At 41.2% G+C, this 128,601-nt stretch overlaps 1 protein-coding gene across 2 annotated transcripts; it reads right to left on the bottom strand.

The window, feature by feature from the left end:
* Nucleotides 1-8,888: 8,888 nt before the first annotated feature.
* Nucleotides 8,889-69,437, bottom strand: PXYLP1 (2-phosphoxylose phosphatase 1). 2 transcript variants are annotated; one of them, XM_081910491.1, is made up of 6 exons: nt 69,236-69,437; nt 40,406-40,537; nt 27,501-27,662; nt 25,527-25,653; nt 11,701-11,840; nt 8,889-10,668 (listed from the first exon to the last, which is right to left on the bottom strand). In XM_081910491.1, the coding sequence occupies exons 2-6, from the start codon at nt 40,482-40,484 to the stop codon at nt 9,737-9,739; spliced, it is 1,440 nt and encodes a 479-aa protein (XP_081766617.1). In that variant the 5' UTR covers nt 40,485-40,537; nt 69,236-69,437; the 3' UTR covers nt 8,889-9,736. The 2 variants fall into 2 exon arrangements, with proteins under 2 accessions (XP_081766617.1, XP_081766616.1); XM_081910490.1 differs by lacking the exons at nt 40,406-40,537; nt 69,236-69,437 and adding an exon at nt 28,430-28,715.
* Nucleotides 69,438-128,601: the final 59,164 nt, after the last annotated feature.

The raw sequence follows: 128,601 nt of genomic DNA on the forward strand, positions 1-128,601 counted from the left end.
TTAACCCTCCCCTCTTTAGATGCCCTTGGAATTCCCTTCACATGCCAAGGTTTTGTTTTTGTTTTTTTCAGAAGAAGACTTTTCAGTTGGGGACACCCACCCAGGCCTAATTGCCTTGTGAGGATGATGAGGGATAGCAGCATGTGGAAAAGGAATGGGATGTAAGTTTGCGGGATAAATCTATGTGTGCTACACAGACTGCCTGCCACCCTCAAATCCAGCTAGTTGCCCTTAAGTATGGTGAAGGATCCTGATTGAAGATTTGGCTGCCAGTCTGTTCAGCTTCTGTACATAAAAGGGGAAGAGGCACTGTTGTGTCTTTTGCAAAATGCTTTGGACTGGCCCTGGGACTAAGATAATCTACAGCTGACAACAACATCCAAAGAATGACGCACTGTTGATTTTCTGCCCCAAACAACCCTGGCTGGGATCTAAATGAAACGCTACTACGAGAGAGAGAGAGAAATACCTGCTCATGGGTGTATATTTCATTTGATGCTGCTAATGAAATATATTTCAGAATGCCTGGCTTTTCTAACTGTGGCTTTCATGTCCTGTGAAATATAAACTATCAGACTTGGGGAGCTTCGCTCAGCATGCAGCTTAATTTAGAAACTGCTGTGGAACAAGTATAGTGGTACCTCTAGTTACGAACTTAATTCATTCCAGAGGTCCGTTCTTAACCTGAAACTGTTTTTAACTAGAGGCGTGCTTTCGCTAATGGGGCCTCTTGCCGGCACAATTTCCGTTCTCATCCTGGGGCAAAGTTCTCAACTCGAGGTAACTCTTCCAAGTTAGCAGAGTTTGTAACCTGAGGCATTTGTAACTCGGGGTACCACTGTACTTAAACCTGCAAAGCACAGAGCGATGCTCCTTTTGGATCAAAAGCATTTTATTCCTTGCTGTTCGAGCAGCATTCACTGATGATTTTCCTCAGGCCACGGAAAGAAAAGGAGCAGGCCCAGCACGGCCAGTGCGGAGGAAGTCTTCCGGCAACTCTGTGTTGCCAGAGGCAAGGCAAAAAAAAACCACATTTGCTTCTTCCCCATCGCTCAGTCCCTGCATGGTTGCCTGGGGACCCTATCTGCTTACAACAAGCACAGCCTTATGCCTTACACAGTCCCGTTAACAGGGAGGAATTAATACTTGGGATTCAATGCTCATTGCCCAAGAATGCATGCAGAGACAGATCTGTTAGTATACAAGTGCAGCATGCATCAATCACCAAACTTGCAATGGGATTGCCATGGATTTTTTTCTTCTCTGCAGCGGGCAGAGATATTCTCACTAGGGAACAGGTGTGAGAGCAAAGGATTAAAATGCACCTCTTTTCACTCTGTGCCCCCAATCCAAATCAAGTGGACACAAATATTGCTGCTGCCAGTGCTTTTTTTTCTGAGGGGACGCAGGGGTACGCATACCCCTAAACATTTTGTGAATCTAAGTTTGGCCTCATTGAGGGGCAGTATTTCAATATGAGTAGGAAAATGAGAGTAGTCCTAAACATTTTTTAAAGAAAAAGTTTATCGCCCACCTTCTCCCCTCTATTCTCTCCCCCTACCTCTGGATACCATCTTGCCTTACCCTGAATGTAACCAAGACTTTATAATCTGAACAACAAAAAGAGAGATTACACATTCTTTTGTATTTCATTAAAATCTTTAATAAAAAAATTTTTTTAAAAAAAGACAAGGGGTTCCCTAATCACAGAATCCCCACATCACATCTAGTTTGGACCTGAAGTGGGTCAGTCAAAGCCCACAGGATACTTGTTATCTACACAATCAGGGGTCCTTTCTCTGAGTCAGCCTAGAAAACAGACGTCTGCTACTAGGGCCACATTTTCATTTCTCAGCTAATAATATACTGTTCTCCCAATAAGCAAGGCACATGCATGCCTTTTGACCTTAGACTTTTTCAATACTGTGGTACCTCGGGTTACATATGCTTCAGGTTATGTACGCTTCAGGTTACAGACTCTGCTAACCCAGAAATAGTGCTTCAGGTTAAGAACTTTGCTTCAGGATGAGCACAAAAATCGTGCTCCGGCGGCGCGACAGCAGCAGGAGGCCCCATTAGCTAAAGTGGTGCTTCAGGTAAAGAACACTTTCAGGTTAAGAATGAGCCCCCAGAATGAATTAAGTACTTAACCTGAGGTATCACTGTATTGTGAAGTCATGGCTCCTGAAATAGGACTGTGTCCAGGAAGTTCTCTTAGTGAAGTGGTAGCAATAACTGAATGAAGACTTCAGTTTAAGCTTGCTTCAGAATGTGAATACAGTGGTACCTCGGGTTACAGACACTTTAGGTTACAGATGCTTCAGGTTACAGACTCCGCTAACCCAGAAATAGTACCTCGGGTTAAGAACTTTGCTTCAGGATAAGAACAGAAATCATGCGGTGGTGAGGCAGCGGCGGCGGGGTGGTACCTCAGGTTAAGAACAGTTTCAGGTTAAGAACAGACCTCCAGTACGAATTAAGTTCTTAACCCAAGGTATGTGGCAAATGTCAGTGGATGTATCTAACTGCAGCTTTGAAGCTGGGCTCATACATACAAATCCCCCTCCCTTTTCCTTTCCTTTGTTTTCTTTTCTTTGTTTAAAAAAAAAAACCAACCCTTAAGCTTCTCGGTAGATCACTTCAAAAATACGTGGTTTCAATCATGCAAGAATGTATCAAGGACAACTAATTTTCATGTCTGAATGGCACTTCTAGCATAGCATTTTACTAACACACCGCAGCCTGTCACCAACTTAACAGGAAATCTCTCTCAACTTCTTTGGTTAAGAGAGAGGAAATAAGGAAACATAGTAGGTTTCAGCAAGCCTCTATTCACCCCCCAACGGAGATTTCTGGCAGGAGCCCATGGAAGAAATACAGACTCGCACCCTCCTGAGGATACTAGATCTGGAGAGAAACCTCAAGGCTGCCACATTCTGGGCCTAGGGTTTGACAGATGAAATATTCACATAGAGCTAGGCTCCATTTTGGAAAGGCTGAAGAGTTTACACCCTTGTGAAAAACAAAGAAAGGCTGCTAGGCTGTCAAAGGCATTACAGCTATGTTAAAGCAGCATTGTTTATTTTTTACTGAACCGACAAAACATTAAGAAATCTTGTTGTTAGGATACTTACAGCTTTTTCTGTTATCTCTCAGGGCTATTTAGAGCAACATACAATTAAAATAAACAGTTCAGCTTATAACTGAGCTTATTTGATATTGTATATTGTGTTTGTCTATTAATATATCAATCAAAGAATTTTACAGGAAGGTCTGTTGCAACAAAAAGAAACTATAAAATATACATTTGCTAAAATAACTAACAATGATAGTTAATATGCCAAAGAGAGTTGTAGGGTTGCCATACGTCCAGAATTTCCTGGACATACCCGGAATACTGCAGTCAGAAGCAGTGTCCAGGTGGAAATCGGGAAAATGTCCGGGAAAAATCCAGATGTAGGGCAAGCCATGTTGGCAGTGTCGTTTTTGCTGATTTCCCCCAGGGGGAAAGAGCACAAAAGAGCTCTAAAACATTTTGGGGGGTTTTTCAGTTTTGAAAAAAGGGGGGGGGGAGTTCAACATCTTTTGTGCCCAGATTTTCACTTTTTGAAATATGGCAACCCATATCAAAACAACAAAAGTGGCTTGCCCTTTTGGATGGAGCAGCAATAGCACCACTGCCATATACTGGTATGGGTGGGCAGGCTGTAGGGATGTCAGCCCTGTGTGAACAAACACAGTTAGGAGCATAGGATTGGCTCCATTGGTACACCTGTACCTTATTCACCTCCCCACCCCTCCACCCTCCCTCCTTATAGATGGGGGGGGGAATTCTGCCAGGAAGCTAGTTCCTGAAGCCAACCACAGCCAAAGCAAAAGTCACTTCTGAAGTCAATCACAGCCAAAGCAAAACCAAGGCAATACACATGCAAAACTTTCTGGGATTTTAAGGCTTGCTTCTGCTGTTGGTTGTATTTGGTTAAAGAATAAAAGGGGAATTCTCTGGAATAAGTACAGTGGTACCTTGGGTTACAGACACTTCAGGTTACAGACTCCGCTAACCCAGAAATAGTACCTCAGGTTAAGAACTTTGCTTCAGGATGAGAACAGGAATTGCACGGCGGCAGCGGGAGGCCCCATTAGCTAAAGTGGTGCCTCAGGTTAAGAACAGTTTCAGGTTGAGAACGGACCTCCAGAATGAATTAAGTTCTTAACCCGAGGTACCACTGTACTCTTTGGTGAGAGAGCCCTAGCAGAGATTTAAAATCACAAAACATGCAGCAATGTAAAGCATGGAAATATAGGCTGTTAGACCTTCAAAATATCCTCTTCTAAGTTGCTTCCAAAGTTATCCACTTCTTTTAGTATAGAAAGACCACACATTTGGTAAGTTAGAAATGGTTTGCTTACAAAGTCTTGAAAGGTCAAATTCATGTGCTTTCCCATTCAGCAGCAAGAAAAGACAGGCAGTACAACTTAGTTTCAAAAATGATAAGCGTTTCTCAGTTATTTGTATGGAAACACAAAGATGGCTTGCTAAAGTCTGGGCTTGGAGCATCCAGCTTTGACATCCTCACTGCTCAGGTTCACATGGTGGGAAAAAGAGAGGACATGTAAATCATAACTCCTGGTGGCAAAATATTTAACCTAACCATTGAGAATCGTCTCCTGAAATGAGGAATATTTAATGTCGCTTAATACCTAGCAGGCCAACCACCACTGCCAGGTTGTAGATGAGGGCTAGAGAGCCTATGGCCCTCCTCATGTTGTTGGACTCCAACTGCCATTTGCTCCATCCAGCAGGCCAGTGTTCATGGATCATGGGAACTGTAGTCCAACAGCAACTGGAGGGCCACTGGCTCCCCTCCCTGGTTGTAAACCAAGGTAGACTGGTGAGCAGCCCCCCTATGTTTTAAAGTAACATGCTCTTCAGACAGGCATTTCATAGGTTTCTTAAATGTGTGCCTGTGTTATCTTTTTGGATCCAAGGATTTATCTAACCCCTCCAAAAATATTCCCTTTTCCTCAAAATGCAGGCTTTTGGTAGGGCCATTCCTACAAATGGTCCCAATTTGTTGTGTTTGATGCGTCTTTGACTTGTTTTATCCAAAGAAACATGTGGAAATGTATTGGAATTGTCTTATGTGTTTCTCGTGTAGGGTTTATCATTGAGAAGAATTACTCTCATGTTTAGTGTGGACATGATCATATAGACAGCATATTTCTCTTGAGGATACTCAAGACCATATTCATTTCAACAGAGGGGATAGATTTGCATATAGAGCCACTGTGTACAAAAGGTTTGTTTTCCAAACGCCCTCCCATCAGATGTCAAAGAGATAAACAACTACCTGACATTCAGAAAACATCTGGGTAGATTGCTTGCGTTTCTGTGTCTTAAACTAGTCTTCACAGAAAACAGCAAGGACACTTCAAGCCTTGTTTGCTTTACAGCTTCAATTATTATTATTTTTTTAAAAAACCCTGCACCACTGTTCCATGGAAAAACAAGTGATTAACACGTTTTTATGTCAAGGACAACTATTCAAGGCAGTCTGTTTATCAAATTAGTTTATCCGCTTTTCATGTTTGCAAATTATCCATAAGGAGACTTTGACTTTAATAGGTTTGTTTATTTGCAAATATTTAGTGTGACAGATGTTAGCCCAAGGCGGCAATGCACCCAGCGCATTGTTCTTCTTGCTTTGAGTTGACACCATTTCTAATTGCCACTTTTTGTCAACTAAATCATATGGCAGAGCTAGTTTTGCATGCCATGAGACTTGATCCCCAAGGAACCTTGTTGACAACCATGCGAACTGCCTTGGAAATCTGTTCTCCACATGCGGATACTAGGGGCTGTTAGGTTCTTCTTTTTGTGCTCATGCTGATTCCTGTTGTAGGGGCCAGGTTAAAAACTGGGATCGCCATCATGGGAACCAGGACACTGCCATATAGCTGCAAAGAGTGGCTTCACTTGAGCCAAGCCATTTGCTTGCCTGCCATTTACTTGCACTTCTGCCAAGGCACAGTTCAGAACTAACTACTTGCACCGTTGCATGAGTTGTGTGCAGACTGCTGTGATCTAAAGGGTTGCATTTCTCAATTGCACAACAGTTGTGAAGGCAAGTCACTCCAAAATAATGTTTGGTGGACAGCTACTTTTGTCTCAGGTGAACTGGCTCTTAAGGAATTAGGGGGAAACATATCTCTCTCTATAATAAAAACATAAGAATGTCATGGCACAGCCCCCATTGAAAAATTTGTAGTGCCTCATCACAAGCCTGGAAGTCAGGGTGGAAAAGAGGAGAAAAAGTGAAGGCAGGTTGCACAATAGCAGCTATGGCATGGGAGTGAAAGGGGAGGCTAGTGGTTTGAAACAATGGCAGAAGTTTAAGTGAAGCAGGGATGGAGGAGAAGAAAGTAGCAGCTTTAAACAATGGCAGAGGTTTGAATAAATGACTATCAGCTATTTCAGGGTTTGTGTCCTTTATTTCTCTCACATGCGGCAGCTGAGGAGTGGAAGAATGGAAAACCTCTGCCATTATATACTGGACCAGACTTTCCACAATTGTTCTGACGTCTCTTACATTTTGCTCACATAAATACGATGCAATATAATATGTGTTTATCATTGATAATAATTCTGTAAATGTATAAGGTTTGGGGATGTAAATATTGCCCTAAACTGATCTCTCTAGTCAGAATGCTGACAATCCGCTTGTTTAGAAAAATCTGTAGAAAGAACTTTACAGTACTTGTTTTTCCTCTTAGGAGCATAGCTTTTAATTACAATTACTTTCCAAGGTACTATTACATTTGGCCACAAGAGGGAAGCCTAAGCCTTTCCTACACAGTTTCAAAAAACATGAAAAATCAAATCAACGTTGCCACAGGGTGGCGTTGAGGTTTAAAATCTTGCAGACGATTGACACGTCTACAAAAAAAGTGGATCTAAGAATAAGAGCGTAGAAGAAATAACATCTTTTTGCCAGCTTTTGTTGCAATCCCCAGAATGGAAATTCTGATAAGATAAAACATTAGGAAACACTCTCTGATGATGCCTTGAGGTGTTCAAATGTGTAACAGATAGTCTTGGAGGACTCTCTTTCATTGAAGCTTGTATAAGGCGAGAGACTGGTTTACAGGGGTAAAGCAGTAAAGAATTTCCTGCAAAATGACAGCTAGTTGGATGAGATAATGCTTTAACTTTTTCCAACTCTATGATTCTATGTCTGCAGATACATGGGAAGCAGTTTATACCAAGTCAGAACATTGGTGCACCAATTTTGTCAAGCCTGACTGGCAGCGCCACTCCAAGGTTTCCCATCGCTACCTCAAAAGACTAGATTTTACTTGGGACGTTTTACATGCAAAGCATGCAAGAACAAGGAAGATATTCTATTCTCTTTCTGGATAGGATTTTTTTCTGCATACTGCTGTTTATAACAGCCAACAATATCTGCTTGAGTGGTGGTAATGTAGCATTGTACCCATGCAAAGCTCATTTAAAAAACCTTTCCTTCGGTCCTAACCATAAGGCTTTTAAGGTTGCATTTACTCTTGTTCATTATTGTGTTTAGAAGTTGCCACATTTTGTATATGAGGATTTATTTATTTTTTAGAACACTTTGCAGGTTTCATCCCCATTTTTTATACTCTCTTTTGGTCTTGACTGGTCAGGGAATAATTCCTCTTTGTTTGACTCAAGGTACAAAACTTAGAGGCAAAGCACAGAATTCTCCTTTCTGTGCCTGCTTTTCTCATTTGTCTATGACTGATTTTGCTCTTGAGGAATAGGCAGTCTGACAGGTTTATTCTGAGCAAAACCACCTGAACATGTACTGAATAGAATAAAATGGCAGGTTTTTCATAGGAACAACTATCACAAATACTGCGGTAACCTAGCTTCATATTTGAGCTTGAAGCTTTTCTGCAGTTACATACTTTCTTTGCAGTTACATATTTTCTATGAAGCTTTTAGTATCCTTGTGGTGTATCAAGTACCACTAATTAAGAATCTATTAAATTTCAACAACAAATATGGCAACAAACCTTTGACATAACCGATTAGGCAAAGATCAATTTTGCAAACTCTGGTTTGAAGAGCACAAACAGAAATATTGGCTTTTAGGAACCACATCAAAGATTTTTTTCAAAACTTTATTTATAGAACATTCAAATGCATTGTTTTCAAAAGGGGGCTGAAATGCCAATAAAGTCAGAACACAAATTACAGCTCCTTTTAATTGCTACCACCATTTCAATACAAATTACACTAAAGTCTGGTTTTAGGGTGTGTTAAAAACTCTTGACATTACAAAACTCAGCATTCCAATAGTAACAAAATGCTTTTCCAAGCTGTCTAAAAATCCGATGTAAGGAATCTAAAATTTGAGTTAATATGCATTATTAATTTATCCAGTAAAATTATTTATAATAGATTTCTGAATCTTTGTACTACGCCCAAAGTAAAGTGTTGAAAAACAGCTTTTGGCATCCCTTTACAAAGAAGGTTAAAAAAAAAAATCTAGTACACTATAGTACAATCACCAGACAGTAAAAAACAAGACTGAGCTTATAAAATGTCTTCCTAGTCTATAAAAGTACTAAATGGACTACAAAATTAAGCATTAAGTCAAGTTCTTGTTTGGCTACATGCAGCCATTACAACATACGGCTATAACACATTGCTTCTTATCACAGCACAAATGATCTGAACAACATAAACAGTTCCTAAAGAATGTATCCGAAGCCCGATTTAAAGTTTTCACTTCTTGTGTATGAATCCTTTCTAGCATCTGACACAACTTGTACTTTGTGTTTGAAGTACACATAAAGTGCTAAAAGTGCAAAGAACGGAACTTTTCATCTACCCCAGGGGCTGCTTTGTATATCATATGATAGCTCCTTACCTAAAGAAAACCCAAACATTTCTATGTGCTGGGGGTTCCACAAGGAGGCTGATTTTATATATAAATGGCTTCCTGTGTGGATTGCCTGTACAGGTGATTTCAAAAAAAAAAAGTATTTCTGACAATGCTAATGCCTCCTAGGAAGTCATCTATGCTGATGTAGATTCGCATGTGTAACCAAACACAACAAGAAGCCATGTCAAACATGGCAGCCTCTACCATAAAGTAACAATCTTTACAGCATCTACTTCATGTATGAAGTAGTCCCTGTATAGTAGCTAGAAGTGATGTGTTCAAGAAAACACATCAGAAGCATTTGCAGAAGCATTTGAATCCATGCACCTTTTTTAAAAAAAACACCCCCAAAAAACAAAAAACAAAGCCTGCCTATAATACACTTTTGCCCTAAGGAAAAAATGATTCCTACTTTAGCTAGATCATATGAATGGATTCATAGAATGAAGGATACTTTCAATTATGACAAGTATGGTTTGTGTTTACTGTGGCAACTTTTACAGTGGAACAACAAGGAACCAGAATGCACTCATTCAGTTCTTCAAGCAATATCCATTTTACAGCAGCTAAGAGACAAATCAAGTTGGAGCACAAAAGAACATAGGCGCTGTGCTGCTAAGGCTGACAAACATTATGAATTGATGACATTTTAAATCAATCTAGAATGCATTTTTTGGGGGGAAACGACAAAACCACTTCAAGCTATATTCATTTGCACTTAGGCACACTAGGATTTGACAGTGTCAAGCTGCCTTGGAGACAATTTTTTTGACAATACAAAATGTAACATTTTACCCCTCCCTTGTTTAGAATGGCCTCCTGTGACATGCATCATAGTAATTGGTGCTATTAAAAGGTGAAAACATGTCTTGTTTAACAAAACGAACAAATTTCTCTAAGGGGCACATCAGTTTGGTGTAATGTTTGTTATAATCCCGGCAGAATGAAGTCTGGAATGTGACATCAACACCGTTATAAAGGATGCGGATAAAATGTTCTTTGTATTTCTTTCCATCTTTCCACAGCTCAAAGACTAGTCTGGCTGCAAATCTCGGGAACCTGGCCTCAGTGATGCCTAAGGCACTCAGAACAGGGGACAAGGTGACATCATGAGCGGAATAAAGGACAAATAGTTCTTCTCTCTTGCCTTCTGCAATGCGCTGCATACGATTGGCTGTCTGGTTAAGGATAGGATGAGTGGCCAGTAGCGCATACAAGTAGTAATATTTCTTCTCCTGCCTCTCTTTCTCATCTTCAAGTTGATGCGTCTTGATTGTTTTAAAGTGCTCAAGGTTAATGCAGCCATTCTTGGTACATGGGAAGCTGACATTATGGCAAAAATGACACAGCATAGAATCTACAGGGTTAGAAGCCCTCAACTGCCTTGTGGGTATGCCGACAATCTTTGCCATTTCTGCATACGTTTTCTCCAAGTGTATGTTTTTCACCCGTAGGCTGTACTGACGCCGTTGTTCCTCCTCTAGGTAATGGTTTCTTATCGGGCAATCGCAGCTTCCAGAACAAAAAATTGTGCTCCACTGGTGCCTAAAGTTAATTTTCTTCCAATCAAATTCCGGCAAGAAGGAATATAGTAGTGCCAGCCCACTCTGTAGTGTTCGACTCTTTCCAGTTGTCTCCAAATACAAATGTTTACTTGTCCAGTCACTTGGTATCAAGTTATGCTTCTTTATATAAATATTCCGCAGTAGTTGTCCATTTCGCAGGTGCTGTACAATCCCTTCAAAAAAGAAAAAGAAGGTGGTAAGCATTCTTCTATGAAATAATTTGAGAGTCATATTGGGAAGACTGTGCCTCGAATTGCAAACGCCTCAGGTTACAAACTCCGCTAATCTGGAAGAGTTACCTTGAGTTGAGAACTTTGCCCCAGGATGAGAACAGAAATCGTGTGCCAGTGGCGGAGTGGCAGCAAGTGGCCCCATTAGCGAAAGTACGCCTCTAGTTAAGAACAGCTTCAGGTTAAGAACGGACCTCCAGGATGAATTAAGTTCATAACTAGAGGTACAACTGCACTGTTAGAGAAATTGTGTGGTATCCAGCAGTTTCCTGGGTATAGGGCAGCTCATGCAACCCACCTTTTTCTTCCCCTCTGAAGTATCAGTCAAAAATCCTCTCAAGAGGGTCAAAGGTTGACCCTTTTGGGAGCTGTGTCACATGGGCTGTGATGTGAGGGGGAAATCATCTTAAATGGAACAGAACGATCTTGCTCCAGTGGCAGCTACAATGGCACAAAATCTCTCTGTCCAATTTCAGAAGAATCTTCCCTTCCATGTGACATAGCTCCAAACGTTCACCAAACTTTGGTGACCCCCCACCCCCGAGAAGGTTTTGGGGGTACATGCGGCTGCACAGGAAGGAGTATAAAAATACTGAGTGCCTGAGCTGCCTTCTGCTCATGCAGTCACTTCATACAATCCATGTGAAAGGGTAATGGCTGGGGTGGGCAGATCATGCTAAGAATATAAAAAAGGATTAAATTTTCAAAAATGTTAGTTGCACAAGTCTTAAATGGTTGTACAGGCAAGAAGAAAATATGATAATTTTCTCTTTAAAAAAAAAACAACAACCCATAAACAATTGGGATATTGCTACTACAACCATGGTATCCTTTAGAAAGTACCAGCAATGTCCCCTGGAAAAATCATTTTTGAACCCTTAACAAACGCCTAGGAAGTTCCAATTAAGAACCAAAGAGCCTCTTGACATGCTGGTTTCTTTTGGACATGGAAATAAAACAGCTGTAGAAAATTACCTGTCTGTGTAAGCTCTCCCATTTCACACAGTGAATGGCTGGGGTAACGAGGCATGCTGCTCAGAGTGCCATCCATTTGGGTTTCTGATCCTTTAGACATATGGCTAATAAAAGCTTCAAGCTGAGGATGGGAAGGTTTCCTAAAGGAGATAAACCAAACAAAAACTCTTAAACGCATGAAGAAGCTGTAAAGATTGAAGTGCTCTAATTATGTCAAGTCACACCATTTCATTAGGAAGGCATACCTACTGCTGGGGGGGGGGGGAGAGGGAACGACAAAACTCTGCTCTTAAAAGAAATGAAATATGCAGCCATGCAGATGGGTGTTAAGGCCTGAAAAAAACCAGCATGTGATGGGAGGAAGAGGGAAGAAATGCAACAGCTAAAAATACATAAGAAAACCTCCAAAGAAGTTGTGCTGCTGTAACCCAGGATGCACTATTTCAGAGCTACTATTTTGCTGTCAGGACAATGTTAGCTTTCTATATGATCTCCGTGAAATGACCTACTATCTTCATAAAAGAGAAAAACATTGTATCGGGTGTGTGGAGTGGTAGGCAATGAATGGTTCAGTACCAATTTCTGGGGATTTATTTTGTTAAAAGAGAGGTGGGAAATTGCTGTGATGAACACGTTTGTACAGTACATGGTTTCATCCCATGAAAATGTCAAATAAGAAATAAGCAGAAAAAGTCTAGCTTGGAACAAGAAGAGCAGGAGATCCATGCTTCCTCTAAATCAATATTAATATTGCTGCATGCAAGTTAGGCTGCTTTTTCACCTTCTTATATCATAGTATTTATTTCATTACAAATCACTTCTCATGAGCCATCCCAAAACAATATACAAAATGATAAAACCAAAAGCAAATATAAAGTTACATATCTGAATACAGTTAAAGCAACTGCATATATAAAAACTGCATATATAAAAACTATAAGAACATTAAAAAACCAATTACAGATATACAATTTAAAACAGCAGCAGCACATACATAAAATCAGTTCAAATACAATACAGGTAGCCATAGGCTATTTGATGCTGTAAAGTCCTTTTGAAACAGTAGTATATTTTACATGGTGCTTTGAGTCTCTAGATAGTTAAAAATAATAATATGCATAAATCTGAATGTACAGCGGACGTTCAGGTCACGATTTGGTGCTTCTGTGCATGTGCAAAGTGCGATTTAACACTTCTGAGGATGCACAAGTTCCGGTATTTCCGGGTTCGGCGTGGTGCGCAACCCTTAATCATGCAACCCGAAGCGTCTGTATCCTGAGGTATGACTGTATTTAAATCTAGTTAACTTAAATTCATAAGCCAGTTTCCAAGTATCAGTACATGCCAATTTAAAAACCTAGCACAGGAAATCAATTTAAAGAAACTGGCTACCATTCAGAAAACTACAAAAAAAAAAAATCAAATCAGAATGAAACACAGCTGGGTGCTTCTTTTCATTTTCACTTCAAGCAGCCACCCACTAAACTGCCAAACTACATTTTAATCCAGGAGTGACATGGTAACAGTGTGCTTTTGCACAAACCAGAGGACAGCAACTCAGTGGAGTGAAAATTAGACCAAAGCCACCAAGCAGTTTTCATTAACAGATCTGCTCTTATATGCTTCTTTCCCATTACTGACAGACAGGTTTGCTCTTACCACTGCACAGCCTAGACACCTTGATTAATATCATAAATGCACGTGGCATTTTGCAAAGCTGAAGCAGCCAGCTGCCCCTTGCTAAAAGGATCCCATGAAATCACAGTGCAAATCAGTTACTAGCATCAGGGCTGGTCTCAACCTTTCCAACAAGACTTTCGTATATAAGGGGGAAAGACGATGACAATTTCATTACATTACTTTGAAGGAGGGGGTTGTTCTGTTGTGTGTTTTAAAGTAGCTACATTTATTTGTTTGCATCCTAGGATCCCACTTCAAGAGTGAAAGGCTCTTCCGCTTATGTCCAAGATAGGCAGCTATTCCTACATCTGAAGTCTTGTCTCGGAGGCACAGGGAGTGCAGATGGAGGAGATGGCTTTCTCTGCCACTTCCTACCTGTGCAGGCAGAAGTGTGCTCTGCTCATGCAATGTGATCAAGCCACAGTTAAAAATCAGAGAAGAGACTGAGTTGTTTTTACTCTTTAACTGCCTGAGAGTTATGCTGCCACCATAGGAATCTCTTACATCCAGGCAACTCTGAAGAGCTCTTAAATTATGCAGTGGTGAGTTAAGAGTGGTCCGATATGATATGATACGATACGATCATCTTTATTGTCATTGTCCCATACAGAAAGAATCTACATCAGACATTCAAAAACCAATAAGCCTGCTATCCCAACTATCCCAGCTTGGTTAGCCCTCCAAAAACTCTGATACCACATAATTAAATACAATATACTCCCATAGAGACTACCTTACACTGCGTTTAAAACCAAAATCACATTTGATTAGAAACTGTTTCTCAGGCAGCTACTCCTAGTCTTTATAACCCTGTACCTTCTTCCAGAAGGCAGAAGCTGAAAGACATCACTGTCCTGCATCTAATGGCATTTACTTTCTTGGTCAAAGCCGTGTTGCCTCTCCTGCTGCTCATTCCCAGCATGAAACCTTTTCTTAGAGGAGGATACCAATTATAGAAAGAGTCAAGCTGAGAGATGTACAGCTTCTTGAACACAAAATAAAATAATCTCCCCTATAGTTTAGACATACCTTTCATCAGTCTTTCCTACTAATACTTTTTGGATTACAATAGCAACCTATTACTTTTGGTTAATGTCCTAATGTGAGACTATATAACACAAAGTTCCTGAAGCTCAATACAGTGCATTCTCTACAAAGATTTTACTCCATTCACTGTATTGACATTTGCACTATTGTAGGTTTCTTTTTTTAAAAAAAGAATTTTATATATATATAAAATAATGTTGTGAGTTTTTAAATGTGCATTAGGCAATACAGGTGGTTTTTTAAAAAGAAATAGAATGTTAACGTAACATCCATTCTGTGTCTGAACAAGTGCTCAAAAGAAATTAAATGGTCAATTAAATGGCAACTCTTTGCTACATTATACCAGACTTTTAAAACTAACTTAAACCACAAGGGGGTGCCATGCTATCACTTCAATATAAGCACACCTTACCCTTACTTTTTTTACTTTCCCTATCTGGAAAGAAGATAGGGATTGCGTAAAATGAAGGGTGTTTTTTACACGTGCCCACAAATGCATATATAGTAAGCAATAACCTAATTCTGTCATGCTTCATGTTAGCTAACTGCAAAACAAACATCATATTTACCAACAAAAGTTCTGTAACAATCAACCAGGTCCCAGCTACAAGGGAAAAGCTATGGTGAAGTCTTCATGAAATGGTTCATAAACTCCAGCCAAAGCTAGTGAAAACAAGGGAATGCTATGTGTTTTCTCTGTCCTAATTGTCTCTCCATAAAACTAAGAGGCAGAAGATAAGGAAAATCAATGCATGATTGAATCATACACTAAGCAAGGTAAACTAATTTACTACTTAGAAACAACCTCTCTAACAATAATATTTTCATAACTAACCAGTATTCTTACTTGCATGATAGATGGGGTGGACCACTTCCCCCTCTGTGGTTTCAAGACAAATACAACATGCCATATTTCACCGTATACTGATCGCCACTGTATAATAGTCGCGCACCCCTTTTTCAGACCCCGAAATTGGTCCCAGAGAAATAGGCCTGCATAATAGTTGCAATGATAATTCTGAGACGAATTGGGGGTCTGCAGGGGGAACTTCTGGTGACTAGGGCCAGAGTTTGGGCCCCCATTGGCTTGGCCCCAAGAGGAAGTAGCTGTAGAGGCATGGCAAGGTGTCGCTGCTGCCACCTTGGGTCGTGCAGAGGCAAGGAGGCAGCTTGGAAGTGCTGTTGACTCTCACCACACGCTCCAGACTCGAGGCAAGACAAAGTCAGACCCAGATGGCTGCTGCCACCGCTCGCCTTAGATTTCCTTGGGGACACCCCAGCCACCCCAGGGGAAGCAGTGGTGAGCAACCACCTCCACTGCCGTCCCATAATTCACCGCATAATGGTCACATGCACACCGTTTTTGGAAAGGAAAATTCAGCACAGAAAATGTGACCATTACGTGGTGAGATATGGTAGATGTTTGTTTGTGAAGTAAAAAAAAAACAACCCACAAATATATGAAGGTTTTCTAAAAGCAGAGTTAGTATAAACACAAGTTTACCTACGGCCTGACCTGTCCATTCAGAAGAATAATCAAAACCATCTGGAGAATAAACCAAAAAAAAGGTTAATATTTCAACTGGTTAGTTACATCTTTGTGTCCTTGTGAACCTCATTTCATAGATTTCTTTGAACACATGTGTAGGAAAATAGCAGGCAGATACTGTCTGAAGGCTTTCAACTGGACAAAATATCCATTATGATGAATGGGGAATGTATGTTTGAGCATGAGACATGTAGTTTGATGCATCTTCCTTTTACTGTTAGTCACCTTGAGTGATATTCCATCGGAAAGGCGGAATATAAACATCCTTAATAAATAATAATAATAATAATAAACAGTGCTGCCAGTGAATTGAAGGAAGACCTAACACTTCATCCATCAATAATATTAGAATATAGAAATCAACTGACTTATGTCACTTTGGTTTCTCACGCTATAGAAAAATCTTTGGATTTCAGTTTCCATTTTTATCTTTCATTTTAAATGAGAATAATCATCCTAGGCATGATATGATTGTTTGGACTCCACAGTACTTTCCCTTGTTTAGAAAAAAATCCCCTAGATCTTGTAGACACTCTAATATTACTCACAAACATTTACGAGGGAGGAAAAACAAGTTATTTCTCTTCTAGGAGAAAAGTGCCAAATGCCAGAGAACCCGAAAATAAGAATATGGCACATTGTTAATAGTGTTTGAATGAATGACAATAGTATTCAAGCTAATGTGAGGCTATGAAAGCAGAATCAAGGCTGCAATTTTGAATGGAGAAGTAATTTTGATCAGGGGTGATGCTTGACTCTTTTTTACTCATAATTCCTTAAACTTATTTTCTTAGCAAAAAGATCCATGGGGTGTTCTTAAAAGTATTTGGGTTCAATATGTCTTCTTAAGGGGACTCTTTCCTCCATACCCTCTTTCATTTATTGCATACGTACATTGCCATTTAGTCCAGCATCCTGGCAAACCAGAAGCCCATGAGAAGCAGAAAAGCAGGATCTGAGGGCAACAGCACTGTCCATTCAGAGGCATACTGTCCCTGTACAGTGGAGGTGGAAAATAGCCTTCATGGCTAGTAGCTACTGATAGATTTAGCCCTCCCTGACTTGGTCTAATCCTCTCCTAAAGCCACCTAAGTTCTTACGGGAAGGAATTCCAGTTTAACTATGGGCTGGCTGACGAAGTACTTGCTTTCTGCCTGTCCTGAAACATTCAAGTTCACTAGATGTCCACAAGTTCTGGTGGGAGAAGGAGAAGGAGAAGGAGAAGAATCATCTATCCATTTTCTTCACGCCATATGTAATTTTATACATCTCTATCATGTCTCCATTTAACCCTTTTCTCTAAATTCAAAAGCCCCAAGCGTGTAGCCTTTCCTCCCAGGGGTGTTGCTTCATCCCCTTGATCGTTTTGGATGTCCTTTTCTAAACCTTTCTAGCTCTACAATATCCTTTTTGAGGTGAGGCAACCAAAACTGTACACAGTATTCCAAGTGTGGTTACAATGAATATTTGTATAATGGCATTATGATATTGATGGGTTTATTTTCAATTCGTTTGTAAATTACCTCTAACCAGACTGATGATGATGATGATAATGATAATGATAATAATTTATTACTTATGCCCCGCCCATTTGGCCGGGCTTCCCCAGCCACTCTGGGCAGCTTCTAACAGAATATTAAAAACACAATAAAACATAAAACATTAAAAACTTCCCTAAAAAGGATTGACCTTTTTCACAGCTGCTGCTGCTGCTGGGTTGACATCATTATGAAGCTACTGTATCCACAACAATCCCATGGTCTCATTCCTGATCAGTCAACGGCCGTTCAGACTCCATGATCATATATATGAAATTAAGACTTGTTTGCCCTAATGTGCATCAAGTTACACTTTAATGTAAGTTGTATTTGCTAATTTACTGCCCATTCACTCAGTCTGTAGAGATTCTTCTGGAGCTCTTTATGGTCTCTTCTCATTTTGAGCACCTCACTGCGCACCCCAACATTAAATTGATTATGAACAACTTAAAAAGTACAGACCCCCTTCACAGACTTCATTTTTTACACTCTTCCACTGCAAGAACTGTCCAGTTTTTCCTGCTCTCTGCTTCTTAACCAATTACTAATCCACAAGAGGACTTCTCATTTTATTCCATTACTGCTAAGGTTACTCAGGAGTCTTTTGGCACACAATAGATGTGCATATACTCCCTTCACCACTTGTCTCAAATTGGGCTTCTGTATCTATATTTGTATGCCGTGCCACAAATTAATTTAGCAGATACTCTGCAGATGGTGGCATTTACGAGAAACTGGGGGAATCTGTATTTTGAAATCTCAACGTTTTTAGCAATAGAAAACTTCCTTGTTGCATGCCAGTCTAATAGTGCACCATCAAACAATGCAAGCTAGTCTCTAGGAGCCATACAGGAAGCTTCCTACATAGAAGTCTCCCACTGTGATAATTCGCAAGAGAAGGGATGGAAAAAAGAAGTGGCAAAGAGATTTTGAAAAAGTATTTCAGATGCTGCTAGGCCAATTACCTTTCCCTATGCTTTTTTTTTTTAAAAAAAAAAATCAGATTAGCAATCTTGCTGTTGAATTGGCCAATTTACAGATACTACAGGAGATGGAGTATCCAGGCAACAATGTGAAGGTTGCTGGGGCTGAGCGGAACACAAATAAATTAGTCTGTGTAGTTTGAAAGCTTAAGCCTCCAGAGAGATTCTTAAAAATTAATTTCCATAAAAACAAGGAAATAATAAAAATGCAAGAGATTAATTACACTACTTGGCCCTTTTTAATACCTTGGGGGTGTAACAATGCTTAACTTGATGCTTTCATGTGTCCAAAAATAAAATTTAAAAATCTTATCAACAAATTTTTAGCATGTTGAAGTGAATCATCGAAAAGTCTATAACTCTAACCGTGGCTAGAATCCAATTTATGCCTTTGTACACATGGAATAGCTTTTGATCCAGCACAAATGCCATAAAAATAAGAGAGAGGGAGGCAATTTCCCCTTCCGCTGACATCTTGCAGCCTGCTCTGAGGATCTCCTAAGTCTCTCAGGCTAATTTATCAGGGCTGTTGGGGCTAAAGGGGGAAGACAGCCAAGAAAAATAGCATCTGCCCCCCTTTTGTTTGCAGACCCCACCCATGGCTCAAAGATTATTCAATGAGTGCAAAGGCACAAACTGAAATCCATCCCATATTTTTACTAGTTGAACTAATTTTCTTTTTCATTTATAGCACTTCCAAGGTATTGAAGAAAACCCTCCAACAGAATGTTCTGCCAATCAGAGGATATTCTGAAATGCATATTGAGTACAAAAGTTTGACATCAACAAGCAGACCTCCCATTTTAAGCTCCCTTGACACAACAGCTGCTGATCAAGAGATTAAAGGGGAAAGAAACACATGGCGTTAGCTTTTGCCTGGTGGAACTCTAACAGCTCAAGAAGTTTGCTTACAGGAGTTGCTGGGAGGACATCAGACAAAAAGGACCCTGCTAGAATAATCTGTACACTATATACATGAGCACCTCTGAATGACATCCACGGAATGAAAACTTACCTGACTAGGTTTCAAAAAAATGTTAGTTTTGCCATTGTTGTTGTTATAGCCATTGAAGTATCAGATAACAGAGCTTGTATTTGCCTCTTTTAACTGGTATATACATTTCTTTTCTTTTTGCCATTTCATTACTATCAACTATAAAACTAGATATGGGACGTGGGTCGCGCTGTGGATAAAACCTCAGTGCCTAGGGCTTGCCGGTCGTATGGTCGGCGGTTCAAATGCCAGCGGCGGGGTGAGCTCCCGTCTTTCGGTCCCAGCTCCTGCCCACCTAGCAGTTCGAAAGCACCCCTAAGTGCAAGTAGATAAATAGGTACCGCTTTATAGCGGGAAGGTAAACGGCGTTTCCGTGTGCTGCGCTGGTACTGGCTCGCCAGAGCAGCTTCGTCACGCTGGCCACATGACCCGGGAGTGTCTTCGGACAGCGCTGGTTCCTGGCCTCTTAAGTGAGATGAGCGCACAACGCTAGAGTCGGACACGACTGGCCCGTACGGGCAGGGACACCTTTATAAAACTAGATAGGGACGTGGGTGGCGCTGTGGTCTAAACCACTGAGCCTCTTGGGCTTGCCAATCAGAAGGTCGGCGGTTTGAATCCCTGCGACGGGGTGAGCTCTTGTTGCTCAGTCCCTACTCCTGCAAACCTAGCAGTTTGAAAGCACGTCAAAGTGAAAGTAGATAAATAGGTATTGCTCTGTTGGGAAGGTAAACAAACAGCGGCTTAGTCATGCTGGCTACATGACCTGGAAAAACTGTCTGCGGACAAACACCAGCTCCCTCGGCCTGTAAAGCACGATGAGTGCTGCAACCCCAGAGTCGTCTGTGGCTGAACTATCAGGGGTCCTTTACCTTTTTTTTATAAAACTAGATGGTGGCATTCTGAACAGATTTTAAACAAGCAGCATATCTTTCACATCTGAAATTAATATAAAGGCGAAGTATGATGTATCTAAATGCTAACACACACACACACAAATAGAAAGCTAATTATTCTGGTGAACAGCTACAAAAACAAGTTTTCTCTGTGGAAATCTACCTTGATTTGAAAATGTTAATTGAAATTTGACAGGAAAAATCCCCAGGGACTTGGTCTATTTTCTTACATTCATTCTTCACTATTTATATACCACACTTCTTAATTCACAAAGCCCAAGCAGGACCCCTTAAGCTATCCTGCATATCCATTAGAAGTCCATAGGGCTGCAGCATAATCTGCGTAATTAATGAACTCCATCTGTGGAATACTAAATGGAATGGAGAATGGGGTGGAATACAAATGGGATACTTAACGCAAGACAAAGTCCAAAGAGCTTAAACAAATACAAATTATAATGAAAAAATAACTGATTTTAAACAGCTGTCAGTATGAAGTTACGTGTGGCAGTTCTACCATTGTTTTAATTCTCACTACAAACAACTGTACTTTCACAGAAGTCACTATGTCATTATTAAGAACTTTCTTTGCTACACTACAAGCCTAACTTAGAAAGTTCCTAAAATAGCCCTGCAATTATTTAGGGATAGCTCTTGCTCAATTTGCCTCCACAGCTGCTGATCCCCTCATCTCCTCTCCCAACGTCACACAATGAAGTTCATCTCCCTCTCTTCTAGCTTTAGATAAGCCCTTTAACAAGGCTTTTTTTAGCCGTAACTCACCAGAACTGTGTTCCGCCACCTCTTTGGTGTGTTTTGGCAGCCTTTTGTGGCATACTGGCAGCTGTGTGCATGTGTCGGAGGTTGTGGGGCAGTGCATTTCTCCCTCCTCCCAAAAAAAAGGTTTTGCTCCCCCTGAAAAAATTTCCTGTCAGTCAAAATACCTCTTTTTTCTAGAAAAAAGCAAAAGAACCATGTGTGCAGCCAGCATGTAGGCACATTGCAGAAATTTGGAGCTAATATGAATGGCTCCCCAAGAAGCATGTTCTGTTCATGGCAGGTGCAATCTGCAACCTGAATGCTTGCCCAGTAACAACTTCCATGGAAATAGTTGTGTTCAACTCTTGCAGCAAAAAATAGTAAAAACATTTGGTGCATCTTAAAGTCTAACTAATTTATTATTGGTTTGATGGACCAGAGTCTAATTCATTTGATGCATGCTATCCTATGGTTGCTAGGTATATCACTGTTTTACACATTTATCGAAAATAAAAAGACTATGCCTCAGTGGAAGTACAATTCAAAAGAATGGATGTATATGGTTACCAGTCACCCTATTTCAGCAAGGGGGCAGGCACAGAGTGCCTCTATGGGGGTTCTATCCAATCATGTTTCAGAAGCCACATTAAACAATTATTAAAATTCCATATGGATGAGCATTTGAGAGTCCACCAAGTTTCTCTGCTTGGTGAAAAGAAGTTGTAATGGTTCTAGGGGTTGCTCGTGCGTAAGTTGTCGCCACACCTGGCTGGGTTACCTGGGTGAACCCTTTCTGTCCGGACAGCCACCCATCCGTGGCTGTCTCATTCGCTGGCAGAATCCGTCAGTGGGTGTTTCTTGAACTTCTTCCAGCAAAGAAGTTCTTTGACGCCGAGTCTCCTCCTACTCTCCCTGCACAGAAATCTTCTGCGCAGGCAGGGTGTGGGCAGCGGAGGAACCGTGCTCTCCCCGCTGGTCTCCAGCGAGGAGTCCTGGAGCCCCCTCACCGATTCCCCTATCTGCCCCCCTTCTCCACTGGTGCTACGCTGGTTTCAGATGGGCTGCCTCTCTCCCTACTGGGACCCTCTCCGGCATCCCTCTGGAGCCTTCCCTCCGCCTCTGGCTCCGATGGCAGTTCCCTGACAGAAGTCAACACAGCGCCTTGCATCCGTGTTCAAGGAATGCCAGGAATGAATTAGTTTAACATATCAAAAGTCACACATATCACACTATTCTCTTCTCAGAAAATGTTATGGTTGTTCCCGAGTGATTGGTGAGAACAACTAAATCAGGAGATCTGAATAAATTTTGATGAAGTAACTCAATGGATATAATAAAAAACTGACCTTCCAAATTCAATGTATGGTGGGCCTCTCTACAGTGTGATCTGCTGATTTTAATTACAACTAAGTTTTATACAGCTTCTAAGGGTTGTTGTTTTTTTAAAAAAAAAGGTTTCTACCCCTGTCACATGCACTTGACAACTCTGCAAAATATTTTCTTTAATGCTATACAGCAAGACATTTTAGAGCCGAGACTGATAAACCCTGTAGGCTTTTCAAATGGCTTTGAATTATCTCTCTTCAATTAATGTTTCATTCCCTAGAGTAAGTTCATTAAAAAATCCTATCACTGCAATTAGCACATTACTAACTGCTTATCCTATTATAGAATTTAATTGCTTACTGTGGCCAGTACACTTTGGTAACACCAAGTAGGTTCAACCTGTTTCAGGATTCTACAGTTTTGTTTGTGAAAATGTGTATACCGCAATACGCTGCTGGTTGTTTCTCTCCCTCCTCCAAATTCAATTATATGCAATTTTACAGATATTTAACACTTACATAAAAAGATTGTGTTACATTCCTCACCTTTGCATAATGGTATACATTTAACACAAACCAGGATTGGTCTTAACTATTATCTTTATAATAATGATACAACTTCATTCAACATATTACTTGTCCTCCTTTAGCAATTCTAGTTAATCTTTAAGCATGTATTCTGACCCTTTCTGTAGCATCAAAAATGAACTTTTGTTTTCTAGCTGGCTATCTTGACAAAACCATCAGATAAGTAAACTAGACTCCCATCTGTGATGCCAATAAGCAATTTATAACAGGAATGTGTCATTTACGGTATTTTAACAACTCTGAATGCAGTTTATTAACACTGAATCCATAGTCAACATACTTGCATTCATTTCATAAGGATCTCACTATTGTTGAAGGAGACCACAAAGTGTTCAAAAACGGGGGGGGGGGGGCACTATTCTCAAACTGAGCTGACACTACAGCTAACATTACAAAAAGATAACTGACAAACAGAATATATCAAACTGTTTTAAGACTGTGAGCGGATGAATGAAGAGACAGGGAGATTCTGTGGTTCTGTGGTTCTCCTTGCCTCAAAACACCCTGACGTAGAAGGAGAAAAAAGCTTATGATGAGTTTGATTGCATTACAGCCCATTATCTAGCCTACGATGTGGCAATGATAGAGATGGGAAAAGCATTTTTTCCTCCTCGATCATTTTCCAGAGGACCATATCTGAGTGCTGCAGGGCTAATTACCATCTGGCCAAGGTAGAACTCAGTTGCTAGCTTTTACACATTTGCAGGACACTCTGAGGGTGTAACACCCTTGTAGTTAACGTACAGCATCATTGGGTCCCATCTTTCTAGATGGCTTTCAGTTATTGGAACCTGAGAATACAGATGGGGTTGGCACTTGGTCAATTCCAGCTGACCACTGACCAGCATGGAAAATATGTCCAGCTCAGAAGGGCTGTGGATGAAGAATTCTGCCCAAGCAGCTTAATGGACTGGACGAGGGTTAATAAACTGACATTCAACCCAGACAAAACAAAGATACTCTTGATGAGCGTTGGTCAACCTGGCTCTGGAAGGAGTTACATTCTTCCCAAAGGATCGGGTTCACAGGGTGCTTATTGATGTGACACTGCCTTAAGAGGCTCATGTGGCCTCTGTGGCTCAAAGCACCTTTTTATCAACTCCAGTTGATAAACTAGCGTTACTATACATCAATAGAGATAGCTCAGTTGCAGTTACAGGTGCTCTGGTAACTCCCAGAGGTAAATTTAGGATATTGCAATGTGGGCTGCCTTTAACAATGGTCTAAAACTGTTGATCTGAAACAAGGACTGTGTGTTTATATCATATTATGGCAGGGCTTTATATGCAATACTGGCTTCCAGCCTGGGTCTCATTTAAAGTGCTGATTTTAATCTTTAAATCGCTTAATAGCTTGGGACTAGGTTAGCTAAATGGGTGGTGCTGTGGGTTAAACCAGTGTGCCGCTTGGGCTTGCCAATCAAAAGGTTGGTGGTTCGAATCCCCGCAACAGGATGAGCTCCCATTCTTCGATCCCAGTTCCTGCCAACCTAGCAGTTTGAAAGCAGGCCAAAAAAAGTGCAAGTAGATAAATAGGTATTGCTATCGCTCTAGCAGGAAGGTAAACGGTGTTTCCGTGCGCTGCTCTGGTTTCGCCAGAAGCGGCTTAGTCATGCTGGCCACATGACCTGGAAAAATTGTCTGCGGAAGCAGACAAACGCCGGCTCCCTCGGCCTGTGAAGCGAGATGAGTGCCGCAACCCCAGAGTCATTCGCGGCTGGACTTAATTGTCAGGGGTCCCTTTACCTTTACCTAGAGACCACCTTATTCTGAATATGCCTAGTGCATTCCGTAAGATCATCATCAGAGGCAAAGTTCCACATGTCCCTAGCAAACAAGGTGAGAAGATGGAGAGGGCCTTCTCAGTAGTGGAATGGCTTCCAAAGAAGCTCACTAGGTGTCTTCCTTTTGAAAGTCTTTTATTTACTCAGACCTTTTAAACAACTTGTATTATAAAACAGAAGTAGAACAAAACAAGTTCTGTGGGGTCTTAGTAATTGAGGTGCATTTATTTTATAATCTGAGCTGCTAACTGATTTTATTTTCCTTTGCTCTAAAGGAGAGCTTTTAATGCTGCATTTTATTGTCTTTATTGCCTTTAAATTATTGTATTTTAATGTAGTTTAGTATTTTTTGTTGTCTGAGTCGACCAGAGAGTTTAAACTGGCACAAAAACAAATTCAGTAAATAAAATAAGGTTCCATTATTTATCTTCACTTTCATCATGCCTTGAACCTTTAGAAATCTTTATGCAAGAGATGGAAACAGAGGAGAGTAGAAAATAACTGGTATTTTGTGTGAACATATAGACTAGGTACTACAGATAGAAAGGATTCTTTTAAAGTATGTACGTCTCTACTTGAGCATGTGGAAATCCAATACAGAATGTCCATGGACTATTTATGGGTACTTGCATTCTACTGAACAAATAAAGCCTAGAGAGAAATGGTAAAATCCAAAACTTTTACCTGTTGGGCACTAATGTACAATCAATGTCTGGCCTTTTCGTTTTGGGAATGGCATAAAGAGGATATCGGTCCCCATGGCGAATCAGCACATGAACAGAATTCAGTTTAAAATAGTGAGGTGCATGACCTATAAAAGAAACATTAAAACTGATTTAAAACAACAACAATCAGTTTTAGAAGTCTAGAATTCACCAAGTTCATATGTTCAGCTAGGCAATAAAGGAAAAAAACACATAAGCTGATCTTTACAAGTAAAAAATTAAACAGAACATAAACACACACAAAAGCAAACATCCAACAGCAACAAAGATGCATTATTCTAATATGCTATAAACTGTTAAAAGAAGACAAGAACAGGGAGGGGGAATACTAAAATAGGAAAAGGATTATCAGATATACCGTATATACTCGAGTATAAGCCACCCTTTTCAGCACATGTTTTATGCTGGGGGGAAAAACCTCAGCTTATACTCAAGTGAGGGTCCCTGTCAGCGGCTGGTGGTGGTGGAGAAATGAGCAGCCCAAAAGCAGCCCTTTTGGGCTCCTTGTTCTTCCTCCGCCGCTGCCGCCACCAGCCTCTGCCTCTCGGCAGCACCCTAGGTAGGCAGGGGGACAGGAGGGGCTGGGGGGAGGAGAGAAGCCCCCTCTGCCGTGTGCGCATGCACGCGTATACACACACTCGAGCCCACTAGGTGGTTTGTGGTGTGGTGAACCGGCTTATACTCAAGTCAGTAAGCTTTCCCAGTTTTTTGTGGTAAAATTAGGTGCCTCGGCTTATATTCGGGTTGGCTTTTACTCGAGTATATGCAGTAATTGTCTATTTGGAATTCCAAAAGATTATTTAAACATTCCAAAAGATTATTTAAATGTTCCAGTTCTTCAAATTTATTTATCAATCCATCCTCATTTGTCTCTCACAAACGAAATGTTGTTCAGTTTTGCAAGATGCCAGAGTTTAATGTGTCAGTTACATAAATGAGGAGTTTCTTCTCTTCCTCAATATTTTGTACAAGTTACAGTGCAATCCTATATATGCATACTCAGAAGTAAATGCCACTGAATTTAACGGAGCTTCCTATCTGACTCAGCACAACTAAGAGGGCCTCCTCAGATTATTGATTGCTCTAGAGCCTATCTTAAAAGGTGGTATATATTTCAATGTCTGTTTGCAAGGGAGCGTGTTGCATTCATGTTTCCAAGACCATCCAACCAGCCAAGAGTTAGAAAAAAACTGGTGTATAACCTTTGTTAAAAAACCAGAAGCTTTCTTATTAGGTATTATAGGAGTGGACCTACCAAAATTACAAAAGAATTTGTTTATGTATGCAACAAAGGCCGGACAGACTTTAGTAGCAAAATATTGGAAAGAAGAAGGTGGCCCATCCAAAGAAGATTGGCAAGTTAAACTAATGGAATACGCTGAAATGGCAAAATTGATGATGAAATTAAGAGGAAGTGATGATAATGAATTTAAGGAAGAATGAAAGATGTTTATTGCATATATACAGAAGCAATGTACACAGGTTAATACATTAACAGGGTTTTAAGATTACTTGTAATTTTATTATGAATGGATAATACATGATTTAAATATGTTACAAATTTAACAATGGACATGCAGTATCTTTATAAAGAATAGAGCCAAGGAAGGGATTAGATGGAAGTCAATTTGTTTTGTTTTTGCATTGTTTTTTGTTATTTTTGGAAAATCAATAAAATGTTATTTTTTAAAAAAGGAAACACATTGGGTATTAGAAGAACCTTTGGTCTGATTCAGTAGGACTGACTGCAATTGAGCCAAGTAGGTGGTAAGGTTTTCAAAGCTTTGTTTTTTACTTTTTTTACTATAGTAGCTTGCTTCTACCTGGAATTTTTTTAAGAGCACTCTGTATCAAGAAAGCGTGCATTTGAAATTAAAACACCAGTAATTACACAGAAATAAAGCAGCAGACACCAATGCTGTAACAGGTTTACCTTCCATACTGCGTTCAGGTATGTTGGGAATGTTACAATAAAACTGGGCTTCGAAAATTGGATCTATAGCAGGTGTCTCCGTCAAAGGATCAGGCATTATTCTCTTTCGATTCTTGGAGCCAAGGTCATCTTCTTTAACAGGGTTAACAGGGATCAAGTGTACTAAAAAATACAAATAAGCAACATTCACATCATTTTGCTATTGTTGCATTACGTTAAAGCAACATTCGCATCATTTTGCTATTGTTGCATTATGTTAAAGCTCTATTGTTGCATTATGTTAAAGCTCTATCATTTGACTCAAAATATAAATACAAATGCTTTCCAGGATATCCCTATTACATTAGACATACCATAAGTGTGACACACAACAAGGGGTGGGGGATTGGAAACAGGAAAAAAAAGAAAATCATCACTACTGATGCCCGGCCACTGAAATATTTTCCACACCGCTAGATTAAGCTAGCTGATTTCTGTGGTGCAAGCGCAATTTACCATATATTTCAAAATATACCTGGAATCTCTGCCCATCTGCTATGATCCCCAACCCTACTCCACAGTCCTACAATAGCACCTTTAAAAGGGGCTACAAATTCATAATATGTTCTACAGTTACACAAAAATACAAATACTTGTAATAATAAATGTTCCTATTTTAATAGGAAGAATATACGCATTACAGTGGCCACGATAAAAGCTACTTCTGAAGAAAGAAAGACCCGCCCAATAAGCCAAATCAATATTACAAACTTGCATTTCAGTATCACTGACTATGTCTTATATATATTTTCAGTGGACTGCAAAACATAAGATATATTTACTTTTTGTCTGAAGCATAGTAATCAGAATAGGAAGCAATGTAAGCATTACAAAAAGGCATAGAAGGAAGAAAGCAGCTGCAGCAAAATCATCAATTTTAAACCATTTACCTAAAATTAGAATAAAAGAAAGGAAATCTGTTTCCCATTTTCTTTTTCCTTTGCAACCACAAACGGTCCAAAAAGAGTATGCAGAGAAAGTAGCCATTTCAGTCTGGAATTTTTTTCTTAGTGGTAGCCTTAAATACAGACTGTTCTTTCAGTTCCATGCAACCAAACTGTTTAAAACTTTTTCACTGACGTAGGAAGTAGGTCACACAGCAAATACTTTTTCAAGTTACGTGGCAATTTTTCATCAGCATGGAAGAGAAAATATGCATAATAAGAACTATTCAAAGTTCATTATCCCTCTCCCCTAAAGAAGGGGCTTGTGGTTTCCAAATCTTGCAAAGTAGTTTTCACTAAAATATACCAAGACAGAAAAAAGTAAAACACAAGTAAGAGACTAATTAGCACAGAAGCACATTAAAGGGTGGATATATGCTATGTAGAGAGAGGGGATGGTTAATTAAGAAAACCCAGTGGCAGATATTATGCTCCCTTCCCCAAAAAACCCAGCCTGGAGGAGACAGATAAGGTGCATATGGATTAGACAGCTGAATGGGTAAATGCCAATTCAGACACAAAGCAAACCTGAGAATGCACTGCAGAAAATCTTACCATCTGCTATGCCAATTTAAGGACTACTATCATGCCAGACTCAATTATAAAGTTGTATATTTGGGACTACTTAACATCTTTTATGTCAATTGCTTGAGAAAAATGAAGGAATAGTAGAACTTCAAGTCTACTGCACTCCACCTACTTAATGGGGAGTAAGCCCCACTTAATGCAACATGACTTACTTCTGAGTAGCATAATTAGGATTGTAGCATAATTCTAGTCATGGGTTGTGGTGAGCTCTGAAGGAGTATGAGCTTTCTTACACCACAATTCCATCTATTTGTCTACTTGGAAGCAAATTCATTGGGGCTTACTTCTAGGTAAGTGGGGCCAGGATTACAGCCTGTTAGCATGCCAGTGCATACAGACCATTCGTGTTTGTTTCCTAGTTGCTAACTTTTTGAAATAATTCAGTCTTCATATTGCCAAACAAACAAGTTGGCCACTGGATACACTCCAGATTAGGGCCACAGTGGAGGGCAAAGGATTAATGCCATAGTACCACAGAGCCTAGGACTTGCCGATCAGAAGGTTGGCGGTTTGAATCCCTGCGATGAGGTGAGCTCCCGTTGCTCGGTCCCTGCTTCTGCCAACCTAGCAGTTCGAAAGCACGTCAAAGTGCAAGTAGATAAATAGGTACTACTCCGGCGGGAAGGTAAACAGCATTTCCGTGCACTGCTCTGGTTCGCCAGAAGCGGCTTAGTCATGCTGGCCACATGATCCAGAAGCTGTACGCTGGCTCCCTCGGCCAATAAAGAGAGAGCGCCGCAACCCCAGAGTCGGCCACAACTGGACCTAATAGTCAGGGGTCCCTTTACCTTTACCCTTTACTACTCCATTACAATAGAGATCCAAGGCTTATTGCCAGCATTGTCAAAGGAAGAATCTATTCAGTTTAATGAATCCTCCTTTGGCATTACAAATTGAAGGTGCAGGAGACTCAGTCCAGATCAGAACCACAGCAGGGAGCAAAGAGTTAAACCCCCTCTAGCCCCCACCCTAAACTAGGGCCCTGATAAGGCCCCAGTGTGATCAGGGGCAGAGACCATCCCCACTTTGAATGCAACTCTCCAGGGGGAAAGTTTTTTCACCACTACGCTATACAGTGGTGTAGCGTGGGTTGTCAGCACCCGGGGCAAGGCAAGTAATTTGCACCCCCTAACCCGTGGATTTGCGCCCCCTAACCCTAACCCCCAGATGTTGCGCCCAGTGCGGCCGGGCCCCCCTGCACCCCCCATGCTACGCCACTGACGCTATATGAAGAAAGGATGTGAATGTTAACAGACATGTAAGATCTTGTGAGCTATCCTCCTCCAATCCCCTAACATGCCTTTCCCATCTCCACTTCCCCAATTCCATTCAATCCTTCATTCCTAGAGTGGCCCTGTTTTTATTGTGCTGCATTGTCTAGCAGGTCCACTTCCTATCAAAGTAAGAGAAAACAGGGAGAAATCGCAAACAAAACTTCTTTGAAATGCCAAACTTTCAATTCAAAATGTGTCTATGTTCAAAATAAATAGTCTTTAGTATATATTTTGTGCTTAATATAACCTTGCATAATTCACACAAATAGAAGACACCCTCCAAAAAGGAAAAAAAAGATTACTAGATAGATCTTTCAACTCTCCTTGCAGAACAGGGAAATAAAAGGATTTACAGAAGCAGATGAAACCAGAAATAAAGTAACATTGTTCAAGTACACACTTTATTTAAACAGAAACGCAAACGGAGAATGAAACTGTTTACTGTGCTTATATTTTGAAATACAGGGGACCTCAAAGTAAACAAATTCCTAAAGAAATACCTACATTTGCACACTTGACAGCAGACTGAGCAAAGTCTTTTTTTGCCAAGTCAATCAGGCAACAAATGTGCTCCAGCAGCTTTAGAGGCCTCTCAGTTTACAGTAAGACAGTTACAAATATCACAATATTGTGACACTATAACAAGAGACTTGTGTGTAGTAGCTAAATCAACAAATTCCATTACCTTTGACAAGCATGAAAATAAAACTATATTAAAAAGGAAACCATCAACAGCTCCCTAAGTTTGAGAGCAAACTTGCAAGCCAAGCATTAAGTGACACGTACTTATGTTGTTGACAAACTAAGTACAGTGGTACCTTGGTTCCCAAATGGCTTAGTTGTTGAACAAATCGGCTCCCAGACGCCGCAAACCTGGAAGTGAGTGTTTCAGTTTTTGAACATTTTTTGGAAGCCGAATGTCCGACGCAGCTTCTGCTTGAGTGCAGGAAGCTCCTGCAGCCAATTGGAAGCCGCGACTTGGTTTTCAAACGGTTTTAGGAGTCGAACGGACTCCCGGAACGGATTAAGTTTCAGAACCAAGGTACCACTGTATCCTCAGTAAAGGACAATTTTCGGAAAAGTTCTGTGTGTTTTAGTTGAAATCATTCAGATTCTGCATGATTTATTTTGGCTGGCAGAAGCTCTCCAAGACCTCAGGCAAGATCTGAGCATTGCTTGGAGAGATCTCTTTAAAACAGGGGTGTGTTATCTTCTGTCTGCGAGCTGAATTAGTCCTGGCACAGGTCCCAATTGGCACTGTGAAGCAGTTCGTCCAAAACCACACCCACCTGACCCACACTTGGTGTCATATATGACGCCAGGTGTGGGTCAGGCAGCTGGAGTAGGAGAGGAAGACAAAAGGGGATGAAAAAGCTCTGAGTTTATGGGGGGGGGGCCCTCTTCCCATCCTTTGAACTCCCTGGGAAGCTCAGGAAACCTGGTGCACCTGAAACTGAGTGTAAAATGTGCAGCTGAATGGGACACAGCTTTGGGCAGCCTGAAGAAGCACCATTCACCTTGGGCTTGCCCATAAGAAGCAAGTCTAGAGTGAGAAACCAGGGGGATGCCTGCTGTTTCCAGGAACTCTTCTCACTGTTTTTGTTGGACCCTGAGAGAGAACCCAGAGGCTGAGAAGGAGCGTGTGTCAGAAGGAAAATGAACCTATATTGATTTATATATATTTGTAACTTTGTCTCAGTGTAACATTTTTATATGTTGCTGTGTATTTGCGTAATGCTTTGTTTAAGCTGTTTGTAGAACTTCAGTTTTCTGTACACCACTTAGAGATATTTTGAATATATTAAGCAGTATAAAAAAGGAGGAACTATTAAAATGTTCTCCCTATTGTTCCCTGGCAACAGAGGCTTGCAGGCACTACCAGAGGCACTGACTTCAAGCCTGATGGACTTGGCTGCACTACAGGGTTCCTTGTGGAATAGCCAGCCTCATAGAAACAGCACCTGCACCACAATTCATTGGTGTCAACGGGAGTCCCCAACCCCCCCCCCCAAAGTGCACAGCAGGAAAATGTTCCTGATTTTCATTTCAACCATAGATTGGAATGAACCTTCCTTGTGTACTGTGGTCCCAATGAAAACCACCTCCCGCACCTAATATTTTTGGTTTTAAAAAAACATGATAACTGTTACTTACATCTTAACATACCCTATGCATTTTCACATGCCTCCTACAGGTTAAGAAAAGAGAGACCAGACAATATTGATAATTTTTAGCCAGTTATAACTGAACATACATCAGCATTTTACAATGCATCTCACCCGCCCTGAAACTGAAATAGAAATCATATTCCTATCTCACATGCTAATATGTGTTCATGGATATAAACAGTAATCTTCATCCTGCGAACATGTCTTATGCTCAAGGCACAACACAGGAAGTACTGAGCCACTTTCCAACCATTTTCTTTTAATTACCTCTATAAACATTTGCCCGGGGGTCTAAAGATAAAATTTATCACCAGCCATAGCAAGATTCCATCATTTTAATCCTCCTTCTGAAAGACATTAGCAATATCCACATGTACCAATGAGGCAGATTACACAGTGATAAGACAGAACAGTATGATTGCTTTTCAACGTGCAATACTTTGCTACGAAACTCTGGGGCTATCATTACACATTTGGAGAACACAAGACAGACAAACACACTGCAGTAAACATCCATAAATTATGACTTCTGAAATTATTTCCTGTGTATCTAAAATACAGTAACAGAAAACAGATTTTTAGTTACATTTTTAGAAAGAAAAGAAAATGCAGAAAAATGATCCTTAGGGGTGAATGGTTGTACTGCCATGCCATACAACTCCAAACAAAATCAATTTACTGGGAACTGGGGTGTCTGGAAAGCTCCAACACAAACGGCAGTAATGCAAAACAATTCAACAGCCTCACTTGTTGGTTATCCCCAGTATTAGTCCAGCTAAGACAAATTTCAAAATATGACTACACTGAAATTGCAGCAGATCACTTTTGCTTACCCAGCAATGGAAATTCAAACACAAGTACAGAAGAAAATGCATTGGTTAAATAACAAACTCTCCCCATGAGTTATTTAAAATCTCAGAAAGACCAGACATATGTCATATCTCTGCCAATCTTTCCCAGCATTTCCCATTGCTTTCTTTCCCAAACATACCAGCTGAGACCCTATCTTTAAATTTCTACTGTTCCCAATGGAGGCTTCCAACTATGTTTGGGAACCTACAATGCCACCTGGAATGCAAGGATGAATGGATTTTACAACTTCCTGAACAGATTTACCTTTTAGTTGAGTGGTCTTTTATCACACATTGAATTCAAGGTAATGAGACAATACAAATGGAAACTGAGATGAAGTGAATTTACCAACTTGGGAGACTGGCCATAGGAGCTGCCTAGTCTGTCTAAGAGGGAAGCTCCTTCCTTCTTAGCAGATTCCAGGAGTGGCAGGCAAACATAGCACAACCATCACTGGCCATTAACTCCTTGGTGGCTGGCTCTCAGGCCATTAGATCTCAGGAGAAGAAGCATTCAGTGATGAGACAACTGCTCTGGTATAAGTTCTGTACTCTACAGCTGTTTTGCTCTTTCAACGGCCGTTAGGGAAGTAGAAATACTTAAGTAACAGCATATTTAAAGTTTAGGAAGTAGATTTGCTTTTTTGTGAAACTGCTCCATAAGGTTACCTTCTGTTTTTCTACTGTAAGCCATTCCCTTTGAGTCTATAAAGAAAACCTATTGAGTGCTTTGATAACCCCATTTTGTGCTGTTCAGTGGGATTGCTCTCTGAAACAGCTCTCCTTCCCTTTCAAACCTGCTTACCAAGTAAGAATTCTTAAGAATTTAAAATATGCCGCTGGTTCTGACAAGGAAATGTGGTGGTGGCAGTGAAACTACCCAGGCTAAAACTAGCCATATTCCCATTTCCCATATTCCCATTCACTCAATCATTGGGGAGACCCCTATATACTTGAGGATGGTACCCATCAGAGAGACACACATCTGTTCAGACTGTGTGTACAATAGACATCCAGACTGCTGTGCAAGCATCACTAAACTAGCATTAAGTTTAAAAGCATGCTCCCATTAGTTTATGCAGAGATTATTCCACATGGCAGGAGGAAAATTATATATGTGAAAAGTTTATTCGGATTTTTTTCTTCGCATACTCTTACAGAAAGTAATTCAGACAGTAGTCATACACCTACTCACTTCTCCTCCTTGAAATTACTGCAAAGTATCGACAACCTCACCTAATTATCATGCATAAAATATAACTGTAGCTCAGTAATTATAACACCTTGGTAGAAATCTGAAAAGCAACTGACATGTGAAGCCAATAGATAAAGTAAAACAATGTAACTTAAAAGTAATTCTGCTTTTTTATTTTTACATTTTTGCAGAATTTACAGTCTTGCTAGGAACATGCCCTGCATTTGCCAAAAGTGAAGCAGAAACAAATGTGAAGATTATCACTAAACTAGCAAAACCTGAATTCCAAACTAGACTTAAGGAGGCTCATCCATGCATTAAATGCTACCTGTGGAAATGTGAATTATTGACAAACTTTGACAGCCCAAATCTAACAAATACAGTAATAGCAACCAATCAGTGAATTTTATATGATAGTTCTATTTATTGGGATTTCACCACCCAGCAACAGTTAGCTAGGCTGGCACTGTATTAACGTAAGTTATGAAAGGAAATTGACTTTGCTTTAAGCAAGCCTATTTCAAACAGCATATAATCATGCAATGCACTTAAGAGTAGTTACTGCAAAGGAATTACCATTTATCACCTCATATCAGTCTTGAATGGGATCCCATTATATGCTTCAAAACCACATCTCTTTTCCACCTAACCTCCCCATTGCCTATATAGCGAATGCTTACATACTTAATACGTACTACACAAATATATCATCACCCACTCCCACCAAGACTCAAATGTGTACAGATTTGTAGTGTTCATGCAAAATAGGTCAGTGCACACATTATCCACTTAGTAGGATGTTCTATTCACTACTACATCTTTCTTTAGTCTAGGATCTAATGCACATGAGCTCCACATCACACTGTGACAGAACTTATTGGGTTGACTTGTTTTCTCTAGGAGACAGCAGCTAAGTGACATAATGAGGTGTTACAGCTTTCCTATTCTCAAAGCAGGTGAAATACAGTCAATTAAAAACTGTTGCCAAATAATAATAAAAAAACTTGCAGCGATTTAGACTACCAAAATCCTTGTCTTTCTACTATTTCAACACGATAATGGATCTGTCCTGGGAGCTCAGAGTCTTCAAAAGAATATATTGTAAACTAAGGGAGATTCCATTGGCTTGTTAGCTACTTTCCACATTATTAGCCTGAAGCCATTTAACTAAACAATAATTCAACTGCTGTTTACATCTCCCACATACTTATAGTAAATCAACTATTCATTCTAGCTAATGAAAGCTTTTAAATACACCCATTTTCTATGTTTCTATATTTTTAATGTACACATGTCACCATTTACAACTGAAATGGCTTCATAAGATGACATCTTGCTAATTCTGGTCTGCAGCAAAACATTTGATAACGCAGACCAGAATGTTTTACTATGTTTTTATATGCCGTATTGGCCTGAATATAAGCCACATTTTTTTCCAAATTCCGATTGTGAAAAGTTAAAGTTCGGCTTATACAGTGGTACTTCAGGTTACATACGCTTCAGGTTACATACGCTTCAGGTTACAGACTCAACTAACCCAGAAATAGTGCTTCAGGTTAAGAACTTTGCTTCAGGATGACAACAGAAATTGTGCTCCGGTGGCACGGCGGCAGCAGGAGGCCCCATTAGCTAAAGTGGTGCTTCAGGTTAAGAACAGTTTCAGGTTAAGAACAGACCTCTGGAACGAATTAAGTACTTAACCCGAGGTACCACTGTATTTATGACCTTACGCTGCTGGCAAAGTGGTGCGGCTCCCACTCCCCTGTCACCTGTCACCTCCCAGGCACCTGTCCTGTCTGCGGCTCCCAAGCCACTGAATTTTAAAGGTGAGGCTTATTTGCGGGTGCGGCTTATATCTGAGCCAACACTGTATGCTGGAAGCTGCCCACAGTGGCTGGGGCAACCCAGTCAGGCGGGCTGGGTACAAATAATAAATTATTATTATATTATAATGGAAGGAGGACAGAAACTGAAAAAAATACAAGCAAAAGGAAGGCAGAAAGTAGGAAGCATGAGATATTTGTGAAGAAATAGAGGAGGGGGTAAAGTTTATAAACATTAATAAAGAAAAACTGTATATATAACACTGCGACAAATGTTTTCCTCCTTTGCATCAAGCAGATTAGCAAAGGAGCCAAATGAATAAATAAAAGCAGCTATACTAATATAGCTTGGGCCTAGGACTTGCTGATCAGAAGGCCGGCAGTTTGAATCCCTGTGATGGGGTAAGCGCCCGTTGCTCGGTCCCTGCTCCTGCCAACCTAGCAGTTCGAAAGCACGTCAAAGTGCAAGTAGATAAATAGGTAAGGTAAACAGCGTTTCTGTGTGCTGCTCTGGTTCGCCAGAAGTGGCTTAGTCATGCTGGCCACATGACCCGGAAGCTGTATGCCGGCTCCCTCGGCCAATAAAGCGAGATGAGCGCCACAACCCCAGAGTCGGCCACGACTGAACCTAATGGTCAGGGGTCCCTTTACCTTTACCTATACTAATATAGGTTTGTTGCTTTACCAAAGGGCTGGAGGGAAAGCATGAAATGATTTGATAAAGGTTTATGAAAGAACAAAATAACCTCAGGGTAGAATGATAGCCAACATGCTGTGCCGTCCACGAAGAACAAAAACAAACAAACAAACAAGTCATAAATGCCCCTGTGCCACTATGACAATTAACAATGGTTAACTGATGCCTGTTTTTAACTTTGTTTTCTTTCTGCAAGCTGTTGTGGCATATTTTTATGACATAGCAACATGATAAATATTTTTATGCATAAATAATAGCTGAGGCATGGAGTACCCATCCTAATATTAATGAAGGTCAAACCATGGCAGGAGAACGTTAGAAGGCACAAGTGTAGTGCTTAACATGGCCTTCGCCTACTTCCAACCTGGTCCCCATGAGTCCTAGGCAGCAGATCTGGTTTGGACATATTGAGTTGTAGTCCATAACATCTGGAGGTTGGCAAACACCAGCCTAACCTATAGGAAGTATTTGCTGAGGAAATGTGTATTTCTGTACACACAGAAATAATACAGCAACAGGATCTTCAGCCATCAACAAAACCCTTATATATTGTCTGTTGATACATACTGCCAAAAAGAAATATGTTTTAAATAAATAAATCCCACCCACCCCTCCACAGTCCCTTACAGCAGTTCTGACATAATATGTGCATCGTAAGTATGACTCCTAAGCACATACGTTTCAATTATAAATGGTCAACCAAGATGCATTCAGCTGAAAATATTGAGCTAAAATGTTAATCAATACAATTTGCTTGCAGACTATCTCATAAGCTGAATTCATAGACAGCTGCAGCTCAGAGGTCATCTTTGAGTACGGTCTGTGAATGATCCATTTTGAATTGCTTCCCCATGTCTACTTACTGGAAATCTTTGCAAGAACCCAAACATGGTCACAAATTGTTAGGGTGAAATAGTAATTTGTAGCAAGAAAACAACACATCATTTGAGTTACCTGTGTCAAGTCCCCTGAACCTCATCCTAATAATCTGCTACAGACTCCTTGTTTTCCCATACTATGGAACTTGTATAGGAGAAAACAAACACAAGCTTATCATACCAATAATGTACACTGAGCCAGCGAACAGTTCTGCCAAGAGATCCCAAAAATGGAGTTTAAAGGAAGGAAGATCTTCAGCAACTCTACTCCCAAGAAAAATATGGAATATGAATACAAATAGAGAAGAGAATAATTAATTCAGAACAAGCCATCAGCAGAGATGTGATGCTGAAGGCACTCAACATGCGGTATCAAGGCACATGCTAAACATAAAGAAACAGACATTCTGCCAATGCAAACGTCAAATCAGTCAAAAAGCCTAGGGAGTGGGGGGGTCCCAAGTTGTTACGGGCTTTACAGTGGTATCTTGGTTCCCAAACGGCTTAGTTGCCGAATAAATCAGCTCCCGAATGCCGCAAACCCGGAAGTAAGTGTTTTTCAGAAGCCAAACATCTGGCGTGGCTTCTCCTTGAGTGCAGGAAGCTCCTGCAGCCAATCAGAAGCTGTGTCTTGGTTTTCGGACGGTTTCGGGAGTTGAACGGACTCCCGGAACGGATTAAGTTCAAGAACCAAGAAACCACTGTAAATAATAGTAATAATAAGAATTCCTGGAATTTAGCTTGGTAGTAAATCAGCAACCAGTGCAGATCTCCGCTATACAGTGGTACCTCGGGTTACATACACTTCAGGTTACAGTACTTAATTCGTTCCGGAGGTCCGTTCTTAACCTGAAACTGTTCTTAACCTGAAGCACCACTTTAGCTAATGGGGCCTCCTGCTGCCGCCGCGCCGCCGGAGCCCGATTTCTGTTCTCATCCTGAAGGAAAGTTCTTAACCTAAAGCACTATTTCTGGGTTAGCGGAGTGTGTAACCTGAAGTGTATGTAACCTGAAGCGTATGTAACCCGAGGTACCACTGTATATAAATGTATCACAGCCAATCAATAGGAACATCTATTTGTTTAGCAAAACATGCCAAATCAGAATCAGTAAGAGTCCATCACAAAAAGGCACACTGTCTCAATACATGAGGGCTGGTCCACATATTACAAAGAAGAGAGGTTATAATCCTTTCCTTCTACGGTTATTTAAAGAAGTCTAAAAAAGCAGAGACCTCAAAAACTAGCAACAGTCACCACAGTTTGAATTAATCAATGGAAAATCATCTTGAGATAAGTTTTTCCACAATCACATAAGCAGGTATCTAGTCAGCCAAGACCAGCACAGAAGCAACTAACTTTTTGAAAGTATATAACTATTTACAGCATGACACCCTGGAAAGAGAGTTTGCGTTGATCATATTACTGCAAATTCCACATCTAGCTTCCAATATAAATAAGTATATATATATTCTCTTTTTTCCCCAGTCTGTAACCAAGCTTTTGTGTTTGAGAATCGCCCTGACATTTTATGCTTTACTTAATTACTCAAATTGTAGAAAGAGTCGCAATTAATGCATTTCTATTTAAAGAAAACATAGTTCTTAGTATTTTTTAAATCATCAAGCAATTATCTGAAAGCACATAGACAGGGTGGTGGGCAGGGCTTTTCCTTCAATCAGTCCAATTCACATGCAGCATTAAAATGCATTGAAAAACTAATTGTGGCTTAACACAAATGAGCAGCATTCTGGTGCATGCATCTCAAAAGTTCCTGATGAGCCCTTTCCGTGCCCCTGCCATGTCAGAAAGAATAACAGAATAATAGAGTTGGAAGGGACCCCCAGGATCATCTTGCAATGCAGGAATATGCAAGAATATGCAGCTGTCCCATACAGGGATTGAACCTGCAACCTTCACGTTATCAGCACCATGCTCTAACCAACTGAGCAACTTTGTGTTCTGTGAAAATAAGTGTTTGTGGTTTGTTTCTCCAAGAAACCATGGCAATCGCTTATGGTTTGTTGGAGATAAACAATCCACAAGCACTGGTTTGCATAATACATAAAGACAGCCACCGACTTATTTCTTCTCTGGTATACAAGAGCAGGGAAGGATCACATCAGGGACTTTATAGAAGTATGCACCACTGTGTGCAAATAAAGTTAAAATGATTTGATGTTACATGGAAACCAGGAAATCGTCACAATCAGCATGACTTTGGTTAGAATCTGTGTAGAACTCATGTTTCTAGAATTGAAAAAGTGGTGGCATTCATTTCCCATTCACATATACAGCTTGGCATCAACTTCCTTTGAGCTACATTCAAATACGTGGTTTACAAAGAAAGGTTGGGGGCAAACAGAAAGTAGGCCAAATTTAATAGACGCCATGGTGAACGCTGTGAGGCTTTACACTTCTCACATAATGTGAACCAAGGTATACTTACAGAATTGTAGGCTAAGGCTCAGAAAGGCTAACAAGGCTGCCAAGGCCAACAAGAGCAAAAAACGATTTCGGAAAAGCATTATTATTCTTTCTGCTACTTCTTCATGATTTCACCTCCATAGTCAGAAACTTCCTGTCAACACAAATACAAAAAAAAGCATTAAAGATAACCTCACCCTTTTGAGAAACTCTGAAGCTCCAGGATTAAGAAAAAAAGGACATGATTTCTTTCTTTTTTAACATTCTTTTTAGTAAGTACTAGTAAAATAACTATTTCCATAAAACAAAAAGATCAGACAGAAAATATACACACTTATTATATGAAGAAGTCAAAACAATATTCACCAGAGCCTACCTTGCTATCCTTTACTACCTAATACTTTTATTAATCACTTCATTACTATCACTTTATTACTGATTACTGAATTAAACTAATAAATTGCAATTGTATCTTTACAAATTCCATTTTAAATTGATACTTTAGAACAGAGGTAGCCAATAATGTGCTGTCCCCTCCAGTTGTTGTTGGGCTCCATCTCCCATTGGCCTCAGCTGGCATGGCCTATGAGAGATGCCGTCCAGGAACAGCTGGAGCAGGGGTAGTCAACCTAAGGCCCGTGGGCCGGATGTGGCCCAATCACCTTCTCAATTTGGCCTGCAGATGGTCTGGGAATCAGCATGTTTTTACATGCGTAGAATGTGTCCTTTTATTTAAAATGCATCTCTGGGTTATTTGTGGGGCCACCCTGGTGTATTTACCAGGAGTAGAACGTGTGCTTTTATTTAAAATGCCTCTCTGGGTTATTATGGGGCATAGGAATTCGTTCTTTCCCCCCCTCCAAAATATAGTCTGAGGGCGGGTGGACAGGCCCACGGCTAAAAAAGGTTGCTGACCCCTGAGCTGGAGGGTATCACCTTTGTCATCCCTACCTTCAAATAATAAAGAGGTTTGGTTTTGCTTGAGGAAGCAATGAGTTCCCTTTGCAATATTTAATAAATGGTTTCCAGCATACCAAAAAAAGTCATCCTGTTGCCTCCTCCTTTAAGCCTTTTTTCCATTCTAAGTTTATTTTTCCCTGAAAGCAAATTCCCAAACTTGTTCTCCACCTGTTGTAAAGTGCCAGGGGCCCTTTACTGGGAAATAAAGGTTTTAATACATAACTATTCACCAAAATTCATTTAGCTCATTTCAAAATGCGATTGAGGACTGGTATTCTGAGCATTTCAAAAGTCATACAAATAATTCCAAATCTTGCTTTGTACAAAGCAGTTAGGGTAACAGTGGGTGGTATCCAACTATTCAAAGTCATTACACTCAGAATAGACCCATTGAAGTAAGTGGATTTAAGTAACGTACGGTGAGTAACTGTTTAAAGGCTAAATCCAATGATCCCTGTGAGGTCATCCAAGGGGCTATAGGAAATGTTTTGGATCTACCTGCCTGCAGGCAGAGAAGGTGGTCCACCTTGAGAACTTCCATCCCAGCCATCAAAGAAAATGTAAGGACAGTGACTGATACTCCCTCACCACTGCTGAGGGCAAAAAGGAGATGTTCTGAGGACATGTAATGTGTGGCTCTGGATCCAGTGGATTCAAAACCCTTCAATTTCCCGGACACAGCCCTGGAATGGGGGGGTGGGGGTGGAACTAGCTCCTGAGGTGGCCATCGTATTTTCTTTCGCTTCCCTTGAAGAAGGAAAACTCTTCAAGAAAAAACGATCAACGAAAGGAGGAAAAAGAGAATGACGACAGCCCAGCATCTGTCCAGTTGGGTTTTGGCCCAGGAGGGTTTTGGTTTTGGCAGGTCACCCCATCAATTTCTCTCTCTCGTCAATGTAGGCCTGGACTGCCAATGGCTTTCAAGTACCAGAGCAAGGCAAAAAATGGTGTTTTAAAAGAAAATCGTGACATCTAATAAATAAAAGTAATTGTGCCATCCATGATTGATTTGGGATCATTCCCAATGAACAACTGTGCCCAACAGAAGCTGCCAATGCAATTTGTTTTCAGGTGCTACTTGATATTGGCTTTCCTTGGGATCAGGTACAAGTACTACAATAATACGATATAACTCATGAATAATACTGCAATAAAAACTATTTACATTGCCAAACAAAATGACACACTGCCAGGATATTAAAACTGTCACTTTCAAGTCTATCATAATCTATTACGAGGGGGGGGGGACCTCATACAAGAATACAGGAAAACAAATAAAGATAATGCAATCAAGTTACAGGACCACCATAGATGCAGCAATACATTCACAAATGAAATAAATAATACAGTACTCATCTCTTAATCTGCGGGTTGCCATCTGACTGGATTTTTTTCTGATTCCGATCTGATTTTAGGATGTATTTTAATTGATTACCTGATTTTATGTTAATGTGTTATACATTTAATGTTAGCTGCTCTGAGCCCGGTTTTGGCTGGGGAGGGCAGGGTATAAATTCTTATTATTAATCATATTTGAAGGCCACCAAAAGTGGCGCTGTGGGTTAAACCACAGAGCCTAGGACTTGCTGATCAGAAGGTCGGCGGTTCGAATCCCCACAACAGGGTGAGCTCCCGTTGCTTGGTCCCTGCTCCTGCCAACCTAGCAGTTCAAAAGCACATCAAAGTGCAAGTAGATAAATAGGTACCACTCTGGCGGGAAGGTAAACAGTGTTTCTGTGCACTGCTCTGGTTCGCCAGAAGCGGCTTAGTCATGCTGGCCACATGACCTGGAAGCTGTATGCCGGCTCCCTCAGCCAATAAAGTGAGATGAGCGCCGCAACCCCTGAGTCGTCCGCGACTGGACCTAATGGTCAGGGGTCCATTTAATTTTACCTTTTAGAAGTATCTAACTGCTAGAAAGGAAATATAGCTCAAATATTAAGATGTACGGCATGAGGCTATATCAACAAAGTTGAAATTACAGATAAACATTTAGACAACAAGGGAAGAGTGGGGAACTAGGCTGTAGCTAGGGTCCCCAGTTATGCAATGCTCTCCCCGGGCAGGTTTGCCTAGCACCTCTGTTACATATTTTTAGGTGCCAGGCAAAAAAATTCCTTCTCCCAGGCCTTGGCTAATGAAACAATCTATGGCCTTTTAAACTGGGGTGTACTGTTTTGTTTGTTACTATGTTACGTATTTTGGTGTTTTTATACTGTACACCACCCTGTGATCTTTGGATGAAAGGCGGTATAGAAATTTAAGAAACAATAATAATAACTGGGCCACACACACTCTTTTCCTATTTTTTTTTTTTTAAAAATAAAAGGAGCCCATTGCCTCAGAACTATGCATGGGCTGCATTTTTCCATCAATAAACCTGAGGAGACTTGACAGCATCACACAGGGCTCTTTAAGAAGTACACTAGATGCTTCAGGTTCCCTTTATGAAGCAGCAGGAGAAATGTTGCATGTGAACCCCCTGAGAGACAATGAACACTACCGCCATGAGTTCTAATCTTTCTGGCACTCCCTTTTCTTTCTACAAATATTGTTGTCAGCCAGAAACCGCCTAGCAAAAGAAACCACATCACTATCGCTTGTGAGTCACTGGTATCTCACTGCAGTGTTCTTTCTACAGCAAGCTACCAGACTGTTTAAATTAATGGACACATATAATAAAAACATGAAGCAGTCTTGAGTTTACAACCTGGATCTCATATAATAGACCACTGTATATAGAGGTTACCAAAAAATTATTCTCAGCAATGCAGTGATTTGACTTAATCACATCAAGGGACTCCATAATGGTGCCCTTCTAGATTGTCCAGCGTAAAGTTGTGTAGAGAATTTGGTCAAGCTGCAGGTTTAGCAGTTTTTGCTTCAGCCACCATACAAAAGAGTATTTGGTCACTTCCATGGGGGAGTCAGAAGCAGCCCATCGTTCTGCTACTTTAGAGCAGCTGCCTCCTGTCTCGCCCAGAGTAAACACATTATTACACTGAATCACTGTGACAGCTTAAATGAATTGATTAAAATGGCTTGTCTCCATAATAATCAATAGCACTCTTCAAAGTCTGCCTCCATGAAATTACTGTACTTATCTGGTGTGAGAGATCAAAACGATGCAAACTGACACAATATGAGAAAGCGAGAGAGAGAGAAACAGTAAATGAAAAAACTCACCACTGTACGGAAGAAAGTAAACGATACAAACATTGAACAAGATATACAATATATCATATTTTTCCGTGTATAAGACTAGGTTTCCCCCCCTAAAAATAATGTCAAAAATGAGGGGGCGTCGTCTTATACACGAGCCATCCCCCCCCCCATTTTCTTAAATCTGAGTCCCCAAAAATAGGGGGCGTCTTATAGACAGAAAAATACGGTAACTCAATGTAGTAAAGTTACAGGAAAGGCAAAAGAACAGCTTTCCTCCAGCTTTCCAACAGACCAATCTACTGAGACAGCAGTTGTTCCTTTTCACATAGATATGCCCCAAGAACGTTATTGCAGTTTTTTTTGGGGGGGGGGGGGAACAAGTCTCCATTGCCAACCAAACCTCAGGGGTGTGAGGAACCTCAAGAAGTGTCCCATCAGAGGCTCTCAGGGATTTAGTTAGAGCATAAGGAATCACTATTTGACAGAGTGAGTTCTTCAAAAGTTATTGGGCCTTTCAGACTAACAACAACTCCAGAAGGTAAATTTAAAATAAAGCTGTTTTGTGGGGCGGGGCAGGGGGACCTAGGATCTTATTCTCCACTTTTTTAAGTTTCACATAAAAAAATCAGGAAAGACATGCACTATATCTTTGGGGAAATGTTATCACACTTCTTTTACCGAGTTACCTTTTTCCACTGGTGTAAATAGCACGCAAATTTTTGACTGAAGTGCAATTTGAATGTTTCTTAATGGCCTCTAGGCTTCTGTTCACCTATTATGAACAGCTATAAAATAATAAATATTGAGTGACTAACCCTTAACTCCTTTCTTAGACATAAAACAGAATAATACAGGTGAACGTATGAGTATGTGCCATGAGCTCAGCTCAATTGTGCTTTGCAGTTTGCCTTTCCCATTCTACCTGAAAGTTCTGTCTGTCCTGTAGCTCTAGCAAGAGCAGATAGGGGGAAAGAAGAGTCCCTTGGGTGGCTGAACAAAAGGAGGAATTTCCAAATCCTTCCTGCAAAGATCTGTTCGCTGCTGTGGTGAACACTTCTGTGTGTGCCTCAGCAATGGAAAGAGTGACACTAAGCAGACACTGCATTTGACACCCACAAGAAAACATTGTTCCTGTTCTTTGTACTCAAAATGAATAATATTGTTAGTTTTTCCAAGTTCTACTGGGTGGCTAATCTGCATTATCTTCACTCTACCTTTGACTATTCTCGTGTCTTCTGCTTAGCTGCTGATCCCTTTCCTGAATGCTGCTAACCCAGAACTTTAACCTTTAACAAAGTTACCACCTGCCACTGGTTTTCCTTCCTATTCAATCTGCAAAGTGAATTCATGCACTCTGAAATTTTTGATTAACTAATTAAGTGATTTAGCAGATCTTTTCTAAATCAATATTCCTGATTAAGAAACTAATATCCTATTGAGACTTTGATTCACTTTGCATCTTTGAACTAGTCACTGAAGAGTGTTGATTAATGAACTCAAGAAAAGTCAGCTGACTGCACATCTTTAATGTTTTGACTAATCTTCCAATAATCTTATGTCTTTAGTTATTGATTTTTTTTAAAAAAAAGTGCATTGCATCCAATGCTGCATGAACAGAGCTCCAATTGTGCAATGGGACTTCCCCTTCCTCTGCTGCCATAGCCCCCAAATCTGTTATGAAGGCTCCCCCAAGCCTCAAGATCAATTTTTGAGGGGTGCAAGTAACATTCCGATGTGCAACCCAAAACGTCTAGGTTTCTCTGTGACACAAAGCTGAGGTTAACAAGCACACAGAGTATTAGGATCAAGTTTTCTTATGATTTTCCCTAATTACTATAGAAAATCTTTCTAACATCTGAAGAATATTTCCAGCACAAAATATTAAGATATTGTTCAGAAGAGCCAGGCGTTTGCATTCCAAGGGGTGCAATCTTTAGCCTTATTCAGATATTTGTGTGTATAACATTGTATGGAAAGATAGGAGGAAGGACCACGTACCCTACGCTCACCACTAAGTTCTGTTGTGTTATTCTGAGAGAATACTGCCCCCCCCACACACCCCTGGGTGCTCTGCCCACAATATATTGATGCCCACCACCTCTTCTTGCTCTATTTACGGTTTTGTTTTGTACGTTACGACAAGATATCACTAGCCCAGTCATGGACTTCTGTAAATGAAATCTCTGACAACCGCAGGACCGTACTTCATAGTCTGTCATGGCAACTAAAAGCAGCCCTCGTCTCCGTATATTAATGATCCAGAATGTTTTGCACAAATGAGTTGCTTCCCACCCTCAGTAAATCTCATTATTAGACTGTGCAGTAAATTTCTATTGCTTCCAAAGGCTTCTGCTCAGTTACAAGAACCAAGCTGCAGTATGTCCTTTGAATTCAACACCTTGTCAGTGTGACAGATAGCTAATTTGAGCTTGGGCAAAACATTTTAAGGACTGCTCCAGCACAGAACTAAGAGAAGGGGCCAAGGAGGGGGAAATTAAATTTGAAAAGATTAAACCAGAATGGCTAACCCTGTATTACTCCAGCCATTCACCAGATAGTAGCCTGGATCCCAAAATACTCTTCACATTTATGCACCAGCAAGATGCAAAATGTAACTATGGATTCTCTTTCTCTTACATCTTGAAAACTTTCTTATGATCCTCATGGCTGAAACTATGGGCTATTTTTTAACTGCTTTGATTCAACTTTGCTAGCATTGCCAGGGACTGAAAAATTGCCACAGGAGCCGGATGTAGATTGTGGGCTGCCAGTTGGCTGCCCGCGCTTCAGACAACTGGAATTTTTTATTAAGAATCAACCTCTTCCAGCCTTACATACGTCTAAGCAAAGTGTTTCAAGTAATGGGTTACAAGAATAAATTCGAAACCCCATCTCCACACATTGAACTTCACCTGATTAAGGACTACAATGGTCACTGCTACACACTCATACCAAGTTTTATTAAGGTTCAGCATTTGCTAAACCAGTCTCAATGCTTTTCTTCCCCAAACAAATTGCATGCAGTAAACAAACATCAAACTTTGGTTACAGCTTGTGGCTTGTTAGGAGCAAGACAAACACAAACCCAGGTATACACCTAACGGTAAACCAAACCATGCCATTAGTTCTAGGTAGCATGGCAGCACCAGGAGCAGCAAAAAGAACAAAGCAGCCATGATTTTCCAACTGAGTGGCTGTATGCATACTCATTCTTGCTAAGAAATAATCTGGTTTAGCATTATGTGCGAAACAGCTATTATATTCTTCAAGAGGATGAGTCTTAATCAGTAATCACATCTGAATATTTTACCTTCAACATTAAAAAAGCAAATCTATAGATCGCTACTGAAGTTTACATAGAATAACTTCACAGATTATTGGCGTACAACATAATTGTAGCTATTTAGTTGTGGAAATAATTCTCAGAAATGCCATCAGTTATGCGCCTCTCACTATTACACAATATTTTACACTAATGGGGAGGGGGATTCCTAATTATTCAAACCAAAACAAATCCATATATAGATAGAGAGAGGTAGAAGAACATAAAAATTGCATTTTTTCTTTAGCAGCCATTTTTTAAATGAAAAGGCAGTGGGGATTATGTAATAGCTTGAAAGGATTATTTAGTAATTGGATTCTTGCAAATACAGAGCTTCTAATCTTCCCCTCTCCAAGCCCTCCCTATTTCCTTTGTCAGCCACCGAATATACTTGTTAGTCATGCCTATGATCATGGAATTATGCTCAACATGGCCTTTTACCCTACATCCCCACATCTGATATTCTGAATCTTCAATGTTCTTGCACACCAGCTCCAAAACCAGCATTCCCTCTACATCAGTATAATTATCACTGACCCTTCCTGAGGCAGCCTCTCATATTGCCTGAAAAGCTGTTTCTGAACTTGGGGGGGGGGGCGGAAATCACTGTGCATACATGGCAGAGGATGAAGAATGGAATGGGTAGAAACTGATGACATACATGCTGTGCAAATGCAAAAGATGGGTAGTTTGAATCCAAGGCCCCAAGTTTCATTGTTTATTATTCTAAAAAGCCTTCAATTCTCCTGCTATCCCCCTTCAACTTCACTAGATAAGTCACTTGGCCATTATACTATTGTTTTGTTGTACATCTAAGAATTATCCTGCCCCTATGAAAAAAAGGAGAGAACCAAGAGTAGCACTGTTCTTTGACTGCAATGCTCCCAGCTTGAGTCTAGGTTGCATTTAAACACAGGTTTAGCTGTTTTAGACACTCCTAGTGTCCAGCTGTAACTTTCATGCTACTTGTATGATTTAATGGAAAGACATAGTAACTAAAAGAAAAAAAGGTAGAACAGTATTGTAAACTTGTGAGATGGCCACACTCACCACTGGTATGTGGTCCCAGAAAGTTGGCCAAGGGTGAATTTGATTCTCAGGCCAAAAGATGTTAACCACTCTTGTCATACAGAGTTAGTGCGAAGACATTTATTTATTTATTTATTTATTTATTTATATTTCACTTATGACAAAATCATAGAGTCCGTAGAATCCCAAGTATTGGGAAAAGATAGAATGCAAACATAAGAAAGAAAAAGACAATTGATAATTTGTTTGTATTAACTCTTTAATCATGTGTTTCACTTGTTTTTCAGTTACAAATTGCAGTGCTGGAAGTGAGCAGCAAAGTGTTCAGGGGAAGTGTTGGAGAGATTTGGAACAGAGATTATGCCTTGCTTTCCTCTGTTTAAAAGCAAAGTGCTGAGCATTTCTTTGAATAACAACAAGTTCTTGACCTGCACAAGGCCGAAGGATAATAACAGCTGCGTCAGGATAATAACAGCTGCGTCAGGATAATAACAGCTGCGTCATTAAAAAAAACATGGAACTTTATTTTCAAGAAAATATCCTTTCTCTGCACTCTATGTAAAATACCACTTTTTAAAAACTCCCACTATCTCCTGTTATGGGGAAAACGTTTTTATTAAATCAAAAATATTTCACAAACTTCTAAGTACCACCTAAAAGCTCTTGGTGAAATTGCAAATATTCTAATGGCTTAGGACATAGTGTTTGTTATGATTCTGATGCGAAGTACTTGGGGACAGTTTTGCCCTGAAAATCACACACTAAAGTCATTGTGTATATGTTCCACTTGTGGGAATCCCATAGGCATATAGTCAGCCTCTGTGGGAAAAAGGACGGTGGACTAGCCAGACCTTTGGACTGACCCATCAGGACAGTCGTTACGTAATCATGTTCTTATCAACTAAGAAGGATTATATGCTGCGTTCAATATCTACTGGAGTTAAATTCCTTGCACGTTCTCAGGCAAAGAGACTGAGATCCTTTATTTCATAGTGTTAACATGCTTTGGCATCCCTGCAGTTCCACTCCAGAGTAGCTCAAAGAATATTACGGACTTGTGGTGTCATGTTATTCTTAATCTCTTGCTTTTTCTGTCTTATCACACACATCTTAAAAGCACAACCTAGACAGAATTTTACACACACACACACACACACACAAACATGTTGAGCACTGTTTTGATCAGGCATGCCAATAAAGGGAACAAAATGCAAGTTGTTTACATAAAATATTGTAAAATGTTTATGGGGAAGTACCAATTAAAAACAAAATTTTAAAAACAATGTATACCTAATAAAACCCTATGTCTGGGTAGTTTTTGCAGACATTAAACAAGTACAGTGAGGATGCCAGCCTGATTGTAATAGGCAGGGTGTTCCAGAGAATATGCCCTGCCGGACTAAAATATTAATTACTGGCAGATGTGGAATGAACACTATTTGGCACTTGCGGAAGTGTAAGTTCTGCAGATCAAATTGGTTAAATGGATATGAATATGAAAAGGTAAACTGGCCAGGAGCTGCTGAGGGCTTTATATAATAACCGGAACACATTATTTGTAGTATTTGTATGCCTCTTTTCAAACCAGCATCTCAAAACAATTTACATGATTATTATTTTTTAAAAAAACCCTAACAATCTATAACAAGTGTGATACAATAAACACAGGATAGCAGAGCAGAAAGGAAACAACAAGTCAGATTCATAATACAGAATAACAACTACAATAAAGGAATGGAAGAGTGGGAATTCTCTCATCCCTGGTTATGTCACAACAGGTGAGTGTTAATAGTAGTTCTCTGGTGATCACTCATAGCTGAGTAAGATTGTCTTCCATGAACACGGTCTTAACAGTGAGTCCGTAAGTGACTGTGGAGGCCAATTCTGGATCCGCAAGTCCTTCCTTCCACAGTGGGGACATAGGTTTCCAGGCAGGAGTTGATCACGATGAGGGTTTGCCAAATGTGCCTTCCTCTTAGCACTTTCATCCTGAGTTCAAGCATTAATAAGTAGGACAAAGCAAAAAGTACCATTTTTCTCCAAATTGGCATGCGACTGAAGACCTCCCTTAGATATTTGCTCTCAGTTGCCTGCATTCAGGTCTCTGTGTTCATTGCATTATGACTGCTCTTCAGTCAAGTTCTCCAAGTATTGTTTCTCCTTTCCTCAAGGCAAGATTGTTCTTCAGTATCCCTGTGGTGACAAGATGTGCGAAGGTTGAACCACCTAATGTGGAACTAGTACAAGCTGAATGTTCGGCAACTTAATGCTATTCTATCTTCTCTTTCCTCACTCTGGGCAAGTTAGTTCCACAGAGATACACTGACGGCCAGGAGATATGATTGAGATACTCTCCAAGTTCTGTGCAGAACAGCAATAGCTATCATATGCTAACAAGAGGTGCTGCTAAGCCACCAAGGCCACATGGGCCTCCGGTGGCAAAGCTTGATCCAGAAGAATCTCCAGACTGCAGGTAATTAGCCAATTTCTCATCCACAGCACCTCTGTCTTGTCAAGATTCAAGGTCAGTTTATTTTTCCTCAGCCAGCACACCACTGCATTCAGGAACCAATCTAGGATCCACACAATCTCTGCTATTTTACATGTTCCAGAGAAATATTGTTGAGTGTTGTCAGCATACATATGGCACTGTACTCCACACTCCCAACAGTTTCATATAGATATTCAACTGCACTGAGGATTAAATAGTGTCATGTGGCACTTCACAGCATAAATGCCAAGGGGCCAAAAGGCACTCTCCAACGTAGGCCATCAGCTAATTAATGGCCTTTGGGAATAACTTAACATATGCAATTAGATAGCAAGGTACTATTTAGGAGCACAGGAAATTATAGAGGCAGAGAAAATGATGAGGTAAAGGAGTTTATTCAGGCTTTAAAAACAAATAAACCACACACACACACTTTTTAAAATACATGTTCCAAGCACAATGAAGAAGGGATGTGTGGCAAGCCTAGATGACTTGATCACATAATCTGCATTTCTGGGAAATCTGTCCTGTCATTACATTATTTCCTCCTGCTACCAGTTTCAGTCTTTGCTTTCTATTGTGCTATTCTATGGACACTGTACTAGCAACTACAAAAAAAGCACGCACAGGTTGATAAAAGCTACAGCTTTTATTCAAGGTAATAATACAAAATTGCTCTTGCACTAGAAATCAGTTGTCAAGGAAACTCCTGAAAGCATTTCCTAGACCAATCTGTATAGCAAGAGATGACATTCCCATTATATCCATTCCTCCAGCTACCGCATGAGATATTTTGCTACCAATCAATTGCTTTGCCACAGTTTAATGGGAATAGTAAAATACTGAATAATTGGAAGGGAAATAGCAGTCAAACAGCTATCAGCGTTTCTGAGTTTGGTCTTAATGTGTGAGAAAGTGTGTATACTTTTTATGCCAGTACAGTGGTACCTCGGGTTAAGTACTTAATTCGTTCTGGACGTCCATACTTAACCTGAAACTGTTCTTAACCTGAAGCACCACTTTAGCTAATGGGGCCTCCTGCTGCCACTGCGCCGCCGGAGCACGATTTCTGTTCTCATCCTGAAGCAAAGTTCTTAACCTGAAGCACTATTTCTGGGTTAGCGGAGTATGTAACCTGAAGCGTATGTAACCTGAGGTACCACTGTATAAGTATAAACTAAGTTAGCTATGCTGGTCCATAAGAAAAAACTCCCAAAGTCCACAGTCAAGCAGTATCTTTATTAGGATCAACCAAAAAGACACAAAAACATAGTAAGCTTTTATGTTCTCAAGAATTCTTCAGCAGGCAAAATATAAACAAAGCAGGGAATACTGGGATGAGGGAAAACAAAGAAAAAAGTAGGGTATTGTATCCATGAGGTCAGCTTGTACACTCGCTTCCAAAATGGAAGGTGAAAGGAGGGAGTTCAATATTTGGCTGCACACCTAGGAATCTGAGATAAAGCAGCAATTACTACTTAACTGGTTTAACTCCTGGCTTTGCCGTGATAACAGAATACCCCATTTCTGTTTACTTCTGCTCTCTGCCTGGATTACAAACAGACTTCATTTTCTTTTTTAAAAAATGGAGAAAGAAACCATTGTTTCTTTATCCCAAGATTCTAAATATTGCGTAACTCAATATCTGTAGCACCTCAGAGGAGCATCTTCATCTTGCAATCTCATTCTTGGGGCTGAGCCTACAAGCTGTCGTGGCCATAACATCTAACCCAATTTTTCTACTGTCAATGGAGAAATCCGAGGGCTCCCTTGGACCAAAAGTAAAGACACCAACAAGGACAACTGGAGCAAAACAGCAGCCAGTAGGCTTGGTCTTTATTGAAGACTGTCGCGACAGGACTCCCACCCACTGCAAGATGAAGCAAGATGGAAGCCCTGAACAAAAGGAGATCCCAACTTTTATTAGCTACTAATCCCTCATGCTACACTCCTAAGACTACATCACAACTACATCATGACTACATCATTGATACATCACAAAAAGGAGGGGTTGAAGGAGGAGTTGTGGTGGTAACCTGAGGGTCTTGTCACTTGGCCGGTTCCTCCTTTCCCCCTCCCCATGAGTACTTTCCAGAGGAAAAAAGGGGAGTTCGCAGTTTCTTGCCCCCCGAAGGAAGGGCTGATCACTGTCCTTTGTTTCAGTTCATACTGATTCTACTTCCATATGCAGGTCTTTTGTGAGTGTAATGATCTTCTGTCTAGGACCATCAAGGTTGTCATGCCAACTGGGTAGAGCTCGCTGAGGACGTGTTGGCTGCCTTGTGTTAAGTCACACACACCCTTTGATAGTCCTTCCTTCATGGTGTAAAATAAAAGTGGAACGGTACAGATCCGATGTATGGATGATTTTCTATGAATTTATAACAGAAGCATTGCGTATGTCGTGTGTGAGTGTCATGTTTGTACAAACTGAATGATTATTTTTTGGGGGGGGGGTGTTCCTGCAACACTACTTATTTTGTTTTTCCTTCCAACCTTTCAGCTTCAGTCAGACTATACTGCCTGCGCATACATCATTCCATGAAAGAAAACAGGGGATATCCAAAGACCAAAATATGATCCATCAAACTGAAAAGAATGCTAATAACTAATCTTGTACTGGAATCAGCAACAACACCCCCCCCCCCCGTAAATTTGATTTAAAACAGTAGACAGCCAGTAGACTTACAAGATTTTCCACCAACTCCAAAAGATCTAGAACAGAAAAAGGACCAACAATATAAAGAGGCTGTGTGGAAGCTACAGAACTTAGGGAAGTCTCCCCACTGACAGACACAAACTTTTACACTGAAAATTTGATTGATAGATACCCAAGCACCTCATTAATAATAGTGGGTGGTTTTCATGCTAGGGTGGGTATTGACAATGAACAATTAAGTAGCATTTTAGATTGGAATACCACCAATGATATTGCACATTCAATGAAAATAGGAAGACTCTCTAGAGACAAGGTTATAAATAGGGGAGGCATATGCTTGCTCAAGCTGTGTAATAAGTTTAGCTTACAAATTGTGAATGGTTCAATAGATGGGGATAGAAATGGGGAATTTACATATTCCCCCTCCCCTGAGGATGTAATATGCTGGTCCCTTGCGACACTGTAAATCTGATAGTGGAGTTTAGAGTTGGGGCATGTACCGAAAGCGATCACCAACCATTGTTGATGTCTATAAATTTAAACTTTGATTTAGAAATTACTAATCGTAATAATACATTTTTTTGTCAACATGAGCATATGACCCAACTAAAATGGTCCCAGGAAATGAGTGTAACAGTGGGGCAAAAACTTACAGTTGGTTTTAGAAACCAGGTACTCTTTAATCTGAAGTATATCAATTCTCGTAGTGATGTTCTAGAAGTAATATAGTGAAATCTTCAAAACGTTTGGAGAGCTTAATACTCCACCAAAAGTCAGGACACTTAAAAACAGAACTAGTCCCTGGTTCGACAATGAATGTCTTCAACTTAAAAGAAAATTGCACCAAATTTCAAAGATAACCATACCAAACTAGAACCTTCATACTTTGATGGAAAAAGAAAATATCACCTTGTTCTGGCCAAAAAGAAAAATATGCCACCCAAAAATGATCCCAATTACTTGATTCCATCCAAAACAAAAATAACAAAGCAGTTTGGTCGATAGTGGTACCTCGATTCTCGAACAGAATCAGTTCCGCAGTTCAGCTTCCAAAACGTTCAGAAACTGAGGTGCAGCTTCCCATTGGTTGCAATAGCTTCTTGCACTCAGCAGAGGTCACGTCATATGTTCAGGTTCCAAAAAATGTTCAAAAACGGAAGCATTTACTTCTGGGTTTTTGGCGTTCAAAAAACGAAACGTACAACAACGGAGGTGTTTGAGAACCGAGGTATACCCGTATATGGAGGTCTGAAAGCTGGCGACCAATCAGCTGCCCCATCAATTGCAGAATCTAAATGGTCTCAGTATTTCATTTCCATATTTAACAATCTACATAGTACAGTGGTGCCCCGCAAGACGAACGCCTCGCAAGACGGAAAACCCGCTAGACGAAAGGGTTTTCCGTTTTGGAGGCGCTTCGCAAAACGAATTTCCCTATGGGCTTGCTTCGCAAGACGAAAATGTCTTGCGAGTTCCTGCAGGTTTTTTCCCTCCCCCCCCCTTTTCCTAAGCCGCTAAACTGCTAAGCTGATCGCTAAAAGCCGCTAAACCGCTAATAGCGCTAATCCGCTAAGCTGTCAATAGGCTTGCTTCGCAAGACAAGAAAACCGCTATACGAAGAGCCTCACAGAACGGATTAATTTCGTCTTGTGAGGCACCACTGTAAATTGAATGGGAAGAAGAAGAAGAAGAAGAAGAAGAAGAAGAAGAAGAAGAAGAAGAGGAGGAGGAGGAGGAGGGGAGGAGGAGGAGGAGTTTGGATTTGATATCCCACTTTATCACTACGCTAAGGAGTCTCAAAGCGGCTAACATTCTCCTTTCCCTTCCTCCCCCACAACAAACACTCTGTGAGGTGAGTGGGGCTGAGAGACTTCAGAGAAGTGTGACTAGCCCAAGGTCACCCAGCAGCTGCATGTGGAGGAGCGGAGACACGAACCCAGTTCCCCAGATTACAAGACTACCACTCTTAACCACTACACCACACTGTCTCCACACTTGGAAAGGAGACCAACGATAACAAACTAGATAAACTAAAGGAGTGGCCAATGATGAAAGAGGAGAAAATTAGAGAGATAATTAAAAGTTTCAAACTGGGCAAGACGCCAGGGCCGGGTGGTCTACCAACAGAATTATTTAAGACATTCACGGATTGGTGGGCAGAACCCGTAGCTCAGCTATTTACTCTTATTGATAAATATGAAATCATTCCTAAAATATGGCTTAGATCAATAATTATTCCAATCTTCCAAAAAGGTGATCCAGATGAACCAAAGAACTACAGACCGATAAGTCTAGTGTCAGTGATAGGGAAAATCTATGCTAAGCATCTTTTACTTAAATTACCGTATTTTTCGCTCTATAAGACGCACCAGACCACAAGACGCACCTAGTTTTCGGAGGAGGAAAACAAGAAAAAAAATATTCTGAATCTCAGTAGCCAGAACAGCAAGAGGGATCGCTGCGCAGTGAAAGCAGCAATCCCTCTCAGGGATAGCTGCACAGCCTGCATTTGCTCCATAAGACGCACACACATTTCCCCTTACTTTTTAGGAGGGGAAAAGTGAGTCTTATAGAGCAAAAAATACGATACTTACCTGAGTGAAAAATCTAAACTTACCAGGAAAAGAACAAATAAGTTTTTCCAAAGGCTGCTCTAGCTTAGACGATTGTCTCATACTTACAAATTTGGTTGAAAAATATAGACTTAAAAACCAATCCAAGATTTATATGCAGCTTTCGTAGATTTTCATGGTGCCTTTGATTCAGTTGATTGTGCGATATTGTGGAAGAAGCTTGTAGAGTTGGGAATCAATCAACACTTGCTGATCTTAATACATAAGTTATATTCCTTTAACATCTGCCAAAGCAAACTCAATGCCAAAGTAACTGCAAGGGTGGCTGAGCTTTTATCAACTGAGTCTCTCAGAGTGGTGAATGGCACTATTTAGCGGGAAGAAACTCCAGTGAAAATCCTCGTTCTTACATGGCTGTTTATTTGTACATATTTTAAAATTTTATATATTGATGTTTTATGATGGCTTATATTTGCAATGCCTAATAAAGGTTTGGCGAAGTAAGTGATTCAAAGTGTTGCTCTTTATTTGTTCTGATTTATTACTACATAAATTTTAAATGTATTTACTTATTGTAGTCCTACTGGAAGACTACACATGAACAAAAATTATTCATGTTTACTTCTATGATCGTTATGTAGTCAATGAAAAGTGCTGGTGCAAGTCAATGCTGAAATACTGCAAATAATTATTAGAATGTACTAGAGTTATGTCCCACTTATCATCTCTTATTAGAATTCATAGTATCATGGAGTTGGAAGGGACCAAGACGACCATCTTGTCCAACTCCCTGCAGTGCAGGAATCTTTCACCCAACTTGGGGCTTGGAAAGCATTGAACAAAAAACAGAACCAAAACCAAACCACAGTCCTCAACTGTAACTCCAGACTTTTAAACTGGATAATGAAACAAGTAATAATAATAGACCGGCTATCAGTCTTATTCCCCAGGAAAGTTGTGACACAGAACTAGAAACAAAGAAGGGTGGTTGTTTTGTTCCTTGGTCCCTTTGCCCACAAGATGGAAAATTCAGAGTCTGTTGAAAGGGAGACACCCCTGGTGATTTACAATATCACTATAACAAACTGTCGTTTACTAATTCACAGTTTCAACATGCATTGCAATAGGAAGAATAGAAACCCTTTAACGTGTTTCTCTTCGCATGTCTCTGACAATGTTCAAAAAACTCAAAACTGCTTCTTTTCAGCACGCTCTCTCTCTCTCTCTCTCTCTCACACACACACATGAACTTTTTCTTAGAACAAATAGACAACATATTTGTTTAGAATGCTTATATGTGGGTTAGAATACAAATTAAAAGCAAAGGAATGTAAAAAAGTAAGAGTGTGTTTTGTCTGTGTGTGCGCGCGTGTGTGTGCGTGTGTGTTATCATCACACGCACAGAGGAATTACCATGGAAAGCTGGTCATCTTTTCAACGTTGATTCATGTAGTCTGACAAATTGCAGAAAGTGCAAAACATGGCCAGACCCTACCAAGAAGTAGATGCAGCAACCCTGTGGTAAAACTATTCACTCGCTACATACAGGTATCGTACATGGCTAGTAAGTTTGGGGTGTTAATTTGTAAGTCTTGTAAAATTAGAGATAGTACGAACTACATCACCCATGCAGTATTGTGCTTGCTGCTACATCAAGAACCCTTTACTTTAAAATTCCTTTTATAAGCAACTTCATGTCCCAGTGAGAGCACATAATGTGTTCTTTATCTTCTGAACCTTCCATATCTTGCCCAAGGGTGGCGAATATTCTGTCACTAAATTGGACAGGTGCAATTTCCTGCTTCAAATGATACCCATAAGCCTGAACAGAAGCAGCTTAAGTCACTACTGCTTACACTCTTCTATGGTTCTTGAGAAGGTCCAAGGCAAAATCCATACAAGACAAACAGAAATCTTGTAGAACGAAACAGTACAAGTTATTCTCAGAGATTGTGCTTGCTGATATGAAATTCCACATTCCACAGAAATAGCAGTGAACTAAGGGCTAACATTTTAGTCAGTCAAAGTGAGTCCACACCATGTGTCCGGTTAAAATGTCCTTTTTTATGTTCATCATACTCATGTTAAGATTAAGCTGCATATTTCTTAGGAAATTTGCATGTAGAAGACATGATTTTTATATATAAAAAAAAATCTAGCTTGCCAATTCTCCATTGCATTTGAAAAAAAAATAAACCTTCTCTTTTACTTTTATCTGTGAGGGGGAAAGAATTAAGTGTCACTGAGGATACAGAATAATATCTGACAGTGTCTGTTCACTGCCACAACTTAACAACTGCACTGGGAGTGCTACTTTTATGCAAAGCCCATTAATAACCTGTCCAAACAAGTATCCTTTTAAAAGCTTCAAATGATTCTGTACATTTTTAGGTTATAGCAACAAAGAAGAAATGCACTTGTACAGCTATTGCAGGAGGTCTCTTCAATTAAATCAGCAAGTCAGACTTTCCATGCTTTGAGATTTAAGTCAGGGTGACAATCTTAGGACCTATGTATGGAGAAGATACCACTGCATGGACATATTTCCATATTACAATTTCATATACCGTATTGTCCCAAATATAAGCCACACCCAAATATAAGCTGCACCTTTAAAATTGGAGGGTGGGGAGAAAAAATAATTGAATATAAACCACTCCATTCCGTGCTGCTCCTAGCTGCATACTGGGAGGGGAGAGCCGCGCAGCGCTGCCAGCAGCCTTTCCCCTTCCTCACTCTCTCCCTTCCCAGCCTTGGGGTAAAGGACGGGGGACTACACACAAGGCAGGCGCTGCTTCACCGCACTCCTGGTGCTGTTTGCCCCACGTTCCTGGCTGCATACCGTAAGGTCGCGAATATAAGCTGCACTTTAATTTTTCACAGTCAGAATTTGGGGGAAAGTGAGGCTTATTCAGGCCAATACGAGTTGGTGGTCAACAAAAGAGGTTTAAAGGCAAATTTTTAAAAATGTAGCAATGAATACCAACAAGTGGGAAACACTTGCCTGTGAGCGCTCCAATTGGAGAACAGCCTTTACCAACGGTGTAATGGGCTTTGAAGACACTTGAACTCACAACACAAGGGAGAAACGTGCTAGGAGGAAGACACGCTTGGCAAATCCACACCGTGATCAACTCCCACCCAGAAACCAATGTCCCCACTGTGGAAGGACGTGTGGATCCAGAATTGGCCTCCACAGTCACTTACAGACTCATTGTTAAAACCGTGTTTGTGGAAGACAATCTTACTCAGCTACAAGTGATCACCAAAGAAGAAGAAGAACCAAGTAAATCATTATAATCAAGATACAAGGCTTTCAGTAATCTTTGGAAATCTTTTTATGGACAAAGTTACTTAGTGCAAACTATAGTTCTTGGTCATGCTAAATAAATGGCTAGAAGAGATTCTATAAATACTTACAAGACACTGTAATATGCCATGCGTATTACATGGCGATAACTTGCTGTAATAATCAGAGGACTTTCCACCCCTAACCCCACTTCAGTATATAGTCGTAACTTGGTTTTCGAACAGCTCCCAAACGTAGCAAAACCGGAAGTGACTGTTCCGGTTTGCGAACTATTTTTGGAAGCCGTACGTCCGACGGGGCTTCCGCAGCTTTCAATTCCTGCAGCCAATCAGAAGCCATGCTTTGGTTTTCAAACATTTTGGAAGTTGAATGGACATCTGGAACAGATTCAGTTCAACTTCCAAGATATGACTGTACTGCACTTGGGCCCTTTCATGTTTAAAAATATTAGCTATAAATATAAAAGTTAATGCTTACATTAGGTGTTTTAAAAACAAAAGCATGCTTAAAGCACATACATGTCACCAAAAAATTGACTTTTGTGGACTAACTCCTTATTCAGAAGAACTGTTGTCTCCGTGTGATAAATTTGCCAGTGGTCAATTGTTGTCCTGTGGAGATTTCTTTAGCCACTGATATACAGTATTCTAATTGTAACTTTTCTTGATACTTCTAAATGAAGTTTCCTTGGGAAGCAACTGTTTATTTATAGCATTTATATGTTGCACTTCAGCCAAAACCCCTTCCAGAGCAGCTTAAATACAATCAATTAAAGCAAGACAGTCTCTACCCACAGGACTATAATCTAAGAGACAGTTCAAGAAGAGAAAAGAGACAGGGAGTCAATAGAGAAAAAGCAAACTCAGGCACCAATTCTTCAAGTTCAAATGGCAGTTGGAGTGGAAGAAGTTCAGGGGCAAGATATACCGCATGCTCAACGAGCCCCACTCCTCCCCTCCCCCACTGAGGCAGTCTAAAGTAAACAATTAACTATGCCTAAATTAAAAACTTTTTGATCTGCTCCTCTAAGATGCAAGGATAAGACTGGGACAGTACAGAAAGCAGCATTTGGAAAATGGACTGAAGCTACTCCCTATGTAGCAAATCCCTTGGGAATAATCACTGTAGCTAAACATTTCTACACACAAAGACCCTTTAAACTCTTCCACTTGAAACATAAATGTTCTGTTTACATTTTTCTTTGTAAAACGTTATCCTAAACCTGAAAGCTGCATGGAAACTATCAGAATGACTAAACAGAAATTCAAGTTGAGGCAAGCATTTTACGAAGACAAAAAACATAACTCAATTACAAAAATAGCAGTTGATGATGTGGCCAGGGTGGGGAGAGGAAGAAGCGAGTCAGTGAGGGCCCTAAAAACTTGAAAGTGATGCTGTATTTGACTAGTTTGTCATTATTATACAATCATTAACAGAGACCAAAGGTCAACAGTCTCCACAGGTGGCAGACGAAAATGTCAACCAGAAAGACACAAAGGCACAGCACTATGGGTGAGTGATCTAAGTTATGGAAAGATTATAACAAAATCCCGCATTGGTTAATTTTCTAGACAAGCATAAATTAACAAGACCAATATCTGCTATTCATTTACATCTGCCTTCGTATCAACTGATCAGACTTTTCCTCTCTCAATTGCATCAAATACAAATTCACTGGATTATTAACAGTGTGGGTTGATTTGAATTATCAATTTGTTTTCCACTTCAAAATTCATAGACCGTATTTTTTCATGTATAATACGCCTTCATATATAACACACCCCATTTGGGGGGGGGGACTCCAAATTAAGAAAATGGGGGGATACACTATCCTAGTCTTATACATGGAAAAGTACAGCATTTCCCAAATAAAGCAGGTATGCTAGCTCAACAGCTACAGTTTTACAACCGAACCTCATGCTGAGTACCATGCAACTCTATAGTGAACCAAAGCCTTATTACGGGTTGGATATCCTCCCACAATGACTTCTAAGTACTTCATTGGGGATGATTATTTATTTACTGGGAGGTGGAGGGAGGGCAGCTCACTGCTGGGTCACTGCCCAAAGGATAATGTCAAAAGATACTGTTTTATTGTGTCAAACTATGAGAGGAAAATATTAGTTATTGATCTACTATTCCTTGTTACATTCCCTACAATGGGCTAAGATGGTTTTGAACCTTTGTTATAGTAATGAGTTTGGCCAGTAAATATAGACATTTCTCTGTTAAGAGGGGATGTTTTTAGTGAAATAAAGAGGTGATTATGACTCCTTTCCTTTTTATCTCTTCCATTTTATCTTTCAATTTGACTGAAAATTGCCCGTATCTTCAAGACGCTGATACTACAAATCCCTAAATTCCCTGGAACTCAAGTGCTTGAAGACATGGCTTCTCCATATGTCCAACAAAAACAAAGGCCCTTCTTAAATTAATACCATGGATGTCTAGGAGGATGTGATCACAAAGGCTTTCTCTGGTGTCTCTGGAATTCCCAGGAGAGGCCAGACAATTCTGTACCCTAGCTCTTTTCAAATAAAAAATTGAATACATTTTTATTTGTAAAGGAACTTGGAAAGGGGCAGGTACAGTTAGCCACTGTATTTTGTAACTCATATTAATTATTGCATATGGGATATGGTTTCATTTCATCTTATATTGTCAGTCACACTGGACACTTTTGGGGTGAAAAGGGGCAGAGTATAAATTTTACATATAAATGTCTCATAACGGAATGGAGAGGCCCATGAAAACTAAGTTCTCAACAATAAGGGCATGTGACATTGAAAAGTGAGGGCTGTCATCTGGGAGAAAGAGAGAATAGAACATTAAAACCTATCAGCTCTTCCTGAATCCTGCACACAGAGTTAGGTGCCTGCTAACTTTGTGGTAGGTACCTTATAAAGCCAACTTAGTAGTTACAGTTTGGTCATCTAGGACTTGTTCCCAAATGAAAATGCTGAGCCAGCTAAGAGGTCTGGGAATGTGCTGGGTTCACTGTTCAGCATCAGGCTGGGATCAGTGGCAGTAGCATTTTGGTGACGCACAAGAATTCAGTCTTCATCATCAAGTATGCCATGAAACAGATGGCCTGGCTTTACACTCAATACCAGAATGAGGTTCTGCTAAGATATCAACCAATCAACTCATAACTAGATTTGGTACAGTATTTTGAACTGAATGAGTGGGTGATGCTCTGTGGGTGAGGGAAAGCAGTAACTACTGTTATGTACAGGACATTAACGAGTGACTGCTGACACTGTCACAGTTCGTTCCAATGTAGATGCGGTGGGTCTATTAAGACTGTCCCAAAGCCTAATGAGTTTCAAGAAGTAACTTGAATAGGGACTATAAATATACTGCACCTCCTATCCTACTGCAACTCTAGTACTATCTGAAGTACAGATCTCATTTAGGCAGCCAATATAATCCTCTGGCATGCATTCCTCAACGGATCAGTGTACATTAAACTCTTTGGTACTTGAGGACTATGTTCCAAGAACTGGGTGGGCAATTGTTTAGTAGGACTGACTACCTGAATAACAGCAACAGGTAACTTGGAATAAATTCAATTGAACCTACTCTATGGTGGAATAAACCATAATGCGATCACCAACCCATACATGTAGTACAGTCAATTGACACTTTCCCATATGGATTAAATGGCCTTTAACATACTGGACAGAACCATAAAAAAACCTATGACTTATTTATTTCATATATATGTGCGTCTCGGTATGTGTCTGTACAGTCGTACCTCGGGTTAAGTACTTAATTCGTTCTGGAGGTCCGTTCTTAACCTGAAACTGTTCTTAACCAGAAGCACCACTTTAGCTAATGGGGCCTCCAGCTGCCGCCACGCCACCAGAGCACGATTTCTGTTCTCATCCTGAAGCAAAGTTCTTAACCCGAGGTACTATTTCTGGGTTAGCAGAGTCTGTAACCTGAAGCATATGTAACCCAATGTACCACTGTACACACACACACACACAGAGAGAGAGAGAGAGAGAGAGAGAGAGAGAGAGAGAGAGAGAGTGTAAAAACAACAACCTTGAAGTGGGTAATGATGACCCACTGGAAAAATTCAAGGTCAGAACTTCAAATAAATTTCTCACGGTAACCTTACTCTGACTAACTCTGACTACAGATTCTACGTCAGAGATTCCAGGACCTTCCTGAAACCTTTTTCTTACCATGTACAGTCAACGACATCTGTGTTTGGCTCTTGCTTTTTCTAGATGATGTCACTATGGTAAGGAAGTTGATTTAGTCAATGCCTCCATTTAAGAATTGGCAATTTCTGCCTTCCTAAAGGAGCATATTATGAAACCCCTGCTTTGTTTAGCCTGCTAGACTCATATACTTGCCACCATCTAGTTTACCTTTCTAGTCAAGGTGATGAATGGAGTAATGGTGGCAGTTACATTGCTCCCTTCCCTTCCTGATGAAACAGACTACACTACACATTTCAGTAATATTTAGGCTGGAATCTGTCCCTCCTAAAGTGATCACTATTTACCCCGCCCCCCCAAAGGTCACTGAGGCTGTGCAGGGAGCAAAAAGGGGTCAGAAACAGCCCAAGGGGGAAAGAAGTTCATGAGCTACAGCGCAAAAATTAAGAATACCTATGATCTCAAATATAAAAGGCATGAGCATGTACTGAGTGCACCTCACAAACCTGCAGCCCAATACTCATATGTTTGTTAAAGCCCATTATTAATATTCATCCTCTTTTTGCTTCTTTTTTCCATCAATTCAGATTAATAAATGTTGGTTATGCATCGCTATTTCTTTACTTTATTTCATTTACATTCCTAAGAACTGGAGTTGGAGCCAACAGCGACTTTATAAGCTCATCAGGGACTCAATGTCTCAGAAATCTGGGAAACCCTGGGCTAAACTATAACTTTAAGATGATTAAAGCACACAGTGCCATTTAGCTGAAACTTGTTCCAGCAACCATGACTACTGCAGATCCTGCTAGACTGTAACACACGGATATGTTTGAAAGCTGTCCAGAAGCTGAAATTATTGCCTAGTCCTCAATTGCTGGTGCTTTGGCACTCATCCATGTAAACTTAAGTGTAGAACCCAGCACCATACAAAACTATCATAAAAAATAAACACTGATTTTTTTCCCGTTTTCAGCCATTGCACACTAAAAAATTTACAACAGACAAGGTAGGTTTGCATAAAATTTGCCAAATAAATAGTATAGTGAGGTCACTTGCTATTGACAAGAAATTAAATCTTCCTACCCTCAGGATTGCAGTGCTAGACTCTTCATACATGCTTGCCTTACTTACTAGCTTCCCCCAACTTCTGCTACAAGTAATTAGATTTGGAGGATCTCATCTGAAATAAGAGTATGAGAAATCAGCTACAAGCATGCATCCAACTACAATGAGTGGAGATCTAAAGGGATACATGGATCTATCAAATCTCATGGGAATGGCATTTTTTCTTAGCTGAGTTGTAAGTAATGAATATATGCAGTTTGAACCACTCTGGGTACTGGAAGGATCTGATACAGCATAAGTTTAGATATAAGAGATGTTTCTGTTTGGCTCTATATGCCACATGCAAGGATAGTAAGATCACCTCTTAAAAGAGGCGGCTTTTTCAGTGGTGGCCCCCAACTTAGGGAATGCTTCCCCAACGTTAGTCCCCACATTGTGGTACCACATTTACACTTAAGTGTATTTAAAACAAAATCATTTTAATCACACAGAGAACAGATATAAAATCTGTAAAAAAAGAATATGTTTTAGAACAAAATGAATTTATGGTGCAACAGTTGACACTAACACACACTTAGATTTAGAACATATAATGAGAGGCAAAAAATATCTTAGATAATTTTTTCCAGACTCTGCAGAATAGAAAAACACTAAACAGCTATTCTAACAAGCACCCTGCGATCCCATCCTATGTTTACACCGAGGTACAAACATGGAGTTCAAGGGGACACCCTATTAACTATGCTTATGACTGCAGTTGAAGTATCTTACTTGCTCTTGCTCCAGTGCAATTATTATTTTTCAGCATAGCAGGAAAAAAATCCACTTAGACAACCCAGTTAGCCTAGTAATTCTCAAAGAATCATCCCAGTATAATGATCTGCATTAAACAATCAAAATTAGTATCACAATATACCCAATATAATTAAAAGACCACGTTTCACCATTTAGATAAAAGATACGCATGTGATCTGATGCTCTGTGCTAGTAGTTTCAGCCACCTGCTTGAAAGATTAAATTTAACAAGATTTTACTTGACATCCTACTCGCATCCTCCTACTACAAATTTTGTCTGCTCTAATCCTCCTTTCATAAATGTCAAAACAGGACATCAGTGTTACAGCTGCTTTTGAGTCTGCGTCAACACATGCAGCAGAATGATGGGAAATTAGGTGGTACTATTTTTAGAAGTAGTAGTATTAATTGCAATTGTTCATCACCTACTTCATAAAATATCTCAAGGTGCCTCACATTAGAGGATACATAAAATATTTAGTATACATCAAAAAGAAAGATCATAGAGGAAAGAAATGCAATGGTGCAGCTGTAGCAGCAAAACTGGACACCTTCATCTGCCTCACCTGAAATAAAACATGTCTCTCCTGTATTGGTCTCTACAGCCACAACAGGCACTAGAACTCTCCAATAATTTGACTTTACTCCTCAAAGTGCACTCCTCCACTGTCGCCCAAGACAGACTGATGCCGCCAACATCAAAAAGATATAAAGGCACTGACTAAAGATGTTCGACCTGCAATAACCTAAGAAGGACAACTACTACCCCACCCTGCTAAAAGATAACCATCAGAACATGCGAGGGTATCATCATAACATATGGCATCAATTTACAGCCAAATGCCTAAGTGAACAAGAGCATAAAAAGCTGATCAACATGGTTAATGCGTTCCCACATAAAAAAAACCAAGTTCCACACAAACAAAATTAGCACATCAGGCAGAAAATTCAAACCTAGACCGTTTCCTACCTTCTTAGATTTGTATCTACAGTCATACCTTGTTTTGTGACTGGGATCCGTTCTGGAGCCCTGGCCATAGCTGAAAAGGACGCAGGGCAAAGCGCTGAGTCTGCGCGTGTGGTGTGGTTTGCGCTTCTGCGCATGCGCAAGTGGCAAACACAGAAGTAACCCGTTCCGGTACTTCCAGGTTAGCCATGGACGTTCGCCGGAATGGACCCTAGATGAGGCGGACGTTAGCGGAGGTATTACTGTACAGTGAACTTTCAAGCAGGACAGTCCATTCTAGTACTTCATTCTGCTGTACTGTTGAATGCAACCCAAATTAAGAACTCTTTGAGCATAGGAATCCAACATATAATGGGGAAAGTTTATCCCTCTCCCCAATGTAATAGCTAGAGACAGATCTCCCAATTTCAAATTTCTCACTTATTTCATTTTTCCAATCTTAAATTCAGTTCTACACATTAGTGTAACATTCTCCTAAACTCACTGTCATGAAGTATACAGATTTTGGCAAAGCATTCCACCTCCCAATATAATGCCACTTTGTATGTTATTTTCACCATTATATGCCTTTCTATACACACTTTATCCAAGTAGGTGCACTTTTGTACAACTGCTTAGCTGGAGAATTAACAGCATTGCAAAATTTGGAGAAGTATGCATTTCAAAGGATTACTGTGTTTTGGTTCTCCGTATAGGTTTTTCCTAAAAGAGATCAAGACAGCTGTACTGCATAACTTCATTTCAAATGAACTATGGAAGAACTTAAATTAACACTTTGCAGAAGCTTTTGCAGGTCAACTTGATGCACTCATAGAATTAAAGAATTGTAGAGTTGGGACCCTGAGGGTCATCTAGTCCAACCCCCCATCCAATCTGAAACCATACCAGACTGTGCTTAGCTTTGCAGATGTGCTAGCAGTTTTACTGCTGTGCCATGGCATAAGTGACTCTTGGGACAATTACAATATGAAATAGTGGAAGCTTTAATTGATGGGTACAGCACCCTCGGCAAAGGAAAATTATGTTAGGCTCAGATGAATTTGTTGTTTATAATGGAAGAGGGAAAACTGAGTTCTGTATTTGCTGTTTCCCCGGGGGAAGGGAAAGAGACATTAAATCACAAAGTTACCACAATACACTCGCTTGAATTATCGTATTATATATCAAACTGACAAAAGGGTGTGGGCAATAGCAACCCTCACCCAGCTCTCTACATGAAGTCGCTTTCTTCTTTTTATGCACAGCAAAAGATGTGCAGCAGATGGCCCTAAGAACTGCTCACTAACTACACTGCTGGCTCAGGAGAACAGGGAGCAAAACCCAGGTGTAGATAGAAAATCGTCCGGGATGGTTTTTAAAAAGGGGACAAAAGCGCTGCAGAGCTCAGCTGAGCTACGGAAGGTGTGTGAGAGAAAGATAAAAGGATGCGAAGGAGGCTTGCCAAATACTAGTCCCCCGGGTTTGAAGTCCACCTTCTGCAAACTGAGGCCGTGCCAAGAAACCAAACACAATCGCCCCACTAGTGGAAAGCGAACAATGAACTGAAAACGAAAGCACCCTCCCGAGCCAATTCATAGCGAGCATCTTTAAAGGACACGTTGGAGAAAAAGAGGACCTAAAGTATCAACGGGGAGGCTGCGGGAGAGTTTAAAACTGGAGAGGAGGAGGAGGAAGCGGAGAGAGGAGGGTGGGGAGCAGAGACTTTGGACAGGCATGGGAATCTCGCCACGCAGCGTTAAGGAAAGGTTAGGGCAGCATGGGGCAGGCAAAGGCTTCAACTGGTGGGGCTAGGCGACAGAGAAACGCCGCCGTAGCCACCGCCCCCCCCCCTCCCCGCCCCACAACCTGTAGGAAAGGCTCCTAAAGTGGAACGGAGGAGGAGAGATTTGGAGAGCAATGGATCCAGAGAAGTAGCAAGGGGGTGGGGGGGTGGGACGGGAGTCCCTGCCTAGAAAGCGATGGGGAGAGATTTTTGGGGGGAGGGGGGGTTGTAAATCAGTTTGGAAGCAGCAGCCTGAACAGCCAGCGAGAACTCAGAGCGAGAGGAGGAGAGGAGGCGCTGCCGCCACACCGGAGCCGGAGCGACGACGGTGCGCGTGGACGCGTGTGGGGTGGGCGAGGGGGGGCGCTGGGAGAAGCGCTGTCCCGCCTCCGGGCTGCCGTGGGGAGGGCGCAGAAGGGGGAGGCAGGCGCAGAAGGGACCCCCGGGAGGAGAAATTGGGAGGGGGTGACTGACTGATAAGACCCCCCCCCCTTCTTTCTCTGCAAGGAGCGAAAAGGGCTCCAAGGGGTGGGAATGGAGAGAACATGCAGCAGCAGCAGCAGCGGCTCCAGCTCCTACCTGCCCAGCCAGCGCAACCGCCGCTCTCTCGCTCTCTCAGCCCAGCCGCTCCTTCGCCCCTTCCTCGCTCTCTGCTGCCGCTGCTGCCGCCGTCTCGGCGCGCGAACCAACTTGAGCCGACCGTGGCTCCGGCTCACTGGCTCGCTTTCTCTCTCGCTCGCTCTCCCTCCGCGCCGGAGCTCCGCCTCCCTCCTTTCATCCATTGGCCGCCCGGGAAGGCTTCCCCGGCAGCGCCACCTGCCGCCCGCGCGGCGCAACGGCGAGGACGGCGCGCGCCTGCGCTGTGAGAACGCTCCCTCGCCGCTCTCCCGTCCGGCTCTCTCTTTCTCCCTCCTTTTCATCCTGGGAGCGAGAGAATCCTCAGGCTGGCGGGAAGGCGGCAGTGGGAGGGTGTTGCGCGGCGACTGCTCCGCTCGGGCACACAGCTCCCTAAGCGAAGGTTCCTGGAGGAAGGGCGCGTCGTCGCCCTTAAGAGATGGGTTTTTTCCCCCCAAGACGTGCTTGGCTGCCCCGCAGCCTTTGTGCCGACGAAGCAGAGCCGTTGTAAAATCGTAGAGGCGGAAGGAACCCCGTGGGTCATCTAGTCCAACCCCCTACAATACAGTAATATCAAGTACCACCCTGCCTAGTAGCTAGTCAACCTCCGCTTTAAAAGCCTCCAGTGAAGAAGAGGTGAATAACAAATTGGTTGGTTGGCTGGCTGCCTTCTTGCTTGCTTGTACACCCCACTATCTGCCCTGACAGGGACTCAAGTTTTGATTACAAATAAAATAATAACAGCTAAAGGAAGCAATAGCCTACCTATGAGAAGCAATAGCCCACCTATGAGAAGCACACAAACCAGAACCTGAGCAAAAGGTTCTTCCCTTATGTAGAATTCAAACATTGGAGGTAAAATACAGTGGTAGTGGTGCCTCGGATTACAGACGCTTCAGGTTACAGATGCTTCAGGTTACAGACTCTGCTAACCCAGAAATAGTACCTCGGGTTAAGAACTTTGCTTCAGGATGAGAACAGAAATCGTGCTCCGGCGGCAGCGGGAGGCCCCATTAGCTAAAGTGGTACCTCAGGTTAAGAACAGTTTCAGGTTAAGAACAGACCTCCGGAATGAATTAAGTTCTTAACCCAAGGTACCACTGTAGCCACTGATACTCTCATCCCCCATGAGTATGTCTAAACTGAAACCCTTTCAAAGCCATCCAAGCTGGCGAATATTGCTACATCTTAGGGGATCACTATATCTTAAGGGAGCAAATTATCTCAGTGGGAGCAAGGTAGGGATGCATGGATTCATTGGTAGCCTCAGATTCACCAGTAAGTCTCAGTAAGTGGCAGCACTGCTGAGGTCTGGAGGCCATTGTTTGTTGCAGGTCCTTCCACCCCAGTGAACAAGCTGCTCCCGGAATTCCAGGTTAACTGTGCATTGTATGAAGTTTTTGTCTTTCCTGAATCGTCAGTATTCAGTTTCATTGGTTGCTGCCCAGTCACCTGTCAAGAAGTGGTTAAGGGCTCATGCATACTTCCTCTTGACCCACTGCTTTTCCCGGGAGAAAACTACTATTTAGCACTCCATCAGTGCAAACAACAATTTTGTTTCCCCCCAAATTTTCATTTTTTCTGATCTATTGCTAAGGAGCAGTTTTTCCCTTGCAAAGGAGCTGGGCAAGGTTTCCATGCTTTCTAGGCACAGCACAAGTGGAAGTGTGGGTGGGCTGTAGGCTCACTGTCAATGTATCAGTGGCTGTGTCTGAAACATTTTTACTAGAATACTACTTGAAGTTGCATTCCATACAGGATGACATCTGTTTGCATCTCTTGGGTTAAGGCTTGTGTCATCATTAAAAATAAAAATAAAACTTATAGACTATGTTTATGGAACTGACACTGCGAAATTCCCAATCTGTTCCGTCCTAATTAAGTCAGTTCAATTTCATTAACAGAATTCCTTTGTTCTAATGAAAATACTAGTCCATGTGTAGCATGCATGGGCTTACCCAAGCCACATTAATTTTCTTGGATAATTGGAGCTTACTGAGGATCTCCATTTGCAGCATAAGAAGTGTATGAAAACATTTTCCCCTGTGCAATCTCCTATCTTCTGTGAAACACCCAGGACATTTGGGTGACCTAGGAGAAACAGAAGTGCTGCCTACATGGCCCACTTTGTGACATACAGCATACATTCAAGCCATTAACTGAACCATCCTATATACAGTACCAGGGTGACGAACATTTTTTTCAGGGAGCCACATTCTCTTTTGAGAAACCTTCCCAATAGGTAGCTTCACAGCCCACAACACAGAGACTTGGGGGGGGGGGTCTGGGCCAGGATGAAGGAACCTGAGTTCACCATGACCTAGCTCCAATGCCTGTGGAAACATGAAAAAGTGGACTTCTGCCAAGACTGTAGTGCTAATCTGTCCGTCTGATTTTCTAACTGTGGCTCACCTGTGTTCAGACCCCAGCAGCATACAGACAAGGGCCAGGTGACAGAGAGGCATGGCATGGCAGATGTGGACCAATTGAAACTGAGCCTGTAAATCCATCATGGCTGAGCACTTACTAAGGGACTTTGCTCCTTTCTTTCTACAATCCCTGAAGCAGGGCAGTTCCACTGGCATATTTTATGTACTGGCAGCATATCTCAAGTTATCTGGACTTTTACCAAATACTCTGCCCCATTCAGCCAGCAGTATTGGGTTGCTCTGTAAGACCTGATAACCAGTGGTCATGTAATGAGAACTGTAAGATTAATTTCATATAAAAATGTAAAATATCAGAGTCTGAATCCATACTTTCAGTACATTTTATATAACTCACATAATGATTGAACAATCTAATTTTTGAAGGTAATAATGCAAAGCAAACCCCATGCATTCTGAACACTCTTTTTGTATCATGAAAGGTAAAAAAGAGGGAAACATATTACAGCATTATTACAGACAGTAGCAGATCTTGTTTTTTGCAAATTTGCCAAATGATTTGATGGACAGCAAACATCAATCAATTTTTAAAATTGGCAAATGTTCCAGTGCAATGATAGTTGTTTGGAGTGCTGCTAGAATCTGTATGAATACTAAATTTGCCCATGTGTTCCTGACAGTCGTCTCAGTCCAATAACAGAGAAACTCTGTGTCAAGACATGGACTGGGTCAGGACATGTCAATTCAACAATACACCGGCTTCTTCTGGTTGGATGCCTTCATCCTATAATCAAAGATCCTTATGTAACTCATGGCCCTAGATCAGGCATTATCAGCTTTTAGGGGGTCTTTGGGCATATTTCCAACCAGAGAAACTGAGAGAATCCTGCACACACTACAGGTTACACATGCATCACAGTGCCATGTGCATGCACACTCGCTCTCCCTACCTTGCAAATCACCAGCACGACCATGATCTTACTGGAGAGTTAAATTTCTCTTCCTAGCTGTAAACTTCAGGAAAATCAGAAACATACATGCCACCACCATAGCAACAATTAGTCTTTATATATGTGTATGTATGTATGTGTGTGTGTGTACTGTAGATAGATGATAGATAGATGATAGATAGATAGATGATAGATAGATGATAGATAGATAGATGATAGATAGATAGATAGATAGATAGATAGATAGATAGGTGATGATAGATGATAGATAGATAGATAGATAGATAGATAGATAGATAGATAGATAGATGATAGATAGATGATAGATGATAGATAGATAGATATAGATAGATAGATAGATAGATAGATAGATAGATGATAGATAGATAGATAGATAGATAGATAGATAGATAGATGATAGATAGATAGATGATAGATATAGATAGATAGATAGATAGATAGATAGATAGATAGATAGATAGATGATAGATAGATGATAGATAGATAGATAGATGATAGGTGATGATAGATGATAGATAGATAGATGATAGATAGATAGATAGATAGATGATAGATAGATAGAGATAGATGATGATAGATAGATAGATGATAGATAGATAGATAGATAGAGATAGATGATGATAGATAGATAGATGATAGATAGATAGATAGATAGATAGAAGATAGATAGATAGATAGATAGATGATAGATAGATGATAGATATATTTCAGGCCTAAAAGCAGCAAGGACCAAGAGCTAGATCCTTGTGGGAGCCTTTTTAGGGACCCATGGCCTACATGAAAAACTAAGTGAACATCAGAGGATTTAGATGTGCTTTCACAGATGTAATCTATTAAATTTAATTTCCATAAGAATTGATAGTGTGGATGGGAATGCACCTTAATATCCACTTACAACTATACATGCCCATCTGTTATATAGGGTCACTACATTTCTAATAGTATGCCTTAGTGCTGTGATGGGGAACCCAGTCCCTCCAGATGTTGTTGGACTCTTAACTTACCGGTACTTTTGCCTCAGCCAGCAAATCCAGTGTTCAGGGATGTTGAGAGTTTTAGCCCAACAATATTGAGGGCTACAGGTTCCCCATCCCTGCCTTATATGTGACTATCACTTGGTCTGGACCACTGTGTGCTGAACCAAAAAACATAAAAATGTCAGCAGCAATACCGGCTGCCTTCTAAAAGTATATTCCATAACTGCCTGATAAATAGCCTGTGGAAAAAGATATTTGCGCCCATGCAAAAATATTTAATAGTTCACGGTTCTCTGATACCATCCTATGTGCTCCCAACCCCAAAATATATTTCTTCTCTATGCTCTGCAAAGTCTTCTAAATCTGTTTTTGCCTCTTGTGTTCCCAGACTGTCACATAGTGAAACTGCTGTTTAACCTCTCTCGCACTGCCTTACATCCCTGTTTGCTCCCTGCCTCATTGCTGTCTTCAGATCTATTATCTCATATCAGTGCTGACACTTGAATCTCCCAGTGTGCCATCAACTGTAACCTCTTCGGGTGTGATTTTACAACCTGTACTGAACTTTGCAAGATTAGGGTCAAATGCTGGAATATTGCTAGAATGCCTAGACACAAAGGCCGAGGAGGTCCCCGATATCTCTAACGGTTGTGCCGAATAGGTCATTTTGACAGAATTTTGTAATCCTGGATTGCGAGCTGCTGAAATTCCCTTCTCCATAACATAGGAATTCTGTTATTCGTTTGGCATGGCTTTTCAGAGCCTGGTGATGCAATGATTCAGGTTGGGGTCTGCTTGTCCTGCTGACTCAAGTTGCCAATGTAGTAACTGGACTTTTCTTTTGCTAAATATAAAATGGGTGTAGAATGAATGACAGGTTATGGCTATGTGCAGTATTAAGAAGAGAAATTTAGCATGCCATTTAGAAAACTCTCTGAAATCTGAGGAAGAGCTTGTGGTTCTTGCTTTTCTTCTTCTTTTGCATCATAATTTTAAGGTTTGAATTCTTCCTTTCAGCCATAGCATTTGGTTGTGCTCAAATGCTTTGAACAGCTTCCCCAAATGCTTTGTAAAACCCTCAGTCCTCCTCTAGCAAGAGGTCACTAACCATTTCTGATAGTATCTCATTTCTAGCAAACGCTGCTTTAAGTTTGCTAATTACAGACTTGAATGCCTTGTCATTTTCTCTCTCTTTCAACACATCCGAGTACTTAAAGAACCAATCTACAATCTGAAAAGAATAATGTCCCTTCATAATCAGAACAGTCTGCATCATTTTACTCCAATGTGCATGGAATGTAATATAGGCATGGAACATTCCGCCTTGCTTCCTTTGTTTGCAGATACAAAAGTTCTGCATGTTATTACAGAATACCCAGTGCCATGAAAGACATCTGGTCAAAGCTTTACTTGAATTAGTTCTGTCTGCCTTTGGTTTAATTAATCTGTATCATAGCCTTCTTTCTAGTAGCTCAGAGTGTCGTTTTATAGTGGAATTATGGAAGCACTGCCATTGCCCAGGGAAGTATAGCCATATCCCAGAATCTTCATTGACTGAGCATTAGAGAGAACAGGAAGTAATGTTAATTGAGCCTATCTTGCAGTTGCAAGAATGATGCCCATTCATAGTTCTGGGCAATGAAGTGCTGTTTTTCTAGGAAAAGATGTGCTGCAACTCACCATGAACACCTCCTTCATTCTCTTAGAATGGCAATGGTGCCCACCTGAAAGGTGCCGGAACTGAGTTCTGATGAATTCTGGCTGAAAAAAAGCCCTGAGGCCAGGTATGAAAAAAGTATGTATGTGTGTAATTAAAGAACTGCATCCCTCAGATATCAAATAGGTTGTTGTGGGAGGTGTGGAAATACCCCACAATAGGCAGCTTGACAGGTTAATGGGTCCAAGTTGTTAAAGGTTTTGTGTATCTTAAAAACCTTCACAAATAGAAACATACATTTTCATTTCCCCCCTGCATCCTCCTAGGATACATATTTCCTTCCATGTCTGGTCCTCCAGTTCTCTTTTTGCAATCCTTAAGTGAAGACAGTCACTTATGCTTCATTTCAGTTTTATTAAGCTTTTTTTCTTTTTACTTGAATAGATTCATGCCCTCTCACAGTGAGTCCATAGCTGAGGTGTCAGATGCTGAAAACCCACTCAAATGCTCACATTCTAGCTGCTAGACTGAACCTACCTGTACTATCCTGTATTTCCATACAGTACTTTTTCTTGCACATCATACAAGTAGAGACATGTAGCTGATGTTAACTATCCATTATAATCGGAAGGAAATGTGATGTGTACACCATATGGTGTGGGAAGAAGGCAAACCATCTGCTTACAAAATAATACTCAGACCTTTTTACTTAAGTCCTGATAAAGACTATCCACCTCCGCTTTGATGTTGTGCTTGAACACTGTGTACATGAAGGGGACCTTTCGTTTGAAACAGGTCTAGGGATTCACTGCACATTCTCCCCAAACCTAAGTCCCTACAGAGGATAAAACATTGTTTAATTTAGTTGTGGAATGATGGATAGCATATCTGGCTGCTGCTCTCCATCACATCTTTATCTCCATCCAACCTTGGCCACATATCAACATCATTGCAACAAGGGAACACCTGTACTGAAACTTCACATCATGTTTGTGAACTGTTTGCTATTCCACTGCAAATTTGGGTGGCAAAAGGGGACTCAGCAGTTATCCTGACTGACCCAAGCAACTCATCACACCATTAAGTGTAAGCTCTGTTTCTCTTACACACACACACAGAGAGAGAGAGAGAGAGAGAGAGAGAGAGAGAGAGAGATATTTTGCAGGAGCCCTGCTCAAGCCTATTGATAGGTATTAAAGCTGGATTCCATGCCAGTTTATCTGTTGTTACAGTCCAGTAAGTATATAGCCAAAAAAATTCTGCATATCTCCCAAATGCTGCATTGTCTTTCCTTGTTCATCAGCATTAACTTTCTCAAAATGCTCTTATAAGATTAGCCTCATCAAGCTCAGCAATAATCAAGGAACCAGATTTACTGTAATATACTCTCATAATATAATCATGTGTTCCATTACTTGTTTCACCAGCTATTTTAGAGGTTGCCTTATTTTAATCCTGACAGCGTCATTTCTCATTAAGCATCTAACTTCTTCAGGTGCACAACAAGGCTGTTGGGAAATGGTTTCATGTGCCTGTTCTTTGTGGTATAGGGCTTTAAGGCATGGGAGACTCTTCATTTCAGGCTCATGGGTTCGAACCCCATATTGGGCACAAATAATTCTGCATTGCAAGGGTTGGACTAGATGACTCTTGTGGTCCTTTCCAACTCAGATGCTGTGATTCTATGGAATACAAGGGCCCAGAAGGGGTGTATTCCATTTTGAGTCGACCCACCTAAACAACTTTTCTGAGAAGGCTGCAGAAGACCACAATTTTGCTAAAATTGAGAGGAGAGGAGCCAGTGGGCTGAGGAACATAGATAACTGCCTTATACTGAGTCAGACTATTGGTCTATCTAGCTCAGCATTGTTGGCACTGACTGGCAGCAGCGTTACTGCATCACAGGCAGGAGTCCTCCCAGCCCTACTTGGAGATGCTGGGGGCTGAACCAGTGTACAGAGGATGGGAGCTGCCTCCAAGGTATGGCCTGTGGAGTTCAATAATTCAAACACCAACAGACACACAATTGTATTGTGAGAGCACTCCTGATCCATGTATTAAAACCTATACCACAAACCAACAGCTCTGACAGGTAAGGGGATCAAGAGAACAAGAAAGCAAAGTAGGGATTGCTCCATGTTAGGCATCAGCAAATCTGTCCATTTCATTTTCTCCCCATTTCAAATTTTTCCAGTCTTAAGTTTAATTCCCCACATGAGACACTGATTTATTTATTTTTATCCTCTTGGATATTCATCAGCATTTTAGTGCAAATGCACATGTTTGCACACTGTTTTGCTCAACAGACACAATTTAGCAAAGCAATTTCCCCTAAAATAATGCCTTTTTAATGTGACATGCATTTCTGTACTCGTTACTTGGTTGGAAAACTGTGTTTCAAAAGTCAGAGTAATACAGATTTCCAAGGGTGACTTGTGTTTTGCCACTCCTATTATTTTGGAAAGTGTGAGTTATGTATGTTCGCTTTTAATGTGACCTGAATCAGATTTCTTCTCCATTCCTACTCCCTGTATGCAAATAGAGCACACAATGTTTCTGACATGTAGAAGAAAGGAGCCCTGGCCCTCCCAGGTATCCATGTGCTTACTGGAGCTTTAAATAATGCCTATAACTCATTCCACTAACCTATGGCATTTGAATACCTGCTTTTAATCCCTGACATCTTGCAGCCAATAACACATTTAACTTTCCCAGCAAGCCTTTATAAGAACACAAAAGAGCCTTATAAAAAGTGTAGGAATACAAATAGGCTGTTTTGTAGGAAATGGTCCCATTTATTAAATACATCTTATAGCAAAGGATATTTCAGCTGCTGAGCTGAGACCTATCTTTTTACGTGGATTCATCCTTAGCTTACATTCACCTGTTGTCTCTTATCTGTCGCTTACCTTGCAAGCTCTTTGTGCCCAGGGCTTTTCAAAACGTGCTTATGTAGCTACAAAAGGTGTTTTTGTATGCTGCCACAAAATTATAATTAATGGCCCGCAGTGCTTCAAATGACAGTGGGAGGACCTTAAATATGCTTTCTACTATGCAAAATGAGTATCTTGCACACCTGCTTGCTGAGGGAAATGCCAGCTATGGAACAGAGAAATAAAAAAACAACCTTCCGATTTGGCTGTCTCTAAAGCACATCCACACATAATACTATTGCCTGACCTCACAGAGAGGAGAATTTGTTTCTTGATTGAATTTCCCATCGTCCTTTGTACTTGCTCACCATTCACTGGGAGGTAGTGAAACGTTATTCCTTGTGTTTCCTGTGGCTTGAGTGGGGGTTCTTAATAAAGCACTGCTATTCGCAGCTTAATATTGAAGGATTTATGTGGCTGTGCTGACTGCGTCCCATTTAATAAAGCATAAAGAAATTATCGTAGCTGCCTTTATCTTGTTTTGAAAGCTGGTGATGAGTCAAGAGACTAATAATTACACATGGCTGATTCAAATGCAGGTGCCTTAATATTGAAGCACGAGTCAGACCATTGCATTCCATTGTAAGTTTCGTTGCTATTGCTTCCCTGTCACTCAAGAAAGTCTGTATCCAAGTAAATTATCTTTATCCGGCCTGACAGTCCCCTGTGCCCATTTCGCTTCAAGGGATTTGCAGCAAAAGCGACGCTACAGTTCTCCCTTCTGTTCATGACTAAATAAATAAGGTAGAGAAAGAGAGGGTGGATGTCTTAATTTGGTAACATTTTGCCAACATGCTTCTCGCCAACCCAACCACTCTCCACATATTATTATTCAGATTTTTCCAAGGTTTTATAACCTGGAATAAGCAGCAGAGAAAGTGACATATGGAGTATATTTATGGGAATTACATCAGCTCGCCTGCCTAGCCCAGGCTGAAACCAGAAATAATTAAAAGAAGAAAATGCATTTTCCTTGAAAGACTCAGATGACAAATACTCAGTCCAGACAAAATTAAACAGTCTTCTTTGCAGATGATGGAATTTGCTTTGGCACCAGTGGAAGATTTTCTTCCAAAGCAAAGAATACCTTTAAAAGCTGGGGTTTGCCTCAGGACCACGACAAGGAAGGAAAGGGTTAAATATCCCTCCATGCTGGCTTTGATTCTAGTTGTGGTCCTCATCCCACCGCACCAGCTGATGCAATTTGCCTTTTTAAAAAAATTGCCATTAAAAGAAAAGGCACATTTAACAGCCTTGTCATTTAATTGCCTTCTGTGATAGCTTAATGAGTAGAGCACAAGACTCTTAATCGCAGAGCCATGGGTTCCAGCCCCACATTGGGCAAAGGATTCCTGCAGTCACTAGATGATTCACATGATCCCCTCCAACTCTTTGTTGTTGTTTAGTCGTTTAGTCATGTCCGACTCTTCGTGACCTCATGGACCAGAGCACACCAGGCACTCCTGACTTCCACTGCCTCCTGCAGTTTGGTCAAACTCATGTTCGTAGCTTCAAGAACACTGTCCAACCATCTCGTCCTCTGTTGTCCCCTTCTCCTTGTGCCATCCATCTTTCCCAACATCAGGGTCTTTTCCAGGGAGTCTTCTCTTCTCATGAGGTGGCCAAAGTATTGGAGCCTCAGCTTCACGATCTGTCCTTCCAGTGAGCACTCAGGGCTGATTTCCTTCAGAATGGATACGTTTGATCTTCTTGCAGTCCATGGGACTCTCAAGAGTCTCCTCCAGCACCATAATTCAAAAGCATCAATTCTTTGGCGATCAGCCTTCTACAATTCTATGATTCTAAGTTTGGTACTTATTCTTTATGTATATCATCTGTATCCCCTTGACAAGAACCATTCTGGCAGTACCTTTGTAAAAGTACTTAATTGTAAGTAGGATTTACTACTTAATTATAAGCAGTTAAGTGCTTAAGGAGAAACACAGGATCTCCTGGAGTCTAAGCAAAAGTGAGAAGGACAGCTCTGCCCCACCTTCTGGCATTTATCAAGAGACCAGGTGCCCAGGATTTCATGATTCCTAACACGTGTGAGCTGGGATTTATTATGCAATAGTACCATGCATGTTGTACATCCTTGCAAACACTGAGCATGAAGGTCAGATGTCAACATTGCTGCTACCACAATACTAACCAATACAACACTAGGAAATATACACAACCGTTAACTAGGTTATTTAGGCTGTTCACACACATCATATTTTATAGAACATAGATGTATGCCTAACATAAGATATTAAGAAGAACCCTACCAGTTCAAGCCAAAGGCTTATCTAGTATTCTGTTCTTGCAGTGGCCAACCAGATGATTATGCAAAGCCCATAAGCAGGACCTTAAGTGTACACCTAACATCTTAAATGTAAAAGCAACAGATATGTTTGCAATTAAATGAAATGGTGATTAGCTATGGGTCCCTGTTGAGTTTGCACTTGGTTGGGTCTGAAGCTATGAGATCTAAATATACTATTCTTGTTCCTGTCACAGATATCTTTCACCTGGCTAGACTTTTCACACACATCATCATTATCCACCATCATTTATTTATACCCTGCCCATCTGGCTGGGTTTCCCCAGACACTCTGGGTGGCTCCCAACAGAATATTAAAAACACAATAAAACTTCAAACATTAAAAACTTCCCTAAACAGGGCTTCCTTCAGATGTCTTCTAAAAGTCAGGTAGTTGTTTATTTCCTTGACATCTGACGGGAGGGCATTCCACTGGCCGGGCACCACCACCGAGAAGGCCCTCTGCCTGGTTCCCTGTAACCTCTCTTCTCGCAGTGAGGGAACCACCAGAAGGCCCTCGGAGCTGGACCTCAGTGTCCAGGCTGAACGATGGGGGTGGAGACACTCCTCCAGGTATACTGGGCCAAGGCCATTTAGGGCTTTAAAGGTCAGCACCAACACTTTGAATTGTGCTCGGAAACGTACTGGGAGCCAATGTAGGTCTTTCAGGACCGGTGTTACGGTATATGGTCTCGGTGGCCACTCCCAGTCACCAAAGAATTCTAAATGGGTGTGATAAGTTCAGACATAAGTTATGGTTCAAACAACTTGGGCTTCACACAAACTATGGTTGGTTGAGTCTGAAAAACCAGAATCTAGAACTACAGCTTATGCCATTGCTCAGCCTCAAAAGACTACTGCACCATGGAAGCAGGAGTACATTTATGAGCTTACCAGGTCAAATACTGTGAGTAGATGAGAAACAAAAAGTAGACACCATGGATTGTCTGTTATATGCCTGAAAGCCGAAACAATGGTGTTGGTTCTGTTAGCACAAAGCATAGTTTCATGTCAGCATCAGAACCTAGCAATGGATTAGTGCATTCTCCATGGAGGAATGTTGCCTTGTTCGAAGTCATTGATGCAATAAGGCACAAAGAATCATTAACCCAATTCTGTACACCAGTCAATAAGATATTTATCCAGGCCAAGATTTGAAAATTATATGAGCAAATGAAAGACAAACTAGCTGGCACTACAGAGGGCTTCTGGGTACTCTGGGAGGATTTCATTGCATGGAGATGAAATGCTGTCACCTCATGGCTTTTACTCACTCTCCAACCAGCCACGGCAGCATTGATGTTTCTGTGTTTTCCCATTTTTAACAAGATAATATTTCTATTTTTAGCACAGTTGGGACCCAGAAATGGCAGTTTCATTCTTTGATCTATGAAGTGCCTAAGAAGTGCTTGTTCTCCAAAATATGCATGAGCTGTGGCTTTGCTTGGAGACAAGTCAGAATGCCCCGGGGCAGGGGAGCCACTCATACCTGTTGCACGCCTATTAATTGCCTACCTGGAATTCATCTGCACCCCTACCAGCCACGGGCTCTCATTTGCATCAATGACAGTCGGGTACAGAGAAAAGTTCATTCTTCAACTTTTCCCAGCAGTATATTATTTCTAGCTGATACCTTTTATTATTCTGTTTGTTTATTTAGACCATTCCTATACCACTTAATGGGACGCGGGTGGCGCTGTGGGTTAAACTAAAGAGCCTAGGACTTGACGATCAGAAGGTTGGCGGTTCGAATCCCCATGACGGGGTGAGCTCCTGTTGCTCGGTCCCTGCTCCTGCCCACCTAGCAGTTCGAAAGCACGTCAAAGTGCAAGTAGATAAATAGGTACTGCTCCAGCGGGAAGGTAAACGGTGTTTCCGTGCGCTGCTCTAGTTCGCCAGAAGCAGCGTAGTCATGCGCTGCAACCTCAGAGTCTGGACCTAATGGGTCAGGGGTCCCTTTACCTTTACCTATACCACTTAATATATGGAATATATGTATGAGAAAACTAAAAAACAACAAATGTTATTAAAAATATGTATGTGAGGCAGTGAAAAAGGAGGGGAACTGAGGGGAAAAACATTTCCCCCTCCCCCAAGGCATTCTCTTGAGTTGAGGAGCAGAGGTGACATTCAAACCCAGGGCTTCACATGCTGAGTCCCTACATTGCACCAGAGCTCGCTCTTCTTGTAAATCGGGTTCTCCTCAGAGATCACGTGTTGCGGTGAGATCACCACAACCGCTTGCTGATTGGTGGGGTGGGTATGTTTGGATAGCCACAACTACCTGATTGGTCCCTCAGAGGCATGGGACTGCTTCTGACCAATGCGTGCTTAAATTTGCATCTGAGGGACTTTTATATACTGCTGCGCGATCGCATTGAGCTTCCTCTTTTCCGCTTCATGCACCGGATCACCCGCCCACCCTTCCCTATATTTAGGGTTTGATTGACCTTGGTATACCGTCGTGGGTCGTCCCTTCTTGGGGCAGGGGCCCGGCAGGAATTTTTCCCACTTGGCCGATTGGCTGGTGCCATTTGGGTTTTGCCTACCATGTAGCAAATTGTCACAACTTTGTAAGGTTTGCAGTTAGGCATTGGTTAATGTGTGGTGGAAAGGACTAGGTGTTGCTGTGGCCTTGCTGTCTCTCCAATGGTTGCTGTGTGGGTATTCTGTTAAAGGAATCCAAGGGCTCACCATGCTTTTGTCTGACCCCTGAAAGGGGGATAGGGCCATGAGCCTTTGGGAGCATTCTGGGCGTGATCTTGGGATCTGCTCCCATCCCAGTCAATCTCCCAGGGTGCATACCTTCACTGACCTCTGCGCCAGCAGTTGTCAGTTCTGCTCCTGTCCTGGACAGTCCTGGACAGGTTCAGATATTCTGAACCAATGCCTAAGCAAACCAATCACAGCCTGTAATCAATAAAGTTGTGGCCAAAATTATGCCAAAACCTCAAATTAAAATTTGAGTCCTGTGTGAATTTATTTCTAGGTGGTTTGGTTACACACAAATACATTTTTTCTCTTTCTTGACCCAGACTTTCCCTCATCCATACATTTTTCTTTATTTGAATTTTGAAATCCTGTTTTGTTTTGTTTTGAAACTTGTTTTTCTACTAATCTTTTACTAGTTTAGGGTCGCATTTCTGTCTTAATGATACAATTTTTTGCTTTTACATTGTACACGGTGCAGAGATTTTTCTAAATTATTTTATATGAAACACATGAATAAAAGTTGACACTAATACTAGGGAGGGGCATGCCATAAAACTGTTGTAGGGGACCTTTTACAGCACAGGAAATGCATGCCAGTAGTGGGTGTGGGGTCAGAGGTGGAGAGGAGAAGAGAAGAGAAGCCAACATGACTCTTATCTTTGTACAGTGGGCTTTACTCCAGCTCTGCAAAGGCCAGAGATTTCTACACCCCACCCATATTTCAATCCACTTAAGCAAGAAGCATTGTCCAAGTTCATCCAACCAGGCAAAGCACTTGAGGGTGTGGAGTACAGCTGATTAGGGCTGCACTTGTCATAAAACCCAACAATTATCTCCATGATTAGTTGTGTTCAGAGCAGACCTACTGAATCAATAGACGTAGTAACTGCAATCCATTGATTTAGATGGGTCTGCTCTAAGTATGCAGTATTTGGCTATCACTCCAATTATCAAAAAAACACCAGGACACAGAAGCACTAAACAAGCTAAACAGATAAATCTAAGATACTAGTTTTTTTAAACAAAAACAAAAACAAAAAAACTGGTTAATAAAACTAGATACTGGATACTAGTTAAAAAAAAAACTAAAAAGGCTGAGGGAACCTCCTGTTAGAGTTGTCGTGAAGGTAAAATGAGGAGTTGAAGAACCATGCATGCAACCTTGAGGCTGCTTAACAATTTAAGAAATAAATGCATTGTATCCATTGCTAGGCACTGCTTTTTCTAGCCATGATTCCTTGTAATTTGCTTCTGGTGAAGGTTGCTCAGGAACCTGCTCTTTTAATCCCAAATAGTGTGTGTGAATGCATGTTTTTTAACTCAAAACTGAAAAGAAAAATAAATATGGCTTATTTACTTGGAGAAGCTGACACCAAGATTGTTTTCGCCTGAACCTTGGTAGGCTGACTTCACTTGACCTAGATATGTGAATTGATTTGAGTGTGTGTATATGCTTGTGTGTGTGTGTGTGTCCCCTGGCTGTCTCTTACCTGAATAATGAAGGTATATGTATCCCTGTGACTCACTTTTGCTGCTTCCCATGACAGCTTCGAATTACCTTGTCACTTTGCTCTTCAGCTTTAACAGCTACACATGTTGAAGGCAGCAGGAAAAGCAACGATTTCCAAAATCCCACATTCCCTAACCCTTTTTACACTCATCTAACAGTGCAGAGCAGTCACTTCACAGCTTTTTACTAGGCTTCCTTCAGCACAACATCAATCTGAAACAAAAAACTTTGAACATTTTCCTGCCATGCTTTGGGTGCCAAAGCATCCCAATTGCATTAATAGAATCGTAGAGCTGGAAGGGACTGCAAGGGTCATCTAGTCCAAACCCTTGAAATGCAGGAATCTCAGCTAACCCATCCATGGCAGATGGCTATTCAACCTCTGCTTATAAAACTCCAAGGAAGGTGAGTCCACAACCTCCCGAGGGAGACTGTTCCAATGTTGAACAGCTCTTGTGGTCAGAGGTTCTTCCTGATGTTTAGTCAGAATCCCCTTTCTTGTTCCCTCTTCCATGAGTCAGCTCTTGAGATATTTGAAAATGTCCAGATTTGAGAATGAAATGTGTTAGGCCTTGGCTAGAAATTGGGGGCGGGGATTCAAGTGGCTGGGGCAACACAGTCAGATGGGCAGGGTTGTTGTTGTTTAGTCGTTTAGTCGTGTCCGACTCTTCGTGACCCCATGGACCAGAGCACGCCAGGCACTTCTGTCTTCCACTGCCTCCTGCAGTTTGGTCAAACTCATGCTGGTAGCTTCAAGAACAGTACCCAACCATCTCATCCTCTGTCGTCCCCTTCTCCTTGTGCCCTCCATCTTTCCCAACATCAGGGTCTTTTCCAGGGAGTCTTCTCTTCTCATGAGGTGGCCAAAGTATTGGAGCCTCAGCTTCACGATCTGTCCTTCCAGTGAGCACTCAGGGTTGATTTCCTTCAGTATGGAGAGGTTTGATCTTCTTGCAGTCCATGGGACTCTCAAGAGTCTCCTGCAGCACCATAATTCAAAAGCATCAATTCTTCGGCGATCAGCCTTCTTTATGGTCCAGCTCTCACTTCCATACATCACTACTGGAAAACCACAACTTTAACTATACGGGCCTTTGTTGGCAAGGTGATGCCTCTGCTATTTAAGATGCAGGGTACAAATAAATTATTCTTATTATTAGTTGGTTTGCATTTAAAGATGAACCTACAATATGAGAATTGAAATACATCATTTCAAGTTTGCAATGCAGTTCTCCAGCCCAGTAATGTGTAGAAAAATGCAGATAACAGGATAGCTTGGTGAAAATAGCATACCAAAATGCATTGTGTTCGGGGAAATTGCTTTGCAAAAATGTGTCTGTGAGACAAAAGTGCCTACAAAATTAAAATGCCATGAGGACTTAAAAATAATAGTAATCACAAACTGATGTAGAAATGTGGAGAACCATGCTTAAGATTGGAAAAATGTGAAACTGAAACAGATTTTGCTCATCCCTAGCATGATGTCTGGTACCTTATATGACTCAGTTTGTCACATGCAAAGCACCAGGTGATCATTTAGTAAATGGTGCGGAGACAGTGGGGATTCAGTTTCCACTTTCCCCTCCTTTAACAGCCTCCCACAACATGACTAAGAAGGGCAGATACCATTTGAAATGTTTGTGAAACACACCTCTCCATAAGCTCAGCCCTAGTTCCTAGTTGCGTAGAAGAGCCCAGATCCAAAACAAATGCTGCGGCTTCATCTAATGCAATGATTAAATGAGGAATTATATCTTTGCGTTAAATGGGATGCTGCAGAGTCCCCCTTAATTGGTGTGGGATTTGGGTGCACATTAGCCCGGAGAGAAACTCACCTCTTTGCAGGGATCCGCAGAAGGGTCTCTTTCTTCCTTCTGCACACATGGGAACCATCCAGAATGCACAGAGCCCGCGGCCCCTGGCATAACAAACGGGTGGAAGAGTCAAGAGATGTTTACCCACCATCCCACATGTGTTATTCACGAGTTCACAGGGCTGTCAAACACATTCAAGTTAATTTGCAATCTCCCCCTGCGCTTCTGTCCCAAGGAAAGATTAAATTTAGATCTGTATCCTAGCACCAAACATTACTACATGTTGAGAGCAGCTGCCCCGGCGTGAGGAAAATGGAGCTATTTGCCTCTGCTTCATTGACATTCATTAAAGGGAGAAGACACAGCTCCAGGAAAGAAGCCAGCTATTTTTGTCAATCTTAAAGAGAACTTTAAAAAAAGAGAGAGAAAAAAAGATCAAGCCTTTTATTCAGCTGCTCTCACTCTGCTATCACAATTCCACTCTCCCCCCCCCCCCCCGCAATGTTATCGCCCAAAACTTGAAAGCATACAGCAGGGTGACCGCCTTGATTGTTTTTGTCATGCATTAACTTTCCACTTTTTACGAATCAGCTTTTTTTTTGTAAACTTGTTTCTCAGTCTTCATATCCTCTTATTTGTTTGAAAGATCAATAGTCCAGTCTTCTGCAGAGCTCCCAGGGCAGTTTATAAAAGCAAGATAAAATGCACAAATAAAATATAACAATAGTATTTTGAAAGGGGGGGGGGAGTATTAACAATACATCATGGAACCCAGAGCTTCAGCAATGAATCAAATGATAATAAGGTTACAATTCCAAAGAAAGGCCAAGGAATAAGGCATTTTTATAAAGACAGAGGATGTTTTCATATTGTTACATGCTACCCCAATATCTGAGAGCTTACCCAGGGTTCGTTTTCCTCGGAATAAAGGTCAATGGAGACTGCTGTGTCTTTAGGATATATGGATTTATTTACACACATAAAAAAACTGAGCATAGGATGGAGGGCTCACAGCATTATCAGCCCCAAAAGATATTGCTTTTCTGTTAGTCACAGTACAGAGCAAGGCGTGTCACTGGAAAACCCAATTGCCATTTCCTCTGATTCAGAGATAAAACACAGGCTTTCCCTGGGGAAATCACTGGGACAAAAAAACCCAATCCGCTCATACACTGACCTGCAAATCTCAGACCTGTGCCTAAGAACATGGCATAAAAGAAAGTGTGGATGAGCCCAACGTCTCTCCAGCTCTCATTCTTTTAGATGCTTATCAGCACAGTTAATATTGCAGGTGTTAATATTGGGCAGTTTGAAGTGACTGGTTGCATAAAAACTGACTCCTTTTGGAATAAAGCATTGGCCAGACTCATTAGATTGTTCAAAACTTTACTTGCAGAGTAAAACAGAATAAAACATCAACTATACATCCAAATAATTACATACAATATCTTGTGCAAGTCCAGCACAGGTTCATCTTCTTAAAAATAAAAGTGCTTATAATCAGAGTTGACAAAGATGGGTCTCTCTCACACACAGGCTCCATTAGCCTGCTGAGTCCCCGGAGAGCCTGGGAACAAAGACTTCAGGCAACTCCTTTCAAAATGGAGATTTGCAACCAAATGCCTTTGTCACCTGATCTAAGGTTAAACACTCATGTGTTAGCTAGCAGAAAACAACAATAGTTAATTATCAGCCCAACAAGGAGCTCAGAGACCACTTAGTATACTTCAGTGGAATTTCCCCATGTTGTGAAATCTATACAGATAGTTCAAACATAAGATGGAACTGTAAGCTATCAGATCAAAGTGTGATTTTGTTCTTTACAGAAATTTATGCCTGAGTATATTTTATTCCCTTTATTTTTCATTCTCTATTAGCTCTTGTTCCCTCTTTTTGCAGTATTTTCATTGATTCTTAAGACTGGATCAAAGCTTTTTTATATTTCTATCAGATTCTGTAGAGTTTGAATCAGTTCCACATCCTGTCGACTCATTCTCTTTGTGAATTTTGCCTTGGGATACACTACTGGCAAACGTATAGAACATAAATTGCATTTAAAGTGTTATGATCAAACAGAACATCAGCAAAAATTTAAAATGAAGAGACATCTTTTCCAGTACGTAGTGACATAATTGACAGTTCTATTACTTAGAAGTAAGTCTCACTGAGTTCAACTGGGCTTACTCGAAGGTTGCTAGGTATAGTTTGGCAGTCTGAGGTATTTTTTTTTAAGTGATATCGATCTGTTTTCACACAAATGTTACTCAATTCTACAACAAGTTTCTCCAACTGTGAAGGAAATGATGCAATTTTAAAAAAATAAAAAAATCTATTATTTAAGCCTTACTTTCTTAACAGATATAAACAATCTCAAGAACAGAAAGAATAGATGTTTTTGATTGAAAGCAGAAAAACATGGCAAGTAGATAAAATAAACACACCAGTAACTGAACATTGCACAGACATTTTATTGTACATACATAAAAGAGGAATGTTTCTTTCTAATACCAATAAGAAAAAGAAACTAAGATCAAATGGTACAGAACCACTTCATAACAAGAATCTCCACAGAATTTCCAGAGAGTTTTTATTAAGAGTGAAGTGAAGCCTCACAGCACTGTCTGTTTAATCTTGTCGCTCACAAGATTTGTTCAGCTGCTAGCAGTGCATAACTATTAGGATAAGGGTCACAGGATGATTTGCATTATGCACTTGGAACCATTCTGCAAAACCTATCCTACAGAAAATCACAATTAAGTTTCTTCACCTGATTGCAAAAGAGCCAAACTGTTCAGACTGGGCACACAACGCAGCTCTTGTTATTCTAGCAGTCCATATGGCATGCCAGCTTAAACGCTGTGATCAGACCCCCTAGTCAATACCATGCAGACACAAAAGGCATTCATTACTTAACATCATAATGAGGTGGAAGTGATTTAGTCAAGCAGATTGGTCTGTATGTCCAGATTTTCTCATGTGTGTGTATGGGTTGGGGGAGGGGAATCTGCTTTGATTTGAAGAAAAGAAAAGAAAAGAAATCAAAGTGCTCAGACCACAGAGGTGTGCTTGCATATGAGGTCTAGCTCTTTTATAGTTTTCCAGATAGTTCAGAAATATTCACGAGCTTTTGACAGGGTGCCACTCAGAAAGCTGCATAAGAGTCTGCCTACCCTCAAAGTCTCCTTTTCCTTGATATTTTTCATCACCTCACCTCTTTTTTTAAAAAATAATAATAATTTTGCATCAATCAGTGTTCATATTGCAGATATTGATATTCTGCAGTTTGAAGTGACTGGATGCACAAAAACTGACTTCTTTTGGAATGAGGCATTGTCCAGACCAATTAGATATTATTCAAAACTTTACTTGCATAATTTTCTTTAAAGCAGGACAAAAACATCAAAGATACATCCAAATAATTCCATACAATATATTGTACAAGTCCAGCACAGGTTCATCTTCTTAAAAATAAAAGAAAATTATAATCAGAGCTAACCAACATAGTTCTCTCTCCCTCAGGATCCATTTGTTTGTATTCTAGCCCCTATGGTTGTTCAGCTCCTGGAAAGACACTTTATTCCCACAGGGCCTGGGAACAAAGACTCAGCCACAACCCTTCCAAGATAGAGAATTTGCAACCAAATGCCTTTGTCACCTGATCTAAGGTTAAACACTCACATGTTAGCTAGCAGAAAACAACAATACTTAATCCATCTAGGAGCTCAGAGACCACTTAGTAAACTCTAGTGAAAATCCCCCATGTTAAAGCCTTCAGTTGTTTTCTGCTGCTCCAGAGAAGCGGACACGGAGCAATGGATCCAAACTACAAGAAAGAAGATTCCACCTAAACATTAGGAAGAACTTCCTGACAGTAAGAGCTGTTCGACAATGGAATTTGCTGCCAAGGAGTGCGGTGGAGTCTCCTTCTTTGGAGGTCTTTAAGCGGAGGCTTGACAACCATATGTCAGGAGTGCTCTGATGGTGTTTCCTGCTTGGCAGGGGGTTGGACTCGATGGCCCTTGTTGTCTCTTCCAACTCTATGATTCTATGATTCTAGTAGTACACATTCAGACATTCCCCATTTCAGTGTCAATTAAGTAATTATACTTTACATTTTGTCTAAAAATAATGTTTGCGTGTCTGCAGAATCTTGGAACAATTGTTTCTTTTGGACTTCTTGAGATAGGATATTTACAAGTAGATGGAGGATGGGAATATCAGGGAGATGTTTTTTAATTTCAGGTTTGGTTGCAAACAGAAGAAAAAATAAACACAAAGAAGCTTCAAATATGCCAAGTGAATCTCAAAATCCCTCTTGATACTTCAAAGGGGGAATCAAAGGGACACGTTCAATGTCTTTTGTCTTCCTTTCAAAATAATGAGCTCTTTAATGATGCTGTGTAAAATAACTGGGTCTTAAATGCTTCCTTTTTGCTGCAGGCCCCTAAAATCATCCTTCATTTTAAAAAAATTGGCACAATAAAAAACCTTTTGTAGATTAAAACTATTGTACTCATGAAGTCCCCAAACTCTGGTAAAAAGTAAATATATAGATGTTGTCAAAAGCTCTTCCTTGGGGGCATAAATCTCTCTAAGGCGATGTTTTTGCATAATGATTTTTCTGTTATCTTGTTTTTTCCATAAGGCAACATTTCTGAAGTCTACAGAGGCTTTCACAACTTTCAATAAAAGCTAGTGTTTCCTCTTCCTCCCCCGGTTCCTATGTTCTTGTTGTATCTGACACTCCAGCAAACTGGCTGCCTCTTACCATTTTTATGCAGTGTTATGATGCTACTCTGTTTTTACTTTAAGATGTTTAGATTTTTAAGGATTTAGCATTTTCCAACTTTCTAGATAACATGTGATTTTTAGTTATCAGCTTAAAAAATAACAATCCAAGTCTTTGTTAGGAAGTTAAAATTACAACCCAGTAGGGAATAGAAAAAAGAAAAAGAAGAGACATTAAATCAGATGTGCAACAAAAATTGACATGATACAGAAAGACTACAAAACAAATGTTATGCATACCAAATAAAGTCATATTTCATCAGGATTTGCCATCCCTATGATTGTCCTATCATATATGTAACTTATGGCCAACAAATGGAGGCAAAATGCTCTGTAAAATGCTTAAACAAACAGCTACTGTAAGCAATTGGCTTTTGATAATGTTGTGTTACTGTAACTTTTGTTTAGAACCTTCTGATTGTGAGCTGCTTTGGGAGGAGAATGGCTACAATGTATGGGGCATTTTTTTAGTTTAGAGAAAAGATGAGGCGTATACAAGAGAGATGCATTAAAATGATGCATGGTATGGAAATAGTGGCTAGCGAGACTTCACCGCCCCCCTACCAGGATGGTGTAGTGGGTAGAGTGACAGACTTGGACCTGCAAGACCAGGGTTCAAATCCCCACTTAGTCATGAAGATCCCTGGATGGCCTTGGGCCAGTCACTGTCTCTGTCAGTGATACATAAAGATTGTTGTGAGGATAAAACAGGGAGGAAGAGAACTATGTATATCACACTGGCCTCCTTGGATGGATGTGGCACACTTAAATAAATGGTGGAACCTATGGCCATCCAATGTGGCCGACTACTGGAATATGTAAGACAGACAAAAGGAAGCACTTCTTTCCTGTTAAACAATTGAATTTGCTACCTCAGGATGTAGCTTAGGTCCACCAACCTAAGCAATTTTAAAGGGAGATTAGACAAAATCATGGATTATTCTTCTTTGGAGATCACTCATAGCCAAGTAAGATTGTCTTCCATGAACACAGTCTTAACAGTGAGTCTGTAAGTGTCTGTGGAGGCCAATTCTGGATCCACACATCCTTCCACAGTGGGGACATAGGTTTCCGGGTGGGAGTTGATCATGGTGAGGGTTTGCCAAACGTTCCTTCCTCTTGGCTCGTTTCTTCCTTTTGTCCTGAGTTTGAGTGTCTTCAAAGCCCATGACACCTTTGGTAAAGGCTGTTCTCCAATTGGAGCATTCAGAAGCCAGTGTTTCCCAGTTGTCGGTGTTTATGCTACAATTTTTTAGATTTGCCTTGAGACAGTCTTTAAACCTCTTTTCTTGACCACTAGCATTGTGCTTTCCATTTTTAAGTTCAGAATAGAATAGAGTGCTTTGGAAGACGATAAGCAGGCATTTGAATAACATGACCAGTCCAACAAAGTTGATGTTGAAGAATCATTGCTTCGACACTGGTGATTTTTGCTTCTTCCAGTACACTGGCATTAGCTTGCCTGTCTTCCCAAGTGATGTATACAAATTTTCAGAGACACCATTGATGGAATCTTTCAAGGAGTTGGAGATGGCGTTTATAAGTGGTCCATGTTTCACAAGCATACAGTAAGGTTGGTAGTACAATAGCTTTGTAAACAAGCATTTTGGTTTCCCTGTGAACGTCCCAGTACTCAAACACTCTGCACTTCAATTAGGAGTAAGCCTGTGGGCTTACAGGCTTCCCATAGGCAACTCATTGGTCACTATGAGAACAGGATGCTAGACTGTGAGCCTTTAAGCCTTATTCTGTGGGACTAATCTTCTGTGCTGCCAGACTTAATTTGGGAGAAACAGCATCTCAGATCTACCAACTTAGCAGTTCGAAATCCACCAATCACCCAATCACAGCTCTAAAGCAGAATTAGGGAAATTTGGGCTTCCAGGTGTAGTTGGACTACAACTCCTGTCATCCCTGACCATTGGCTATGCTGACAGGGGCTGGTGAGACCTGATGGTCAACAACATCTGGAGGGCCACAGGCTCACCCTCACTGACCTAAAGGCTTTGCAATTGGAGGAAGCAAAAGACATAATCTGAGTGTATGGCTCCCAGCCAATTGCTGTTCCTTTACTTTCCTTAAAGCTTCTCTTCACCATTTTGGATGTAGCTGTGAAATCACTAGATGGCTATTGGTTTCCTGGCCTCCAGGTGTTTAAAATACAGCAGGATCTAGGTAGGATCCTGGGCTCTACTGGTTGTCAGGGACAACCATGGATGTGTGTAATTGTTGGAAGGAGGGCTATGGAGGTACAAAGCCATGCAGGTGATAATCAACTTCTGGAGAAAAATGGAGAATTATTGCAATAGCATATCTAGGCACATTTGTGAAAAAGCATAATGTGCAGGTTTATGTTTAATCTTAGTTATTGGAAACAAATTTTGGTTGCTTGAGGAATGTTCCTGCTCTATTCTATCATAGTGAAAAGTTCCTGCTTGCTTCATTCATTCTGTTTAACAGGGTGGGTTGATTTGGGTGGGCAGCAATTTAAATCAGATCGAGCCAGATACCAGCCAGTACTGGCAGTGAGAATGGCTCAGAATCCAGTAGATCTGGGCTAGCTCACCCCCACCCCATCCCATGCTTGGAATACCCATTTGGGAGCTTGCTACTAGCAGGCCTTCCACCTACCTGCATGTTCAGCAGCCAGCGGAAGTGAGCAAAAGGATTCTCCCGCTCAGTCCAAACCCCTCACAGCCCAGCACAAGGGGGTTGAGGTTGGACCGCAGCTTCAAATTCAGCATGATCTGGTGGTCAGTCATGTTTGGAGCTAGAATTCAACAGCATCTTGAAGACCACAAGTTCCCTATGTCTGCAGCATAAGGTATTTTGTATGACCATGACCCATAAACATAGTTGAGGTTTACACAGGCCTCAGGTGAACCTCAAAGCTGCATATGGCCACAGTCCTCTCCATCTGATTCACAGGCCTCTTCCCCTTATTGCCCTTGCCCCTCAGTGCCCCTGGTCTACAACTTCCTCAAAGGCTTTTGCTCATCTGGAATGCATCCTTTGATGGTGTCTCTGGCTTGCCTGGATGCAGACAGAGGGCTGTGTGTACTATGGACACCCTTGAGTTGTGTGTGAGTGGAATGTAGGCTACTAGTTCATCCACTGCTCTGCTCACTTTTGCATATGTTCCCCACGAGACTGGGGGGGGGGAATACCCCAGCTATATCTCATATAGCCAGTGTGGTGTAGTGGTTAAGAGCGGTAGACTCGTAATCTGGGGAACCGGGTTCGCGTCTCCGCTCCTCCACATGTAGTGCTGGGTGACCTTGGGCTAGTCACACTTTTCGGAAGTCTCTCAGCCTCACTCACCTCACAGAATGTTTGTTGTGGGGGAAGACTCCTTCAGGTAGTGATAAAGCGGGATATCAAATCCAAACTACTACTCCTACTCTTCTTCTTCTTCTTCTTCTTCTTCTTCTTCTTCTTCTTCTTCTTCTTCTCATGTCCCCTCAGCTGCAGAGGCTTTGTGCATTCAACAACTTGAATGATAGGCAAAAATTCAACTCTTGCCAGCATGGAAATGCAGTAGTGAGGAAAGCTTTGCCCATTAAATTTCTGCCCATAAGGGGGGTGGGGAAGTGGCAAGCTTTTTCCCCAGGATAGAATCATTGGGGTGGCACTGGAATTTTTGAACTACTATGCCAAGATGAAGGCACTCGCAGCACAGTGTGCAGTGATTTTCTTTCTAAGCAAACAGGAAATGTTGGCATTTCAGCTCTAAAGTTCCATATAACGATTAGCCACCTGAATTATTCAGAGACGGCTGCTCATGGCTCCTGAAAGACAGAAGTAACAATTTCCTAAATTGAATCATGTTAATAAGTTCTATTATTTCTGCAATAATAGTTTCTGATTTTTATTACATCCATTATTAACTATGCTAGCAGCAGGACATAGTGAAATGCAAAACACTTGTTCATGAACACCACTGTTTTCAGCAGGGAATAATTAAGCATATATTTCAATAACATTTAGCATCCTAATGAATAAAAGATAACTCATGCTAGCCATTCACAGCCCAGCACAGTTTTCTCTAAGGGGGTCAGAAAAGTACAGGAGAAGAGTCTAATTCAAAAGGAACTGCTATTCAGTAATGTAGTTCAATGGCAGCAGGCAAGCAAAGTCTGGGTAATGTATAATCAAGGAACTCTCTTGTAGGAAAGGAGAGCTTCTAAAGTATATAGGAGAGGATTATTCAAGGACATTCCAATGCAGAAAATCACCTATCTACTAAGCTTTATACTGTAATGGCACAAGAACAAATATAGGTCTTAAGGGAAAATATCTTATTCATGGACATGCACAATTCTGAAAAATTATACACTTACAATTCTGAAGGACTCTGTACAGCAATATAGCAGAATGGCTACAGAATAAAAGTCAGTCTCTGGTTTCTTTTCTTCTTCTCTTTGCTCCGTTCTTCACTTCTTATCCATTATAATGCACACAATCTGAATATATTCTAGGCACAATAATGATTTTTAATAGGAGAAAACCTTTAGGGGAGAAGGAATATAAAGGTCAAAGGCACATGTTCACAGCGGTGGCAATGTAGTTCAGCTCATAATAATCCAGATACAGTGATTGTCACACGTACTGTGGCTTCCTAGAGACATCTAGTTGGTCTGATGTAGCTGGGCTATCCTTATTAGGAAGTACTTTTGGTGAACATCCATGCCATGACTTACACAAGCAACTGATTATTGGTACTTCACTGTTTCTCCTTTATTTTGTGGCAAGGCACATTACAGAATAGGGTTATACAGTAAAGCAAAAGATTATTTTCTTTTGTCCTTCCTGAGCAACTGACCACAATGCTATGAACATCTGCTGTGTGATAACTCAAAATAAACATTACTAACAGAGGGGCAACATTGCAAGGGATCTTACAGAACATTTTTCGGATTGTACATTCATGGCCCTAAAAATATTGCCAGCCACTCAGAATTAACAGCCACTTAGCTTGCTTATGGAGTTAGGCCAGTGTGAAGTTTGAGAGTATGTTGACTATCTTCAAGCATTTAGGAAAGAAAGTTGGGGCATTGCTCACACGAAGTGAGCAGATCTTCATTCATATATATATATATATATATATATATATATATATATATATATGGGCACCTTGAACCTCCTGGTTCCATATGTATAGTTTTCCAGCATTCTGGAAGAAATTAGCCATCTAATAAGAACTGAGGCTGCTAAGCAACTACTGTCAAACGGTGGCTCCATTTGTTCCAAAGCTATGCCTCTGCAAAGGTCTATTATTATTATTATTATGATTATTATTATTATTATTATTATTATTATCATTCTCCCAACAGAATATTAATAACATTAATAAAATGATAAAACATCAAACATAAAAAACTTCCCTAAACAGGGCTGCCTTCAGATATCTTCTAAAAGTCAGATAGTTGTTTATTTCCTTGACATCTGATGGGAGGGCATTCCACAGGGCGGGCGCCACTACCGAGAAGGTCCTCTGCCTGGTTCCCTGTAGCTTCATTTCTCACAGGGAGGGAACTGCCCTGGAGCTGGACCGCAGTGTCCGGGCTGAGCAATGGGGGTGGAGATGCTCCTTCAGGTATATTGGGCCAAGCACACCCAATCAGCATGTCTCATTATCACCCTACATTGCTATAGGCTTCTTTGTACAGGCACAGTACCTTTGGCCTGAATCCTGGTCCCCACCATTGCCCAGTGTGTGGTGACTGAGAAGCAACTTTCTCTCCATCACTACCATCACTTGCCAATGGTGGCTGGGAAGTGCACTGCAGATTCCCATGCTTGCAGCAAATGGCAAAACTCAAAACAATTGCACTGTATTTAACTAGGACATCATGAGAGCAAATGCTCCTGAGCCTGTCTATAGATGGGAGCTAATGCAGCAATCTGCAAACCCTCTCCTTCAAAGGGTTTTTCATTAATTCTTTCAGAAAAATTGCTAACCTGCTTCAGTGCAAATAATTCTTGAGGATGGCTAGCTACCTCTCACAGAATCCACACCAGAAAATGGCTCCTAATTTGCTCCCACATTTTGCCAGTTAATGGACATGCATTGAAGCCTAAATGGTCTCCAAGTCTTCAAGGGGAATACAAGAGCAAGGCCGTTTTAAAAAAAGCATATTTCTCAAAACACAATACAATACTTCACTGGAATACTGCCCTATTTACTGTATGTCATGGGCACAGTAAGTGAGATTTACTAAAAGGAAGAAGAAAAAGATCTGCTTGAGAGGCAAATATAGGGTGGCAGGGAGTAGATCAATGAAGAAGGTGGTAGGAGAGACTCCCTGCTAACTGGAATTCATTTCACAAGCAAAACAATGCAAAACCATGCTCATTTTCCAAGAGCATTATTCAACAGTTTTACAGTAAGAGTTCTGGGCAAAGTTTAATGATCCCTTCAGGCTAGCAGGTCAAGATACACTTGGGAAAATGAGAAACATAAGCAGCAATTACAAGGAAGAGCTGACAGTTTTCTTGGCCAACAGGTCTTGCAAGAAAAAGGCAGTGAGAAATCAGACTGGATGATGTAGAGAAGCTGGTTGGTGGAACAGCTAGGCTACACAGCTGCCTTGAAGGGTGTTAAGTAAAACCAAATAGGCAGGAAGGATCCAGAGATAGCAGCCTCTGCTTGCATATGGCCAGTTCCAAGCACTGTGGGAACAATTACAGCCTTGCAAAGCCATAAAACACAGAAAAGAGGTGCAGATAAAAGCTGAGATGTATAGCAAAGGATGGATGAATGTGGCAATTTCGGTTTCTCTCCATTTCTCATTTTCTCCAATCATAGTAGAAGCAGCAATTTGCAATTAAAGGGGGGGGGACCTCATGAAAATTCATCATAATTATTAGGCAAATTTCTCCTAAGGTACACATATTTATGCACAGGTTTTGACTACCTTTCACATTTTTGCAAGCATTTTCCCCTAAAACAGTATGTGCTATTTTCATGAGAGCATGCATTTTTATGTATCCCTTCCCCTACTATATGCTTGTGAAACATGGACCACTTATAAACACCATCTCCAACTGCTTGAAAGATTCCATCAACGGTGTCTCCAAAAATTTTTACACATCACTTGGGAAGACAGGCAAACTAATACCAGTGTACTGGAAGAAGCAAATATCACCAGTGTTGAGGCCATGATTCTTCAAGATCAACTTCGTTGGACTAGTCATGTTGTGCAGATGCCTGGTTATCGTCTTCCAAAGCAACTCCCTATTCCGAACTTAAAGATGCAAAGTGTAATGCTGGTGGTCAACAAAAGAAGTTTAAAGACTGTCTTAAGGCAAATTTTTAAGAATGTAATATAAACACCAACAACTGAGAAACACTTGCCTGCAAGCTCCAATTGGAGAACAGCCTTTACCAAAGGTGTCATGGGCTTTGAAGACACTCAAACTCAGGACGAAAGGGAGAAATGTGCTAAGAGGAAGGCATGCTTGGCAAATGCACATCGTGATCAACTCCCACCCAGAAATAAATGTCCCCACTGTGGAAGGATGTGTGGATCCTGAATTGGCCTCCATAGTCACTTACGGACTCATTGTTAAAACCATGTTTATGGAAGGCAATCTTACTCGGCTATGAGTGATCGCCAAAGAAGAAGAAAACATTTGTATATGCAGTAAACTAGTTGGCACTGTGAAATCTGGAGATACATGGATTTCAAAGAATAGCTGTGTTTCAGTTCACATATTGGCTTGGAATGTGTGAATTAGGTAGTTCCTCATTAAAATGCAATGAAATCAAGTTTCTCTTCCAAATTTCTCATTAGCTTTTTGTTCCTGGCGACTTCCGTTTACTTTCTCCCATGCTAGTGCATAGCTGCTATTGACTCCTAAAGAGGCAAAATAAACGGGTGCCTTTAGGCAGCTGTAAGGGCAGAACCTACTCATAATATTGTGTGACACAGTCCCTCTGAGAGGAATCCTATGGAAAGCTTAATCTCCAGTGTTCCTCAGAGTAGAAAATGGCACCCCAACTACACACCCCTTAACAATTTGTTTCAGTTTTTTAAAGAAGAAAAAATTATGTACCACTTAATCACTGAGCTCTCCAAGCAGTAAATAAACAACAGCACAAATAAAATCCGCAAACAAATAAAAAACATGAAATAATTACCGTTAAAATGCAAATAAAATCAGCAAAACTTTTCAAGCAAATACAGGTGACGAAATTCCATATCTGGATAGGCTTGGTGAAATAAAGCAAAATAAATTTGGCAGGCATCTAAAACAATGCAAACACCTGCCTGATGTGAATAGGATGGGAGTTCCCAAACAAAGTTGATGTCACACTAAAAGATCAGCTCCTCACAGGTGCAGAACAAGCATGATATAAAACTTCAAGTTCCACAGATCAAAATGGTTGAATAGGCCTGTTTGAGGCAAGGTGATCCTTAAGTAAATTGGTCCCAAACTGTTAAAATGCTTTATTTATATACAAAGAGTAAAACCTTGAAGTTGGCCTGTTAACTGGCATTCTTTTTTATATATATATATAAATATTTATTGGAATTTTTAATAAAAGAAATACAGAAATAATAAACAACATTGCTTTGTTTTTACAAAATTTCATAACATCTTTAGACTTCCTCTCGTCTCCCGCTCCCACTTACATCAGTAATGAATTTTTATCAAGCAAATTATCATCTTATTTGCAATTTTATAACCACTTATTTGAATACAATATAATAGTTCTACAAATTTTGTTTCTCTTAATCTCTCTTATCATCAAATTCTAATCCAATTTAGTGATGGCCAATTATTTATAACCAAGCATCCTTCTTAATATTCCACTAAATCACAATATTTCTGTAGATAAATCTTGAATTTCTTCCAATCTTCTTCGATCCTTTCTTCTCCCAGGTCTCGAATTCTGCCAGTCATCTCCGCCAATTGCATATAGTCCATCAGTTGCATCTGCCATTCTTCCAGTGTGGGTAGATCTTGAGTTTTCCAGTTCTTAGCGAGAAGGATCCTTGCTGCTGTTGTTGCATACATGAAGAATGTTCTATCCTTCTTTAACACCTTCTGGCCGACAATACCCAGAAGAAAGGCCTCTGGTTTCTTAGTGAAGGTATACTTAAATACCTTTTTCAACTCATTATATATCATTTCCCAGAAGACCTTCACTTTAGGGCAAGTCCACCAGAGGTGAAAGAATGTTCCTTCATTTTCTTTACATTTCCAACATTTATTATCAGACAAATGGTATATTTTGGCAAGTTTAACTGGGGTCATGTACCATCTGTATATCATTTTCATTACATTTTCCTTCAAAGCATTACATGCAGTAAAGTTCAGCCCAGTGGTCCACAACCTTTCCCAGTCTTCAAACATAATGTTATGCCCAATGTCCTGTGCCCATTTTATCATAGCCGACTTAACCATTTCGTCTTGTGTATTCCATTTCAACAGCAAGTTATACATTCTTGAAAGTACCTTAGTCTTAGGTTCTAACAATTCTGTTTCCAACTTCGATTTCTCCACCTGGAACCCTAACTTTTTGTCACTTTTAAAAATTTCTTTAATCTGAGCGTAGTGTAACCAGTCTCGCACTTTATCCTTCATTTTCTCCATACTCTGCAATTTCCAATTATCTCCATCTTTTTCTAGCAGTTCCCAATATTTTGGCCAATAGGCTTCCATATTGGGTGTTTTTCGGGCCTTAGCTTCCAAAGGTGAGAGCCACCTTGGAGTTTTATTTTCCAATAAGTCTTTATATTTTATCCAGACATTAAACACTGCTTTTCTGACAATATGGTTCTTAAAGGCCTTATTGATCGTAACCTTATCATACCATAAGTATGCATGCCAACCAAAAGCATTGTTATAACCTTCCAGATCCAACACGTCAGTGTCTTCGAGAAGTAGCCAGTCTTTTAGCCAACAGAAAGCTGCGGCTTCATAGTACAACCTTAAGTCTGGCAGGGCAAAGCCCCCTCTTTCTTTCGCATCTGTTAATATCTTAAACTTAATTCTGGGCTTTTTGCCCTGCCAGACAAATTTGGAAATATCTCTCTGCCACCTCCGGAAACACTCCGTTTTGTCCACAATTTGCAATGTTTGAAACAGAAACAACATTTTTGGCAATACATTCATCTTAATAGCAGCAATTCGGCCCAACAAAGAAAGCTTCAATTTTGCCCAGCTATCCAAGTCTCTCTTAATTTCAGACCAGCATTTTTCATAATTGTCCTTAAATAGACTCAGATTTTTTGCTGTTATGTTTACCCCTAGGTACTTTACCTTTTTCACCAATGATAATTCTGTTTCTCTCTGAAACCGTTCTGACTCTGTGTCTGTCATGTTTTTCCCCAACACCTTCGTTTTTTGTTTATTTAGTTTAAATCCCGCCACCTGACCAAAATCATGTATCAGTTGTAATACTCTTTTCGTACTAGATTCTGGCTCCTGCAATGTCAAAACTAGGTCATCTGCAAAAGCTTTAAGTTTATATTGTTTCGCTCCGACCTGAATCCCCTGCACCAACCGGTCCCCTCTGATCATGTTCAAGAGCACCTCCAAAATTGAAATAAATAACAGAGGGGAAATCGGGCAGCCTTGTCGTGTTCCTTTTTCAATTTTAAATTCTTCTGTTACCACATTGTTAACTATCAATTTTGCTTTTTGTTCTGAATATATCGCATCAATCCCATTTTCAAAACCCCGCCCCACTCCCATTTCTTTTAAATTTCCCTTCATAAATTTCCAAGAGATGTTGTCGAAGGCCTTCTCCGCGTCTATAAAAATTAGCACTGCTTTGGTGTTTATGTCTGTTTGCAGAAGTTCCAAAATGTCAATAATGTTCCTTGTATTTGCAAACATGTATCTACCCGGGAGAAAGCCGGCCTGGTCTTTATGAATTACTTCATTTAAAACTCTTTTAAGTCTGCCTGCTAAAACATCAGCAAATATTTTGTAATCCACATTTAGAAGGGAAATGGGGCGATAGTTCTTAAGTTGTGTTTTTTCAGTTTCTGATTTTGGTATCAATGTGATAAAAGCTTCCTTCCACGATTCCGGCGCCTTCTTTCCTTCCAGAATTTCATTGCTGACCTCCATCAGTGGTTGAATCAGATAGTCACTCAATGTCTTATAGTACTTGGAGGTCAAGCCATCTGGCCCTGGAGATTTGCCCAGTTTCATGTTCTGAATGGCATGTTCAATTTCTTGTCGTGTTATTTGGCTATTCAGGAGTAATCTATTTTCTTGTGTGAGTTTTTTAAGACTATTTTTTTTCAAGAATTGTTCAATCTCAACCTCATTTTGCGGCCCTTGAGTATATAGTTTCTTAAAATATTTCTGGAAGGATTTTCTAATCTCCACGGGGTTCTGGATATTTCTTCCTTCAATTTCCAAATTTGTTACTATGTTCAACTTTTGTCTCTTCTTCAACTGCCAAGCCAGCAGTTTCCCACATTTGTTTGCCAATTCAAACGTTTTTTGTTTCATTGATTTGATCTTCCATTCTATTTCCTGGTTTATCAGTTTAGAATATTGTGCCTGGTGAAGTTTAATTTCTCTCAGAATCAGCTGTGACTTCGGGTTTGTTCTTAACTTCTTCTCTAATTCCTTAATTTTCTCCAAAATCTTGTCTTTCTTTTCATTTTGTTTCCTTTTCTTTATAGCATTCTGTTGTATCAAGAACCCTCTCATCACGGCTTTACTTGCGTCCCAAATTGTTCTTTTTTCCACCGTAGTGTTCAAGTTTATTTCAAAATAGTCCTTCAAAACTTTTTGGGCCTTCTTAATGATCTCCTGATCTCTAAATAAGTTGTCATTCATCTTCCATCTAAAGGAACCGGTTGGTAATAATGTCAAATCCATTTTCAAAGCGTTATGGTCGGAGCAGGTCTTTGGGCAGATTTCCACTTTCCTGACCTTAGGTGCCAGACCTCTAGTAATCCATATTTGGTCGATTCTTGTTTATTTATATACAAAGAGTAAAACCTTGAAGTTGGCCTGTTAACTGGCATTCTCTACTGGTGAAACAGCACCCATTGCTGAAATTCTATTCTCTGCTTGGCTCCCAGCCTCATTCCCCTTGCCCTGCCACCAGCTCAAAGAATGACAAGGGAATGGCACAAATTTATTCAGCGCCCACCTTCTTCCCCTTCTGGTGTAAAATGTATGTGCACCCCTATAATCCCTTTTGTAGGTTTGGGTAGGGGTGGGGTGAGCAAGGAGGAACAGTGAAAAGAAAAGTCACTAAATAGCTCACACCTCACCATTTTTACCTGAACGAGATCTAAAAGAAAGGGATTTAAACAAGTTCCAGATTTCATTCACCTGGAGAATGAAATTAATTTCTGAAGAGGCAAGTGTTACAGGAAATTCTTGGCTCCAACATTCATGCCTGCCTGTGAGAAACATTCTTCTTATACTGTATATATCAGAGAAAATATGCAGAAACCTATGATTTGCATAGCCTGTTCCTTTAGGGAGAATTGCCATCTGGCAACCAGTAGCAGGATGAAGCAAGTTCTATTGCATCTTCTGCAAAGATCAGAAAACAAGGTTATCCTCGTCTGACAAACAGTTGCAAAACATGTTCTGTTCCACTGTGCTCATTACACTGATTGATCTTGCTCATGCTTACATTCAAAGGATCAGAGTAGAACTAGAGACATCTGATGCTAATTCTTTCTGAAAGTAATCAAAGATCCACCTAGTCTGTTCACTGTCACCCATTTGCTAAGATGTACTGCTTGATCCTATGCAGCTTTACTCCAAAGTAAATCCCAAAGGAACTTACTCCCAAACAAGTGTACATAAGATTGCAGTATTCAAGGGATCCAGAAAGGTTGTGGTGCTGCTTTAAATGGGAAAATAAAAATGCTTCTGCTACAGTAGTATCAAATCCAATCTGCTAGCCAGATATTGGTCAAATAAGGTAATTCAGAGAACAGTCCTAGCTCAGTACATGCAGAAAGCCGCTAGTTCAGTGTCTAGCATTCTAGTTAAAGGATCTCAGAGTGCATGATTGGGGTGGGGGTGGGGACCTGACTGAGATTCTACAGAGCCACTGCCATTCTATTAACTATACAGTGGTACCTCAGGTTATAGATGCTTCAGGTTACAGACTCCGCTAATCCAGAAATAGTACCTCAGGTTAAGAACTTTGCTTCAGGATGAGAACAGAAATCGTGCGGCGGTGACGGGAGGCCCCATTAGCTAAAGTGGTGCTTCAGGTTAAGAACAGACCTCCGGAACAAATTAAGTTCTTAACCCGAGGTACCACTGTACTACATAATACTAAGCTAGATGTCACAGTGGTCTGATTTTAGTGTAAGTTAACCTCACATTCCTGCCACTGTGTATAAAGAACCACAGTGACCTGATGATCAACATTCCAAATGTCCAGAGATGGACAATCTAGGTTCAAAGTCTGGTGTGATAAGCACTTTCAGTGCATCTATTAAGCTAAAGAAAATATTGATCATTGAAAGCGGAAAATGAGCAGGAATAGCCTATTTACTCAAGGGAGGAACCAAACAATACAAAGTTGCAAGAGCTTTGCCAGCAGTAAGCAGTCCCTTGTTTTTGAACTTGCCACCTATGCAGATCTTGACTATCCTCCACTCTGCTAGGAAGATTGGTGTTGATCAGCCCAGTGCTCACCTCGGGGCTGGATGTGCTGAATCAGTGCACTCAGAGGTCAAACATCTTTCCATCCTGAGCTCACTTTAGGTTCTTGAATATGGTCCATAGTGCAGCACATCCTAAGACCTTCTTTATTTACATTTTTAATAATAATAATAATAATAAAAGAATATTTTGTCACATATACCTTTTGTTTGTGTAAAAATGTAGTGTCTTCAGATGGAGATAGGTAAAGGTAAAGGGACCCCTAACCATTAGGTCCAGTTGTGGCCGACTCTGGGGTTGTGGCACTCATCTCGCTTTATTGGCTGAGGGAGCCAGAGTACAGCTTCCGGGTCATGTGGCCAACATGACTAAGCCACTTCTGGTGAACCAGAGCAACGCATGGAAACGCTGTTTACCTTCCCGCCGGAGTGATACCTATTTATCTACTTGCACTTTGACGTGCTTTCAAACTGCTAGGTTGGCAGGAGCAGGGACCAAGCAACGGGAGCTCACCCCATCATGGGGATTCGAACCGCCAGCCTTCTGATTGGCAAGTCCTAGGCTCTGTGGTTTAACACACAGCGCCACCCGCATCCCTCAGATGGAGATAGGAACTGCTAAATGTCAGGCAGGTATCTTGGACACCTGAGGAGGCTGGGTCAGAACCAGCTGAGGGCTAACTAGGTGCACTGACAAGTCAATAATTCTGAGGAAACTCACTTTTTGGATCCTGTCTAGTAGCTTTACCCTCCCATAACACCATAAGCGTTCTTGCCCTGGCTCCTCCAGTCTTACAGAGTCTGCTAAGAGTGTCCTGCATTGTGGAGTGATGTAGGAGTCACATTGTTGCAGCTGTTCCCACACCATTGCGGACTTCTGAATTAGACCTAGGCTGTCAGCATTCTGAATCCCACCTGCCTATGGCCAGCTAACTAATTTTTATTTGCTGTTGTTATTCACCTAGGTTTGCTCTGGTTTGTAGCTATCTCAGCCTTGATTCTTGCCTGTGGGCCTGTTCCAGCATGGCAGCCTTAGTTTAGCATGTCTTAAGATTTCTGCAGCCCTGTGAATGTAGCATAGATAGAACATGTTATTATGCCATATTAAAATATTAGACTTCTTTCTCTGGCAACACTCCTATGCTTTTAACATCTGCAGAGCTGAAGAAAATTCACCCAGTGATAATACTTTCCTGCTCATTCCATCAACTTTACCTGATTATTTGTTCCTTCTCATGCAGCTGTTAAAAGGCACAGGAGAACTACTAGAAAAATCTGGATATTCTAAAATGCAATGAGCATCCATGTTGTTGATAAACTGTGATTTCCATCTGAAGATAGCTGTTAGTATACTAAATGGTCTGCAGCTGGCCGATTTATCCTTTTTATAGTTTCCTGGAAGAGAATATTTGTTTTACAAGGCTTCCTGAGCAGAGCAGAGCATTTAAATACTTCTAATGCTATCTGTGTTTCTAAAAATTGCAGCAGCATCTCTTAAAAGTGTGTGGGGGGGGTTCTTTTAAAGAAACTTCTTACTACTCAGGGATGTGGGAGGAAGCATAACAGTGTATTTAGATTATTATGTGTCCCTTAGGTGGGTTTTTTTTTTTTTGCATGAAACAGATTGGCAAGAAAGTTCAGGAAATTCTTTTTATTTATTTCATAAAATTTATATATTGCTTGACTGTAAAAAAAACCCAACAACCCTTAAAGTGGCTTGCAGAAAGATAAAACAATAAAATCAGGGAAAATTTGCAGCCATACTTTCAACAGGAAACATAGAACATTGGGGGCAGCAGTGTCTCCCCACTGCCCTACATAGATGGCTCCTATGGTTCTGATGCCACCTTCAGTTTTAGCAACTAGACAGAAATGCTGTATATTGTCTCTTCAGTTACAATTTGATCCATATGCTCATGCTGAATTAGCTTTATGGGGTAATCCAGATTTGAAGATAAGCAAGACATCTTTATTCATGGAAGAAGCATGATATACGTGGGGTTTATACATTAGATCGGCTGACATAACCCAGCTGAGGCTCAGTTGCTGCATATTGGTTCAGAGCTGGGTAGCCATGGTATGCAGTGGGAATGCCTCTTGCTAACCTTGTTTGACCAGGTGCACCTTCTCACATCCTGGTCATTTGGGTGGCAGGGACGCGGGTAGCGCTGTGGTCTAAACCACTGAGCCTCTTGGGCTTGCTGATCAGAAGGTTGGTGGTTTTTATTCCCACGATAGGGTGAGCTCCTGTTGCTCTTTCCCAGCTCCTGCCAACCTAGTAGTTCGAAAGCACACCAGTACAAGTAGATAAATAGGTACCGCTGCAGCGGGAAGGTAAACGGAATTTCTGTGTACTCTGGTTTCCATCATGGTGTTCTGTTGCACCAGAAGCAGTTTAGTCATGCTGGCCACATGACCTGGACAGCTGTCTGTGGACAAACACCAGCTCCCTTGGCCTGAAAGTGAGATGAGCGCCGCAACCCCATAGTCGCCTTTGACTGGACTTAACTGCCCAAGGGTCCTTTACCTTCACCTTTTACCATTTGGGTAGCAATGATTTGGGGTGGCAAAAAGGCAAATCCCTTGTCATTCAGCCCTGCAAATGCAAATTAGGTAGGTTTACATTAAAATGCAAATGGAAGCAAATTTATCCATCTCTGCTCTCAAACCGTATGTTCAATATTCTCTCTCTCTCTCTCTCTCTCCCTCCCTCCCTCCCTCCCTCCCTCCCTCCCTCCCTCCCTCCCTCCCTCTGGCAATGCCTCCCCTCCTGCCCATTTCTCCTGACTTCTGTTTTCTCTCTCTCTCCTTTAAAAAAAAATTGAAACAAGCCCCAAAGGCACAGGTGTCCATGATACTGGACTGATCCACTTTGGGGCAGGAGTAACCAAAACCTAGAAGCTGAAGATCAGTTTCACGCAATCCTAGGGAAACTAGTTTCATTAACTGATGTAGCTGCTAATGGAAAGGACTGCTGTTGTTTTTGACGAATCCACAAGCAGCACTTTTCATTCATTCGGAAAGGAGCAGATATGAATGTGTGTTCATTAAGTCACACATTTACTGAAGGAACACAGGCTCCCTCTGGCAGCAAAGAAGTGTACTGACCGAGGCCCCTTTCCTACCTTGAAATCTCAAGAGGCTGTTCAGGACGCTGCAAAGTTGTCTTTGGGTGGAGACAACTAAGGCTACGTGCAATATTTGGGTGCCTCCAGGCTGTCACTATTTCGGGGGAGGAATTCAAGTGTATGCCAGAAATTTAGGCAACACAATTAAATAGGATTAAAGCGCTCTTTAGCCATAGCATAACAAGTCCACTTTTGAAAAAAGCAAAAGACTTTTTGCAATTAGGAGAGCAACAGAGAAGTGCACTGAAAAGCATGGAAGGGACAAATGATGAATAAAATATGTATAAATACCCTGAAAGCAAACCAGGCTTTGCATACATAGGGGACAAGTAGGAGGGAAGATGTTCCTTGCTGAAAACCCAGGAGAGATGCCGCCAGTATAGACAATAGTGAGTTGGATGGGCCAATGGTCATCTTCCTGAGTTATTGGGGCAAGGGACAGGTGTCCATTACTTGACATCATTATGACACCAGGGGATAGGAAGCAAATTTATCCATCTCTGCTCTCAAGGTGGGTGAGACAACACACCTGTCAGTCAAAGTTGGTCTGCGAAAGTGATAAGAATCTCGCCCATCAGGTCAAAAAGGTTCCCCACCCCTGCTCTAATAGCAAGCATTTCTGAGCTGTCATCTGAAATACATTACTTTGGTGTTATGGTGTGCAGTGAAGATGCTTTTTTGTATGCACAGTGCTCCATATTACAGTGGTAACACATATGAGCCCCAAACATATAGCCTGGCCAAATCACATGTTTACATCTTACGCTTTAGTACTAGCCCTGATGCTGTGGGGGTTGTAAGCTTATAAAATGGATGCTTGCACATGTTTGTACTTCTGGGATATGTTAGCATATAAACTTCAACCAAGAAGAATCTCCACCCCCCCACCCCCCGGTAATTGTTACATTGCCAAGGCAACATGAAACATGCCTGGACTACAGCAGTACCAGTGGTCCTCTTGCACTCTGTCTGGTGATGGGTGATCTGGTGGCGCAAAGTTAATCTACGAATGGGATATTTCTCCCTCTTTTGACTTTCATTTGTATCTAAGGAGCAAAAGCATAAGAAAGGCAGTGGGGCGGACTGGGGGGGGTGCCATTTCACTACAGTATGAAATTCCTTATAATAAGCAAATTTGCTACAATTAGCAATATGATCAGTTTAAAATTCTGAAACTTTGAACACAGAGTGTGACCTTTATAAAGAGAAGAAAAGCCCTGTTGGATCAAACCAAAAAGCCACCCAGTCCAGAACATTGTTCTGTCAGAGACCGCAAGCAGAATCTGAGTCACTTGTGATTCCCAGCAATGGACATTCACAATGGACAGTCTACCTCTGATAGCAGACGTAGAACTTAGCTTGATGCTCCATGAATATGTAACCTGCTTTGATAGCCATCCAAGTTGGTGGCCATTACTGCCTCTTGTGGGAGCAAATTAACAGCATCATATATAAATAAAGACCTCCTTTTATCTGTTCTGAATCTCACAACATTCAGCTTTATTGCATGACTCCAGTTTCTAGTGGACAGAGACCTCTCTGTGAGGTACGAACTAATAAAAAGTTGATTCATTGCAAGCCGTATGTACCTCTGATTCAAGGATCTCAATTTCAGATATGAAAACTTTGCCGAATTGTGCAAGATCAATAAATAAACTTCCCGTTAGAAATGTTCAAGGAAATCAAGTTCCCAAAATGCCACATCAAACTACTTGCACCTAATGAATAAGGCAACTGCAGAGAAGCGCAGTCAAATCTATGTCTTGATTAACTGATAAATATAAACTCAGGTATATGAGTGGCACACTAAGAGAGGTCTATTTTGCCTTGAAACTGAAGCACTTTTATGTGTGGCTTCTGTGCATCACTCGGATCCAGTCTAGACCAAGACTGCAAATAACTATGACTCAATACCATTACTATTTCAGCAGTTAAATCAAAATAAAAATAGCAGCGAATCCATCAGAAATATCTCACCCAAAATAACAACCCAGTGACTGTATCAGTATTCCAGAAGAAACTATTAATTCTCATAACGTGCTTCCACAACCACATAGGAATGTATTGTGGACAAGCACTCCTAATAAAAAGGTGGCTACTGGCATTGGCATATTTGCTATCAGCTGGTGCCTGAATCCATCAGTGGTGCCATTAGGGCAAGATTTTGGGAGCAGAAATTCAGGGCTTGGCTCAGAATGAGCAGGCAGGTCCCCAGATTCAACAGGGTGGGATTAACACATTTGGAAATAAGTCAATAATATCTAAATAATTGATTGCAGTCTACTATTCCACATCCAGCCCCAATCAGACCAATAAGTCCAGAGTCTACCATTATCCATCTGAGCCACTGGAGTCCCATCTACAGCTGCTGGAGAAGAGAAAATGTGCCCCAGACTGGGCCTAGATCTGAAGACAAGTTAACTTACAGAATGAAAGTTCCACATTCATTGCCTCCTCACCCCCCACCCCAAAGCTCTCTGCAATGTACATTGTTCAGAAGGACCCCATAACTGCTTGGAGAGGCTTTTAAGAGGGCTTCAGGTGCCCATATGGAGGGCATAAGTGCCAACTCCCTGGGATTCTGGGTGCCCGAGCAAAATTCCCCATGAAGGGGCTGGGCACCCACAAATTTTGGTGCCAGGGCCATGCACACTGCATGGCACCCACAACCCTGGGCACCCATTGTTGCAGGGCCAAGCTGGCACTCCTGATGGAGGAAAAGCAAACGGGAACTTAGAGAAGTTACCTTATCTTGGGATTCAGGCTAATAACTTAGCTTGGGATCTCCCAGTGATACTTTACGCAAATATAGTTCACATAAATATACTTTTTAAAAATCAAGTGATGGAACGGAGATAAGCATAGGATATTTAACAAAATATTTCTAGCCTGTGCCTTTCTCAACTCTTGGTATTTCAAATGATTGTGGGAGCTGCAAGAAGATGTTCACTGTATCCTCCCTCCTGATAGGCTTGTTCCTGTTCAGGGCTCCAGCCAATCATTTCCTCAAAAGAGCCCATTCCATTCCCCACCACCACCCATTTTCCCTTTCACTATTGACACCTCAAAGTCATCATTAGACTGATTTTTTGAGCCTTCCCCCTCAAGGTTTTTGTTTATCATTTTTTGTACTTCTGCAAACCCAAGATCCTCTGGGATAAGAGAGTTTGGATTCAAACTTTTTGAAGTTTGGAAAGTGACAGGAAAGTGTGGAATTATTGAATGATCAACAGGAAGACACATAGACATACTGCAAGCAAATCAGGGTGAATGCTCATTGCCAGATTACCTCCCTACAAACCACTCAGACTGTATGCTCATTAAAGATCAGATATCATCACACCTCTGTGTAAGCTTTGTGCAAGCAAATGAGGATGAATATTCAATAAATAAACCGGCTGGAGGAGCCCTCAAGTGCACAGGAACCACAGAGTACCGTACATCCATCTGGCAGCAATGAGTAGATGTGAGAGAAGGAAAAATATACCGTATTTTTTGCTCTATAAGACTCACTTTTTCCCTCCTAAAAAGTAAGGGGAAATGTGTGTGCGTCTTATGGAGTGAATGCAGGCTGCACAGCTATCCCAGAAGCCAGAACAGCAAGAGGTATTGCTGCTTTCACTGTGCAGCGATTCCTCCCTCTTGCTGTTCTGGCTTCTGAGATTCAGAATATTTTTTTTCTTGTTTTCCTCCAAAAACAAGGTGCGTCTTGTGGTCTGGTGCATCTTATAGAGCGAAAAATACGGTAATCATGGAACTATAGAGTTGGAAGCGATCATGAGAATCATCCAGTCCAATCCCTTGCAATGCAGGAATCCCAAATACAGTGGTACCTCAGGTTAAGAACTTAATTTGTTCCGGAGGTCCGTTCTTAACCTGAAACTGTTCTTAACCTGAAGCACCACTTTAGCTAATGGGGCCTCCAGCTGCCGCCACGCTGCTGGAGCACAATTTCTGTTCTCATCCTGAAGCAAGGTTCTTAACCCGAGGTACTATTTCTGGGTTAGCGGAGTGTGTAACCTGAAGCGCATGTAACCTGAAGCGTATGTAACCCAAAGGTACCACTGTACTAAGGAATGTCCTGTTGCGCTAGCAGGATTTGTTGTAGTGGCTCCCACTAGCACAAATATTTAGTTGAATCTAGCCCCAAATGTATTATCTACCTTTCGGCAGCAGGACCCAGGACAGCTTACAACGATCTGAAATTCAACATTAAAAAATCAGTTTAAACCAATCACAGTCACAGGAATAGGGTGGGTCTCGAAAACACTTATGTCCGGTGTCAAAGATCAGGACATGCCTCTTCATCATACCATGAACACTGCACAATGAAGGTGACAGGCACATGAGGGAATTCCCCAACCTAGGAGCTGCCACAGAGAATGCCTTCTCTTGAGCAACCACCCCAAACTTATGAGGTTGGTGGAACCACCAAGAGGGCCCCATGTGCTTAACACCTGAGAAGGTCTGTAGGGAAAGAAGCGGTCATTCAGATATTTGGGGCCGGTGTCGTTTAGGGCTTTAAACACTAATGTCAGTGCATAGGGAAGGGTAATAGCTCAGCAATAGAATATCTGCTTTGTGTGCAGAAGGTTGTAGGTTCAATCCTGGCATCCTCGGGTAGGGCTGCGAAAGATTTCTGTTTGAAATTGCAGACCTCCCAAATGAAGCTTGCAATCCACAGTATAGGAAGTCCTGTTTTAAAGAAAATTTTTTTTTTGCAGAGTGATGGTGTTTCTTAACCACCAGAGGGCAGACATCTAGCAGACAGTATTTGAAACAAAAATAGTTGTGCAATTCTTGTTGAAGTTCCAGTCCTTACAGACAACTTTGTGTCCATCAAAACCCAAACACCACTGCTTTATTGTTACCTCTGGATAAAGGTTAGAAAGTCAACAAAACACTGAAATGAAGCTCAGAGTTGGGTGGTTGGTTTTCTCATTGAGCTTTCAAGTAAAGGAATCTTCTTTCCAATAACATTCTTTCCCACAGACTCCCATTTCAATGCTGTTGTGAAAGCAGAATAAGTTGCCTGAACTATTATTATTATTATTATTATTATCATTATCATAATCATCATTATTATTATCCATATGCATGTGTACCACTTAATGCTAAAGCAGGTTTCTAAGCAGTTTGCAAGTTTAAAAACCAATTACACAAGCGTTGGAATATAAACACCCATAACGAAAACACACAATTACACTACAAAATAAAACCATTGTATAGTGGGTTAGAGCATGGTCTGATAATGCCAAGGTTATAAGTATCTGTTACAGCTATTTCTGTCCAGGAAAGGGTGCAGTTGACACACCACCTGAAGCTGGTGATAATTTGACTTGAGCCCAAAGCCACCTTCCCAAAGACATGTTAGGGAGGCACCAGGCTTTGGGAAGGAGGTGAGGCTCTGGCTGGGTCCTAGAGCCCTCCCATCTCCTTCCTAAAGTTGGGCAAGTGCTAACTAGGTTTTGGAAAGGAGGCAGGAAGGTGCTTCCTTGGCCCCTGCACCCTGTGCAGGACAACCGGTCACACTGTCCTAAATCCACCTTTGGCACTCTTCACTTGGGCTACTTGGGCCTCTATGGACAAAGATGGTTCCAAGAGCAGCCGTCAGCTTTGTACCTGCTCCTTCAGAGAGAGTGCAACTCTCCAGAATTAGCCAAAATCCTCAATTCTTGGACCTGGGTACCACACGCCCTAGTACCTGTCAGTACACCTTTCAACCAATGTCAGTGACTAGGCTCAATAACTGGTTCTGCCCCAACTGGGCTAGGCGACCGGAGCACTTACAGAGACCTTCCAATCCTGGAAAGCGAGCCTCAGTGCACTGGACTCACAACTGTGCATTGAGAGCACCAAACTCAGCAGAGTATAAATAACGCGGAAGCTAGCTGTGAAGCATGACTCCTTTTATTTCTAATAGCTACTACAAACTAAGAACTACTGGCTTGCATGAGTGTTACAGCTCCCACTCAGCCATCTAATCACTACATAGATAAGGCTCTCTCCACACAGAGTCAGTCAGACAGGCAGGCAGGAGTGGAAGAGGAGAAGAGTAGTTTCGGCCCCCTCCTTTCTCAAAACATCAGATCAGGAGATTCTTGCAATGGGAGGGGGTAAAAATATCAACCAGGTATCGGTTTAAATATCCCAACTCCAAGCATGGGGATTAAGTTGTTGTTTTACATCACAAACTTAACTCTGAAAAAAACCTGTGTGTGCATACTTGTGTGCAGGTTATCTCTTATGTGATATTCCTTTCTTTCTTCATGTTCCCAGAAAGAGGGAATAGCATTTGTCATCTCTTCCTCCACCAGGAACTGAACCACACATAAAAGAAATCCCTATTTATACTACTATTTCTATCCACCAGCCAGTCACATGCGCCTTTGTATTACTGAACAAAGCAACATCTGTTTAGCGAGGTATTGGTGCATAGTACGAGGTGCATTAACAGTTATGCAAAAGATATCCTGGGTTAAGCTAGAAGGGAAGCATCAAAGCTGGAGCTAATGTGTCATTTCGACTTCAAGTCATGTTTCTGTTTAGAAGAAAGGATTCTCTGAAAAAATTCTACACAGGAGCAATAACTAGTGGATAATAGGAGGAGGTTGCCATTCTTTTAACCTGCAATATCTCATGAGAATCCTACATTAAATAGTCAATAGTCATAAATTAATAGGATTGAAGTAATTAAAGAGACAATTGTATAGAAGGTGATTAATAAAATAAAATAATGATGGTGATGACAAGGGAAGAAGATAGAAAAAGGGAAGAACTGCATATTGGGGATACAGTGTTTAGCAGATAAATTACTTACTTCTGTAGTGTGCTAACTGCTTTGACCTTATTTTTCAGTGTTTTTCACTTCTATTTTGTTTTATATAACCAAATTATATACCACTTAATCATCCAAAGCTCTAAGTGGTTAACATGAAATATACATTAAAATTAACAGTAAAATCAGATGCTAAAACAAGTTGGCCTAATTATTTTCCAAAATAAAATAAGCAGGTGTTGTTGTTTTAAAAAACACATTATAAAATTTAATTACATATTAAAATACTTTTCTGATTTACATGTCGGGCTAGATTTGCTTTAACAAAAGGTTTTTTAGCAGCTGCTGAAAACAGTGCAATGAAGAGAATTCCAAAGTGTAGGTGCTGGCACAATGAAGGCTCGATCCTTACATATAAGGAACAAACATTATGTGGCACTTGTAAGAGTGTCAGTTCAGCAAACTGAAGCAGTCATGAGCAGGGCCAAATTTAGGTTTGATGAGGCCCTCAGCCACTGAAGGTAATGGGCTCCTCAGCTACTGAAGGTAATGGGGCCCTTTATATGTCTAGCTGTCCTTTGTCAACAACAAATAGTCACTGTTTTTTGTGCTGAATATATGCTATATCGTAATTTATGGACCTAATAGGTATCTAACGCCATTTGCACATAACAAAATATGTATTTTATCAAAGTAATTGTTGAATTCAGATACAATTAAGTATATTAATAGTGAAATACAATTAAGAAGTATATTAATAGTGAAATAATTATTAAGCTCTAACTTAAAATGATTTTTTATTCATAACAAACTTAATAATGCAAACACATGTTTTGTTTTATTTGTTTTTTTATCTTATATTTTGGAAATGTGGTTTTTTTCCTTTAATTTTTTCGGGGGGGGGGGGCAGAGAGTGGGGCCCTAAGATATAGCTTGTTTAGCTTATACATAAATCCAGCACTGGTCATGAGGACATATATGTAAACTGTCAAGTAAATTCTCTTATACTTTCCAAAAAGACCTTCCAGGAGCGTTGTGACATGTCAAAAAAAATAAATCTGTCTGAATGTGTAATGAGGTATTTCCATGTTTGGGTCAGGTTTTAAGCCTCACAGAGGCCCACATATATATCTGAGTCCATGTAGTCTTTGAAAGAACTCTTGTGCGAGGAAGTATTAAAGTACTTGAACATAGGGCTTGTCACAAGGTCCATCACAAGTTCTTACAAGTTTCCTTATGACAAGGGTTGCAACCTTTTCCTACCATTCCTTATTCATCAGCACAATAGAGCTATTGCATTAACCCCAATACTATTAATCCCTCAGTGTGGAGTGTGACAGGCGTGATTGTAGCAGAACATCATCAGTGCAGGATATCACCACTACACCCAGATCTGCACCAGCTTCTGAAGGTTTAAGCATTTGGTTTACATGTCAGTACATAGTTTAAAACACCATCGGCAATAAAGTAAATGATTTAAAATTAAAATTAAAAGTAGTTACCCCTGATGGTTACAATGCCTAGCCACTCTTAACAAATGACAGTCCCTAGAATTCTTTGAGGGAAAGAATGTGTTTTAGAGGTATAGTGTATACACAGCCAAAGGCACATTCTCGGCTAAGTGGGGGACCTTTATTGCATTTACAAATAAGTTGTACAACAACAGACATGTTCCTAAGGTGTTTACTAATGTATGGATTTTGCAAGCCCTTCGTTTTACATTCTATTCAGTCGTATGTATTGGCCTGCCACTTGTATGAAGGTTATACCTGGTTGTGTTTCGTTGAATTTTATTTGTGTTTTCTTCTTCTTTTCTTATGTTCTATTTTGGAAACCAATAAAAATTAATTACCAAAGAAAAGAAGAAGAAAGAAAGAAATTCAGCCACAAGAAAATTATACAGCCTTATGTAGATTTTGGAAATTTAAGGAGCATGTTTGTTTCTCTTCCCCCACCCTCTAAAATTGTTTATATAAAAAACACAGGCAAGTAGAGGGGAAATGACTCTGTAAATTATCCTTTTTGGGGGATATAACTAACGAACATAAACTTACTCTACATTGTACCTTATTGTGATATGGGGTTTTTTCCCTCCCTCTCTTTTTGTCAGATCTTCAGCAGCTAAGTGTGTTAAATTAGGCCAAATGTTTTGCTCTGTGTCTAATGGATAAAAAAACTCCAAAGAGACCTTCATTCTGCAGTAGACATAAAACAGCTGATAAGGATGGATTAGAGAAAAGCTACTTTATCAGAGACTTGGAATCATGCCATTCTCTATCCTGAACAAGAAATGCAGCAAAAAAGCCTTACTTTTTGTTTGCTAACCATCTTAAGGAGAGCAACTACCATCCAATAAAGTAACATTTTCATCTTCGCTGCTACATATGTGTCCCGATTTAAGGTGTTGGTTCTGAACGATAAAGGGCTATCACAGATGTGTACTTAGCAGAATGTTTCCTCCTGTATATTTTCCCCAGTATCTTAAGGTCATCTATGAAAGCCTCCTCAGTCTGAAGCCCAGGGAGCGACCATATGCCAGAAGGTGGCTGAATCATTGGATTTGGTTCCTTGGATAGGTCATCTCCATGTCTTCTTCATGGCTTCTCTTTTCTTCTGCTGGAGGAAGTCCACTGCAGCTGTTGGCTTGGTCTTGGATACAGAAGCCTTGTAAGTGGCAGCAAGAACTTTCTGGGCATTAACACGGACCTTGTCAAACCATGGCTTGGAGTGGTGCTGTTGATGCTTCAAGGTGCACTGTAATTCCAGGTTAGGTGCTTCTTATTTTAATCAGTTATTGCCAAGTTAGTATACTTTCATCATGTCTGTGCTTTTATTTAAAAAGGTATTTCCAGTTCATTTTATTTTGTGGGGGTATGATTCCGGTCCCTAGTTTAACGCATTTACAAAGGGATATACGGTACTGGTTTCCAGGAAAGTCAATTTTGGGAATAATCTGCTTTATCTATGTGCCCGAACATAATTACGTCCTTCTGTGCGCAGTCTTCATATGACAAACTGGCATACTTCTAAACATCTATGTGACCATTTTAAATAGGATGTAAGAATACTGAGCAAACAAATGACATGGGGCATCTTCAATAGCTGTGATGTCAAAAAAAATCCCAGCACCAGATTTCTTACTGACTCTGAGACAAGTTATATAACTTTTGTTGCTAATGTTAGAACTAGTAGACTGTGGGATTATTTCACACACACACACACACACAAAACCCCCAGCGTTTTCTTGCTTTATATAAACACTAATCCCTGTTGGCACAGCTCCATTTAAAACCAGATTGTAAGCAAACACAACTCATCTCAAACGCGAAGTACAGGGCTTTATGTGACATCTCTGACTTGCAATAGACTTGTATCTGAAGAAGTGTGCATGCACACGAAAGCTCATACCAAGAACTAACTTAGTTGGTCTTTAAGGTGCTACTGGAAGGATTTTTTTTTGTTTTGCAATAGACTGTAAACAATGGCTGCAGTCTGAATAATGTGTTTTTTTTGTTTTGCAATTGACTGTAAACAATGGCTGCAGTCTGAATAATGTGTTTGATCCGTTTCTTTGAAACACCATTTAGTGTTTCATAACACATAACACATAAAGACCACTTAGAAGTGCTCTTCACCTTTTTACTTTTTTCAAATGTGAAACTAGTAGTTCAGCCTTTTCCTTTGCTTAATTATTTTTAGTACCATACTTTTGTATGCCAATGTTTTAAATCACCGAAACGATATCCAAATGCTTCATACTCGGAGCTGATTCACGGAAATAAATGGATCGAAATAGCTAATGAATCTATTGGTTCAATAGGTCTACTGTGAATGCAACTAATTTTGGGTCTTATTCCAGTCCACAAGTTAAGTGTGGCCCACCAGTCTCCTTCCAGGTCATACTCCTCACCAGCTGTACTCCACACCCTCAAGCGCATTTGCCTGGTTGGAATATTTCCTTGAACTTTGATCATTCTTCTTGCTTAAGTGGATTGAAACCTCTGTCTTTTGCAGAGCTGGAATGGAGCCTACTGTACAAAGGTAAGAGCTGTGTTTGCTGCTCCCCTCCCCTCTGCCTCTGATCCCTACCTAGCACTGGCACTCAGTCCCTGGAAGGTTCCCTACAGTGGAATGTGGCCTGTGTTCTGAAAAGGGTCCCTTGTAACAGTGTTATGGTGTGCCTCCCCCTTGTATAAATAAGGAGGAAGACTGGTCTGTTAATATTTTTAGTAATGAACAAGCACACTAATGCCTTGGAACCTGTACGGAATTTTTTGTTCCTCTCTACAGAAACCGAAAATAGCGTTTCTGACTTTTGTAAAATGTAGAAGAGGCAAAACAAGACACAGGGTTTCCCTTCTTACAGGGAGACATGACTGAGAAATGAATGCCACACTAGGACCTTGGAAATATGAATTCACAAGATACTAGCTAGCTGACCAGTCAAATACCTCCTGCCAGCCACTCTGTAAATTTCAATTCAGAAGCATCATACCACTGTTGTTGGCATCTGTCTCGGGAGACAATGAAGTGTGCCTCCGGGGGTGAAATCAAACCACTGGAAAAATCACAGCACCTGCTGCGGCTGCAGAGACTGGTAGCTCATAACTCCTGCCTCTCACATTGTTTTTGCTGCATTAATAGTACCCAAGTGACCTCTCCAGAGCACAAGCCTGGTTTGTGTGCATGGAAGTCCTGGGATGCCCAGACAACAAGACCTCCCTCTTGGCCTCACTGATGTGGTCCAAAGGACAGCAGAGCAATACATTTGGCACCAGCTTGGCTGCAAGAATTGCCAGAAGGAGGCTTACAAAACACCATCCAACTGTCATAGCAGGGCCGTCTGTAGCATATGCACCGCCGGGGTGCAGAGATCCACCCAGCGCCCCCCAATTTAGTTAATTCCGCGTGCACGGTGCCGATGACAATGACAAGTGCCGTCGTTGAGTCTGATAAGCGCCACCATTGTGAATGAAAGCGTCGCTGCTAGTCATTTGGTAAATGAGCGCACAAAGTCGAAAGTCCTTTAGTGAAACAGTAGGTATACATTTTGGTAGTAAAGGTAAAGGTAAAGGGATCCCTGACCATTAGGTCCAGTCGTGACCAACTCTGGGGTTGCGCACTCATCTCGCTCTATAGGCCAAGGGAGCCGGCGTTTGTCCGCAGACAGTTCCAGGTCATGTGGCCAACATGACTAAGCCACTTCTGGTGAACCAGAGCAGCGCACGGAAACGCCGTTTACCTTCCCTCCGGAGCAGTCCCTATTTATCTACTTGCACTTTGACGTGCTTTCGAACTGCTAGGTTGGCAGGAGCAGGGACCGAGCAACGGGAGCTCACCCCGTCATGGGGATTCGAACCGCTGACCTTATGATTGGCAAGTCCTAGGCTTTGTGGTTTAACCCACAGCACCACCCGCGTCCCGTTCATTTTGGTAGTACCTAGGTATATATGTATTTTGTTTTTCTAGCTTGATCAAAAATATTTATTATTTCATAACAGGTAGATAGTTAAGAGCTTAGGTGGCTTCAGGGGCAGGCACCTGGCACCCCCTGCAAATTCCGTGCCTGGGTGCCCCGCACCCCTTGCACCCCCGGGTAAAGACGGCCCTGTGTCATAGGGACTCCACTTTGGATATGTGTAGGGTTTACTCCTTAGCCTTTTCTTCTCATGAAAGTGTCCCACAAGGTACACTCATTTCCTCCACTCTACGTATAAGGTTATTATTACCACTGTCTAAATTTGGGTGGTCACGCGCAAATAGAGCACATGGATACAATCAAACCCACACAGCCCCAGGACTGTATTAAAGTGACTGGTGGTGAAACACTCTGGTGGTTCGGAGAAAACTTGTCTGCAAACTGTTTGCATCTTCTCCAGTCTTTCCAGGGAGGTATTTCAGGGAGGAAAAGATTATTTTATTGAGTTTAGTTGCTGTATGTATACATGCAATAAATTATCTTTTGTCATACACAAGACCTCCCCTTGTTACATGTTGGCCCTTGTCCCATAAAACTGTTTACTCCGTAATTTTGTCTAATGGTTTCCATAAAAATGGTTTATAACACACACAAAATCAATAAGTGCAAGAGTAATTTGTGTTCAACAATAAACCATTCTGAGAGCTAATGGATTCAATTGTCTCCTATGTACAAACAATCATATTTCTTCAGATTCTCCCACTCCCCCTGAACTGACTCCTGTATAAATTGCTTGGTAAGCTATAATTTCCACGTTTTATATCTTTGGCTGTGTGCTGCAAAAGTGTAGAAATTACTGACATTTAGCCATAGTATTTTGAGTTGCATTAAGCCCTTTCCGAGCCTGCAGAGGAGAGGGTGTTGCGGGCAGGACCCTCCCACATTCGCGGGGCTTCCCTCGCCCCCGTGAGAATTGGGGAATCCCTGGGCGTGCCTGCAACCCAGCCCGCCAATCGGCAGGCGAGGGGAGGCGCGGCCTGGGCTACTTAAGGCCAGGCACGCCCAGGGACCGCCCTCTTTTCCCCTCGCCCCAGCAGCTGAGCGGTTTTCCCATCCCACCCACCCTTAGGTTTAGCTAGAATTGGCCTTGCTATGGACTTCGGTTGGTCACCGCAAGGGGCCTGGTAGGAATTTTTCCAAATTGGCACACTTTCTGCCTTTTGGTTTTTTCGCCTACCTCGTAGCAATCGTCACAACTTTCATGGTATTGGCAGTTAGGCATTGGCATGGGGCAAATTATAGGAAAAAGGAGGGGGGGAAGGGAGCACCATCACCTTCCCCCAATGAGAAGGGGTAGTCTGGTAGAGGACTCCCAGGGGGGGTGTGACCTTGTCCGAAGCCTGGAGAGGTAGGGCCTCCGGCACGCCCCCGAGTGGTGACACCCGTGGGATCCTAGTTGGCGTACTTCAACAGGATTCCTGCGGTTCGTGTTCAACCCTTCCCGGTCACCATGCCGGGTAGTCGATAGAAGCCAATGCCTAAGGCCAATACCTTCAATTCCGTAATCAATAAAGTTGTGGCCTTTCACGCCCATTAACCTTAAAACAATGTGTCTGTGTCTTCATTTCATCTGGGGGAGGAAACTTGCCACGCAAATGAGTTACAGTGATACAGGGGTGATTTGAGGCAAAGGGATAATATAACCAGTGCTACCTTCCGACAGCACTGAATCTGGGAACTAAATATAGTCAGGTAACATACCTGATCCACTCTCCAAGAGTGGGGGCCGGCTAAGCCCCGCCCCACATAATCGATCACATAACTTGACATGGCGCGTGCACACACACACACTGAATGGGATTTCCCCTCAACTTTGGGGGGCTCGCCCCCCTCAAATATTTTATTGGGGAGGTGAAGGAATATTGGCCCCTAGGAGTTGGCTCCTGTGTGTGTGTTTTTTAATTTCCCCATAACAGTGAATAGGGTAAGCACTAAATCTTTTCTTGAAGCAAGATTTGTCCCCAAACCAAACTAGGCAACCTCTGAAGCACTTTGAATTGAATCAAGATGTCCCCCCCAAAGCACTGGCATCCAAACTAAATCTTGTGATCAGTGCACACGCCTAATATCCACCACATATCCTAGAATTAGCTTCTGAAATACTTCAGCGGATGAATGAATACAAGATCCATTCTGTTAAGCTGGCAGCTGAACCATTTTTATATATCAGACGCATATGCACTTTGATTACTTGCTCGATTTCATTCATGGAGGGGGGAAAGTGCTCTCTCTCATTGCTACTCTCTATAATCAAAATCTCAATGGATGTCATAATTGATGAAAGGGTTCTCTCTGTCCAGCACTCAAGATGCATGTAACCAGGCTGGACTTATCCCAATAACAGAGATATCTCCCACTGAGGGACATGTGAGTTGTGTACCAGCTAATGGCATGAGCAAAGATATTTCTACTGAAAGATTAATCATTTGTTTTAAAAGGCACGCGTCCTGCATAAGACAGAATTTAATTTAATTGGAACTCCTAAAGTACTCATAGTACAAATGCAGTAATTCCATTCCCATGCTACACATGAGTTTCTGGTTTTCCCTTTCTATGGTTATTGTTTGATGTTAACAAAGTTGGAGAAAGGGAAATTACTTGTCAGGGTAACTGCAGTCACATGTCCATTTCCTGAAGTGGCCTTGAATGAGGTCACTTGGAAGTTACCTAGAATGGAAATATTTCAGCAATGCATACTGCAGATTGAAGGAGCAGCAATCAGGATCAGGTCTGCAGCAAGACAGGAAAATGTTTAACACCCCTCCAGCTCCTGAGCCAGGGTCCTATTCTGGATTGGTGCTTATATGCTGGCTGTTTGTGTCAGGCTTCAGGGAATCCTATCCCTCCCATGTGGGATGCCAAGAAGCAGATAGACAAGAAGAGTTCTTACCAGTAGTTTATTCAATATTCACAGAGACACACACAAAGGACTGCAGTCTCTCTTAGATAATGGCGTTGCTCCAATTAAAGTCCTAATCCCTCAGTCCCTACTATTCTACATCACCCCTGTGTCAGCTAATCTGAGCTTTCTGCCTCTGAGCTCTCTGTTCTACTACCCTCAATGCCCGTCTGGTCCTGGGAGAGGGGGGTCAGGACCAGACGAGCACTGAGGGTAGTAGAGACACTGAGCTGTCTCTCCCCTGGTGCTTTCCCCGCCCTCCTGCTCCTCTCCCAATATTTCCCAGCTTCTCCCTACTGCAGCATCTGAACTATGACCTTCTGCAAACCACTGTTCTAAATCTATACTTTCCTCCTCTTCTTGGGAAAGTGTAGGAAGAGGGGGGGGGGCGGTCGTCACCATTCCTCCTCAGTGAAGCCCCTGACATCTGTCAAAACTCTTGCACTTAAGGGGAAAGTTGCAAGACTAATGTGACATATACTTCGACTTGGATTTGTGCCCAATATCATTCAGAGAGTTCCATGATTGAACACAGAGCTTAACCTAAATCTACTAAATCTCCACTCCTTTCTATTGCGTTGTTAGATCTATGATGATGATGATGATTTTATTGAATTTATATAGGTCTCAGGGCGGTTCACAGAAAAGATCAACATAAAAACCACAATATATGTAATCAAAATAAAAACAACCACCCAATAACACCCTCCCCCAAAAAGAGTCACATTTTAAAAGGGCATAGGATCTACTGCTACGATGTCCATCAAGAAGGCTGGGAAGAGAACAGGCCAGGGCTGAACCCTGACAAAGAATCATAGTATAGTGGAAATATTCTGCCACTCTGGAACAGCTGTTGCAATTGAGTGAATTTCCACAGGAAACTCAAGAGTACAGCAGACCCCTACAGAAAGTGGTGCTAGAAGTCACCACTGACCAAGCAATCAGTGGTAACTTCAAGGCCCACTTGGATGTGGTTGGATTTCCTTTTTAGCACAGCTTGCTACACTAGAAACATGGGTCACCTGGTGCCATAATGGTCTCAGGTGCATTGTTGATGCCTCCCGCCTGTCAAAAGGGAGCTGTATGCCAGAGGAAGAACTCTGAGGGAAGAGACACTGTTTGCCACCAGGGGATTATATGGTGTTGGCAGGGTGCTCCCCACAACCTGCCTTCTATATTCTGCACCAGCTACAGTTTCTGGGTTCCTTAACCAAGGGAACACCCCCCCCCAGCATGTTGCAGTAATCCAGTCTTGAGGTTGCCAATGCAAAGATCACAATGGCAACATTACAATAAAGCAGTAATATCAAAGGCAGGCCTACCAGATAATCTTCAGACAAAACATGATCCACCTAAAAAGCCTTCTGGGATGAATAAATAAAAAAGGTCTTTGCTAAACTGGCAGAAGACCAGAGAAGGAGTCACTTCTAGCTTGGTTGGGAAAGGGTATCCATAATATGGGTTCAACCACTGAGAAAGCCCTAAAAGATTGTGCTTTACTGCTTACAGGATCAAGTGGGGGACAGGGGGAAAGAGGGCAAACTGTATTTTTCTTCCTGCTGTAAGAGGTTGAAACAGGAGAGCAGCTACAGGTAGCAGTTGCTGTCAACCAGCCTAATCAGTACATTTCCATTCTTTAGCAAGCTGTGACCTGCATTTCTCCCTCTAGCAGCCAAAGCTTATTAAAAGGGGACTTGATTGCTGTGGGATCCAAGGAGCCAAAGGCAATGCAGGTAGCATTAACTGTTACTGGCCACAGAAAAATACCCAACTAGATCCAGCAATGAGTTTTAGAGAAGATAGAATGTCAGTTGTTTCATTATTTAAAGAATTCTCTTTTTTTATATATAAATAAATTTATTGATTTTCCAAACAGTTATACAATTTTACCCAAAATACAACAAACTGTTTCTTTTTTGAACTTCCTTCAGCGTCTCTGGCAATCATCTGTATTTATAACTTTGGTTACACATTCCCTTCTATTTAAAGAATTCTCATCCAGTTCTTCAACCCACAAAGGTTAGGGTTAGGGACTTCCTCTGTCTTCAGGTGTATTATTTAAAAAAGCAGGACAGAAAAGGAAAATGGATTAGGAAGAAGGAAATAAACAAACTTAGGTCCAAGTTCTTAGTTACAAGTTTATATTTATTCATTTATTAAAAACCATTTCCATACAACATAAAATAGAAAAATATCTAAAAGCAGCGTAGAGCAAATTGAACCATTAACAGGTTATTAAAAAAATGACCTGGGTGGAAAAGCCCAAGTCAAGGGGCATCAAAAGTTGCTCATCTCTCAACTATGCCTATGTAGTGGGTGTAGGGATTTTTTATTAAATGATAGTGCAGAGATATTGCTCAGAGTATGAAGCTTTTATTATACTTCAATGCAGAGATAAATTGAACAGATGTAAATGGATGTAAGACTTCTTCTAAGTGCATAAAAACACTTTATAGTGGACTCGTGAGTATATCTGGGTCATGATTTATCGGGACTGAATCAGGTGAGTCCACTTGTGAATTTCAGTCCTGCATATTCCTCCTCCATTGCCAGGTGAGAGTCATTCTGGGGACTTTCTGCTGGCAGCAGCCAGTGGGGATCCTGCTACTAGCATTTCCATCATTTGACGAGTAGAGGGAGGAGGAGGAGTTTCTCTGCTGTCACTCAGCAGGCAGGAGCTGGTGGGAGTCTGGCAGAGGTAGGTAGGGACACACATACTTCCCAAACCGGTGCAAAGAGGGTTTGGGTTATTCTGCCAAGCGAGTGAAATACTAATGAGAGTTGTGCATGGCAGAGCATGGCCTAGAAGGGGACTGCAGATGCTTCACTCCAATCAGAAGGGATGCATCCCATTTCACCATTTGAGGCAAAATGGGAAGCTGTCAAGTACGGGAGTTCCTCTCTCCCTTCTGGTAGCTCAGTGATAAGAATTAATGAGCATTTGGTAGATTTATAGTCCTTTTATTACAGCATTATGTTGCAAGCACAAACAGGCAGCCCTCCGCAAGAATATCAGTTGCCTACTGTGACTCCTCCCCACTTCCGCAACAAGAAGCACACCAATGGGAAGTCCCCCCGCGTCTCCTTTGCTCTCTGACATGCTCAGACCTCCGAGTTCGGGGGGAGGGAGGTGCTTCTCCCGCACTCTCAAGTGATGTATCGCCCAGCTGCTCCCTCCCTTCCGGTTGCTTAGCTACTATTTCATAGCTGGGTAGATCCTCTCTGAACTGAGCAGATTGTGTCTGCCTGTCTCTCTGCTTCTGGAAACACTGGAAGCGGGGGGGGGGGGAGGATATTCACTCTCCTCTTCTGTTAGGAGCTGATCTCTCTGTGATTGCATTACCCAATCTTCCAATCCAGACCAGCCCCTTACAGAAGTGCTGCTGTGCCCTGCCAATTGTGCCTCTTCCACCACAACCTACCTGCTCCTGCAACCACCACACGCCCTGCTGCACCCACCACGGGATCTCATGTGATTTCAGGCCCCAAATTGGTGCTGCTGGTGGAGGCAGCAGGGCAGACAGGGCACTCAGCTAGGGGGGGCGCACATTTCTGGTGCCTGAAGCAGCAGCGTTCTCCCGTCTAATGACTGGGCCGTGATTCCAATGTTCTAATGGCATCTTGCCTGCCACAGAACCAGCTGCCTAGCAGGTAAAATGACACCAGAAGCATTATAAAAGAATGGTGAACTCCTCAGAAGAGAGGAGCCTTTAAAGGTCACTATTCACTTTTGATTCATGTTTGACTGTTTAAGGTTACTGAATTTCAATTTCAACTGAATACTAATATAGAATAATAATGATTATTATTATTTAGTGGTGATGCAGTTCATTGGAAAAACGAGTTCCGCATGATGTTATCTAATATTGCACAGTCTTTCACTTTGTCCAGACATTTGAAATGCTTTTAGAGATATTTGAGGCACATGCAATGTACACAATCAGACTCTTTCAAAACGTATAATTGGTTAATGCTTGTGCTCACATGGAAAAATAGTATTAAAACATCATACCCAAATATGACTGAATGTTCTGATAAGAGGACAAAGGGTGACTTTTTGCAAGGAATCTTTAGGTTTCTTGTTTGAAAAGAGAGTAAAGATGAGCTGCACAACATGTAACAATGTCCCGACTTTGCACTGAAAAACAGCTCAATCAGAAAAGTAGTAGCAGGAAGGGGTACTAGAATGGGGGGTGGGGTAGAATCATAGAATTGTGGAATTGGAAGGGACTACTATGGTCATTTAATCCAACCCCCTGCAATGCAGGAATCTTTTGGCCAACATGGGGCTCAAACCCATGACCTTGAAATTGAGAGACTCATGCTCTTCCGACTGAGCTATGTAGTTTACTAAAAATGGCCTCTCCCACAGCTGCTCCCTCTGCCTCTGAACACTTTCCAGTGATGTTTTTCTTGATGTGTGTTTTTACATTAGGTAAAGGTAAAGGGACCCCTGACCATTAGGTCCAGGCATGACCGACTCTGGGGTTGCAGCGCTCATCTCGCTTTATTGGCCAAGGGAGCCGGCATACAGCTTCCGGGTCATGTGGCCAGCATGACTAATCTGCTTCTGGCGAACCAGAGCAGCGCACGGAAATGCCGTTTACCTTCCTGCCAGAGCGGTACGTATTTATCTACTTGTAATTTGACATGCTTTCGAACTGCTACGTTGGCAGGAGTAGGGACCGAGCAACAGGAGCTCACCCCATTGCGGGAATTCGAACCGCCGACCTTCTGATCAGCAAGCCCTTGGCTCTGTGGTTTAACCCACAGCACCACCCGTGTCCCGTTTTTACATTAGGTACATATTAAAAAGTACATCAAATTATCCTCCTAAAACACAAAATGAGTCCTGGAAGCAAATTGGCATCTGGCACTTACAAAGCGCAATGCCTTGCAACAAGGCAATCTAGATATAACTAAGGCATGTGTCACCATGGGCCATGGCTGGCATCATCCAACAGATGTAGTTGGTGCACTAGTCTATAAGCTGGGAAAGGTACACCTAGCTGCAGCCACCACCTGAGCATCCAGGTGCAAAACTGAGTCTATAAACCCTGTCGGACTGATTATTTCCCTCTCCTGGCTTCACATTCTGTACCATATGAACACTTCTTTAACTTCATCTCTGAGGTTATTCATGTCCCGTGGTCCCATCGAGGCAGAAATTTGCAGCAGAAGTCCCCCAGCAGGAGGAAACAGACCCCCAAACAAAGGAAGGTTTGGCTTACCACATTTTAACATCTTACTATCTAAAGGGGGACATCAGACCATTTAAAGCACCATCTAAACTAAAGAGCCCCTCCCAAGGCCATTTGAAGTACTGGTAAGTCTAGGTTGGCCGCTTACAAGAGGTACATAAAGGTAAAGGTAAAGGGA

Source organism: Podarcis melisellensis, assembly GCF_964234715.1.
Source record: "Podarcis melisellensis genome assembly, chromosome: 5".
Taxonomy (NCBI): Eukaryota; Metazoa; Chordata; class Lepidosauria; order Squamata; family Lacertidae; genus Podarcis; species Podarcis melisellensis.

Coding starts and splice junctions, on each gene's coding strand:
- PXYLP1 (XM_081910490.1), bottom strand. CDS start 28,526: ATGGCTACTTTCTCTGCATACTCTTTTTGGACCGTTTGTGGTTGCAAA. Junction 27,663..28,429: donor TTCTTTTATTCTAATTTTAG/GTAAATGGTTTA, acceptor TGTATTTTTTAG/TACACTTGATCCCTGTTAAC. Junction 10,669..11,700: donor GGGAGAGCTTACACAGACAG/GTAATTTTCTAC, acceptor TCTTTTTTGAAG/GGATTGTACAGCACCTGCGA.